This window comes from Ursus arctos, chromosome X (assembly GCF_023065955.2).
Source record: "Ursus arctos isolate Adak ecotype North America chromosome X, UrsArc2.0, whole genome shotgun sequence".
NCBI lineage: Eukaryota > Metazoa > Chordata > Mammalia > Carnivora > Ursidae > Ursus > Ursus arctos.
In genome coordinates this window covers 79,229,917-79,374,095 of record NC_079873.1, presented here as the reverse complement: position 1 = coordinate 79,374,095, position 144,179 = coordinate 79,229,917, and the positions used below count along the sequence as shown (strand labels likewise).

The 144,179-nt window shown below is 42.4% G+C and overlaps 1 protein-coding gene, 1 long non-coding RNA gene and 1 other non-coding gene across 19 annotated transcripts in view; 1 reads left to right on the top strand and 2 right to left on the bottom strand.

The window, feature by feature from the left end:
- The window catches only part of LOC125281258 (nuclear RNA export factor 3-like), a 60,239-nt gene extending 3,987 nt beyond the window's left edge, over positions 1 to 56,252 (bottom strand). Inside the window, exons 1-15 of the mRNA XM_048213801.1 lie at positions 56,205 to 56,252; positions 55,825 to 55,928; positions 53,531 to 53,671; positions 23,650 to 23,829; positions 22,170 to 22,245; positions 10,456 to 10,611; positions 6,267 to 6,420; positions 2,998 to 3,172; positions 2,623 to 2,776; positions 1,864 to 1,947; positions 1,665 to 1,769; positions 1,472 to 1,552; positions 1,282 to 1,351; positions 1,038 to 1,126; positions 533 to 642 (exon numbers count right to left, since the gene is read on the bottom strand). Of these exons, the coding sequence (XP_048069758.1) occupies positions 533 to 642; positions 1,038 to 1,126; positions 1,282 to 1,351; positions 1,472 to 1,552; positions 1,665 to 1,769; positions 1,864 to 1,947; positions 2,623 to 2,776; positions 2,998 to 3,172; positions 6,267 to 6,420; positions 10,456 to 10,611; positions 22,170 to 22,245; positions 23,650 to 23,829; positions 53,531 to 53,671; positions 55,825 to 55,928; positions 56,205 to 56,252 (1,727 nt within the window). The remainder of the gene's footprint in view (positions 1 to 532; positions 643 to 1,037; positions 1,127 to 1,281; positions 1,352 to 1,471; positions 1,553 to 1,664; positions 1,770 to 1,863; positions 1,948 to 2,622; positions 2,777 to 2,997; positions 3,173 to 6,266; positions 6,421 to 10,455; positions 10,612 to 22,169; positions 22,246 to 23,649; positions 23,830 to 53,530; positions 53,672 to 55,824; positions 55,929 to 56,204) is intronic.
- A 19,871-nt stretch (positions 56,253 to 76,123) lies between these two features.
- LOC113244347 (uncharacterized) lies at positions 76,124 to 127,402 on the bottom strand. Of its 17 annotated transcripts, none has more exons than XR_008959804.1 (11): positions 127,219 to 127,373; positions 126,559 to 126,710; positions 123,685 to 123,905; positions 120,503 to 120,627; positions 82,278 to 82,436; positions 81,583 to 81,663; positions 81,390 to 81,458; positions 78,059 to 81,035; positions 77,332 to 77,443; positions 76,896 to 76,945; positions 76,124 to 76,786 (listed from the first exon to the last, which is right to left on the bottom strand). It is a non-coding gene; the product is annotated as an uncharacterized LOC113244347 (long non-coding RNA). The 17 variants fall into 17 exon arrangements; XR_008959805.1 differs by having other exon boundaries at positions 77,332 to 79,598; positions 80,928 to 81,035; XR_008959799.1 differs by having other exon boundaries at positions 77,332 to 79,598; positions 80,928 to 81,035; positions 120,503 to 120,624.
- On the top strand, positions 86,748 to 86,854 carry LOC113248124 (U6 spliceosomal RNA). The gene has a single exon (XR_003313465.1). It is a non-coding gene; the product is annotated as a U6 spliceosomal RNA (small nuclear RNA).
- Positions 127,403 to 144,179: the final 16,777 nt, after the last annotated feature.

Sequence of the window (144,179 nt, the reverse complement as noted above, 5' to 3'; positions counted from 1 at the left end):
AGGAATGGATGTCATGTTGGCAGTCCCCCAGGACCTCGGCCCTCAACGTGGGGCAGGAAAGCCGCCAAGGCAGCCTGGAATTGGAGTGGGGATACATTTGGTTCAAGGAAAGGAGGGTCCCTCTCAGAACAAGGGAGGGAAGCCCTGTTTCGGCAGGGAGGCAGGAAGGCCTGTCTCAGCATGAGGCCCTGGGCTGGAGGACCCTTGTCAGTCCAGGTCACAGCATGTGGTTCAAGGTGGTCACTCTGGCCCTAGTGAGGAAGGGGAGCCCTGCTTCGTGGATCACACTTTGGGCAGGGCACGCTAGAGAAGGCTGGGTGCAGAGAGCCTGCAAACGGACCTCAGACCAGACAAATGGGTGAGCAGGTCAGAGGAAGGGAAGGAGACGTCTAAGCACAGGCGAGGGACACGGAGAGGAGAGCATAGAGCCTCTGGTCCCCCCCCGCCAAAGGCACAGAGCTGCTGCCTCCTCCAAACAGGCACCGTCAGGCAGAGTTCAGAGTCCCACGGGGTGACACAGTGTACAACTGACCTTATGTTGGTTGATTTATCAGGGAAGGCGGTGCATGGGGGGCTTCCGCCGGCACTCATCTCTTCTGGCTGCAGACTTTTGCCCTGGTCCAACTCCCCTGCAGACTTCACCTACAATTACGGGGAGGAAACACACGGAGCAGAGAAAGATGGCCCGGATGACCCTGCACCCCCAGCCCTTCCCTTTTCCAACAAATCCACTTCCCTGACTCTTGTCACCACCCCGTGAGCTCTCCCCACCTTCCTTTCAAAGAAGGACCTGGGTACCACACCTCACCTCACTGTTGGAGAGGTTCAAGTTCTTGATGCTGGCGGCATTCTGCAGAGTGTTGCACAGGCTGTCCAGCTGGCAGGGGGTCTTGTTGCTCGGGTTCGAGGGCAAAAGCTATGATGAGGGAAGAGTTACAGTGAGGACCCCAACAGGGGATATCTGAGACCAATCTGCCTCTGCTACCTAATCTCTCCCACCTTCACCATCAGTCTCAGCACTGGGCCTGAGTCCTCACCTCGGGCATGTTCTTTTCATGGGTCTGCAGGGTGGCAGCCATGCTGTTTCTAAGACTCGGTACCATTTCAATATCATGGGTGATCAAGTCTCCGAGAAGGCGAGAGGAAGGAATCAGAAGGCTGAGAGAGGCCCGGCTGGCACAGCTCCAGCACCAACCCCTCCCCACGTTAGCATCCGTAAGGCTCCTTCCCAGACAGGCTCCTCTGCCCTCACCTGCCCTAGAATTACTGATGGAGACATACCAGGGCCAAAGTGGACTCTCTGGATGTTAAGAGCTTGCTGGGAGACTACATATCGTTTGTTCATGGGCAGCTGCAGAGTTAGAGATGGGGTCAGTGGCTCTGAGTTTGAGGTGGAGATGGGGGGCAATAGGTGTGGGAAGAAGGTGCGGGCCTGGATGTGGATGCACAACCAGTCTTGAGTCTGCATTACCTTTGTCTGCTCCACCTTTTCTGACTTCAGCTCCTTCTGCACAGAGTGGGGTGTGCCAGAGGGGTAGATAAAGATAGAGATCTGTAGGGAACACAAGAGGGGCTGGGTAAGTACCAGGAAATCTGACACAAGACCTTGCCCCTGTCCTGCCCTCTTGCCCCTAACTAGCCCCAGCCATGCCCTTGACACGCACCCTTTCGTTAGCCTCATCCCAGATCTTGCCGTTGACACCCTTCAATGCAAAGGCAACGCTGGCATCCTCAACAAAGAACTGGGCCTGCATTCTCTCATAGTGAAACTGTAGGGAGAATGGCAAGAGAAAGAGAATATGAGACCCGAGCCACTGCTCATCTGCCCTGTTTCTTCTCATCTGCTTCACTGTTTTCTCTTACCTCGATGGGGGTGAATGGGACACTGCATTGTCCCTGAATCAGATCCAGCAGCCACTTCTCATCATATTTGATGCCGAATGGAATCTAGGAGGCAGGGAGGTGGGAGAGATGGGAGAAGAGATTGACACAATGGAATCCAAGGTTAAGATAAGACCCAACCATGTCTTCCTTTCATACCCTTAGGTGGGTGGGTGGGGGGCTTTAAAATAATTTCTTATGAGAAGACATTATCCATTATTGCAAACTTTTGTACCAGACATGGATTTCCCAAATAACCTTTCCTTCCATTCAAACACTTTTCTTCAAATAATCGACTTAAGATGTTTAACATGTACTTCCTTTTATAAAGGTCCAAGTGATCCTAGCTCAGGGCAGGGTGCCTTAGCCCGCTTCTCCAACAGACCCCAGAGACTCAACCTCCTCCCACAGTCGGCTAGAGCTAAACTGAGCCTTCCGGTGTGGAGTTGCTCCATTTCCTTGGCTGTAGTTTCCTCTGCTCTTAGACGACTTACCTGATTCTCCCTGTAGTCAGTCTGTCCCCTTTGTATTGCTTCTCTGAGTCTGCCCTTACCTGATCTAGGATGTTAACTAGGATGTTAACATATGTAATGTAGCAAATGTGATGATGCTAGTAATAAAAAGACCGATTACTCACTCCTCTGCCCCCCAAAAAGTACCTAGCATCTCTACGCGAGTCCAACACAGTTCCCTCTGTTCACTTTCTTCTACCTATTAGGTCCATTTTGCCAGGACACTCACAATGATCTTGTACCATTTCCCCATGGTCTCATCCTGCCTCTCCTGCTCCACTCTTCTCTCTGGAGGCTTTTGCTTTCCCTCCACGTTAGCTTGGGTTTGGTCTTGTTTCTGAAAATTGCCTCTCCGATGACGCGGTGGAATGGCATAGGGAGCGCTGTGGGGAAGTGGAGAGAAGGAAGTAGTCCACACGTGCTCAGAAAGTCTTCCATTACACGTTTGCCCACTGATACCAGGGTACAATAAAGTTTGCTCAACCATTAACCTGATTCTATCACTCTTCACTCTTCCAGGTTGGAGAAGGGAATGACATATTCAACTACAGGGCTATGTATTCCACTGGCTGGTACACTTCAGCTATGCTGACTGGTCACTTACTATCTCACTCGGGTGCTTGTGTGAGCGCCATTTGTTGCTGGATCTCCATCTTGTTGCTGGTGGGACGAAGAATGACCGCCAGAACTGACTTGTTCAGACCAGTTGTTGTATCTCCTTCGGTAAATACCCCAGCATCTTGTTCTTCTTTGTAAGGAGTTACCTACGTCATTATGCCCTGAAATTGAGAACAACACATCAGTGGTCCCAATACCACAAACGGTTCTGGGGAAAGATCATGGCTAATGAAGAACTATCACTGGCTTTATCATCTACAATGAAATAGAGCACGGTGCCAAAAAGGTTGAAAAACTTCGCTGTGTTTCCATTTCCCGGGAGATGAGAGGTGGGGCTCGCTTGCAGCCAAGAAGAAAACGAGCGCAAAGGAAAGGGTTTGGGCCTAGGGTTTAATCTGTGATGTTAGCCCTTGCTCTGCCCTTTTCGGGCTGGGTGACCTGGGGCAAGTTGCCTGTCATCTCTAACTCACAGCTCCCTCCTCTGCCCTGGGGGGGGGGATAACAAAATCCACCCTGAAAGTTTGGTGTTATGGTTCAAGGGTCAAAGGTGAGTTCCCGCCTGAAGAAAGAATTAGAGAAGTGAAAGTTAGATCTGATGACAATATCCAGAAAAGCCCGGAGAGACAAAATATGGAAGATACCAAAAGAGAGAGGGAGAGAATTAAGGGAGATGTTGTGAGCATATCTAACACATGCTTCATTTGAGTCCCAGAATGAAAGAGAGGGAAACGTGGAGAAGTGGCATTTGAAGAGCTCTTGCTTGAGAACTTTCCCAAAGTAACAGGATAATCAAGTCAGTATGACAATACTAATAGGAGACAAAGTATGCTTTAAGGAAAAACATTCCTAAAGAAAAGATGTACATTTCACAGCGATGTTAATGTAGCAAAACTGGGGAAATTTGTGACCCGAAGACTCAAACTAAAGGAAATATTAAAGGTTCTTCTTCAGGCAGAAGAAATACAATCCCAGATGGAGGCACAAAGATGCAGGAAAGAAAGACTAATGGCATTTGTGAATATGTAGGCAAGTCTAACTAAGTATTGACTATATAGCACCAGGACACTAATTTCTTCTAGGGGTTTAAATATACATAGAATTAAAATTCATGGCAATACACTGGGAGAGTGTGAGTGGAATCATGGAACATTGCATCTAAAACTGGGGATGTACTATATGGTGACTAATATAACAAAATAAAAATTATTAAAAAAAAAAGGAATCAAAGTGTTCCAAAGTTCTTTCACCGTCTGAAGAGCTTTAAAGAAGGAATTTACATAAGACCATGAAAAGGTAAAAAAAAGTATATCATAGTCTTAAGGGTCAATGCTACAAGAATGGCTAAAGAATGTTTAACTGTCCAGCCAAATGAGGTAACAATTTTTTTTTTAAAGATTTTATTTATTTATTTGACAGAGATAGAGACAGCCAGCGAGAGAGGGAACACAAGCAGGGGGAGTGGGAGAGGATGAAACAGGCTCACAGCGGAGGAGCCTGATGTGGGGCTCGATCCCGTAACGCCGGGATCACGCCCTGAGCCGAAGGCAGACGCCTAACGACTGCGCCACCCAGGCGCCCCATGAGGTAACAATTTAATACTAAAGAAAAAAAAAAAAAAATATATATATATATATATATATATATATATATATATATTTGGGCGCCTGGGTGGCTTAGTCGATTAGGTGTCCAACTTTCTTTTAAAGATTTTATTTATCTATTTATTTGAGAGAGAGAGAGACAGAGAGGCAGAGAGATGGAGGAGGGGGAGGGGAGGGCAGAGTAGGAGGGGGAGGGGAGGGCAGAGTAGGAGGGGGAGGGGAGGGCAGAGTAGGAGGGAGAGGGAGAGGGAGAGGGAGATAATCTCAAGCTGACTCCACGCTGAGCAAGGAGCCCAACTCTGGGCTCTGTCTCACAATCCCGAGGCCATGACCCCGAGATCATGACCTGAGCCAAAACCAAGAGCTGCCGCTTAACTGACTGAGCCACCCAGGCACCCCAAGGGTCCGACTCTTGGTTTCGGCTCAGGTCATGATCTCAGGGTTGTGAGATCAAGCCATTCTCTCTCTCCCTCTCCCCCTGCCCCTCCCCACCCCTCTCTCCCTCTAAAAGAAAATATTAAATCATTTCAGGGAAAGGAGAGGAAAGGGGCCTAACAACAGGCAGAAATAAATGTGCAGTTAATATGGTATACAGAAACCAAGTTGTATCTGTATTTACATTGAAAGTTTCAGACTGGATATTCCAAAGAGAAAGACGGATATTACGAGACTGGAATGAAACCATTCCATCAAATGCTCCTTAAAGGAGACACATGCAAGATTTAAATGATTTAGAAAATTTGAAAATAAAAATAAAATTTGGCAAAATATATACCATTTACACGTTAACCTACTGAAACCTGGTATACCCATATTACTAAAGGGAAAGGTAGTCCTTCAAGAAAAAACAAAACAAAACAAAAAACCGTTACTAGAGAAAAGAGGGAGATTTCTTTATGATAAAAGGTTCAATGGAAAAAGAAGCCATTAATACAAAATGCTAAATTTGTGTGCATATCTTAACACAGAGCCAAAACATGCAAAGCAAACAATGACAGCAAAAGGAGAAATGGATAAACTCACGATTACAGTGGGAACACACCTCCTTGAGTGACACACAAAATGGCAGACATAAGTTCCACTAGGTGGAGATTTTAAAATGAGAATTAAGTAAATTAACAAATTTACTTAATTGGCATGGAACAGTGCACATAGCCACTACACATGGAACATTCCAGAATCGGTCATATGCTGGGCTGTAAGGCCAACCTCAAGAAACGTCTATGGGGGTAATGCAATATACCCTGAGTAGTTGATGTAAGCGTCAAGGGTAATGGTGGGGTCTCTGCCCCTCCCCCACCTCTAGTAGGCATCCAAAGAATGTTAATTTACACCAACCCCCTTCCCTTTGCCTCCCACCCAGCCAACCTTGGGGACCCTCCCCACTCTCCAAAGTCTGGACCTGTGAGGACCACATAAGTCAGGTCTATCCCCTCAACCAGTGAAAAAAAATTCTCCTCAGCCTTGACCACTTCCATAGGAGAGGAGGTTTTCCCTGTGGAACCAGGATGGGAATGTCAGGGCCCACTTGGCCCATTTCCTCCAGAGAGTGCAGAAGTAGTCAGCCTGGGTCCTCTCCCCCGCTCCTCTAAACGGGGGTTGGCTGGGTGGCCGGTGGGGTGGGGTGGGGGAAGGGACCCAGAACCCCTCATACCTTCTGGGGATCTGAGGCCAAGGCCTCGTGCTGACCAACTCACCCATGGTGTGGACTGAAGGCAGTGACCTGTCACCAGTGTCCTCCCAGGTTGCTTGTGAAGAGAATCCGTGGGGTCTGGAGCTGGAGGTTTGGAGACAACCAGGGACAGCTGCTGAGGAAGGTGAGAGCAGGCCACAAACCACTTTGTCAGCGTCACACAAACAAGATGGAATCCTTACAGGAAGTCCCTTCCTCAAAGGCATAGAGAAGAGAGCCTCAGCTGCCAGAGGAGACTTCACTTCGTACAAATACTGCCCCCTGAGTTTGTTACCAGCCTGCCAGGGAGCTGTTTCCAACTGGTTCAGCCCTGCAGAAAAGGCCAGCTAGAATCAAGAGGGGTGGGACCCAGGTATTTGCAGCTACAAACACAGGGAGCTCTGCATGCCTCTGTATCCACTGCAATACATCTTGTTCCCTCATTCTGCAAACCCAGAGAACTCTGAGTGCCAGCTATAGGCCAGGCTCTGGACTTGCTACATTGCATCTGCTCTGTCATGGATTCCTCACAAGGGGAGTCTGATATCACAGTCACCAGCTTTGCAAGGTTGCTGCAGCTTAATGAGGTGCTGGAGCTTGTTTGGAGTCATTCAGATGCTACCTGGAGAAACAGAGACTACAACTGAGCTCCATGGAACGGCGGTGACATGTCCATGCACATGTAGCCGAACTAAATTCTTGCTGCAATATGTGGGATTTTTTTAAGTTAGAGCAAAATAACAGAATGTTCTGAAAATAATCACACGGCTGGCATTATCTCCAGCTCCTTCCAGAGAGATAATAGCAAACAAACAAATTTACCCTCCCCCACCGAAACAAGCAAACAAAAACAGAAACAACACTCTCTCTCTTTCTCTCTCTCTCCACCCCATCCCGCTCTCTCTCTCTCGCTCTCTCTCTCTCTCTCTCTCTCACACACACACACACACACACACACACACACACAGAGCAGACCTGGAAACTAAAAAGGAAATAGCAAACAGAGTTTGGTGGGTCACTGTAATGAGATAGAATAAAACAAATCATGCCTTTTTCTTCACCAAAAAATACAGTCAGCATAGGTAGATGCCCCTTAGTGGTCAGAGACAGAACTGTAGCTCTGAAAGTCTCAGACCAGAGGGCTTTACATGGGGAAAAGAAGGAGGGAGGCGCCTGGGCTCCAGTGCATTAGCCAGAACTTGCTGGAATTTTCCACTACTTTCTGGAATTTTCTACTCTTTGCCCACAATCCCTTCCTGGATCTCCATGCCCTGAGAGAGAAAATTCAGTCCCTGAGAGAGGTGAAGAAAACTCTGCACATGAGGGTGTGAACATTTGGGGGGAAGGGAAGTGTAAGACACACACACACACACACACACACACACACACGTAAACTGTCAGGTCAAGAGCTGAAGTTTGTATTTGCTAATTAAACAGTATCATGTGAACATTTTCATAACATGGTAAGTATATGTGAACTTTGCTTGTGAATTGGCTATTAGATATTTTCAAGTGTTTCTCTCAGCAAATTAGCCTAATGGCAAAATGCTAAACATTAAAAACGTATACTTAGAAAATGAAATCATTCTGCACCTTTCATCTGTATGATCCCCTCACCCCAACTCACAGATATCCAAGATACCTGATGTGAATAGATTGGTGCACATTTTCCAGGGGGTGTTTCTCTTTAGGTAATGTGTACACTTACCTTAAAATATTTGTGTAGTTATGTGGTTATAGATACACACTTTCAAAAAAATTTGCAATCACATAAATAATTTTCCACAAATTGGTGTTTTCACTTACTTATTACAACATCTCCAGATTGCCATTTCTTCAGTTAATGCAGTGTGGCACCTTTCCAGATGTGTACTGGAGAAGCATTCTGCTTTTTATGTAAATTATTTGTTATCGTTTGCCCCTTTCTCCACTGATAAACAAAAGTCCTTCATCTTCTAGCCCAGTAGCACGAATTCTGTAATATTGTTTGCAAATATTTACTCCCTTCTTTTCAAACTTTTATTTTTTTTTTCTTTTGATAGTACAGAAATTGCTTTAATTTTCATGGGTTTTCTTCATTTAAAAATAATACAGCTACGACAGAAAACAAAACAAGAAACACCTAGGGTTGCATCAAATACTAGCCCAGTGAGAATTCGTCATTCAAAGCATTGAGGGCTTCAGGGCACAATGGAAAAGAGCTTTACACCTCATTCTACATGTGTAAATAATGGGCAAAATAACTGAATACTTGTAAGGTCATTGGAGATACCATGTAAAGTGCCTCTGGCTTAAAATAATTCTGTAAATGATCATTTCCTCCCCTCCTTGGAGGTTACTTTTCCTCTGCTCCTGGTTGGGCCACACACACCACCCCCAGGACAGTGCTATCCATGTGGCCCCCTATTCAGGCCTCCAGGCCTGAGGAATGGGATTTCATCTCCACCATCATCTCCAAGACAAAGACATTGAGGAAAAGGTTGTTTGAGTACCCTGCCAGCATGACATGAACACCTGGGGCATTCAAAACCAGATATGTGACCCAAGAAAAACTTTTAACTCTGTTGCAAACTTAATTGGACAAATTAAAGGGAAGTTAAAGAAAAAAAATAACTTTCTCTATCCCAAACAGAAATGTCACATATAAAGAAATGCAAATTATTGGGAAAAACGCATGGAATGTGTTTTAAAAGCAAATGTTTAGTATTCTATTATATAAATGAATCTGATTAATAAAAGATTGTCGCTCGAAGTCCACTGAAACAATTCAAATAAGAACTATACATTACAAACTTATAAGATTAAACATGTACAAAACAATTACACATGCATGTATGTATGTTTGTGTGTGCATGTATTTCCATATATGTATATACATACACACACACACATATATATATAACATATGGAGAATAGTATACACATATTGTGAGCAAAATTTGGAAGAATATATATGTCCATGTAAATGTACTTATATATTACTGTGCACAGGGAAGTATATCTGGGGGATATAAATGAAATTACCACGGAAATACATCTTGCTGTGTAACAAGATAAAAAATACAGACAAAAATATTTTTCTAATAAATACACATTCCTACACTGCATTTGATTTTGAAATAAATACATCAACTTGAAATCCAAAAAATAACCGATATAAGATTTTATAGCATTGTAGTATATACCTGGTTGGAAATTTCATTACGAAAATCATACGTATGTGTGTGGCTTAACTGTATATATCTAAATCTATATATTTTTTTCACATTATTTTTGTCTCTCAATCACACGCTTATTGGTTTCCTGTTATAGTTGGGAGGGGCTGAAGAAAAGTTCTTGCTACTGGATTTAATGTACACGGGCTCTGACTCACCCTTAATGCTTCATTTCCCACAAAATCTCCCAGAAGTTTCCCTCTGGGGAGGGACCTCCCTCCCTTCCTCCTTCCAAGGATCCCTGCTAAGTGATGTCTAAGCTGCCATTCTAGACATGTTCATCAGATGGCATGGACCTCCAATTCCTGAATTTTCTCCAGTGAAAAATATTATCTGGGATAAGGAGAGAAGCAGCAATTAAAAGTTATATTTTGCACTGCGAGTGATAAAACGGCATGCAAATTAAAATCATGCTCAAACGGCTTTACCAAACGATTTTCTTTCTTCTTTATAAGGATTTCACAGAGAGAAATCATAGTAATAAGATCACACACCCCTTAGAGGGCTGGTGGATATTATAGGCCTGAGGTGGGAGCAGAGAGGGCAGAAAGGGTTCAGGAACTTTCTATAGTCTTGTTAAGTATCACAAAGTTTTTCTCAGCATGCCAAACTGCTGGGTAAGGGATTTCCACACTGGGTCTCCCAAGAGATGAGCCAGGTTACCAGGTATTTCCTTCCTGCTATATCTGGTTAGTCTCCACCCTCTCTTTATTCTGCTGGTTAATTCCTCCTTGCCTCCAATCTCAGTTGAAGCATTCACTTCCTGTGAGAAGTCTCAGACACTCAAACCCTAACTGGTTTGATTACCTTTAGGCATCTACTCACCCCATCACCTTTACCATCTCCAGATACACTTTTCATGTGAAAGGGGACGAAAGACTGTGAGCTCAAACGTTCTGATGGGCTGTGGCTCCACAGGGTAGACTAAAGATTCTGAAGTTTTTCAAATATCTTACCTGAAGATTTGCCACAGATTTGCCTCTTCTACTTTTGAGGGGGATGTGCAGGACACAGGTCAGTTTAGAAATTGGACTGTAGAGCTGTTCCACAGACAACAATGAGGGCGTGTACTTCAGAGAAGCTGTTGCAGCTCCAGATTGATGCTTCCTTCTCTAAAGGATCCAATGAAAGTACTGTAATGACAGTCTGTGATTTTTAGGAGATACGGTTTTGCATTGCAGAGAACAAACGAAACTTCCAGAGGTAGAACTGTAAGTTAGAAAGTCATTCGTGGTGGTGGTGGTATTTTCTTCAAAGTGAAGCACAATTAGCATACAGCATTATATTAGATTCATGTGTACAATATAATGATTCGACAATTCTGTACATTACTTAGTGCTCCTCACAATAAGTGAACTCTTAATGCCCTTTATCTATTTCACCCATCCCTCCACCCATCTCCCCTCTGGTAACCACCAATTTGTTTTCTTTATTTAAGAGTCTGGGTTTTTTTCTTTCTTTTTCTTTCTTTCCTTCCTTCCTTCCTTCCTTCCTTCCTTCCTTCCTTTCCCTTCCTTTTCCTTCCTTCCTTCCTTCCTTCCTTCCTTCCTTCCTTTCCCTTTCTTTCTTTTCTTTCTTTTCTTTCTTTTCTTTCTTTCTTTCTTTCTTTCTTTCTTTCTTTCTCTTTCCTCTAGTCATTTGTTTTGTTTCTTAAGTTCCACCTATGAGTGAAATAATGTTATTTGTCTTTCTTTGACTGATTTATTTCACTTTGCATTGTAACCTCTAGGTCCGTCCATGTTGTTGCAAATGGCAAGATCTCACTCTTTTTTATGGCTGAGTGATATTCCATTACACACACACCCCACACACACACACACCATGTTATATATACCATATATACACTGTGTGTGTGTGTGTGTGTGTGTGTGCGTGTGTAACTTAGCTTTTGGAAATAATGCTGCAATAAATGTAGGGGTGCATATATCTATTCGAATTAGTGTCTTCATTTTCTTTGGCTTTTATTTTCTTTCTTCTCAAATTAGTGTTTTCGTTTTCTACTGGCTACCAGTAGTAGAATGACTGGATCATACGTGGTAATTCTATTTTTAATTTTCTGAGGAAGCTCCATACTGTTTTCCACAGTGGCTGCACCAGTTTGCATTCCTACCAACAGTGCCCTTTTTTCTCTACATCCTCGCCAACAAGTTTTGGGCGTTTTTAAATAATTCGCTTTATGGAATGCTCTTAAATATATTTCAGAATTTCAAAAGTCATTAAAAAAAACCTAAAAAAGGAAGCAAAAATTTCCATTAACCCCTGAGGAGATCTCAGCTTTCTTTATATTCTCACTAATTATATATGTAATATGACACCGACTTATATTTTAATCTACATAATAACATTTAATCCCTTTGATGTAACCACAAAGTCCACATGGTGATTCCTTCTTTACGGATGAGGAAACTGAGCCTCAGATTCCAGGCATGGCTGAGGCTAAAGCACCTGTGTGACCTTCACTGCCTTGTGATTCCAATAAATTCTGGCAAAGACCCTATGAGGAAGAGAATCCTCACTCCCTGAACAGGGAAGCTGGTGCCTGGGGCCTTAATGTCCCACACGGTCACATGTCATGCTCCTAGTCATTGGCTGAGCCCAGAATGGAATCCACATCTTCTGAAGCCAAAGCCTTTTCATGATTCCTACTGCTTCACCTGGTCTTGCATTAATTATCGGAGATACTTTTATAGGCTTTGTTTATGAACATAATGGGAATTCCCACTCAGTTTAGACAGTGTGGAAAATACATTCAAGGATGGAGGGAGAAATGCAAATAACTAGCAACGCCACAAAACACTCACATAGTAAACCTTTGGGGTTCCCTTCCTGACACCTGAAAACTATTTAAAATTCTAGCTTCAATTTACTGTGACTATTTGAGACAATTCTTTGTTTCTGTTTCTACCGTTTATCACCCAGACATCTGTTACCCAGATATTGCTTTTAACAGAGAAGGAAAGCTATATATCCTTTCCCAGTGAAAACGAATTAACAATTGTAAGAATGCCATTGGCAAGGCTTGAAGGAATATGTGTTTCTCAAAAAGAACTTGTTTTCTCGAAATTAAAGAGTTTCATTTTTAAGCATTACAATTAAAATCTGCATTACGACATGTTTGCTAATAGGTAACACAAACTACAGAATTTGAGGTTAAGATGAAGATGCCTTCATACATATTCATGGGCACTTTGAATGAAACCCTCGAATCTGACTAATTTGGCAGTGCACCAAAACCTAGTTTAAGTACCATCCATTACTTTCTCAAAACAAATATGGCTGAATACAAAGCAGTCCTTGACCGCCCATTGAGACAATCCATTTTCAGGAGCTGGGAAAAGAAATTATTAGGCAGAAGGCATGAGCATAGGGTGTTTGTTTAAAGTGTAGAGGTGAATGTCCACAATGGAAAGGAAATTGACTTTCTACTGGTGAAAGTGCAATGTACACATTAAACAGTATATTGAGCATCAAACTGAATATGAGAAGAAAATGGTTGAAAACCTCAAACATGACAAGCTTTCCCCTGTAGAAACGTCAAGGGTATATGATAGTGCATTGTATGAGAATAAACAGCCACACCTCACTTCTTTCAACCTGGTCTTCACCCTTAACTGGCTGCCACAGCGTAGGATCTGCCTGTTGCCTCACTTCCTTATGTGAAAATGGTCCCCAGGACAAGTTCGTCTCTTCCCCCGTGCTGGCCTCCTCTCTAAGAGAGGGTAGTACCAAATCTCACTGGTTATAGACCTGTGAACAGGAGTGAGGCAGATCTGGATTTGAGCCCCGTTTCCATTACCTTCTAGCATAGTGGTGCCCAAGTTTGCTCATCATGCACTCAGATGAAAAAAAAAAATGTAGAGCCTTTACCTCTGTATAACAGGTCTGGTTGTCTTCAGTGGTTCCGTCTATACCTGGCTTTGTCCACACCAGCAATCTCTATCTCTCTCATTGAGAATATGCAGTCTCTCAAATTTTTCTTGCTGTCTACCCAACCATTCTCCATCATGAAATCACCTGACACTCACAGCTAGGTTATATTGTCCTCCTGTTGATTGTCACCCATCACACAGAACACCAACATCAGACTAAGTCACTCTGTGATCATGATAAAATGAGATAAAAAAAAAAAACCAACAAGATCACAGTGAATACAGTAAAGTTGCAGGATGCACATTCAGCATACAGAAATTAGTCACACATCTACACACTGACAGTGAACCACTGAAAAAAAAGATACCAAGAAAATAATCCCATTTACACTAGCATCAAAAACAATAAAATACTTACAAATCAATTTAACCAAGAAGGTGAAATATCTATATGCTGAACTGACGAGAGAACCTGGAGAAGACACAAATAAATGGAATGATACTCCATGTTCACGGATGGAAGGAATTAATATTGTTAAAGTATCCATACTACCGCCAAGTAATCTGTAGATTCAGTGCGATCCCTATCAAAACACCACTGCCATTTTCCACACAAGCAGAACCGAAAAAAGGCTTTACATTTATATGGAACCACAAAAGACCCAGAATTGCCAAAGCAATGTGAGAAAGAAGAACAAAGCTGGAGGCATCACGCCTCCTGCTTTTAAACTACATTACAAAGCCATCAATGATCAAACGGTATGGTACTGGCATAAAAACATACACGTGGACCAGTGGAACAGAGCAGAGAGCCCAGAAATAGACCCATGCATAACCCGTCAGCTAATACTTCCTAAGAGAGCCAAGAATATTCAACGGGGAAAGGATAGTCAGTTCAAGAAACGGTGCTAGGGGGGCACCTGGGTGGCACAGCGGTTGGGCGTCTGCCTTCGGCTCAGGGCGTGATCCCGGCGTTCTGGGATCGAGCCCCACATCAGGCTCCTCTGCTGGGAGCCTGCTTCTTCCTCTCCCACTCCCCCCGCTTGTGTTCCCTCTCTCGCTGGCTGTCTCTGTCTCTGTCGAATAAATAAATAAAATGTTTAAAAAAAAAAAAAGAAATGGTGCTAGGAAAACTGGACATTCACATGCAAAAGAATGAAACTGGACCCCTATCTTAACACCACTTACAAAAATTTACTCAAAATGAATCAAAGATTTAAATGTAAGTCCTGGAACCATAAAACTCCCAGAAGAAAATATAAGGGGAAAGCTCCTTGGCGATGTTCTTGGCAATGATTTTTTTGCATATGACACAAAGACACAGAAGCAATGAAAGCGAAAATCAGTAAGTGGGGCCACATGAACCTAAAAAGCTTTTGCACAGCAAGAGAAATAATCAACAAAATTAAAAGGCAACCTACGGAGTGGGAGAAAATATTTGCAAACCATCTATCTGCTAAAGGGTTAATGTCCAAACTATATAAGGAACTCATACACCTCAATAACATAAAAATAATAATCTGATCAAAAAATGGTCAAAGGACCTGAATAGACATTATTCCAAAGGTGATATACAAATGACCAACAGGTATATGAAAAGGTGCTCGGGGTGCCTGGGTGGCTCAGTCGTTAAGCGCCTGCCTTCGGCTCAGGTCATGATCCCAGGGTCCTGGGACTGAGCCCCAGTCAGTCTCACTGCTCAGGGGGGAGCCTGCTTCTCCCTCTCCCTCTGCCGTTTCCCCTGCTTGTGCTCTCTCCCTCGTGTGCTCTCTCTCTCTCTCTCTGTCAAAAAAATAAAATTAAAAAAAAAAAAAAGAAAGAAAAGAAAAGGTGTTCAACATCATTAGCCATCAGGGAAATGCAAATCAAAACCACAATGAGATTGGGGCGCCTGGGTGGCTCAGCCATTAAGGGCCTGCCTTCAGCTCAGGTCCTGATCCCAGGGTCCTGGGATCGAGCCCCGTGTCTGGCTCCCTGCTCAGCGGGAAGCCTGCTTCTCCCTCTCCCACTCCCCCTGCTTGTGTTCCCTCTCCCGCTTGTGTCTCTCTCTGTCAAATAAATACAGTCTCTAAAAAAAAAAAAAAACACAACGAGATATCATTTCACACGAGTCAGAATGGCTAAAATCAGAAACATAAGAAACAACAACTGTTGGCGGGGATGTGCAGTAAAGGGAACCCCGTTTATGGGAATGTAAACTTGTGCAGCCGCTCTGGAAAACAGTATAGAGGTTCCTCAAAAAGTCAAAAATACAACTACCCTACGATCCAGTAATCGCACCACAGGCTATGTACACACCGAAAAAATACAAAAACACAAATTCAAAGGGATATGCGAACCCCTATGTTTATGGCAGTATTATTTACAACAGCCAGAATACGGAAGCAGCCCAAGTGTCCATCAGTAGATGAATGGATAAAGAAGATGTGTTATATATACATATGTACGTGTGTGTGTGTGTGTGTGTGTGTGTGTGTTATGGAATATCACTCAGCCACAAAAAAGAATGAAATCTTATTTGCAATGACATGGATGGAGCTAGAGAGTATAGTTCTAAGTGAAATAAATCAATCAGAGAATGACAAATACCGTGTCATCCCGCTCATATGTGAAATTAGGAAACAAAACAAACAAGCAAGGGGAGAGAGAGAGAGAGAGAGAGAGAGAGAGAGAGAGAGAGAGAGATTGAGAGAAAGAGAGAAATGAAGAATCAGACTCTTAACTGTGGAGGACAAACAGATGGTTATGGGGGGGGGTTGAAAGAGGTGATGGGGATTAAGTAGTGCACTTGTCGTGATGAGCACCGGGTGATGTATGGAATTTTTGAATCGCTGTATCATATACCTGAAACTAACAGAACACTGTATGTTAACTATACTGGAATTAAACTAAAACTTAATTTTAAAAAGGAAACTACATAGCATATAAACCATCCCTCAAGCAACATCTTCTTTTATTAAGATAGAACTGTTTTTAAACTTATGTTTAGGATGCAGATTTTCCTATGTCTTTTATCGCTCCTTATTTCCACAGTCTCCATGCTGATCAAACATCTGTGACGGGCAGAGTCCACTGTAGATGCCTGTACCAAGGAACGGGTGGATTGTCTGTGATACGGTTATGGAGTATGAGGTGGAAAGACTGTTTAGGACGGAGGGTAGCAATGGGAGCCTGGACAGGAAGGTTCCAGCAGCAGCTGCTCTGTTCACTTCCCCATGCGCTGGCTCACTCTGCTTCAGGGGAGGGTGGCAGAGAGGCTGGGGCTGTGGAATTCCATGTGGGCTTAGCTCATGAAATAATAAAAGAGGCATTATTTCCCATAGGCTGCTTCTCTTCCTGCCCATCAAGCACAAAGGCATCAAGTACCCGGACCACCTCCAACGAGGTGTGTTTCTCACAAAGGCTGCTGCTGGTGGGGGTGGGGGGTGGACCCCTCCCTATCCCCCATCAGGGCCCAGGAGCCTCTGTGCGGAAGGAGGCCCAGAAGCAGCTGCAGGAACTCCAGGAGGGAGTGGCCTGGCGATGCCCTTTTCCATCCCTCATCTCCAACTAACTTGGGTGCCTTCACTCAGAATACCTCCAGATCCTGTGTGTTACTCTCTGCTCCCAATACTTTGTCTCAGAACCTATCCCTGACTGATCAGATACCCTTAGCCCTGGGATCCCTGCCTGTGGTCCCTAGCCCCAGTGCCAGCTCATAACTGCTACTTATCTTCTTCCTAAACGTGGATTCCATTGATCCCACGTGGCTTCTCATTTAGTGACATCGTGCCTTTAGTGATCCCAGAATCCCCCTCCATTCACAGCCCTTTGTCATACCGTCATCCTATAAGTCTTGTGCTGAAGAAAGCCGGTGGTTGGATGTGAATAGTTTATACCCCTTCAATGGCCATATCCAAAGGCAGGAACGTCAGACCTAGAGCAGACAAGGTTAGACACTGTCCGCACCCCTCCAGAATAGAATAAAGTGGGAAGAAGTGATGCCTGGCTGCTCTTAGTGCCCTAGCTTGCATCAGAAAAGGTGGTGGTGAGGTAGTGGTAGGAGGACACACCTCTAACCAAGTATCTTTTAGGTCAGGCAAGGCTGTGATCTCGCCCAGACTTCCTAGAAGATTGTGTAAGATCACAAAGAAGCAAATACGTAATAATCCTGCAATTGCTCCTGAGCCAGGATGGTCTCAGCCCCCTGGAGTGTGCAATCAGTTACCTCTGAGCCATGTCTGCTTCCCTGGGAGCCCCCACTCTTCACCAGTCAGGCTGGACTCCCCATCCCTTCCCTCTCATCCAGCCTCCATTAGCCCTGCCCACTGTGTCAGGCCCAGCTCATCTTCGGGGAGTCTCTGAGCGACTCCAGTGAGCCCTTCCTCCTCTTTACACATTAAGGAGGTTCTACAGAGGTTACCACAAGTTCCACAAGGACCTGGACCCTGTGAAACCACTACCATGACCTCTGCAGCCCCTGGGCCACCAAAGGTGTGAAGAGTGACAGATGCTCAGTGAACACCCATGGGACAGTGTAGGACATGCAGGGCAAGGAACTTACCCTGGGATGGCTCAGGCATTGAGTCCCAGGAAGAGCTCCTGACCCGCATTCCAGCGTCCCTCCCAGTAGATCCCCAGTCACCTCTTCCTGGGCGTCAAGGTCTTCCCAGAAGCCCAGGTCATGCGCAGTCCTGATGCGCACATAGAGGGTACCGACTGAGGACAGGAAAAGCAGAATTGTTCCACGGAAAGGATAAGGACTTTGCCCCAGCGCAGCTCCACAAAATGCTGCACGTCACAGAGATGGCACTGAAATACCTACGTTAAACAGATGAGTACGTGTGTTTCCCTTCCTCTTACATTGGCAAATACTCGCTAAAACGTGGTGCTGCTATTGAGGGAAGAAACTTCATCCCGGTCAAAGATTGGAGCAGTTGGGATGGGAAGGCAGCAAACATTGGCATTGTGGATGATGCACCAAATATCATGCTAGGATCCTTAGGGCGGTTTCCCCTTGAACTCCTCACAATGTCCCCTTCAGGTAGGAGTCAGGATTTCCATTTACACACCACAAAGGTGAGGCTCTAGGAGCTTAAGTGTTTCTAGGTTCACACAGCTACTGGGAGATAGAGCCAGTATCATCTGGCCTGTTTGTCTGACACCGACGAGGCCCGTGTTTAGAACCAGACATGCAACCTTCCCTTTAGATGCGTGATTTGGGCAAGGGGAACTGACAGGTGCCGCTGGTGAGTGTACAGCCACTCTGGAGAGCGGTACGGCAGCACTGAGTAAGTATGTAGTAGAGTTGAAAGCGACTAGCTTGCAATATGAAGCACATGTATTAACCAACAAAGAGATAGATATAGGACTGCTACAGAGAACTCACTGAAAAATGTACACACACAAAAACATTTTTAAATGCCAAAACCGCAGCAACCAGTGAAATGCATGTGATAACCGAGATGAATAACACTAATTGGGGAAGCAAGCTACAGATGTGTACATATAATGTAATTATGATTTTGAAAAACATGTGAATGGGAATATATATTTGTTTATCTGTAAATACAAGTTAATTCTCTACCTATAGATAACCGCATCTGGAGAAGAAGCACCAGTCTATTGACAGAGGCCCCTTTTGTTCAGAGGATGAGGATCAGAAAATGATGTTACTTGATACCAAGTAACATTATTTTATAAATACACACTCACTCACTGTTTGAAATGTTACATCAGGAAAATCATCAAGGTCATAATTTGGAGAGAAGGAATTTGTAACTGGATTGACCAAAACGGACACATATACTTACTATTTTTGAAATATGTATGAAATAGACTGCTCGTGGGAGGAAAAGCAAGTTCAAAATTAATTGCTTACACGTGGTAGGGGTGTGTGTGTGTGTGTGTGTGTGTGTGTGTGTATGGCTGAAACACAACATTCTGCATGTCTGTGTTTTTATGTCTCAAGCTCTATCATTCCATATGCACGCTCCAAGTGCAGCTTTCTCTCCATCTCAGGCAGGCGTGGGCTTTCTGTCTTGGGACTTAGAGATGCCAAAAAGTGATGGATGCAGAGGGACTTCTGCCAGTGGGTAGAAACTTCCAGAAGGCTCTTTCTGGTCCCATCAAGCCCAGGTCCTTTCCTTCCTCCTTCCCACCACTCTCGCTGTGTCCCCATCCAAGATTTTTAGAACTGCAATTCTCCATGTGACCAGCAAAGGGACATCTATCCCCATTGTGCTTTCTGCTTTCTTTAATACTAAAATTCCTGATTTTTGAAATGAAAAAAAACATGTGTTATTCATTAGAATAATTCATGAAACAGTACGGAGAGTGTGTCCCCAATTCTGTTTGGAATAGTCCTGTGTATGTGGAAAGACTGAACATAAGCTTTCTTTGGCGTTCACCCCACATCCGTATTTGGCTCATTGATGCATCCCTTTTACTCACACTGTCTTCCCTCAGTGGTGTTACCTGATGTGTCCACACTGTGGAGTGGGCCCCTCTGAGAGAGCAGGCTGCTCCAGAACCCAGGACCCCACCCCTGCAAAGGCTTCCCAGACTTGCGCCCACCCCCTCCCCGTCTTCCCCTCTCCAGGACGCTATGGACACAGCTAACCAGAGCAGTGTCCCTGAGTCCTGCTGTGATCTCAGAAGCAGACTGTTGCATAGCAGCAGAGGCTGAGAGCCAAATATATCCCCTGGAAGGAATAGCAGTGCCTGTTAATGCTGGAGCTCCTAGGAAAGTGGATAAAGACAATCATTCCTTCAAAACACCCTCAAAGGCAGCCCACCTTCTCTTCCTGCCAAGGCTCCACATCCTATGGATCCAGCCTGTATTTCTAGCCCTGTGTGCCAAGCCCTCCGTGCCCTAGGCAAACTGCACCATTGGCTGATCCCTCTATGTTCCAGTCACCCCAGTGTCTCATTAACAGGAAGGGGTTATATTTGCACAGGCCTTGTTTAATGCACACACAGGATGGCGTTACGTCTTCAGATCTACCCAGCAAGGGAGTGGCGTCCATCCCCCCTTTTTGGTGAGGAAACTGTGTCTTCAAACCAGTAAGAACCAGGACTGGCCTTTGTATCTTTTTTTTTTCAATTTCTTTATATTTGACACATTAAAAACTATATGTATTTAGGGTGTGAAACCTGACGTTTTGGTACACGCGTGCACTGCGAAATGATTGCCACAATAAAACTAGTTAACCTATCCATCTATCCCATACTTACCACTTTTCCTGTGTGTTTGGTGATTACACTTGAGATCTACTCTCTCAGCAAATTTCAAGTATACGATATACTACTGTTAATTATAGTCGCTACGCTGTACATTAGATCTCCAGAATGTATTCATCTTATAACTGAAAGTTTGTACCCTCTGATCAGTGTCTCCCCTCTCCTCCCATTCCCAGACCCTGGTAATCACCATTCTACTCTCTGTTACTAATCGTTTGACCTTTTCAAAAAGTTTTCCACATATAAGTGAGTGTATGTGTATTTGTACGCATATATGGATATGTATATGTGTGTGTACACAACACACACACACACACACACACACACAACGGAATACTATTCAGCCTGAAGAAAAGAAGGAAACCTTGGAAATCTTGCATGTCCTTTGAAGGGCAGCTCTGCAGTACTTCATGAAGGGAGCACAGAGCTGGGAATCAGCAAACCTGAGCTCTAGTTCAAGTTTATGAAACATGTAAGAGTGCTCAAAAATCCTCAGGCCAGCACCTCACTCAGCCAGAGTTGATGATCCTGGTTCTCATTTTAACAGTGGTTGCTTTTTTCTTTAAGAGACACCTACCAAACAATACAAATATTCCTACAGCCATACTAAAGCAGTATTTTATTAAGCTATATTTTGTTTTACAAACTAGGAATAGGAGCGGGATATTATTCTGTCATCATCGTATCTCTGAAATTAATTGTGTGACTTTGGTCTCTTACTAGAATTATATATTAGATTTTTCTTTTCTTTTTATTTGTGTATAGGAGGTGCCCAGATTAATGTGTTGAGCAGTATTACTACATGAATATGCAAGTCTAATAAGAAAGAGATGAGCAACGAACCTTAGTTATCCTTAGGGAAAAGGGAGAGAGAGAGAGAGGGAGAGAGAGAGAGAGAGAGAAGGAGAGAGAGAGAGAGAGACCTATGTCCACCTAGCTTTCTCTCCTGTCCTCCTCTCGGCAGCTGGAAGAAGCTGTCCTGTCCACAGGCAGTGGGGTCTCAAAAATAGCTCTGACCGTCTGTGTCTTTCAGAGGAGTCCACCTCCCAACAGTGCCCCTACCGTGCCATTTGAGGACATACCAGGGACTGCCTTCAGAATTAGGTTCCAAGTCACACAAAGACAGAAGTATCATCCCCACACAGGGATTTCCCATGCCTCTGAGAAGGGAGCATGTGCCATTCTTATTATTAGGCACCACATTCATAGCCGGCCAACCTGATTTAGGGCCCTGATTTTCACTCATTTCTTACATCAGCATCCCCTATGCTCAGGGCTTCCCTAACAGCTGACACCTTTCTAGCACTCCTCCCTCTCCCTACTGCCCAGAAGCACATGCCCTCAGAGCCTCACAGAACACAGCCTCATCCACACAAAATAGCTCAGGGAGTGAGAGAAGTAGAGGCAGCCCCTGGAGCCCACGCTGAAGTCACCGTCCCCAGTTGATGGCGTCTCTTTACAAGTAGGGCATCATCAGTCGTTTGCCATCTCTTCTCCTGACCCGTGAAATTTGGGATCACGGATTAAAATCAACACCCCATTTCCACTTAAGTAAGGTCTTTTGTGTCCTCTCATTTTACCTGCAGGTTAACATCAAAGAAGCACGTTTTCTCTTTGAGCTCTTGGAGATTCTGCAGAGGAACAAGAGCTGCGAATCTGTAAGTTTAACGACCATCTCAGAGGACTCTCCCATGAGGCACATCTAGGGAATATGAGCAGATCGGATGGGCAATAAGAACAAAAGCTGGTAATACCTGGCATTGCTGGAATGAAGGGGAGGGGCACTCCCATACGCCGTTGGTGCCAAATGGTGCTTTATTTGGTCTCCGGAGCCCATCCGGTTACGGCTTGTAACCTGAACGGCCTTCCATAGATATGTCCACCTTTTCGGGAGTTTCAGGCAAGGGTTGAGAAAAGAATCAGCAAAGTGATTCTGAAGCGTGCAGGTTAAGGGGCCCTGGCTGAGGGAGCAGGACAAGTTGCCCCAGGAATTCCCAGCTCCGGGGGGGAAAGACAGCTACTCTCTATGAAGGAAAATGCTTGCAAGGGATCCAACTCCTGTTTTTCATTCGGTGGCTGGATTGAATCACAGGATAACCCTGGTAGTGAGGTATGGCTATCCTCCCTTTGCAGGTGTGTGTGACTCCAAAGTACATGTTCCTGAGCACAGACACACATGGCAAAGAGATTACGCTTCTTTCTCCAGATCTCTGCAAAGAATGGATTTGACAACATTATTAATATTAATCCCTAATGTAATACCACCTCGTTAGAATGTTAAGATGATTTTCGTTTTTCCCTATCTCACTTCTCTCCTAATGACGTATTTTTCACACGCGTTTCCAAATGGCTAGCTAATGGTCCCATCGTATGCCTCACAATATGTCCTACAATAATTCTAGAGTTTGAAAAGCAAACCTGCTCAGTGAGTTTCTGTTCATGCAGCATCCTGTTTAAATGGAAATTGGTTGGATTGGGGCAACGAGAACTCCATATACTGCTGGAGAAGAACTAATTTGGTACAACCTCTTTGCAGAGACCTTAGGCAACACCTATCAGAGTGAAAAGTGGAGTCCTGTCAGCAGCCCCACCCTTATTTCTGGCCTGCAGAGAACTTCAGAACCAGTGCCCCAGGAAGCACATGTCAGAATGGCCATGGCAACATGGCTGGTCATATCAAAATGGCCCCAAAGTTACCTTATTAGAGAAATCTCAGAAACACTATTTTCAGAAAAAAAACAGGTTGTCAAGGGGCCCTTACACTACGATATCACTTATATGTTTATAGCTGAAACATGCACACAATTAGATATGTGCAGTGTTCTCTCTCACAGCATCTCTGTGAGGATGGCATCATTATACCCCTTTGACAGATGACAAACTCAGACTCATCACGATGGAAAATCCATCTTCCAGAGTCATCTAGGCAGGGACAGGAATGGGATTTACCTCTCACACTCCCCCAAAGGGCAACCAACGGTCTCCTTGATAGATGATAACCTTCTAGGACTTGAAAACGTGTAGGTTTACACATTTCTAGTATTGTGCCCATGTGGGTACAGAGCTCCCCAGCCCTTCTCTTTGAAGAAGCTGATGGTACAGATGAAATTCCCGTGCGTGGTCCTGTAGGGGGTAACGGGGTCTGGTGTCAGGGTCAAGGGCCTGTGATTCTTGCCTCCTTTTATCTGCACTCTCTCTTCATTTGGGAGCTCAATGGTAAACCGCTTTTCCAATACCGATCTAGAAGATAAACAAAGAAACAGGATAGGACAAGGAATTAAAGGACACGGTTTGATGATCCTCTTTTCTCACCCCAAATCCCTCACCAAAGCCATCCTGCGACACAGAAATGGCCCCAAAGCTTCATTCATTATGTGAGTAGGGGCTACTTCTAACTGCCACGTTTCTGGATGATCTCTGTGGCAGATATGCTGCTTGGTTTTAGGTACCAGTCATCACTCTCTGGGAAGGAGGAGAAAGGTGGGCCAGGACTCACATTTCTTGAAGTCTCCCTATGTGCTGTGTACTCTGCACTGGGTTTCCCATTTACCCCCTCCCTACGGTTTCATAAGGAAGGCGTCGTGGGTCCCCTTTTACAGACGACCAAGGGTACGCCAACAGAGCCTAAGGAAGAGTTCTACATATCATACACCATATTATTGGGTTCCAGCTTTTGTGCTCATCACGATATTCAATGCATTCTTAACAGACATTACCCCCAAATGGGCTAAAAATGAGTTCTTGAAGGTAGGGAGTTGGTAACCTTTATATTCCAATGGTTCGTGGCAGTACAAAGGGCCACAAAACAGAAACACTTACCATTTCAGCTGTGGTACTGAAATTTCATGTTCTAAGCAAAAAGAGATTGATAAGGGAAAAAGTCTAAAAACCCTCTCTGGGGGAGAAGGGGCGAAGTGAAAGAAGGGTCAGGGATATTTCATATACCCAGCAATCTCTTATGTAGATGATGGGTCACCGGGGATTTATGACTGGTCATTTTACATTCCCCCGTGGGTGCTCACTCAACAACCACTCTTGGAGGTGATGATAATGATGATGATGACAATAATGGTCGTCCACGTGAAATTCTGCCCCAGGGGCCAAGAGACCTGGGAATGGGAACCACGCGAACTGATTGTTTTTTAAGGCAGTAGGCAGACAGGGAGGAGTCAGAGGAACAAGAATTTCCTCCAGGAAAGATGATCTGGAAGGAGGGAAAATCAAATTGGCAAAACTACTGTAAACAAGTAGTACTCAAAATTGTATCTCCTTTCATCCAAACCTTTATTCAACTAAACTATTATTCAATCCATAGTTTAGGTCAAGGTATAGGAAGTTAAGAAAGGCTAAGGAAATTGGAGAATTATGCTATGTGAATGTCTGCTCAGTCATGAAACCTGGAATTACTCTAATTTCCTCACTGTGTCCTGAAGCCTCCAGGGCTCCAGTTGCCCTAACTTTATTTTGGCACTGACATTTAACGCTTCCCAAGCCAATGGTTAATTTTCTTATAGTGACCTGTAGTACTTCCTGTTTTTTAAGTTGACACCACAATGTTACGTTAGTTTCAGGTGTAAGACATAGTGATTCAACAACTCTTATGCTATGCTCACGACAAGTGTAGCTACCATCTGTCACCAAACGACACTTTTACAATACCATTGACTATATTCCCTATGCTGTGCCTTTTATTCCTGTGACTTAGTGACCTATAGTACTTTTAAAGTACGATGTTATTGACATTTTTATAAGCACCGTGAATGGCGATTTCTTTTTTTTAATAATAATTTTTTTATTATATTATGTTAGTCACCATACAGTACATCCCTAGTTTTTGATGTCAAGTTCCATGATTCATTACTTGCGTATAACACCCAGTGCACCATGCAATACATGCCCTCCTTAATACCCATCACCAGCCTATCCCATTCCCCCCCGCTGCCCGAAGCCCTCAGTTTGTTTCCCAGAGTCCATAGTCTCTCGTGGTTCATTCCCCCTTCTGTTTACCCCCCCCCCTTTCTTCTTCCCTTTCTTCTCCTAGTGAATGGCGATTTCTTATTATTACTGCCTGGTGTCCCCATTTGGAACTCGGGGGCCGTAGGTAGTAGGTGGCTGTCAGGATAGGGCTGAATGCATCTTTGAATGTGTCGGGAATGTTGGAGACCCACAGCTCTAGAAGACCACACCTTCTGCAGTTCTGAAACAGCCCCAAACTTCTTCCCTAATGTAAACCGTTAGTATTGGGCTATTGCAAGGGCCTTGAGGGGTTGAATCAAGGAAATAGAACCACTGTCTCTGCTTAAGAGAAAGAAGGATGTGGGGTACTCAGGGACTGAAACTGTTTGTGAGAAGGTAGTATCTTAAGGACTGGGAAACATTCCGTAGAACTGGGGGATTTCCCTCTTCATCCATGACCAAGACATATTGTAATTAAATTTGCAAAACGTAGTGATAAAGAAAAAAATATTAAAAGCAGCCAGACAAAAGAAGACCTTGACTTACAAGGGAAAAACCCATAAGCCTAGCTGGAGATGTCTCAACAGAAACCTGTCTAGATGATAACTATCCTACTACAGTCAAATACCACAGAGGAAAATGCAGCTCCGCTCCCACCGGGCCAGTAAAGTCTGAGTGGAGTGCACGGATTCCACACTCACCTGACTAACCAGGCACCCCTCCCCAACCTCTGGGGTGGTATCAGAGACCACATGGGGAACCTAAACTTGCATCCCCACCTGGCTGTTATGAGCTGACAACCTCCCTTTTCCGTTGGAATGGTATCACAGAAGGTTTGCTAAAACATACAACTTAAATAAGACGCAAAATTGCACAACATAAAGTCCTAAAGTCTTGAATACAATAAAAATCCTTCTTCTATGTACCAAATGTCAACTTGAAAAATAAATGAAAATCAACAGACAAGAATATCAAGATGGCACAGACGTTGGAGTTCTCTGACAAAGATTTTAAAATATCATCATAAAAAGGTTTCAATTAGTGAACATAAACATGTTTGAAACGAATGAAAAAAGAACAGAAAGTCTCAGCAGAAATATAGAAAATAGAAAGAGGAATAAACAAATGTAAATTTTAGAACCAAAGTGTATTAGGGTTCTTAGGGGGAAAGATGCACACACACACACACACACACACACACACACACACACACACACACGGAGAGGGAGAGAGAGAGAGAGAGAGAGAGAGAGAGAGAGAGGTTCTCTTTAGGAATTGCTCAAGTGACAATTGGAAAGTCCAAACTCTACAATGGGCTGCCAGGTTTGGGACCCGGGGAAGAGTTGCAGTTCAAGCCCAAAAACAGTTTGCTGGCAGAATTCCTTCTTGCTCAGTGGAGGCCAGTCTTTGTTCTATTAAGGCCTTCAACTGATTAGATGATGCTCACTCACATTAGGCAAGGTAATCCGGTTTACTCAAAGTCCACTAATTTAAGTGATAATTTCACCCCCCCCAAACCAAACAAATTCACTGAAACATCTAGAATAATTTCTGACCAAATATCTGGGTAGTAAGGCTCAGACAAGTTGACCCATAAAATTAACCATCACACAAATCTTACAATAACTAAAATAAAAATGGAATGGATAAACTCAACAGAAGAATGGAGAAGAAAGAGAAAAGATTCAGTGAGCCTGTTGATAGAACAGTAGAAATTACCCAACCTGAAACAACAGAGGAAATAAACTAAGCTAAACAAACAAACAAGTAAATAAAACGAAGCCTCAAAGACCTGTGGGACTCTAACAAAATATCTAATATTCGTGTCATTGTTGTCCTGAATGGAGAGGAGAAAGAGTGCATGGGAGAAAAAGTATTGGAACAGATAATGGCTGATAGCCTTCAAATCTGGCCAAAGACTTACAGAGGCTAAGCAAATCCCAAAGAGAATCCATGAAAGGACACATCATCAAACTTCAGAAATCTAAAGACAAAGAAAAAGCTCTTCAAAGCAGGAAGAGGGGGGAAAACGCATTATCTATAGGAGGAGAACTATAGAATGAATAGCAAATTTCTCATCAGCAGCCATGTCGACCAGAAGGAAGTGGCACATCGTTCAAGTGCTAAAAGAACTGTCAATCTCGAATCTATATGCAGATAGATTATCCTTCAGGAATTAACAGGGATATAAATACATTTTCAGGTGAGGGAAAATGGTAAGAATTTGTCGCCAATAGATGTATCCTAAAGGAATGGCTAAAGAAATGTCTTTAAACACATGGATATTGGTAAAAGAAGGAATCTAGGAATATCTGGAAGGAAGAAAGAACACAGAAAGAACACAAACATGATTAAACAGAGTAGATTTTCCTTCTCCTCTTGAAACTTCTTTTTAAAAAGATTTTGTTTATTTCTTTCAGAGAGAAAAAGAGAGAGAGAGAGAGAGTGTGAGAGAGAGAGAGAGCACTAGATGGGGGAGGATCAGAGGGAGAAGCAGACTCCCTGCTGAGCAGGGAGCCTGATGTGGGACTCAATCCCAGGACCCTGGGATCATGAACTGAGCCGAAGGCAGACGCTTAACCTACTGAGCCGCCCAGGGGCCCATCCTCTTAAAACCTCTAAGTGCTTCTTAACGGTTGAAGCAGAAAGTATAACACTATCTGATATGTTTCTCAGTGTATGTAGAAGAAATATCGAAGACCATTCTAGTATAAGTGGTCAATAGTAAAGGGAGTTTATTGACCATGTCAGTGGAAGGAGTTGGACATGCAGGCACTCACCACTGTTCAGGGTCATTACCATGCATATAGAATGAATGAATGAGTGAATGAATGGTGGATATCCTGGAATACGAACACACACAGTTTCCCTATTTTATGAATACCCAAGATCAGAAATCACCCTCTTGGAACCTCAGTTACTTTAGTCTCAATGCTCTCTCCTCTTCCCTTACAAAATATCTCTATTGTAATATACTGCTTTGTATAAGCTTCGCTCTGCCCTAACACCTCCAGTTGCATTTTGTTGGATCCTCTCCCTGGGTATTAAATGCCTCTGCTCCAAAACGGAAGATGCAAAGCAGCCTAGGAATCATGCTCTGCACAGAAAATATAAAGAACACAGTAGAATAAGTCAGATAGTGTGGATGATAGTAAATTTTAAATTTAAACGAAGTATGCCAAGCCCATGTGTCTACACCAGCACAGAGTTGCGCAACCATAAAGGGTTGTTTGGTCAACAAATGCAGATCTGTTCTGAGGTGGTGGTCAGATTTTAACACTGCATAAATGATAATTGCACAGAAGCAACGTATAAAAGATAGTGAAGGTAAGTCTATTTGTCACGGTTCTCCAGAGAGACAGAACCAATAGTGCGTATGAATATAAATTCTAGTGGGTGTTTATGTTGCCATCTCGAGTCCAAAGGCAGTCTGGAGGCAGAAATCTTTCCTCCTCAGGGTACTTCAGTCTTTCCTCTTAAGGCCTTCAACTTATTCAGTGAGGCCCAGCCACATCATGGAGGTAATCTGCTGTACTCAAAGTCTACTGGTTTAAATATTAATCATATCCTTAAAATAGCTTCACAGCAGCCTCTAGACTAGTATTCGACCAAAACAACTGGGTACCAAATCTTAGCCAAGTTGACACATAAAATTAACCATCATAGGACGCCCCCCCTTGTTAACTTGGTACCCATACACAGCTCCTTGAATCATACTTAGTTCCCCCCAAAACCCACAATAACAAGGTCATATTTCTGCCTAACATATACACCTGTCCTGTATGCAAGTGAAAATGCACTGACCCATTCCCCTGAAGATGATGCAAAGTCCTTGGGTGATGTTTACTGTTCTCCCTGTCATCATGTGTAACTTACGTAACTTGTTATTATGTAACTACCAGGTAAACTTAACACTTAAACACTATGATGCCAAGCTAATACATCTAATGTTACATGATAAGAGGATAAGAGAGGAAAGAAAACAAATATGATGCATATATTATCATATATAGTAAACATACATTTACACACACATTCAACACAATTAGGAAGAACTCTTCAAAACAATTACAGTTGCATCTGGTCACGTGGTCGTAGCTAGTAGTTTTAAGTGCCATCTTCCACTAACCATTTTGTATTCCCTTTGCCTTCAACTCTTCTGGTGCTTTACTGGGTCGGGTACCCAATCCTTCACTCCTGAAGGATCTGAGCCACTAGTAGTCATTCCTGAATTTTGTTTTCCATTGACTTGAATCAACAGGGCATGATAGTACTGAGAGACACCCTAAGGGAGCTCCTGTATTCCAAACACCCCCTTCCTTACCACCACTGTGGAGGTGGTAAAATTAAAAGGGGGTAAAATCCCCCCCTTTTAATTGGAATCAATCACCCTATCCTGTATAGTAACTCCCTTCTTTGCCTGTTGATTAAGAGACATGAGGAGCCCATAGTGACTGGGTGGCGGTCTTAACTTTCAGTTCAATGGAATCATTGTGTGTCTCTTGGTGGAAGAAATCCTCCCTTTGGAACAAAGACCTCTAGACCAGCAGAACATAAGGTGGCAGGAACAGAAAGCAAAAAATTTGCTGGCAGATTGCTAGAGGTAATAGCGAGTGGTGTCACACCCAGTTCCAGCCCATGATCCCTAGACCCATGAATCCTAGCAACGGGAGGATGTATATGGGGTGCTGATGTAGAACACAAACAGATTCCCAAAGCACCTTGCCTCACACCTGCAATGTATTGCCACCTAGCTGGCACTGGAACTAAGTCGTCAAAAAGCCGTTCCACCATTCCATCAAACCAGCTACTGCATGACGGTGGGGAACATGGTAAGACCAGTGAATTTCATGAGCATAGGCCCGTTGCCCCACTTCATGTGCTGTGAAGAGAGTTCCTTGGTCAGAAGCCATGCTACGTGGAATGCCATGGCAGGCAGGTAAGGTATTCTGCAAGTCCAAGGATGGTAGCATTGGCAGAAGCGTTGCATGCGGGGAAGGGAAATCCATATCCAGAGAATTCTAGTAACGACGTACTCCAGTAAGAACTTAATACTGCCCCTTCCATGATGGAAGTGACCCACCGTAATCAACCTGCCCCTGGTTAGCTGGCTGTTTGACCTCCTCCATTTACCTGAGCCAAGCATAATCTCCTTCCCTGCCACCCTGGCACCCACGTTGTTCATGAACACATCAGGCAATGACAGCAGGGAACTGGAAAAGAAGCTGACTGATACCCAGATAAAGAGCCATCCTATCCCTTTGTTAAGTAAAATTTCCTCCTCTGATGAGGCCACCCCTTGCTGACCCTTTGCATTCACATGGAACAAAAATAACTGCATGTTTTTTCACTCATTTAGAGTCTATCCACCCTATCTCTTCCCCAGACTTCCTTGACACCAACTTTCTAATTATGTTCCTTGCATGTCCTTGAACTTCCAGCCAAACCACTGCCTGCAGCCCATGACTTCCACTCACCAAGGCCGACCTGGCTATAGTTACTGTTGAGTGCCCAATCTGCCAGCATCTGAGACCAACAATGAGTCGCTGGATATGGCACCATTCCCTCGGGGAGAACAGCTAGTTACCTGAGGGCAGGATGACTACAGCGGATCCCTTCTGTCATGCAAGGGGCAGCATTTTGTTCTCACTAGAATGTGTTTTTACTGGAATCCTCTGGCTGTGGGTTTGACTTCCCCACACACATAGCTACTGCCCAAATTACCATCCCTGGGTGCAGAGAATGCCCTATCCACTATCATGGTATTCCACACAGCATTTGCTTCTGAAAAAAAAGTGAACTCACTTCACAGCAGATGAAGTGCAGCAATGAGTCTATGCTCCTGGAATGTACTGGTCTCCCCGTGTCCCCCACCACCGTACAGGGGCTGGTTTGATAGAACAACACCTGAACAGGGGATTCGATGTTGTCTGGTAAAATTACTGAGGTATTCACTCTTGCAACCAGCAATCTCTCTCCCAAGAATCTATCCAAAAGAACCGATGGAAAATGACAAAAGGGCATAAGCATAAAGCCACCTCACGTAAAACAATTCCTAGCAGCAGAAGACCAGAAACAAGGCTAAGGTCCAACAATAGTTGAATAATCTAATGTACATCCATGCTAGAGAGTACTATGTCACTATAAATGCAATAGGGACTCCCTCTCTTTACTGCTATGGAGTGCTCTCTAGGATATATTGTTAAGTGAAAAGAGAAAGGTGCAGAAATGTGTGTAGAGCTGCTGCATTCGAATAGGGTATCTGCTAGCCATGCATGGCTATTTATATTTAAATCAATTAAATTTAAAACAAATTCAAAATTCAGTTACACCAGGGTTGGAGGAACAGCAAGGATGGAAGCTGATGATGTATATTTTCTGAAAAATAGAATACATATAGAATACAATCTGCTTCAGATTCTCTCTCCCTCTCGCTCTGCTTGCTTCTTCCCCTGCTGGCGCTCTCTCTCTCTCTCTCTCTCTGTCATAAATAAATAAATAAATAAATAAATAAATAAATAAATAAATATCTTTTTTTAAAAGAGCAACATTCAGAGGCCAACCTAAAGAGGCTCCCACTGGCCAGACATAGAACAATTTGAACATCAAATAAAATAATGACTACAATGGATCAAAACGCATCACACACACAAATACCTACGAACCCCAGATGACAGTCTAAAAGCAAAGCAAAGCAAAACAAAATAACAAAGCAAAATGAGCTCACTGCTCATCTTTGGAGGCTCCTAGAGAAACCACTCATTATTTTGAAAAGTAGAAATGTTGCCAGAGAATTAAGCAGTCATCCTACCCTGTGCATACCATACTCAGTGTAATCTAATAGCTGATGGAAGGAAGTTTCTTGTATATACGGATTCCAGCTAAAAAAAATGAAGAAGTATTTATAGAATTAGAATAGCACCCTTTTGGAACCTTTAATGAAATGCAATTCTGGCAACTGTCTTCAGACTGCACAAAACATGAGATGAAAAGCAGACAGAAATTTCATACTGGATGGATCAGGCTGAGAACACCTACAATCAACTTTAACCTCAGAGAAGAGACAAGATACAGTGAATCTCCTGGTGTAACTCTTTAGGAAGTACAAGTTCACTGTCAGAGGGCAAGAGCTGTAGATTACCTTGCTGGGTCTCTGTGTACTGATAATACTCTCATAGTGTCTCTTTTGTTTCTTTTTCCCCAGTTTTATTGAGATATGATTGACATACCACACTGTATAGGTTTGAGGCGTGCAGCATAGTGACTTGACATACATATACACTACAAAATGATCATCACAATAAGGTAACATTCATCAACTCATATAGTCACACAAAAATGTGTTTCTTTGTGATGAAAACTTTTAGGATTTATTCTCTTAGCAACTTTCAAATATACCATACAGCATTGCAAACTATAGTCACTATGCTATACATCACAGCACAAGACTTCTTTATTTTATAGCTGGAAATTTGTAGTTTTTGACCATCTTTATCCAATTCCTTCCCCCCCCATTCCTCCTCCCCCCCCCACCCCCGCCAACGCCGCCACTGTTTCTGTTAACCACTAATCTGTTCTTTGTATCTACAAGTTCAGGGTTGTTATTTTTTTTTTAGATGCCACATGTAAGTAAAATCATATGGTATTCGTCTTTGACTTATTTCATTTAGCATATCATAGTGTCTCTTTTTAAAGCGCACAAAATCCTTGACGACAGGGACACGTTTTGTTTCAAAACACTGAGCAGAGTTCTGCCAATTGTCTGGGTCCAAATCTAGTGCCTCTAGTATGCTTTCTCAGCCAGTGGTCTGAAGAGCCAAGATGTTTTGTTTTTGGCAAAAGGGCAATGCCAAGGTACTTCTGATACAGAGGACAAGCCAGTGCATTATGGTTGCCATAGAAAGCTAATGTTCTGATGGTGAACATGATGACTTTTTATCATAGACTTTACAGATAGACATAGCCGGGGAGAAGAGCAGTTCCCGCCTTCAGTTATCTGGATCTCATCAGAAAGTGTGTGGCGTACTGTGGAGGCTAAATCAACCTGGGCCGTGGGGAGACAAAGGGATCCCAGGTCCATTCACCTCTTGGCTGCTTTGAGACACAGTGTCCCAGCCATCTCTTAGATGGATGGGATTTTGGGGTCCCACCTGACCCTAGTGAGTGCGGTGTCCTGTTCCAGGGGTGTCCTGGGGCTACTTTCTTTTAAAAGGCAGGGGTGGCTGACCTCTCTCTGAACCTCAGCTTCTCCTTCCACAGAACAGGGATGAGAATGCTTCACCCACAGGATCGCTGAGAACGGTCAGTGATACACAGGAGCAAGCCCATGGCCCTGTGCTTGTTGCGGGGTTATGAATGCCTGTAGGAATTCAGGCCACTTCTTACTCCTTTTCACCTTTGTTGTCAGGAGCTAGACAGGGGAAGGAGAAGAAAAAGGCCCTGTGAGAAGTCCATTATAACGTGGCTGCTATGTTGTAATCAGTGTCATTGTCACTAGACCAGTGTTTCACACGGCTCCCGGCACAAAGTTACATCAGTAAAGCGTGGTGATTGCTGGATATGTCACTCCCAGCGCAGCTCTTGGTGTGGGCGGCCAAGCTCATATCAAGAGCCCAGAGGAGGCAGGTGCTGAGGTTCTGTGTCCTGATGGCTGCTGAACTTTCTACTCCAGATTCCAGGGCGGCAGTCCTCAGGAGATCCCAACATTTCACATGTTTATTGGCATATGAATCCTGGCTCAAGTGAGTTCATAGATCTGAAAAAAGCATGTTGTGGAATAGCTCCTGTGAGGTTCACACACCAGCCTCAAAGTAGAGAAACTACTTCGATCTCATCATGGGAAAAGAGGTTTAGCGGGTGGAATCTCATGCCACCAGCAGCTACAGGCTGCGTAGTCACCCTTGAGCCCCATTTTAGAGACGCCATCTTTTGATGAAAGCAATGAATTGTCCTGCTTGAGGAAGGAACTTGACCTTCAATATACATTTGGAATAAATATACCTAAATTGTTCTCACTTTATAAATATTATTCAGAGATTCCCATGTTTCTCTCAGATGGATGTAGATTTCTGCAGTTGGTTAGAATTTCTTCCTGGCAATTTGAGATTTTAGCATGGCAGCCACATTTTATCCATTTTACAATCAGTTGTTTAAATCCAGAAATTTTGCAAGTGTTATTTTGTATCGTCGCGCACTGAAATAAAGCTCTCAGACACCAATCTGAGCTGCCATGCAGGGCTGCCTCTGCAAGGGAGAGCAGCAGCAGCTGAATCCTGCACATAGCTTTTATTTTGGTTTTGTTTTTTGTTTTTTGTTGTTTTTTTTTTTTTTATCAGAAAAGCAAGGACAGATGGCTCCAAGCGTGGGACAGGAGTACAAAGGGACGGCAAATATCTTGAAGCAGGCTTGCATTCTCCCCTACGCATAGGCACGCAGGGAGTCAGTCATGGGATAAGGAAGGAGCGAGATGTTTGGGCTAGCAATCGCCAGGTGCAGAAAGGGGAGAAAGGGTTACATTCTTTCATAGCTCCTAACTTTATGCCCTGCCCCTGGGGATCGTGGGATCCTGCTCCTACCGGGCCATTGCATTCAACAGCCCGAGAACAGGAACGCTGCTGACGTTACAGCTGCTGCCACAGTTCACTCCTTAGGGTTTACAATATGTTTTCTCTTAACCTATGCCTGGTCCCACGAGATCATGGGAACCTCCTCCTACCGGGCCATTGCATTCAATAGCCCCAGAGCAGGAACGCTGCTGACGTTTCAGCTGCTGGCACAATCACTCCTTTAGGGTTTACGATATGTTTTCTAAGAATAACTCCACAACTTAGAAATTGTCAGTTACAAGAATTTAATAATTTCTAAAATAATAAGTACCATAGAACTTACCCTGCTGTAGTATAACTCAGCCACATTCCGTAAAACAACCGGGCAGTCTTAAGGAACATTACGATTATTTTCCCAGGATATAACATTTTCAGTCCTGTGCTGTTAGGCTTCCTCGCCTTACTCCTCCACCCCACCTCACCCCTTGCTCTGTCCCCAGGCAACCACTGATATTCTACCACTATAGATTATTTTTCATTTCCTAGAATTCTGTTTAATTGGAATCAGTGGAACCGTAAAGGCTGTGTTACTTTGTTAGAGGAGGTGTTCCTTCTTTCCTTCAGCCTATTTGTTTTTAGATTTGTCTGTATTATTGTATGTATCAGTAGTTCCTTCATTTTTTATAGCTGAGTAGTATTCGAGTATATGACTATACCACAAATTGTTATATCCATTCACTTGTTGATAGATATTTGGTGGTGTCCCATTTGGGGCTCTGGTAAAAAAAAAAAAAAAAAAGCTACTAAGAAAAACGCTACTAGGATTTGTGTGTGGGTCTTTACACGGACACATGCTTTCTTTCTCCAGGATAAGTGCTAGAAGTGCAATGGCCTGATAATATGGTAGATGCAAAGCTAACATTGTAAGAAACTGCCAAACAGCTTTCCAAAGTGGCTCTACCATTTTTCATTCTACAAGCAGCCTATGAGAGGTCTGTCCTCCACAACTGTGCTGATGTTTCCTGTGGTCGGTCTTTTTAATTGTAGCCATTTACAAGAGGTTGTAATGGTATCTCATTGCAGTTTTAATTTGCATTTCCCTAATGACTAACAATGTTGCATATATTTTCATGCGCTTATTTGTTATTCCTATGTCTTCTTTGATGGAGTGTATGTTCAAATCTTTTGCCCATTTATTTATTGAACTGTCTCTTCCTTACAGACATTTGTTTAATTGTGGTATAAAAACATAGCTTAAAATTTACCGTCTTATCATTTTAATTGTACAGTGCAATACCGTTGACCATATGAATCTTGTTGCACAACAGGCCTCTTGAAGTTGTCATCTTGCAAGACTACAGCTCTATGGCCATTGAACAATAGCTTCTCTTTTCTCCGTCCCCAAGCCCCTGGCAACTGCCATTCTACTTTCTGTTTCTAAGAGTTTGACTAGATACATCATATCAATGGAACCATGCATTTGTCCTTTTGTGACTGACATATTTAACTTAACATAATGTCCTCAAGGTCCATCTGTGCTGTAGCATATGACACGACAGAACTTCCTTTTTTTAAGGCTGAATAATAATCCAATGTAGGTATATCTCACTTTTTTAATCCATTTGTCCTGTGATGGACATTTGGGTCACTCCCACCTCCTTGTTATTAGGAATAATGCCGTGAGGAACATGAGCGTGCAAATATCTGAGACCCCACTTTCAATTCTTTTGGGTATACACCGGAAGTGGGATTGCTGGATCACATGATCATTCTATTTGTAGTTTGTTGAGGCACCTCCATATGGTTTTGCATAGTGACTGCACCAGTTCCCATTCCCACCAACAGTGCACAAAGGTTCCATTTTCTTTGCATCCTCGCCTACACTTGCTATTTTCTGTTTTATTTGAGATTGGCCATCCTAACGGTTGTGAAGCGGTATCACATTCAGCTTTGATTTGCACTTCCCTGGTGGTCAGAGATGTTACACGTATTTTCATAGGCTTCTTATACGTTTGTACATTTGCATAAGAGAAATGTCTGTACAAATCCTTTGCCCATACTTTAATGGGACCATTGAGGTTGTTGTTGTTGTTCACTTGTAGGACATCATATATATATATATATATATATATATATATATATATATATATATATATGATAATATGGTAGATGCATATTCACCTCTTATATACGGTTTGCCAATATTTTCTCTGGATATTCACCTCTTATATACGGTTTGCCAATATTTTCTCCCATTCCGTAGCTTGCCTCTTCAATCCCTTGATTGTTTCCTTCTGTGCACAAGTTTTTAATTTTGATGTAGCCTTATTTGATGACTTTTGCTTTTGTTGCCAATGACTTTGGTGTCATAGACAAGAAATCATCGCCAAATCAAATGTCATGAAGATTCTCCCCTATGTTTTCTTCTAAGACTTTTATAATTTCAAATCTTAGATTTCAGTCTTTGATCCATTTTAAGTTAATTTTTGTATATGGTGGAAGGAAGGTACAGGTCTAGCTTCAGTCTTTTGCCTGTCGATACTCAGTTTGCCCAACACTGTGCACTGAAGAGACGATCCTTTCTGCATTGTGTAGCCTTGGTAACCTTGTCAGAGATCATTTCATCATACACACGAGGGTTTCTTTCTGGGTTATGTATTTATAAGTTTGTCTTCATGCCGTTACCATACTATTTTGATTACTGTGCCTTTGTCATATGCTATGGATTCAGGAAGTGTGAGGCCTGCGGCTTTGTACATCTGTTTCAAGACTGTTTTAGCTATTGGGGGTCCTTTGAAACTCCATATAAATTTTAGGATGATTTTTTTTCTATTTCTGCAAAAACATGCTATTTGAAAACTTGACATATAATTATGATACAGTAGTCTAAGTTGTACAGTGCAATGATTTAACAATTCTATACATTTCTCAGTGCTCATTAAGGTAAGTGAACTCTTAATCCCCATGACCTAGTTCACCCATCCCCCCTCCCACCTCACCTCTGGCAACCATCTGTTTGTTCTCTGTACTTAAGGGTCTGGATTTTTGTCTTTTTTTTTTCTTTGTGTGTTCCTTTGTTCTGCTTCTTAAATTCCACCTATGAGTGAAATCATATGTTATTTGTCTTTCTCCAAATGACTTATTTCACTGAGCATTATGCCCTCTAGGTCCACCCATGTTGTTGGAAATGGCAATATCTCATTCTTTTTTATGGCTGAATAATATTCCAGTGTGTGTGTGTGTGTGTGTGTGTGTGTGTGTGTGTGTGTGTGTGACTTTTTCTTTATCCATTCGTCTATCAATGGACACTCGGGTTGCTTCTAAATCTTGGCTATTGTAAATAATGCTGCAATAAACATAGGGGTACATATATCTTTTCCAGTTCCTGTTTTTGTATTCCTTAGGTAAACACCCAGCAGTGGAATTGCTGGATCATATAGTAATTCTATTTTTAATTTTTTGAGGCATGTCCATACTGCTTTCCACAGTGGCTGCACCAGTTTGCATTCCCACCAACAGTGCACGAGGGTTCCTCTTTCTCCACATCCTCGCCAACACCTATTGTTTCTTGTGTTTTTGATTGTAGCCATTCTGACGCGTATAAAGGGGATATCTCATTCTGGTTTTAATTTGCATTTCCATGATAATTACTGATGTTGAGCATCTTTTCACACACATGGGTTGGAAGAATCAATGTTGTTCAAATGTCCATACTACCCAAAACAATCTACAGACTTAATGCAATTCCTACCAAAATATCAACAACATTTTTTTTGTTTTACAGAACTAGAACAAACAATCCTAAAATCTGTATGGAATCACAAAAGACCCCAATTAGCCAAAACAATCTTGAAAAAGAAGAACCAAGTTGGAGATATCACGATCCCAGTTTTGAAGGTATTCTTCAGAGCTGCAGTAATCAAAGGAGTACAGCCATAGGGCTTTTGATAAGGGTTGCACTGAATCTGTAGGTCACTTTGGGTAGTGAGGACATTTCAACAGTTCATGTCTTCCAATCCACGCACATGGGATGCCTTTTCCTTCGTTAATGTCTTCTTTAATTTCTTTCAGCATGCTTTGGTAGTTTTCACTGTACAAGTCTTTTGCCCACTTGGTTAAGTTTAGTTCTAAATATCTTATTCTTTTTGATGAGATATAAAACGAGGCTTTTTTTTCTTAGTTTACTTTTTGGATTGTTCACTGATAGTACATAGAAGCACAACTGAGTGTTGGTTTTCTACCAGGCAACTTAGCGGAATGTGTTTGGTAGTTGTGGAATGTTTACAGTTTTCTACATACAAGATAATGTCACCTGTGAACAGAGATAATTTCACTTCTTCCTTTCCAAACTGGATGTCTTTCATTTCATTTTCTTTCCTAATTGCTTGGGCTAGGACTCCCAGTCCTCAGTTGAATAGAAGTAGCAAAAGAGGGTATCCTTTCTTTGTTCTTTCTCTTACAAGGAACACTTTTAGTTTTTCACTATTGAGAATAATGTTAGCTGCAGTCATTTCATATATGGTCTTATGTTGAAATAACTTCCTCCTACTCATAATTTTAGCATGGAGTGTTTTTTGACATGAAAGAGTGCTGAAATTTGAAAATGCATTTTCTGTATCAAGAAGGTCACGACTTTGGTCCCTCATTCTGTTCATATGGTGTATCATATTGATTGGTTTTCCTACTTTATTGTTTCCTACTGTATTGTTCAGGAATAAATCCCACTTTGTCAAAAAGTATAATCTTTTTAATGTGTTGTTGAATTGAGTTTGCTAATATTTTGTTGAGGATTATTCCATCGATATTCCTCAGGTATATTGGTCTCTAGTTTTCTTTTCTTGTAGAATTTTTGTCTAATTTTGGTATCAGGATAATGCCAACCTCAAAAAATGAGTTTTGAAGTGTCCTTTCCTCTTCAGTTTCTGGGGAGAGTTTTAGAAGGACTGATGTAAATTCTCCTTTAAATGATTGGTACAATTCTCCAGCAAAGCCATCTGATTCTGGGCTTTTCTTTTTTGAGAGCTTTTGATTACTGCTACAATCTCTTCACTAGTTCTAGATCTGCTCAGATTTCTTGTTTCTTCATGACTCGGTCAAGGTGGGTTGTATGCTTCTAGGTATTTATTCATCTCTTCTAGATTATCCCATGTGCTTATAATTGTTCATAGTCATTTCCTTCAGCACTTTTTTTTTTATTTCTGTTACATCACTTGTAATGTCTCCACAGCTGCATACTTTCTTCTGATTGTGGTGAGCTGTACTGGCCTCCATCTGTGGCGCTGCCAGTTTTCTGGTGCAGCTGAGTTCACTTTTTCTTCTCGGGGGCCCCTAGGCATCCAAAGTGTGCCAGTGCCTCCATCGAAGCTCCAAGTCAGGTGAGATAGCAACCAGTCCCCTGGGCAGTCCCTCAAAATGTCTGAACGTTGGAAGCATGTTCTACTCTTCTCTTTACCTCTTAATGGAGAAGCCAGGAGGTGGGCTTTTCCTCTCACTTATGCCAACCTGTGCTGGTTTGAGGGAAAAGACTGTCATCTTTGATTTAACACATCCCCCACCCTCTCCCCACCCCCATCTCAATGTGACTGTTCTTAACTTTGAGACTTCCTGGGGTTAATGTGACTTACTAATGGGTTTCTGGGGTTTCCACTAAGCCTCCGTTGACCATGTATGTTTATTAAATCATTGCCTCTGTGGAGGATGGAGTTCTATGGCTTCCTACTCTGCCATCTTGCTGGCATCAATCTCTTCTTACTGATGTTAGACAGATTTTCTATATTCTAGGTACAAGGTCTTTATCCCTATGTGATTAGCCAATATTTTCTCTCAGCCCATGGCTTTTCACTTCATTATCTCAACATTATCTTAGAAAGTGCAGAGGTTTTTAATTTTGAAGAGGTCCATTTTACCAATTTGTTCACTCACAGATGGTGCTTTTGGTGTGTCATACCCAGGAAATCTTCACCTAACTCAAGGTCAAAAGGGTTTTCTTCTAAAAGTTTTACAGTTTTAGGTACTATACTTAGACCTACGAGCCCATTTTAACTAACTTTTGTATAAGGTGCAAGACATGGGTCAAAATCCATTCCGATACAAGTAAATATCCACTTGTTCCAGCACCAGTTTTTGAAGACTATTTGTTGCACACCATCGACTTACCTGTGAACCTTTATCAAAAATCAGCTTTTCGTGTATGTGCAGGCTTATTTCTGGGTTCTTTCACCTGAGCCACTGACCTACTTCTTTCTCTTGATGTCAATAGCACACTCTCTTTATTACTTTGTTACAATGACTCTCTAAACCAGGTAGTGTGCTTCCTCTAACTTTGGGTTCTTCGTTTTCAAAGTTGTTTTCCTTAGTCTAGTTCCTTTGCACTGCCTCAAGAATTCTAGAGACAGATTGTTCACTTCTTTACGAATGTCTAGTAAGATTTTGACTGAGACTGCATCAAATGTGTAGATCAGTTTGGTGAGAATTTTCATCCTAACAATACTGAGTGAATCTTCAGACCCCCCCCCCAAATGGTATGTCTCACCACTTATGTAGGTCTTTTTAAATTTTTCTCAGAAATATTATTTAATATTTATTAATAATTAAACATTTAAATTTAATATTTAATTTTCAGTGTACAGATCTTGCATATCTTTGGACAGATTTTCCCTAAGTATTTCATACCCTCCCACCCTTTATTGTCCAAACGTGAGTACTGTTGAGGCTCAGTGACTGCTTTGGGATTTGGTACAGACCAAGCATGCATTTATGATTCTTTCACGAATCCCTTATTCCTGTGGTAATTGTTGAATGCTGCTTTTCTAATTGTTCATTCCTTTCATGTTTATTATTGAGCATATGACCGTAAGGTAGAGCTTTACCTTCTCCTTTATTTAGTTACGTATGTATGTATGTATGTATGTATGTGCTTATCAATATCACATGACCCATTGATTCCTAGTTTGCTTTAGAGGTTACTATCTTTACTCTCATTTATTTTGATGCTCTGAATGCCTCAAAATTGGCCAGCAGAAACCCATTCAAGTTGGCCTCTGTGTCCGTTTTGAAACCTTCTTAGACCTCAATGAGCATTTGCTTTCTTCTGTGAGCCCCATCTGCCGAAAGGAAGTAATGAAGCCCACCTCATAGTAACATTTGGTGATTTTAAGGAAGAAGGCTGAAAATAACAACCTGCAGCATGTGATGCCTGGTAGGCCCTCAGCCAGTATTAGCTCCCCATTCCAACTCTCCCACCTTTATCCTGTCATTGCAATGCCTTTGACTTTAATACAATAGCATAACTACCAAAAAGACTACTTGGAAAAATAACAACAAGCAGGAGTAAGTTCACATTTACATGATGTGTGACCTTCCATGTCGCAAGAGTATGCAGGAAGGGATTTTGGAATAGTGCTTTCTTATCCTCGTATACATACTTTTGGTGTAACATCAGAGAAGGATGTGGATTCTGTACCCCAGAAACAGGGAATGATAAAGAAAAAGCAAGTGTGGTGTTGAGTTTGCCAGACATGTTATTGAAGCAAGAATGAAGAGATCAGGGTGTCATCCTCGAAACATGTTAGGGAAGTCACTACCCTCCTACCAGTTGGCTTTAAAATGTTGGTTTTATTATTCTTCAGATATGATGAGGCCAACAGATCAAGAGATGATTGCCAATGGAAATATAGTTTGTAATTCACCTTTGTTAAGAGGAAGGGTCATGCCACGCCATGCAGAGACCAACCACATGGGGAAGCACCAGGTTCCCTCAGGGGCAGAGAGAGAAGAAGAAATGAAGGGCAAGAATTTTCACCATGGTTTCTCTAAGAAGGAATAGGCAAGGCAGGATAAGCATGGGATTAGCTGGTTTGAATAATTTCAGTGGGATCTGGGGCATAAGATTTTGTCCCCCGTTGTCCAGTACCTGGGCCATGTGGTGATTAGGGCAGGGGGGGATATCGTTGATGAGTTTGAGAGCCCAGCAGAGGAGGTGGGGGCGGGGGGTGGGCTCCAGATGGTTGGTTTGCATATGGCCCAGTTGTTTACTATTTAGAGGGATCAGCTAGCCCTAGGAGGGACAGCCCTTCCAGTGGCAACAAGGCCTCAGATGTCAGAGCATATAAATAAAAATTCATGTTTAATATACTGCTCCATCTATACAGTAGGATAACAATACCCAATCCTCCTGACCACCCAGGAATGTTGCGGAGCGTAAGTGCGATCCCATCTGGGAAAGCAATCTGTGTTCTTAGGTGGGAAAGAAGTACCAGAGCACTTTTGAGTCATTACATGAATTGTGACAACCCAGATATCACAGAATTCTGCGTGCTAGACATTGAACGAATGGTACACAAATGTGAACTATTTAGGTCAGGATTTTTCCAACTGTGGTCCATGGACCTGTTCATCAAAATCATCAGGGAGTGCCTACTAAACTTCTGGATTCCAGGCCCACCCTAGCTCTGCTGAGCGGACACCAGGGAGGTGGGATGGGAAGTGTTTGCCCTCTGAGTAATTTCTTCAATTGCTTCTGGTATTCAACCAAGTTCGAAAAGTGTTGCTGTTAGATTTGCAACAAAGACTTAAAGTTTTTTGAATCCTCTGGTATCTAATTTTGTCGTCAGCTATTCCTGCCACTCAACTTTAAATGCCTATCTGCTCCAGTGTGTCAAATAGACAAGAAGTCCTTCATTTCAGTAATATTTTACTAATGATTTATGTGTTGCTGGGGACGCATCACAGAGAAAGTGACAGGCCGGGTCTCTGGAGTTTTCATTCTAGTTTGGGGAAGCTGGCAGTTAGTAGGCAAAGAAATTAATGAGCAGATTAATTTCATATGAGGAATTGTGCTTTGAAGACAATAAATACATAAGTAGAGTAGAAAGTGACTGGAACAGAGATTACTATAGATGGGGTTTTCAGTGAAGCTCTTTCTCAGGAAGTGATATGTGAGCTGAGTCCTGAACAGCAAGAAGAAGCCAGGCACAGGCAGGCCCCCTTAACTGGGGGAGGAGTCCTTACATGTCGCAGGAATCTCATGTCCTCTCAGATGGACCCTTTCATGGACTACATGGGAGAAACCACCCTCCTAGGAATAACGCAGACAGATATACGGTACAGAAATCTACCACTGTGAATAACAAAAGGGTAACGGGGAAAGCAAAACCTCTAGTTCAGGCCCACGAGAAGAACCAAGAGTGAAACCACACAATGGCTGCCTTGTCCTTCACTCTCGATTAAGAGAGATCCCATCAGGAAAAGGCAATAGTCTGTTAGCTCTACGCAAGAGAACAAATGTTTGGGTTACAAGTTGCCTCAGTTTCCCAACTTTGCAACTTCTCCCAACTCAGCTGTGTCATTTTCCATTTTGATGCTGGGATTTCAGGAGTCAGGGTCAAGCTTGGACTAAACTCGTTTGGAATGGGGTCCATTTGAGGTCATGCTTCTTTATGCCATGAGGTGGGTGGGCGCTAACATCCATCTTGCTCCCTGTGAACATTTCCAGTTAGGCAGGTCTAGAGATCAAGAGAGGGAAGGCTGGAATGCAGATAAGGAATGGACAACAGTGCCTGGCAGACAGTAAAATAACCCAATACATGTTAACAAAATAATGAAATGTAGATGCAGGAGAAAGCAGGAAACAAAACTAAGTATCTGTCCTCTCCGACTTTTCATAAACATGTGACTTCTTCAAAGAGAGTTGGACCAGAGTGTACTTACCGTTTCACCATGTACCTTGAAAGGAAATTTTTTGTTTCTGTGTCTAAAATCCATGCCTTCTCCGTGGGAAAAAGAGAACCCTGAGAAAATGGAGATAGATGGCACCAAATGATCATAGGGGATGTGGGGGGAGTGTGGGAAACGCACTGATTTCATCGTATAGGCCAAAGCTCTCTGGACTCTTCCACACAGAGGCACTTATCCTGCCTTCTCTCTCTCTCTCTCTCTCTCTCTCTGTATATATATATATATATATATATATATATATATATATATATATATCCTGCCCCCCCCTCTCTCTATATATATAATATATCCATCATGGGATCTTCAAGCCCTGGGGCTGGAAGTCCAGCCTCTAAGTGAACTGAAGAGAAAGCTGCATGAGTTAATGTGCACAATTACTGTAAAGAAGCTGGAGACATAGAAACATGCATACAGTCACATGCACACTGACGTGCGCGCACACACATGCACGCACGCAAGCGCTGTCAAATAAATTGTTCTAATCTGTGCCTTTACCCATGAAACCTATACTGGGAAGATATTTCCAAGGCGATGAATATAAAAGCATCATATCTATTATCAGTGCACAATCCTCTTATATTTCCAATCTTTTATTCAGTAAAGTTTTCATATTTTAAACACTACAGAAATTGAAAATAAAAATATCCTCTAACCCTCACCAGCATGCATACATTGAATTGTTTGAATTATTTTCAAAGAATTCTTTTAATGTGCTATTTTTTGCAACAGTATATGAACATATGTCTGAGTCAATAAATGTATTCCTGCACTACCATTTTGTGACTCAATTTACAGATTTTCCCATTTTACTAAGCTTTATCTCATTAACATTGTCAGATTACCAATTAATAGCTTTCATTGTTTATCGAGTATGAAACAACATATAGATGTTGATTTAGAAACTGAAATTATTCTGCCCTTCCCTTCTCTCCCACCTTCTGCTCACCGCAATACACAGTCTCTGTTAATTTATCTGTGCCTGTTTCCCAGAATTTTCCTCTGTGTGTAATGCACCTACTTACAATCACACACATACTTGTACACTCATGTTGATACATATTATTTTGCAGAGCGCAATCATATTCTACATAACACTTAACAACCTCTATTTGGCTTAATAGGATTCATTTTCATTTCATTTCATTTGTTTCTTGGGGCATATTTCCAAGTGTTTATTGGCGATCTATATGGCTTTATACGTACATTCCCCCTTGATATTATTGTCCCATCTCTACCGTTGAAGAGTATTTCATACGTTGAGGATATAAACACTGTATCTGAATAGAAGTTGTAAATAGTTTCTCAGTGCTTTCCACATGCCTTTTGATTTTTAATTTTTGCTGCACAGACGGCATTCTATACTTTGTAATGATTTCTAGCGTTTAAGAAAGTACTTTAGCACATTGTTTTAAAAAGAGCAACTGAATAATAATGCTTCGAGGAATATCAAATGTCAGCTTACAGTACAGAGTAGCGAAAAGCTTAGTCCGTGCAGTTCCAGGTATGAGTTCTGGAGCAGTAATTTATAAGGTTGTTTCTTAGGTCATGTTGCTTACTCTTTTAACTTTAGTTCCATTGTCTGAGTAACAGGCATAATTGTTGCTCTTGAATGAAGCTATTAGGATTACACGAGATTGAACAGGGAACAAAAACAAACCAACCAACCAACCAGCATATGATAGTTATGTCCATGTTAAAATCCTACCACTCAGGTTCCCGTTCCAAAGGGCAACAGTTCGTGCTGCTTCCTTGGGTCCAGTTCAGCATCTCAGGAATCAGCCAGTCTATGTGTCCCCATGCCAAGGCCTGTTGGCCCATGGGGCAGGATTTTGTGCCCATCATCATCTTCATGCCCAATGTCATGGCATGACACCATGTCATGGCATGACATCACCCAGTTTCCATTTCAAGGAAGTTCCCACTATGGGGACTTAAGGCCTGGAAATCCATCGTCTAAATGGGAGGCTGCCAGTTGGCCCGTTTGAGGAACATTTACATAGCTCTGTGAGTCTGAGGTTGGTCTTCTCTAAAATGGGACTTTAAGGGTGCCTTCTTCACGGATTTGTTGTAAGAAAAAAATGGAGAAACTCTCAAAGAATGTCCGGTACACAGTAGGGCTTTGATAAATGTTACTCCCAGCTCACCCTGCCCCTTCTGTCCCATAAGATAGCAGAGTTGAAACAAGACCACATCTGGAAATGTAGCGGCAAGAAGTAGCCTCAGTCCCATCTCATCATTTCCTTTTTCCCACGTGCTTTCCTGTCTCCCTATTTTCCTTCTAGCTTGACTAGAAGCAATTTCCTACTGTGCTCCAGGAAGAAGAAATAGTACGGAAGAGCACAGAATAGGAACAGGTCAGCTAGACAGAAGATGGGAGTCGTCAAACATGCTTCTCAGTTGCCTGACTCATTAACTGACCACAGGACATTGGGTGCGTCCCTTCCCCTGTGCTGGCCTCTAGCCTAACACAGAAGAACTCTCAGTTATGAACAGGGGTCAGGGGCATCGAGTGTGGGATCAGAAATGACCAGGATTTGACCCTGGGAATCATTACTCGCTGGTTGTCTGATGCTAACCAAGAGTTTTATCTGTTAATCTACTACGTGCTCTATAATTATTGGTGTCTTTTTGTGATTGTCTATTCTTATTATTCCTAACACCCATCCAAACGGTGAATAAATAGGGGTGGGGATCCCTTTGCCGGGTGTTCTTTCCCAAGAATTTCCCAAGAATCTATGATTTTAAAACTGTTGGATAAAGTGGTTGATGTACAATATGATAGAACTCTGGTATTTAATTTAATTTAACATTATTTCATATGTAATGAATTTGGCATTTCCGATCAAATTCAGTACTCAAGAGTTGGACCTCAGTCACCTAAGAGTTCATTAACAAGTACAGTTAGATCACCTCTTATACACTGTCATTTAATCACAACTTTTTTTTTTTGAAACAGCATCAGAAGAATGGGTATTAAATCTTCTTTAAATGTTTGGTAGAATTCCCCTGGGGAGTCATCCAGCCCTGGACTCTTGCCTGTTGGGAGATTTTTGGTTACTGCTCCAATTTCCTTGCTGGTTATGGGTCTGTTAGGTTTTCTACATCTCCACTTCTGGCTTCAGCTGAGATGGCTGATTAAATCCACAAGTAATCTCTTCCTGGAGTGATTTCCCAGCCATACCCTTGGTGTTCTCTCCTGAACACGCTATCTTGCCTTTTATAATATAGATAAGCTCAGAACGTTCCAAATCTTCAAGGCCCAATTCTTTTTCTTTTTTTCTTTTCTTTCTTTCTTTTTTTTTTTTTTTTTTTTGCTTAACAGCTCATTGGATTTATCTCTTCTCTCACATTTTATTATAAGCAGTAAGGAGAAACCAGTCCACACACTTCAACGCTTTGCCTAGAACCCTCCTCTGCTAAATACCCAAGGTGGTTACTCACTAGGAAAAACACTACTGGTGGATTCTGGTATGATGATAATCGTAAGAATAGTTAATAATACTGCTGGCTCCCTGTGCACCCCACCGTGTTGTATGTGCTAAACCTATACTTACTCATTTCATCCTCAGCAGAGCCTATGAGGAAGAGCTATTGTTGCCTGATTTTAAACTTTGGGAAACTGAGGCACAGCGAGGGAAGGCTAGCAAATCACAAGACAGAGATCTGAACGGATTCTGTGTGGCTGCTGTGCCCCACATCTCTCCAGTGTACACTACTGCTTCTCATCTGATAAGACCCTCAACCTCACCGTTTATTAAGGCACAGCAAAAAAAAAAATAAATGAATAAATAAAATCAAACTGAAGTACAACTTTTTACCCCTAGTTTAATAGGCAGGAATTTAAAATATTGATAACAAGCATTGTGGTTTGAAATTTGGAGGGAAATTATCTTGTTATATTGAGAAAGCAGCTTCCCAGGCATCTTGCCTTCCTTACTGTCCCTCAACTACGTTCCTATTCTAAAGGTTTGATTTTTTTTTTTCTCAGTAAATCGATAGACGTTTGTTAAGCAAAGATACAGAAAAAGCTCTAAGGAGTGAGAGGGGTCCTAATAGGGTTGCCAAGGGGGGCCTTCAGGGTCGGTCTCTTGCAGAAAGCTAACCAGGGAACTTAAGTCCTTTTAACATCTCTATTGATAACACCTTCAATGGCTTACTTCCCTCTTAGGGTCTGTTTATTCTTTGTTGGTCACAGGTGATTATCATAAAGACACCCACCCCACACGACCCTCCCCACACGCCTAGGGCAGGGGGGGTCATTCTGGAGGTTTCCCTGTGGGTGGGCTAAGAATGCACTTGCTTCCCTGTCGTTTTATTTATTTATTTTTCTAAATATGTAGTTGCAAGAGCAATTGGTATTTATTTTAGGTAAAGTAGATAATATAGAAGTGAGGGGGAGAAAACATCACCCCAAAACATACAACCCAAAGACAGCCTCTGAATGTTTCATTCTACATTATATTCTTCCCTAGCGCATTATCGTCTTTCTTACACAGGTATTTATGTGTTTATGCACATATGCATGTATTTGCATATTTCTTTTTTTTTTAATTCTTTTTTTTTAAGATTTTATTTACTTATTCGACAGAGATAGAGACAGCCAGCGAGAGAGGGAACACAAGCAGGGGGAGTGGGAGAGGAAGAAGCAGGCTCATAGCGGAGGAGCCTGACGTGGGGCTCGATCCCATAACGCCGGGATCACGCCCTGAGCCGAAGGCAGACGCTTAACCGCTGTGCCACCCAGGCGCCCCTTGCATATTTCTATACACAAGGTAATAGCTCATGTTAGTTGTTTTAACCTGCGTATCGCTGTAGTTGATTGATTTATGTCCAGAACAAGATATGTCCAAACCCCAAGCCCTGAACATATGGTGAGACCTTATTTGGAAACAAGGTCTGTGCGCATGTAGTTAAGAATCTTGAGATGAAATCATCTTGGGTTTAGAGTGGTCCCTAAATCCAATGACTGTCGTCCTTAGAAACAAGAGACAGGTTTCACACACAGGGAAGAAGGCCATGTGAAGACGGGGCAGAGGTTGGAGTTATGCTGCCACAGACCACAGAAAGCCAGGAGCCACCAGACACTGGAAGAGTTGAGAATGAATTTTGCCCTAGAGCCTTCAGAGGGAGGGAGTATGGCCCTGCCTGACACCTTGATTTTGGACTTCTGTTCTTCAGAACTATGAGAGGATACATTTTTGACATCTCAAACCACAGAATTTGTGGAGATTTGTTATGGGGTCCTAGGCAACTACCACACTCAGTACACCACACCCCATATGTCATTGTGAATAATCCTCAGACAATATCCTATCTTTTCTTCATGCCTGTGGATACAGTAATGTCAATAAAGATACGCGAAATGGAACAAATACAGCTAAAATTTCTTATCACCAAGATTTTTTTAATGTATTGTCAAATTCAGTGCTCACAGCACCATTATGAGGAGGTCAGTAAAATTAATAGTCAGTATGTTGATATATTTATACAATAATCTGGACCTAGTGAGAATAAGGTGGCTTGTGGCCTTAGTGAGAGTGAGTCATTGCAATCATGAGGACAGAAGTAGTCAGATAAGGATTCAGTGGGAAGTGAAGAATGTTACCAGGGAATGTAAAAATCTCTTTCTGGAACTTTGATTTTGAAGGGGAAGAGAGAGAGTGTGAGAGAGAGAGATGAAGAGAGAGAGAGATGGAGAGACAGAGAGATGGAGAGACAGAGTGAGCGGCTTATGCCTGCATGGGAATTAGGGGTCAGAGGAGGGATTATTTTTTAATCTTCAACGCCCTGAAGTCTGAGCAAGTTTAAAAGTTAATGTGAAGGAGTTATTTTGTCTCAGATTTAACCCTTGAATTTTCCAGATTTACGCTCTTTCCTTCTTACCCTCTTATTTACACTACAAAATTAGTGAAACGCTTTTCGATGGACGGTGTGGGTTCTAAGCCCAAATATATACGTACTTATTAGTGAATGAAAGAACGGGCAATTGTATGTTGAAGAAATGCTAGTAAATCTTGGTTTTCTCCCTCTCAGGGAGACAGCAGTTGGCTGAAATTCTGGTGTGACACGGTTGGATAATGCATGATCTGAAGACTCTTGCAGTGGTGACTCCAGGACTAGTCCAGAATACTCCTGTAAAATGTATTAACCTATGGAGCAGTCCAGGAGCAGCAGTTAGGCAAACACCACAACTTGCTGCCCTGATGTGCCCTATCGTTGAGGTCACCAGGTGAGTTAAAAACAGGCCTGTCTTACTGCATCATTAATTGTTAACAGGCAAGATATGGAAGCAACCCAAGTGTCCAGCGATAGATAAATGGATAAAGAAGATGTGACATACATGTGTGGGGGTGTATTACATGTATTGTGTATACACACACACACACACACACACACACACGCACAATGGAATATTACTCAGCCACAAAAAGAGGATGAAATCTTGCCATTCACAATAACATGGGTGGACTTAGAGGGCATTATGCTAAGTACAACAAGTCAGACAAACAGACAGATGCCATACGATTTCACTTATATTTGGAATCTGAAAAATGAAAACAAATGAACAAACAAAGCAAGAGAGAAACAGACTCATAAATACAGAGAATAAACTGGTGGTTGCCAGAGGGGAGGGGTGGGAGGATGGGCAAAATACAGGAAGAGGATTAAGAGATACAAATTGGCAGTTATAAAACAAACAAGCCCTGGGGATGAAAAGTGTGGCACAGGGAACAGAGTCAATAATATTGTAATAACTGTGTATGGTGACAGAGGGTGACTACACTTACAGCGCTGAGCATTTTGTAATGTGCATAGTTGTTGAATCACTATGTTGTACACCTAAAACTACTGTAATATTGGGTGTCACTTGCACTTCAATAAAAAACAAAGGAACAAACACACAATAAACGAATAAGCAGGCCCGTCTTCCCAGCACAGGGAGCTGGTTTGGGGTCTGCCGAGAAGCTTGATGTTGAGCATTGCTTATAAGCTTCTGATTCACCCAAGAAACCAGGGATCCTTCTGTCTTTAAGACTTTAAACGCAAGGCATATCAGAGAAATATTTGCGTCCTTCCTAAAGATATCTATATTTTCATTAGGAGAAACGATGAGAAATACCTTTTCACCATGCCTGCCTTAGCCCTGAAGCTCAGCCAGCCCCTACTGCTACGTTTCAACTTCTAAAGGGCCCTTGAAGTCCCACTACATGCCACAGACCCTGAGCAGGTTCTCTCATTTTCCCCTTGGGACAGCTGTGTGACAAAGGTCTCCTGAGTCCCACGGCACAGGTGGCAAAGCTCAGGTTCACAGAACCTACATCACCTCTCCAGATAAATGGCAGGATGGGAATGAGGTTGCATCCTTCGCCCTCTCTAGAGGACACAGAGCAGGACTGCTTTTAGAAGACGAGTGTCTAGGGTCCCTGGGTAGCGCAGTCGTTAAAGCGTCTGCCTTTGGCTCAGGGTGTGATCCTGGCGTTCCGGGATCAAGTCCCACATCGGGCTCCTCTGCTGGGAGCCTGCTTCTTCCTCTCCCACTCTCCCTGCTGTGTTCCCTCTCTCGCTGGCTGTCTCTCTGTCACATAAATAAATAAAATCTTAAAAAAAAAAAAAAGAAAGAAGATGAGTTTCTAAGGCTTGAGAATTGAGCATTTTACACTCCCCTGATCCTGTAGCACCATGGGTATTCACCCAAAAGTCCCTTTTGACAATGAAGACAAGAGTGCACATGGATGTGCACATACATTCTTCACTTCATAGGCACTCATTATATTCAATGTTATAGGAGAACAAAGTAGATTTCAAAATTGAATTACTCTGTGTCTGTGTGTGTGTGTGTGTGTGTGTGTGTGTGTGTGTGTGTGTGTCTATGCCTCCTCTGGCTCAATCACCCCACCTCAAAAGTGTAGCTCTATCCTCAGTTCACACAGGGGATGGATTCTGATCTCAGATTTAGAGATCCCAGAAAATGATGCACACCGAGGAATTACTGCCACGAAGCGAAACATTCCCGAAAACTCTGGCTGAAACCACTCAACCAAGATCACAAACTTCGTCTTTCCCTCCTCCTTGCGGAGACCCCTGGTCCATGCCTCGGAGCTGCAATCCCAGCTCTGGCCACCAAGTGGCATCCATCTCCATTTTTCTTTCTCAGAGGAACCCAGCGCAGTTTGCAAAGAATAAGAAAATTTTTGGAATCGTTGGTTTACTGAGATACAGATTCTGTTGGGAAAATTCATATGTGCATTAAAGCAGTTCCAATTGCTGTTGGCCCCAAATCTATATCGCGTTTTTTATCGATGTATTTCTTCCTTCCTCATTGCAGGTTGACGTGTCCACACTGTGGGGAGTCCCTCCCAGAGATCAGGGCTTTCACCCTCCACCACCCCACGCCTGTACAGGCTGCCCAGACACTGCTCCTGCTCCCCATTCTCTCTCAGACACCTCCCACCTGTCCTGCCCTGCCCTTAGCCCACCTGCCGCCTACTGCCATAGTGCACCACTGTCACCCGTGTTTCATCTTATGCATGTCCTGGGGTATAGGTGTTGTTGTTGTTGTTGTTGTTGTAGTTGTTGTTGTTTTTACAGTCTTCTTTCACACCCATCAGTTCTATCAGACAGAATTTAAAATATTCTATTCGTTGGTTCACAGGCTGGGTCTTAAGGGTAGGTGTTGTGTTTTCTTGCTCCTTGAATAAACAAACCTCTTTGCAGAGAAATTGACGGTGGAAGTACGTCGATGCCACCTGGTGACAAAAGCCTGAACTGCAGCTTGAACATCGTTGAGCAGGAAGGCGGGAGGGAGGGGCTGTGGTGAAAACCCACCCAGGCAGCTTTCAGGACATCTGGGTAGAAAGCGGGAAGAAATCAGAAAGGGAGACAAACCATGAGAGACTCTGGATTCCGGGAAACAAACTGAGGGTTACAGGGGAGGGGGGGGTAACCAGGTGATGTGTATTAAGGAGGGCAGGTGTTGTGATGAGCGCTGGGTGGGATACGCAACTAATGAATCCTTGAACACTACTACATCAAAAACTAATGGTGTACTATGTGCTGGCTAACTGAACATAACAAAAAATTAAAAACGAATACATTTCGCTATATAAAAGAAATAGGCGACACCCTGGACAGCATGAAATATGAGGACTTAGGAGAGATTAGAACATTCAGAGCCCTGGTGGCTTCAGGACACAATGGGAGAAAGCTCTAGTGAAATGCAGGTTACCTTACTGAGCAGGCATTAACAAAGCAGTTTCCCCAATTTGCCCAGCTTCTCCTAACTTCCTACACCCTGCTGTGAACTATGATTTTAATTATAGGCAACTCAAATAAATGTGAAGATTAAAGGTGATACAATTTAGAGTACCACTTGCATACATCACTTTTCTGAACATTAACATCCTACCCTCCAGATTATCTGTCCCAGAAGAATCACCTGCTCAGACTGAGCCCCTACCTGCCGGCTTGAAAAATAATCAATTCAGAAGGTCCCCATACCCAGGTACCTTCACTGCAGGGGCAGGATTTCATTTCTGCCATCACTGACCTCCTCATCATCATTACCTCATCATGATCATGATCACTATCATCACCATCATTATTATCACCAAGAGGGGTTGTTGAGTGAGTGTCCCACTTGTGGGATCTAGATACAGCCGGGGGAGGCCCCTGCCATCATCACTCATCTGTCCACACTGTTTAGGGTTGAGCTGACCATCAACACAGCTGACTCAGGGGCGCCTGGGTGGCTCAGTCGGTTAAGCATCTGCCTTCGGCTCAGGTCATGATCCGGGGGTCCAGGGACCGAGCCCTCCGTCGGGCTCTCTGCTCAGTGGGGAGCCTGCTACTCCTCCTCTCTCTGCCTGCCTCTCTGCCTACTTGTGCGTGCTCTCTCTCTCTCTCTCTCTCCCTCCCTCACTCTCTCTGTCCAATAAATAAATAAAATCTTTAAAAAAGACACGCACATAGCTGACTCAGGGTCTTCAGGCCCCCTGACGCCTTGATACAAAGAGGAAACTCTGCCTCACCACTGGTTGCCCAGCCTCAGTGGACCATCCATGGAAGCACCACAAGCGTTCATACGGAGCAGTGCTAGGTCCTTGCTCTTGGAGGGACATGTAGATCTCTGACCTCATTTCTGTGTGGGAGAAATCTCCCTTCCTCTCCTTCCCTGTGCCCTCGGAAGCCTTCCCCGCCATAACAGGTACAAATAGTCCAATGCTTACCGTAAGTTTAAGTTTTCTTGTGGAGGGGGCAGGATTTCCTTCTTTTCTTTTTATTGAAGTATGGTCGACACATGATGTTACATTAGTTTCACGTGTACCACATAGTGATTCACAAGTCTGTACCTTACGCTATGCTGACCACAAGGATAGCTACCATCTGTCACCGTACAATGCTATTACAATATCACTGGTTATATTCCCCATGCTGTACCTTCCACCCCTGTGGCTTATTCATTCCATAACTGGAAGCATGCACCTCTCACTCCCCTTCACCCACTTGCCCATCCCCCCACCGTCTCTGCCCTGGCAACCATCAGTTTGTTCTCTGTATTTATGAGTCTGTTTCTGCATTGTGTTTGTTTCCTCGTTTGCTTTGTTTTTTAGATTCTGCATGTAAGTGAAATCACATGGTAGTTGACTTTCTCTGACTTACTTCACTTAGCATACTATCCTCTGGTCCATCCACGTTGTTGCAAATGGCAAGACCTCATCCTTTTTTATGGGTGAGTAATAATTCTATATAGACAGATAGATATAGATATGATACAGATACAGATGATACAGATATAGCTGATGATATAGATGATATAGATAGATAGATACCACAACTTCTTTACAAAGGATGGAAGAAACACAGGCTTCAGGCAGCTTCTGCTCTCAGCCCTGACCCAATCCTCCCTGGAGGCAAGGGAAAGGGGCACCAAGCCTGGCTTCCTGCTGCAGGGAGGGTAAGCACAGAGAGACCAGAGATTAACCACCTCAGCAGTAGGTACCCTGATACGTTTTCTAAAGATCTGTCACCAGCAACTAATGGTGCCAAGGCTTCCGGGTCCCATCCATGGAAGTGGGGGTGCTGAGCAACTTCTTCGCCATCCATCTGTGTACTCAGGAGCATGTGACTTAGAGTCACAGACATCCATGAAGAGGGGGCAGTAATACCTCACTACCAAGGCTGTCTTGAGGATTAAATCTGGCCACTAACATGAAGAACGTTCCACTGGGTGTGGTGATGCAATCTGCTCCATAAGCATTAGCTATATTTCCTCGCTAGAGCAAGAAATGTATGGGGCACCTCACCTGCCCCTTTAGCCAGGGCCCCCTTAGGCAGATGGCAGGTCAGAATCACCCTGGTATCATTTTCCTAAAGCCTCACCTGAACTTCCCTTTTTGGTGGAAATAGGACGTCTGTATCAAACGCCATTCGCGTTATTAAGCCATGATAATACGGGCCTCGGAAAATGGATGTGCCCGTTTGGCACCGATGTGTACGCTCGCGTCTGTTTCCCCTTTATTCCACCAACACCAGGTATGACCAGCTTTGTCTTTATTGCCAGGCTGATCTCATTTTCCCCAGCCCTGCCCTGTTGGGAGCGTCATCTCCAATGGTCATTAACTCACAGGTTCTTCCCCCCGGGCGTTTCCCGATTTAGCAAATAAAAACAAAGGACACCAAATTGAATTTCAATTCCAGATAAACAGTCACATTGCATGTGACACACTTAGACTAAAAATTGTCCGTTAGTTCTCTGGAATTCAAATATAACTGGCTATCCTGATTCTATCTGGCAACCCTGTACAGGGAGAGTTCTGTAAGGAGAACCAAGGTGCTCTGGTGAACGGCCCCAACTGAGCCCCCAGGCGACAACCAGCACCAACCATCCATGTGAGTGAGCTCTCCCGGACGGCACGCACTACCCCTGAGTGGAGCCTCCAGATGACTGTAGCCCCAGGTGACAGAAACCGCTTGGAACACAAAAACACCCATCTGAGCGCAGTCAACACACCGACTCCTGAGAGATGATAAATGACCATTGTTTGGGGGACTTTGTTAAGCAGGAATATATATCCAAGACATGTGTTTTGGGTGTACGTTTCCTCTTTCTCTGTGGTCAGTAATCACCGGATAAAATAGGGATTTGCTGATCATTGAAGGCTTTGTAGAACTTCGTTTCAGTTTTGGCTACGGTCTGCAGGTGGGTTTATGTGTGGGTATCGTTTTCTGAACATCTCTTCAGTTCCTTCCTGAGGGGATTCCCAGAGGAGATTTCCATGGTATATGAATTTTCACCCCACTCTTGGAATTTTGAACCTAACCCCAATCCCCCTTCGTAAGATGAGTTTCCACTGCGATCTCCTGTGTTGAGGAGCTGAGAGTCTGTTGCTACAGTTGGCTCCACGAACCACATGGAATGCCATATCTTCAGAACATCCCTTGGTGAGTATGCGATCAGAACAAGGGCTATTTATTCACTTTGAAATGCGATTCTCAAGGATTGTTTCCTGGTACACTCTCCTGCCGCAGGGATAGCCTTTGGCAAGGAAGGTACTTTCTTCAAGCACATACAGACAGGGCTCCTTCACCAGAGAGCAGGGAGATCTGCATTGCAGTCTTTGGCCTTTGTGACTACCTCATGCAGCGCTGCTGGGTGGCCAAGTCAGTATAATTCTGGGGTTCATGAAAAGGAAGCCCAGTTGCCTGCATATCTAAGCCACTTTCTGCAATATCACCTTTATAAGCAATGGAGTCGATGCATTGTTCTTTTCACTCTTTTGTCCTACTTCTTAGTTGGTTCAGAGCTCAGATGGGGAGAAGAAGTGTGCTTTGGGAGACCCTTCAAGACAAAAGAATCTTTTAAACCTTTAAGTTTTTATTTTAATTCCGGTACAGTTAACGTACGGTGCCGTATTAGTTTCACGTGTACAATACAGTGATTCGACAACTCCATACGTCACCCGGTGAGCATCACTGACAAGTGCACTCCTTAATCCCCATCACCTATCTCACCCATCACCCCCACCCACCTCCCCTCTGGTAGTCATCAGTTTGTTCTCTATAGTCAAGAGTCTGTTTCTTGGTTAAGACAAAAGCATTTTGAAACAGACCATAGGTATAGTTGAGGGGCCAGCAAGACACAGAAAACAGGAGAAGAGCTGTGATTCTATTACCCACCCCTGAGAGCAGAGCAAACCGGTGCTCTATAAAGACAGCTTGCTACAAGAATTTTGAAGGGAGAGGGCCTGGGATGTGGGTTTCCCACTGCAAAGTCACAAATGAGGTAAGTGATTCCCACACTAGAGAAGAAGTGGATTATAAAGACTGTAGAGCTGCTTTCATCATGGGTGTCCCTCCACATGGAAGACAATACCAGGAATGGAGGATAAGAATTTCCACCACAATGGAATATTACTCAGCCATCAAAAAGAATGATTTCACAACATTTGCAGCAACATGGACGGGACTGGAGGAGATAATGCTAAGCGAAATAAGTCAAGCAGAGAAAGACAATTATCATATGGTTTCACTCACTTATGGAACATAAGAAGTAGGAAGATCGGTAGAAGAAGAAAGGGAAGAAGGAAGGGGGGGTAAACAGAAGGGGGAATGAGCCATGAGAGACTATGGACTCTGGGAAACAAACTGAGGGCTTTAGAGGGGAGGGGGGTGGGGGATCGGGATAGGCTGGTGATGGGTAGTAAGGAGGGCACATATTGCATGGTGCACTGGGTGTTATACGCAAGTAATGAATCATCGAACTTTACATCAAAAACTTGGGATGTACTGTATGGTGACTAACATAACATAATAAAAAATTAAAAAAAAAAAAAAGAATTTCCACCACAGAGACTGTTGTATGGTTCAGAAAGTAGGTTTCTGCCTATTGAATAATTGTATCATTCTAGGGCTGCTGCCCTGAAGCACCTCTGAATGTTTCTTTAAATGACATTTTTCTGTGTTCCTAGGTCATTCCATCATGTGATTATAAACAATCTCTTGGTTTTCTGCCACAGAGACTGCTTCACATGGCCTTGATTTCACATGCTCACCCTCCTAGGGCTAGCTCATCTCCAAGAACCCTGGGGCACCTCCCTGGGTTTCTGTGTACTGATAATTCTCCCCTCCTGTCTCACTGTAAACCAGTTGCCCAGGTCCCAGGCTAGAGCCTCTAATTGCCATGCTTTCTCATGTGGTGTCCTGAAGAGTTATGGTGTTTTCCTTTCAAGGGAAAGCGGGGCGGGGAAGGGGGGGGTACGTGGGGGGGGGTAAGGAGGGCTGCAAATACGTTTCCGCTGTAAAGGACCAGCCTGCATCACGGTTGCCATAGAAACCCAACATCAATGTGGTGACCCCTGACGACTTTTCTGTAGAAGCAGACAGAGCCTTTCCAGAAGAGCAGGTCCCACCTTCAGGTGTTTGGGACTCCGCTGAGGGCGTGGGTCCCGCAGTGGGGGCTGAACTGCCCTGGGGTGTGGGGAGACAAAGGCATCCAGATCCAAGTCGCCTCTTTCCCGCTTTGGGGACTGGTGACCTGGCTGTCTTGTAGGTAAAGCCACTGGGGTCTCCCGTTGACCCCAGTGAGTGTGGGTCCTGCCCCAGAGGTGCCTGGAGCTGCTTTCCTTCTAAAGCCAGCAGGCACTAGAGGTATTACAGCTAACGACCTTCTCTGAGCCCCAGCTTCCTCCTCTGTACAATGGGGATGAGAATGCTTCACCACAAGATCCCCGAGAACAGTCAGTGATACAAATGAGCAAGCCCATTGCCCTGTGCTTACTGCCGGATCGTGAATGCCTGTATGAATTCAGGACGCCTGTTACTGTTTTCAACTTTGTTGTCGGAGGAGGGAGGAAGAAGAAAGGAGAAGTAAAAGGCGCTGTGAGAAGTCCATTATAACATGAAGTTGTATTGATCAGGACCCAACTGAATCAGTGTCATTGTCACTAACCTAGAGCCTAGCATGGTGCTGGGCACATAGTTACTTACACCAGTAAAGCACGGTGATTGCTGGATCCATCTCTCTCTGCGCAGCTCTTCCTGCTGGTGGCTGAGCTCATATCAGGTGCCCCAAGGAGGCAGGTTCTGAGAATCTGTGGCCTGATGGCTGCAGAACCATCTGCTCCAGATTCAAGGGCAGCAGTCTTCAGGAGACCCCAACACTTCACTCTCCTGGTGGAATATGACGTCTGGCACGAGTGAGTGCATAGACCTGAACAAATGCAGGCTGTGCAATAGCTCCTGTGAGGTTCACGAGCTAGCCCAAACGTAGAGATGCTACTTTGGTCTTCATCATGGGAGAAGAGGTTTAGCAGGTGGAATTTCTTTCCATCAGCAGCTATGGGCTATGTAGTAGGCCTGACGCCCATCATGGAAATGCCCTACTTGTGCAAAAGCAATGAATTCTATAGCCTGAGGAAAGAAATTGCCTAATGTGCATTTACGATAAATTTACATATATTTTGCTGGATGTGCAAATAATAACCAGTGATTCCCATGTGTCTCTCAGATAGGTCTTGAAATAAGCATTTGGATAGATTGTTTTTCTAGCCATTTGTGATTGTAGCATGGATTCTTCCCTGCTCACCACGTTTTTATCCATTGTATAATGAAACATTTTAAATGCCAGAGTTTCCCAGTGTTAGTTTAAAATGTCAGTTACAAGAATCTAGTATTTTCAAAAATAATAATTACTCTAGAGCTCGCCCTATTATAATGATACTCAGCCATGTTCCCTAAAATAACCAGGTATTCTAAAATGTCACGATTATTTCCCAAGAAACAATAATTTTCAGTTCTGTACTGCAGAAGAACATGTGCATCAACTCTCATTAAATATTTCTGTGTACCCCATTGCAAATGATAACTTCTATTTTGGTCGTATGTGGTGCAGACCAATTTGGTAAGACGTAGTGTGGAGGTGTTAATACGACAAGAACGTATTAATGGGAATCACGCTCCTGGTTAATTTAACCGCATTAAAGACTTGGAAATATTCAAATATATTCCAAATGCTTTACTGGCATATGATTGACATGCAATGCCCTACACGCGTTTGAAGTACCTTCTTTAATAAAGTTTCCCATACGTATGCATCGTGAAACCAATACTGCAGTCGAGATAGTAAACATACCCATCACCCCAAAAAGCTTCCCCATGACCATCTGTAATCTCCTCACCCACCCTCCTCTGGCCTCCAGCTCCCTCCCCTGGACCTCTCCCTGGTCCCAGGCAACCACTGAACTTCTGTCACCATCAATTTCTTTTTCTTTTTTAATAACTTAATGTCAATAAAATTGTACAGAATGTGCTCTTGTTTTCTGGCTTCTTTCATTCAGCCTATTTGTAGATCTATCCTTTTGTTGCATGTGCGGATAGTTCCTTTTTGTTGCTGAATGATAGTCCATTATATGTATATATCACAACTCGTTTCAACCGTTCGCCTGGTGATGGACATGTGGGTTGTTTTCAGCTTGAAGCTCTTTTCAGTAAAACTGGTATGAACATTTGTGTGCAAATCTTTACATGGACACATGCTTTCTTTCTGTAGGGTAAATACTTGGGGGCTCAATGGCTGGGTCATATGGTAGATGTAAGATGAACAAGGTAAGAAGCTACCAAACTAACTCCAAAGCGGTTGTATCCTTTTTCATTCCCACCGGCAGTGTATGAAGGTTCCATCCTCCACGATGCTTAGTATGGTCAGTATTTTTAATGTTGGTCATTCTCACAGGGCTGTGGTGATAGTTAACTGTAGTTTTAATTTACATTTCCTTACTAACTAATGATGTTGACCATCTTCTCATGGGCCTATTTGCCATTTGTATAATTTTTTGGGTGAAGTATTTGTTCAAATTGTTTGCCCATTTATTTATTGGAGGGTCTCTTATTGACTCTTGAGGGATTTTCCATATTTTGGATACAGGTCCTTTATCAGATAAATGATTTACAAATACTCTTCTCCCAGTCAGTGGCTTGTCTCTTCATTCTCTCAACAGTGTCTTTGGAAGAACAGACGTTTGTTGTTGTTGTTGTTGTTGTTGTTGTTGTTGTTGTTGTTGTTGTTGTTTTGTGGGGTTTTTTTCCATTTTGAGGCAGTCCAACTTATCAATTTGTTCATTTATGTATTGCGGTTTCAGTGTGGCATCTAATAAATCTTCACCTAAGCCAAGGTCACAAGGATTTTCTCCCATGGTTTCCTCTTCTGTGTTTTCTACTATGTTTTATAGCTTTAGGTCTTATACTGAGATCTATGATCCATTTTCAGTAGGCTTTTGTATATGGCGTGATCATATGGATCACGGTTTCTATTTGTTTTTATAGACTACATCTTTTTGCCATTTCTACATGAATTTTAGATTCAGCTGTAAATTTTCAAAAAAAATACTGATAAAGTACACTAGGATTTTGATTTGGATTGTGTTGAATCTATAGGTGAGTGTGGGGATTTTTCATCCTAACAATTTTCATCTTAGCAATACTGAGCTTTCCAACCCAAGGATATGGAAAAATGTCCCAGAGGCGATCTTTAGGTCATCTACAGAAAAATCAGCCACTAAAAGAAAGTACTTATAGAACTTTCCACTTGATAGGTGTGATTAGAATTGAGTTTGTTGAATTCTGGGTGTTTTCTTCATTACCCTTCTGTGAATCCACTTCAATGAATTCCTGGGAACTTGGACAGTGAAAAAGAGGGTGGGACAGAGCATGCATGTATTTGGGTCTGTATGCACATTCGTAAGTATGTTTTTTGCATGTATGTATGTGTATGTCGGTAAAGCGGCTAGGAGGATCTATTTTGAGAAATAGGTGGGGTTAATCACTGCACATCATGCCTGTGCTATACAGATCGTAATACATACGAGCAATGAAAACAAAGTGATGGTGGCTTATTGTTTTTCCAGCGCTCCTGGGCAGGCATGGCTGTCGTGGTGACTGTGCCTGCCGTGGGATTTAGTGCTGACTGAGCTTCCATTCAGGCCTCTTGCCTGAATCACTTGTTACTGTGATAGTGGTCAAATGTTGCTTTTCTAATTCTGTCATTCCTTCTAGATTTATTTGTTGGCATTTGACTGTATGGTAGACTTTCCCTTCTCCTCTAAGGCTTACTGAGCTATGCGTTTATTCAAGTAGTTATGTCAGTATGACCCATAGACTCCTATTTGTCCCAAAGTGTTAGCATCTGTGACTCTAACTATGTATTTTGATGCTCAAATTGGGCAGCTCTTCAAGTTGGCCTCTGTGTCCGTTCGACGCCTGCCTGGACTTCTTTGAATATGTACTTTGCTCTCTGAGCCTGCCTATTTCTCCCTGTGTAGAGAGGAAGTAATGATGCCACCTCAGAGGATTACTTTGAGGATGTGAAGTGAGAAAGTCTGAGAAATAACAACTCTGCAATGTGTGGCTTCTAGAAAGCCCTCGGCAAATATTATTAGGTGCCCCTCCCCAGCTTTGGCACCTTCATTCTGTCAATGTGATGCCTCTGATATTAACACCCTACCAGGACTGCTAGAGAGACTACTTGGACATGGAACAGCAAGCAGGGATGAGCCCACATTTCCATGATGTGAGAGCTTCGGTGTCACTGCTGTGTGCAGGAGGGGGCTGTGGGATGGAGCTGGGGAGGAGCACAGTGTCACTGCACAGCTTCCAGTGACCTGAGTGGGGACAGGCAAGCACATCCTCGCCCCTTTCCCCTGCCTTTCGTGTGCTCTCCCTTCCTCTCCCTTCCTTCTCTATTCCATGTGCTCTCTGATCCCCTGCCTCTCCCTTCTAGTGGAACAGCAGAGAAGTGTGTGGACTCTGAGCCCCAGAAACAGGAAGCAATAGAGAAGAACCAGGTGCGATGCCCAGTGTGCTAGAAAAGTTGCTGGAGCAAGAGTGACGAGATCAGGATCCCATCATTGGGGCGCTTTAGTTAAGTCATGACCCTTCCACCAGCCTCATCTGTACAACAAGATAACAATACCCAATGTTCCAACCACTCAGGCATATTGTGGACTTTAAGTGTGATCCCCTGTGGGAAAGGAATCTGTGGTCATAGGTGGGAGGGAAAGACCGGTGCCCTTTTGAGTAATTATACTAACAGACACTCCCCAGATACCACAGAACTCTGCATGGTAGCCATCACATTACCGCCACACAAATGTCAGCTGTTTAGGTCAGGATTTCTCCAAGTGTGGTTCTCAGACCACTTCATTAATCACCAGAGAGCGTTAAATCGCAAGATTCCTGGGCCCACCCTAAGTCTGCTGAATCAAAAACAGGGAGGTGGAATGGGAAGTGTCTACATTTTGAGTGATCTCTATAGTTGTTTCTGGTGCCCCTCCAAGTCTGAAATGTACTACTGTGGATCTGCAACAAACACTCATTAAAAATTTGAATTCTTTGATGTTAATTTCCTTGTCAACTTCTCCCGCCCTTCCTTCCGTTCTAAATACCTGTGTCTTCTCCAGTGTGTCTCATAGGTATCAATTCCTTCTTGTAAGTAATATATAGTCAGTGATTTATATGTGAGGCACTGAACAAGAAACAGGGGACACAGCACAGAGAACAAGATAGGAAAGGTTCCAGGAACTTTCGTTCCAGTTTGGGAACACTGACAATAAGCAGAAAAATCAAGAAGTGGGGAAATTCCATATGGGGATTTGTGCCTTAAGAAAAACGAACACATGAATAACATAGAAAATGACTGGTCAGGGATGACTATAAATGGAGTTGTCAATGAGGCTCTTTCTCAGGAAGTGCCTTTGAGCTGAGTCCTGAACAATGAGAAAAAGCCGGGCCCAGGCAGGCCTTTTTGTGTACACACAGCATTGTGTGTGAGTACCAGTTGTTCCAGGAGCAGACAAAAACCACAGGGGGCTGGAGCTTGGCAGACACAGTGCAGACGGTAGGAGATGAAGTGGAATGGGAAGGCAGGAGCCAATCCAGTGACTGTAAGGAGAAGTAAGGTATTCACACTTACGCGGTTTATAAGTGGCAGAACTAGGGTTTAGACCTAGTCTACCTTCAGAGCCCACATTCCTAACCAGTACACTTAGCAAGAAGAAAAAGACATGTGTTGAACTATGTCAACCCATGGTGGTTCATATTAGGCCGGGATCTCTTGGCACTCTAAAAAAAACCCCAACAAACAAAATTAACTCCCTGCGGTGACTCACAGAATCTGTTGAAAACTCAACATAGTTTTTTGGGTGAAAACTATGCTTCAGAAGCATTTTGCCATGTGCTAGGTGGTGATTATTTAATAAAAACAGCAAGGGTAATAATTATAAAAATAGAAGAGTTAATAACCATCTCAGTTAATACGCATTAGACAACTTGGCTGTTAAGATAATTCCTTGGACTTCCATGGTGAATTTTTTTTTTCCCTTTTATTAACTCAGAGTGCCTTTCCAGATGGGATTCACACTTCCCTATGCCTGCAGCCTCCCTAGTTGGCAGACAGGGCTGGCCTGATCCCCTTTGGCAAGTGTGGTCCGATGGAGTGTCGTCTAGAATTAGTGGGTTAGGTCTGCCACTGTGGCCAGGCATGTCTCCTGTCATGCACTCAGCTGCCGGTCCATCAGACATAGCATCAGCTTTGTTTCTACGTTTAGTAAGTCACTTTTCAAGGGCTCAGAGGATGCATATTTGTCTGAGGTTACCCTGCAGGTCCTATAAGAAGACACTGTATTAGTCAGCATTCCCCAGAGAAATAGAGCCCATAGGATGTGTTGTGTGTGTATGTGTAGATAGATACATAGATAATATATAGAGACCACAGATAGATGATAGATAGAGATAGAGATAGACAGATAGATAGATACAGGTATAGACAGATTCGAAGAAATTGGCTCACACAATTATGGAGGTGGAAGGCCGTCTGCTGCCTACCCAGTTCATCCTTGCTCGAGGGAGGTCAATCTTTTGTTCTCTTCAGGCTTTCAACCATCAGTGGATGAGGCCCACCCACATTATGATCTATGCAAAGTCATCAATTTAAACGTTATTCTCATTCAAAAATACTGACAGAAACATCCACAATAATGTCTGAGCAAATACCTGGGTACTGTGGAAAGTCAGGCTGACACTTATAATAACCATCATAGATGCTAAGTACCTTAAAATAAAAGGAAAGGAAGTGCTGATTTTCCTCTCTCTCTCCATCCATCTAGAATAAACACTTTCCAGCTGTATGACACAGCTAATAGCACAACAACCAGGTAAGGAACTAGGCCACCTCCACCCATGAAGATCCCTCTTTCAGAAAGCCCTGGGTAACCTAGATAACTGAGCCCTTGAGTGACCCCACTTCTCCCTTCCCATGTCCTAATTCCTGCTGTTATGCTTTAAATTAGCCAATAAAGACTCAGCCCACAAGACCCTAAACACCCCGGTCTCAAACCCTAATAAAGGCACATCCCAGGTCCATACTTGCTCTCTCTCTCTCTCTCTTTCTCTCTGCTCCCCCAACAATCACATTCTGTGTACCCTCGGGTGTTGCATGTACCATCCCAGATCTGTGAGTAATAAATCTTGTTCCTCAAAGTTCCCTGGTGGTCTTTTGCTAAAGCACATCCTGCAATAATAATGCAATCATAATAAACCACAAGGAAGAACCACAAGGGCCAGTCCAGCCACAAGATTGGCCCCTGTGGGGGAAATGTCTCTGGGGTCCATGAGTAATATGGGTGCAGACGAGTGCCTCAGGCATTCCTAGCCACTATCAATAGGCTGGCCCTTGCGGTATCGACAGCGATAGCATCACTATCAATAGGCTGGGACTGACACAGCAGTAGAGTACTGCATTGTGTGGCTATTTCACAACCTATGTATGTGGCATGGGATTTGGGTATTTTCCCTATTAGGACTTATTATGATAATGGGGCTCTGAACATTCTCGTACATATCCTTTGGGTGGACATTTCTTTCCTTTCTCTCGGGCAGGTACCAAAGAGTGGCATTTCCAAGTCATAAGGTGTGTGCATGTTGAGTTCAGAAGATACTGAGAAGCAGTTTTTCAAAGTGTTTGTTCTAACCTGCATTCTCACCAGCAGCGTGTGAGAGCTGCCCTGCTCCACATCCTCGCCAACACTTGGTATTTTCCATCTTTTTTCGTTTTTGTTGTTTTGGTGGTATCCCATTGTGGTGTTAATTTCAATTTCTCTGTTTTCATTTCTCTTAAACTTAACTCCTTCTGAAGTGTTTAGTCTCTTTCAGTCCTTTTTAGAACCTTCCAATTCATTTACTTAAGAAACTGGATCTTTGTCCTGTGGAGTTTGCGTTCTGGATTTTGCCAATCGTAACCTTATTGTGTTTATTACATTCCTATGGCTTCCCTCTTTCCTTTAAAGCACTAATTAGGGGCGCCTGGGTGGCTCAGTCAGTTGAGCGGCTGCCTTCGGTTCAGGTCATGATCCCAGAGTCCTGGGATCGAGTCCCGTGTCAGGCTCCTTGCCCACTGAGCAAGGAGCCTGCTTCTCCCTCTGCCTGCAGCTTCCCCTGCTTGTGCTCTCTCTCTCTCTCTCTCTCTCTGACAAATAAATAAATAAATAAAATCTTTAAAAAATAAATAAAGCACTAATTAGATTTAGAGGCTTGCTCAGATTTGGGTCTTTGGGAAAGAGTACCTCAGATGTGGTGGTGGACTTCTCATAGCCTTACACCAGGAGCCTAGTAGTGTCTGGTTATTTCTCTTCCTCTGATGATGACATTGATCACTGGGCTCAGTTGTTGTCAGCCTGATCCAGCCAGTACAAAATCTTCCATCTGCTTTTCACTTCACATTTTTCACAGCCTCTGATGGTTGTTGCCTAGAACTGCATTTCAGTAAGGTTACAAAAGTGTGATGTACTACTTCTTTGATTTCTTCTGCATGTTCCGCTATAAAAGAAACTTCTCCTCATCGACTATTAGGTTATGCTTAAGTAGAGTAAGCACGGGAGGGTAAGGTGAATGCTTAGTTCTTTTGCAATATTTCCACTGTCTAAAATAATGAGTTGTTTCCCTAGGATCCTCAGAGGTGACAATGAGTTGGCTTTGTTGTTGTTGTTGTTGTTCTTCTTCTTCTTCCTGTTTTTTTAGATTCTCATCATGAATTCGGGGATGTTCCTGTATTTGATGTGTTTTAGTGTATTGTAGTCATTAATGTTTTCAATAATTGCTCTATCGTTGGCCAGTGGGAGCCCCTTCAGGTTGGCTTCTGACTCTTTTTGCTTTCTGGTATGAGAGTTCAGTCCACACTCACCTGGAACAACCCCAACCTAGACCTGGAATCAGCATTTAGTGGGAAATGTGCTTGGAGGATTCAGTCTGGGGACTAGAGTTGCTCATTGCTACTGGGTTGGGTCATTGTTTCTTGCCTTTTCCAGTGCATGGAGTCTGTGAATCTGTGTTTTGTTTTTTAGAGAATATACATCATCGGCTTGGATGCTGGGCTGCTCCTCTGTCCCTTTATAGGCAAGCATCTTTATCATCTTGAGTTTTAACCATATAGTTTTTTTTTAATACAAGGAAATGTATCTCGTGTGTTTTCGTTTTCCACACCCTTCCTGGATAAAAGTTGTCATATTCTACACCAGTGCCCTGTGTTAGAAATTTCTGCAAAGAGAGAAATGTTCTATATCTGCACTGTCTGATACAGTGGCAACTAGCTACCTGAACGTTTTATTCAGGAATTAAACATTTAGCACCCAAAATGTGGCAACTGAGACTCAGCAACTGATTTTTTTAATTCCATGTACTTTAATGTAAATAGCTACTCGTGACTGGTGGCTACCATATTGGGCAGCAACCGCTCTATACACTTTTCTTTCTTTTTTTTAAAGATTTTATTTATTTATTTATTTATTTATTTATTTATTTATTTATTTGACAGAGAGAGAGACAGCCAGCGAGAGAGGGAACACAAGCAGGGGAGTGGGAGAGGAAGAAGCAGGCTCCCAGTGGAGCAGGGAGCCCGATGTGGGGCTCCATCCCAAGACCCCGGGATCACGTCCTGAGTCGAAGGCAGGCACTTAACGACTGAGCCACCCAGGCGCCCCGCTCTATACACTTTTCTGCACCTAGCCTTTTTCAGTTAACAATGTATCTTGGAGATTACTTCATAGCTGTATAGATAGAGTCATTGCTGGTGTTTATGGTTGCATAGTACTCCAGGGTGTAGATGTACCATGGCTTATTCAACCAGCCTCCTATTGGTGGACATGCCTTTTTTCTTGTTTTCTCCTGCCTCCAAAAGTAAGTACCCTAGTAATTTGATAAGATAATATCCAATCCCCTGAGTAGGGCTTGTACCATGTTACATTACTACCAGCAATGCGTGTGACTGCCTATTTCTTCATAGACTAGGTAAATAGTGAAAGAGGCATCTCAGTTTCATTTCCTATGCATCTCTTATCAAGAGTTAAGTTTACAAGGAGTGGAAAGACCTGTATTCTGAAAACTATAAAACACCGACGAAAGAAATTGAAGATGACACAAAGAAATCGAAAGACATTCCATGCCCATGGATTGGAAGAACAAATATTGTTAAAATGCCTATACTACCTAAAGCAAGCTACACATTTAATGCAATCCTACCAAAATACCAACAGCATTTTTCACACACCTCAAACAAACAATCCTAAAATTTGTATGGAACCACAAAAGACCCCGAATAGCCAAAGCAATCTTGAAAAGGAAAGGCAAAGCTGGAGTCATCACAATTCCGCACTTCAAGCTGTATTACAAAGCTGTAGTGATCAAAACAGTATGGTACTGGCACAAAAGTCAACACACATCAATGGAACAGAATAGAAAACACAGAAATAAACCCACAAGTACAGGGTCAATTAACCTTTGAGAGAGCAGAAAAGAATATGCAATGGGAAAAAGACCATCTCTTCAACAAATGGTGTTGGGAAAACTGGTCACCTACATGCAAAAGAATGAAACTGGAGCCACTTTCTTTCACCAAACCAAAAATAAGTTCAAAATGGGTTAAAGACTGAAATGCAGGAACTGAAACCATAAAAATCCTAGAAGACAGCACAGGTACTAATTTCTCTAACATCAGCTGTAGCAATTTTTTCTAGATAGGTCACCTGAGGCAAGGGAAACAAAAGCAAAAATAAAATTATTAGGACTACCTCAAAATAAAAAGCTTCTGCACAGTGAAGGAAACAATTAACAAAACTAAAAGGCAACCTAATGAATGGGAGATGATATTTCCAAACGACATGGGTGATAAAGGGTTAGTATCCAAAATCTGTAAAGAACTCATACAACTCAAAGCCCAAAAGTCAAATAACCCAATTAAAAAATGGGCAGAAGACATGAGCAGACATTTCTCCAAAGAAGACATCCAGATGGCCAATAGACACATGAAAAGATGCTCAACATCACTCATCATCAGGGACATGCAAATCAAAATTACATTGAGATATCACCTCACACCTGTCAGAATGGCTAAAATCAAAAACACAAGAGGGGCACCTGGGTGGCTCAGTTTGTTGAGTGTCTGACTCTTGATTTCGGCTCTGGTCATGATCTCAGGGTCCCGAGATTGAGCCCTGCCATGAACTCCACGCGTGGAGAGGGGGTGTGCTTGAATATTCTCTCTCTCCCTCTCTCACTGACCCTCCCACTGCTCACGCTCTCTAAATAAATAAATAAATAAAATCTAAAAAAAAAAAAAAACCCACAAGAGATGACAAGTGTTGGGGAGAATGTGGAGAAAAATGAACCTTCCTGCACTGTTGGTAGGAATGCAAATGGTGCAGCCATTGTGGAAGACAGTATGGAGGGTCCTCCAAAGTTAAAAATAGAACAATACTACAATCCAGTAATCACACTGCTGGGTATCTACCCAACGTATACAAGAACACTAATTCAAAGGGATACATGCATCCCTATGCTTATTGCAGCATTATTTACAATAGCGAAATTATGGAAGCACCCCAAGTGTTCACTGATTGATGAACGGATAAAGAAGAATTGGGACATATATACAGTGGAATATTATTCAACCATAAAAGAATGAAATCTTGCCATATGACATAGATGAAGCTAGAGAGTATTCTGCTAAGCAAAACAGGACAGAGAAAGACAAATACCATATGATTTCATTCATATGCGGAATTTAAGAAACAAAACAAATGAGCAAAGGGAGAGGAAGACAGGGATACACCAAGAAACAGGCTCTTTAGAGAATAAACTGATGGTGAAGTTGGGTGGGGGGAATGGGTGAAATAGGTGATAGGGATTAAGGAGTGTCCCTGTTGTGATGAGCACTGGATGATTAAAACAAAAACTCAACAACAACAAAAGGTTAGGTTTTGTATTCTTTTATATGTTTAAGGAAATTTTTTTTCAGTAAAATAGCTGTTTGTATTTACTGCCCTTGCTCCCTTACCTGTTGTATTTTGCCTTTGTTTCATAATCTCCGTTAGAAGGTATATAATAAACCTTTTGACCTCAGTTGTAAGTACTTTTCCCCGTTTGTAATTTTTCACTTTAGTTTGCTTATGGGCTTTTTTTTTTTTTTTTTTTGCCAAGCAATTTTCAATGAAATCAAGTGTATTGCTGTTTTCCCTTAGGGCTTCTGGATTTGAAATCACGTTTAGAAAAGCTTTCTCCACTGCTCGCTTATAGAGGAATTTCACTGTGGGTGTACTTTTGTGGAGAGGAGAGAGAGGAGATAGAAAAGGGTCATGTGAGTGTCAGGTGTAATAGGAATCCTGATGAATCCTCCTGTGAGAAATCTGTAAAAACCGTTTCACTAAATCAAGAGAATTAGATGTTCAGACCAGAGTCATAGGTCTGTGCTTGTCTTTGAGAACTCGGTCTCTATTATTTTCTGCGTTGTGCGGATAAGGATCCAGGCGCCCCCTAACTGAAAGAGAAGGTCTTACATGAAGCAGAAACCCCATGTCGCCTCAGATTGCCTTGTCAGATGACTAAATGGGTAGAATCACCCTCCTAGGGATATGACAGACATAAAACCAATTCTGAAATGTACCACTCTAACAGAGCAAAGGACTAAAGCGCGAGTAAAACCTCTAGCTCAAGCCCATGAGGAAAAGCAAGACTGAAATCGACACTCTTTGTCTCATCCTTTACCCTCCATGAGTGAGGTTAATCAGGAGCAGGTGATAGTCTGCTAGTCCTATGCAAGAGGACAGAGGTTACAAGGTGGCACCTTTGTCAAGTTACGACCTCTTCCACTCAACCCTATCATTTCTTGCTTCGATGCTGGGATTCTAGGACTTGGGGGTCAAGCTTGGACTAATCTTCCTCGGATTGAAGGTCATACCTCATGGGGGTGGGGGGGGGCGCTAACATCCGTGTTGCTTCCCGTGGGCTTTTCCAGTTATGCAGGTCTGGAGATGAAGAGAGGGAAGGTTGCAATGCAGAGGTAGAATTAGACTGATAGTGTCTGGCACACGGTAGACAACCAATATGTATTTAATTAATTAATCAGATGTTGATGTAGGCATAAACAGGAAACGAAGCTATGCCTGTGTCCCTTCGGTCTTTTTATACAAATGAATTTTTCATAAAGTAATTCTAGAAATCCAGAAAACAGACCTTAAATTTTGTTGTTGTTTTCTGTGTTTGTTTTTGCATTAAATTTAAGATCTTTAAAAAAAAGAATTTGGATCACACTGTACTTCCTGTTTTGTAATGTGCTTTGAAGAAACATTTTGTTTCTGTTTATAAAAAGTATGCCTTTTCATCAGGGCGCGGGGTGGTGGGGGAGGGGAGCAGTAGATTATGGAGAACAATGCTACCTGGTGACCAGAGTCAGAACTGCAGGCGTGAAAGACTCAACTATGGGGCTTGGCAAAGGGTAGGGGATGGAAAGGCCTGTGGTGTTGGTGGTGAGGGAGGGAGGTGAATAGATTCCATATTTTGGGCCAGGATTTCTAGACTTTTCTACACGCTGGCAGCAATCCTTCTACATTCATGCCCATCCTGGGATCTTCAAGCCCTGGACTAGAAATCCTCAGTGACCTACGTAGAAAGTTGCATGAGTTAGTGTATGAATAATTGGTGTGCAGAAGTTTGAGACAGAGAAACATACACAAACACATATGCATACAGAAAACTGTCAAATAAATAGTTTTGATCTGCTTCCAAGGCTGTGAATATGTAGGTATCATATTTGTAATCAGCTTGCACTTATTTTTTCAATATTTTATTCAATGCTTCCATATTTAAAACACTGTAGAAATGCAGATTTATAAACTAAAAATATCTCTATCTCGGACAATGCATACACAGTGAATTATTATCAGAGACATCTATATAGCGTGCTATTTTCACACTGCAGGATATGAACACGTTTCTAAGTTGCTAAATAGACATATTTCCAGGAGCGCCTGGGTGGCTCAGTCAGTTAAGCGGCTGCCTTTAGTTCAGGTCATGATCTCAGGGTCCTGGGATCGAGTTCTGCATTGGGTTCCCTGCTCAGTGGGGAGTCTGCTCCTCTCTCTCTCTCTGCCCCTCCCCTCTGTGTGCTCCCTCACGTGCCCGCGCGCTCTCTCTCTAATAAATAAAATCTTTTAAAAAAAATAAACACATTTCTACTCTATTATTTTGTGACTCAGTTCCTGATTTACCTGTTTTAGAAAACTTCATCTCAGTACATTGTCAGATTGCCAATTAATACTTCTCTTTGTCTAATGCATATATAAAAACTGCAGAAATGCATATTTAAAAGCTGAAATTATGCCACTTCCGTCTGTCCCTACCTTTTGCCAACACCATAATACAAAGACAGTCTCTGTGAACTTAAGGTGCCTAGTTCTCAAATTTTTCTCTGTATGTAATACACTAACAATATTTAATCACATACACACCCATGTTGATATATATATATATATAAATCTTTTTGCAGAAATGGGGTCATATTTTGCTTTATACATTATGGTATCCCTGTTTCACTTGATACAGTTTATTTTCTGTTTATTTATTTAGACAGGTATGTTTTCACATGTTTATTAGGGATTTATATTCCTTGTTACGTGCATCCACTCTCGATATCTTTGACCTATATCTATTGTTTAAAATATTTTGTACATTAAATACATAAACAGGTGTCTGAATATACGTTGGAAATGATTTCTCCCAGCTTTTCACACACCCTTTAATATGCAGTTGGTATTTGATTCTTTTTAATGAGCGGTTTGAAAAAGAACAAGTGAATAATAATAATGTCTTCAGAGATATGGAATGACAGCTCATAGGACAAACAGGGAACAGCTTAATCTTTGGTGTAACTCCTGGGGCAGTAATTTACAAGGTTGTTTCCTGGATTTTGTTACTTCACTTTTAACTTCTGTTCCCTGATCTGGGTCTTGCATAGAGTACTTGGAATTTAATGAGCTGAACTGTAAAACACCCTTCATATAGTAGTTGCCCATGTTGATATCCTACCACTCAGGTTCCCTTTTCCAAGGGCAAGAGTTTGTGCTGCTTTCTGGGTCCACTTCGACACCCCAGGAATCAGCCAGTCTATGTGGCAACCCCATACCCAGGCCTCTTGGCTCATGACTCATGGGGCAGGATTTCATCCCCACCGTCATCTTCATGCCAGATGAGGACATGACACCACCCAGTTTCCATATCAGGGGAGTTTCCCACTATCAGTCCTTAAGCCCTGGAAATCCATCATCCAAAGGGGAGGCTGCCGCTTGGCCTGTGCAGATGGCAAGGGGTAGATGTTTGACTCTGGAAAACTTACACAACTCTGTGAGTCTGAGGTTGGTCATCTGTAAAATGGGACTAAGGGTGCCTGCTTCCAGACTTGTAAGAAGAAAAGGAGAAAACCTCAAAGAATGTCTGGCCTGTAGTAGGACTTGACGTATATCACTCCTGGCCCACCCTGCCTCTTCTGTCTCCTTATTTTCCTTCTACTTTGACATGGATGAAGCATTTTTTTTTTTTTACCAAGCCCCAGGAAGAAGAAACAGTATAGAAGAACAAATAGTAGTAACAGGTCAGCTAAACGGAAGATGGGAGTCATCAAACCTGGGTCCCAGTTGCCAGACCCATCGCTCACCACAGGACCTCAGGTGAGTCTCCTCCCCTGTGCTGGCCTCCACCTGAACACAGAAGAACACTCAATGGGTACACAGGGGTTGGGGCAGGGGCTTTGGGGTCAGAAGGACCTGGGTTTGATGCTGGGAACCGGTACTTGCATGATTCTGACCAAGTAATTTATCTACTATGTGTGCTATAAGTGTTGGTATCTTTTACTATTGTTGTTGTCAATGTTGCTGCTTTCAGTTTTATTACTATTATTAATTATTCCTGCCACCCAGCCAAAGTGTGAATGATGGAAGTGAGGACTAACTGCCAGATGGTACAAAGTAACAGATGAACCCAGCTGAAGGTGGGGAATACAGAAAGAGAAAACAGAGAATAAAGGTGAAGTAAGCAGAGAAGTACTGGGCTCTAGCTGGGTACCAGTCTCTGTGCCCATCTTCTCATGACTCTGGGAAGGTTCTGAGCCAAGAGCACTCCTGGTTTTCAACTGCAAGACAGCAGCAACCTGGGGACTGCCCTGGAGCTATGGGGCTGAAGGGCCATGTCCTCATCAGCTCCCTCCTCTTCAAGGGCCACCAGCTCTGACCCTCCATCTAAACCCATCTCCTTCCCCTTCGCTCCTGGGTATCAGGAAGGTCTACCTGTGGAACCTCCCAGAACTGTCCTTGAAGGGCTTTCCTCATACAAATGATTTTCTATCCCCTGCAGTCTCTGAGACCTGCCCTGTACACCAGCAAACGGGGAGGGGGCTCTGAAGTAAAGACAGAAATGCCTACCTCTCAGAGGTATGTCATCTCCACATGTTTTTACCTGACATATTATACTTTTACAAGTAATGACTTTATACATTTCCTATACACAATATATCAATATAGACACACACACACACACACACACACACACACTTCTCTCTCCTCTCCCTCCCTCGCCCTTTCCTTCTCTCCCTCTCTCTCTATTTTCCTGAAAATAACAATCTTCAGCTTTCTTCTCTCATTTTGTATCTCATCTCAGTGTTTGCAGTTACATTTTTGTAGTTATTGCGGTTGGATAGCTTTTCATAGATTAGTTGGGCATTCCTATTGCTTTTAATAACAATTCTAGGTTAATATCGGTTTCGCATCTCGCTACTGATTTCTTTATATATCAAGGACATTTATCCTATGTCATCCATATATGTGGGTAATTTTTACTTCCCAGGTTTTCATGTGCTCTTTAATGCTATTCCCCCCCCAAAGTTGTTTTTAAATTTAAGTAGATTTGTATGACTAAGCAATTATACTGTTCTCTGTATAAAAACATTTTAATAAAAGGCTAGGGGCACAGAACACCATCTCCGTGTTTACCAGGGGAACAGAGCATTCCCCACCTCGACAGCCACATGGTTCTGGGGAGCACACACACAGCCTGGTCTTTAAGGGGTCCAGGATTTGAGACTCTACCCCGCTGTTCCCAAAGGGTCTCTGACCCTCTCTGAGTTTACCTGTCTCCATCTGTAGTACAAAACTACCTGCCTCAAATGGGTTTTGCAGGGATTTGACACGACATGCAATGCCATTCTTTATTATCAAAAGAATCAGGGGGTGCCTGGCTAGCTCCGTCTGTAGAGCACGGGACTCTTGATCTCGGGGTTGTGAGTTCGAGCCCCATATTGGGTGTAGAGGTTGCTTAAAAATAAAATCTTAAAAAAAAAAAAAAGAATCAGGGATTCTGAGTGAGACAAATACACAGAACAACTAGACCTCTGGGCGGATTAGTGTCAGTTAAACTTTGGCCTCCCAGCCTCAAGCAAACTCCTGCTCAGTCACAAGGATATACTCAGACTGGAGGAAAAACACAACAAAGATGATGAGGATGAAGAGGACCACACCCGAGGTGTTTTTGTCAGGGCTGTGTTGTCAGGATCCTGGATCAGAGTGGGTGAGGGCCTCCTCTGGGATCCTGTGATTGGCCTGGAGGAAATGAAGTGGGTAGTTGGGAGATCAGCAAAGCCAGGAGCCCTGAGTCTCATCCACAGGTCACCCAGTCTCCACTCACTTGTCCTGAATTCCTGAACCTCACCTTGGGCCAAGTGGGAACCAGTGTAGCCCCAGTGGCTGTCATGAAGTCACCTGGGATAGAGAAAGGACAGGTGACATCCATTACGACCAAAGTGGAGACAGTCTGACTGCAGTGCCATTTCCCAATCTGCGCAAAGAAAACATGGCTCCACATTTATTGCAACATATGCCGTGGAGTGAGCCCTGTGGCACGGTGTGTACTGGGAAAACTCCTGAAACCAAAATGTCTGTCAATAAAGGAACGAGGTCCGAAGAATTCATAAAAGTAATATACACCTGTTCAAAACAACTAGGTAACTTAATGTGTACAGAGACAGAAATGTTCAGGGTGATAATGAGTGAGATAAACAAGCAAAACAAATTATCTTCAAGTTCTCATTATTCCCTCCTCGGCTCCTCCCAGCTCCCTCCTATCTCCACGCACCCCCGGCACTCACTTCAGAGACCACTGGAGGTTCATCCCAGACTCGGTGTAGAAAACCTCCATCATTTCTGCTGCTCCTGGGAGACGGTGGGCGGTGGGCAAGAGGCTGCAGGAGGGTGTGGGCACTGGGATAGAGAATACACTCTGGGTCTCCTTGGGGCTGGCGTCCCTCACAACAATGTGTCATTCATGATGTCTACACTGGAGAAACTTGAGCCCCAGGACAGCTAGACAGATGGACAACCCCACTCCCCCAACAACAATCCTGCTGCCACTGCCACTCAGCAACCAGATTCCTTCCATACCCTTACTGTGCCTGCCCCCCAGATTGCTTGGTTGCTACCTCTACCCCTCCCGCAGAGACCACCTCTGGAGAGATTATCTACCAGGTTCCCTAGGTCAGGAAGTTTACCTGCACCCCAGGGATGGTTTAAGAGTCTCATTTGCTCCATAAAATGGCCCAAGGAGTAGACTGTCTAACCCCCATTTTCAGAGGCAGACACTGAGTCACAGCAGGTCATGTGATTTGACCAAGGTCACACAGCTGGTGCATGTTGGGGTCTGGAAGAGAACCCATATTCTGGTTCCATACCCCATGCTCTTAACCACTAGGCTAGACTCCTTGGATCCACCTGTTGGCTTTCCACAATATTGAGAAAACCTTGAGGACCACATAACCACATTCCCATACCCTTAAACCCAGGCTGGGCTGGGAGTTCCACCCACAACAGAGCACTCACCTGGAATTGCTGGCAGGGGAAGCAGTGAAGGTCTGGGTGAAGGTACAGATAAACTTACAAAAAATTGAATGTCACTTATATATCAATGAAACTGGGTGGGAGGTACGGGAAGAAGGTATGAACGGAACCCTGAGGCTTTCTTTCCACTTCCACAACAAACAACAACAGTCCCTTAGAATTACTCATGCTTGACACAATCACACAGCGTTCCCCAGTCAGGGTCTTATGTGATATTCATGCTGAAGGGGACAATTGTTCTCTGGGAATCAGGGTGTCAAGAATGGGGACGGCGACCATCAGAACGATCTGCTCCCAGTGACAGGCATCGTGACTATATACAGACCCTGTGACAGCCACTTCACAAGTTCGTTTGACTCCATTTTTACAGCTGCCCGAGAGATGGATATTATTAGGCTCCTTTTGCAAATGAGGGAAATGAGAGGTTAAGCAATGCAAGTTCGGAAAGTAAGGATATGGGGTGAGAGCCATCAAACCCCACAACCTCTGTCCCTAACACCCAGGATGTCCAGGTCAGACAGGGTTGGGCACCCAGCCCAGTGTGTCCCACCTACACTACTTGTCCCAGCCACCAGGGCCCTCTCTGCACACCTCCCCTGTGGACTGACCCAAAGGGAAAGTGCATTTTCTCTTTCTCTCCCTCCCTCCCTTGTCCTCTACACCGCTCATATTCTTCCCCTCTCTCCTCCATTTCCTTCCCAATGGGCAAATCCCACCTAGACTGTCCTGATTCCCGTCTCCAGTGCCACCAGAAGCAACAGTTGGAGCCCAGGCTCCAGGGCTGCCTTCCCCTTCCTGCCTCCCTTCCTTCCTTCAGGTCCCCACCAAAGGCTCCAGACGGAAGAGGGAATGGGGTGGGAGCCCAGGGCTCTGCTACCTCACTAGGGGTCCAGCACTCTGCAGGACCATGACACCCCCCAGGGGTGGCCCAGGATGCTGGGGCAGGGAGGCGAGTGAGGCAAGACCCAGGAGGCAGGGAGGGAGAGGGAGGCGGATGAAGACAGAAGAGGGGTTGACGGTAGGAAGGGAGAGGTGAGGGAGACATAGGGGAGTAGAGACAAAGGAGGGAGAGAACGCAAAGCAAAGGGAAGGGAAAGAAACTCTGCCATGGTGGTGGGGGTCAGGGAGGAAGAGAGGAGAAGGGACAAATGGCTCCCTGCCTGCAGTCCTTTCCTTCATCTGCCCTGGCTGGCCCTGGCACCTGAGGTAGAAATGGAAAACATGCAGGTATTGGGCCGGGGACATGCTGGTTGAACCTTTGTCACCTGTGTGAGCTCGGTCTGAGCCAGACATGGGGAACGAGGCAGCCACGGGGGCAGGAGACCTACCCCAGAAGGAGTAGTGGGTCAAGCCCCAGGTCAGCGTGGAGCTGAGGGTCTGTGGTCCCCTCCTATGATCACCGCCGTCCCTCCTGATGGCCCCAGTGCACCTGTGCTTGTCTCAGTCGGTTCCTTGCCTGAGGGGTTATACCCGTGCCCGGCTACCCAGGGCTCCTCTGAAGGACCAGTCAGGATGATGTGACCTGCGGAGGGAGGGGAGGGGGCGGTGCCTCTGAGAGGCCTGTCCTTCTGTGCTCTCAAGCACCTCTGCCCTCTGCCTTCCACTGCTGCCTCAGGAAGCCCTCTGCTCACTGGCAGTCACCCACTACCGGCCCCCTGACTCAGGGAACCCTGGTTTCTCCCAAGGAGGGCCCAGCTCCTGGCATTGGGCCAGGGCAACAGGACCTTGGGGAACAGCCCCCCAGGACCTCGGCCCTCAGCATGGGACAGGAAAGCCATCGTGACAGCCTGAGATTAGAAGGAGGGTACATTTGGTTCAAAGAAAGGAGGGTCCTCTCAGAACCAGGGAGGGGAGCCCTGTTTCAGCAGGGCGTAGGAAGGCCTGTCTCAGCATGAGGCCCTGGGCAGGAAGGCCCTTCCCAGTCCAGGGCACCAGCACCGGGCTCAAGGTGGTCACTCTGCTCCTGAGCAGGAGGGCAATGCCTGCTTCCTAGAACACACTCACGGGAAGGCATGAGTCTCAGTCTGTTTGGGCTGCTATAACAAAATACTACCAACTAGGTATCTGATAAATGACAGAAATTTACTGCTATCCATTCTGTAGGCTTAAGTCTAGATCAAGGCACCAGCATGGCCGCTTTCTGGTGAGGGCCCTCTTCCTGGTTCATGCCTGGCACCTTCTTGCTATGTCCTCACATGGTAGAAAGGGTTAGGGATCTCTCTGCAGCCTCTTATATAAGGGTACTCATCCCATTCAGGAGGGTTACACCCTCATGACCTAAGCACCTCCCCCAAACCCACTTTCTGACACTATCATCTTTGGGTGTCAGGCTTTCAACAAATGAGGAGTGTGGGGTGGGGAACACGAACATCCAGGACATAGCGTCATGTTAGAGAAAGCTGAGTGCAGAAAGGTAAAAAACAGACCCCAGACCAGGCAAACAGGTGAGCAGGTCAGAGGAAGGAAAGGAGACCTCTAAGCACAGGTGAGGGACACAGACAGAAGAGAAGGCAGAGCATGTGGTCTTCCCCATGGCTGCCACCTCCCGCAGAGGGGCACTGCTGGGTAGCTCAGGCTCCTAGGGTCAGAGGTCCCCAGGAAAGTTGACATGGATTCCCTTCTGGCCACAGCTCTACAACCCCTTCACCTTGTGCAACTCTCAGGCTGACTTCCGCTGAGAAATACGAGGAGGAAATTGTAAAAGGAGTCCCAGGGAAAGAGACACACTCGGGCCCCTGTGCCCCAGCCCCTACCTTTCCACCCAGGTACCTTCTCCTGCCTCCTGTCATCTCTCAGATGAGCACTACCACCCACTGTCAACCCCGACTTTGAGCTGGCTCCCTCTTCCCACCTCGTTTTTGGAGAGGTTCAGGATCTTGACTGTGGAGACCACCTGTATAATGTCAGACAGGCCATCCAGCCCATATGGCTTGTTGTTGCTCAAGTTCAAGGACAGCAGCTTTTGGCGAAGAAGAGTTAGAGTGACAGTTACTGTCTAGGGCCTCAGAGACAAATCTCCCCACAGCCCATGGGTTCCACCCTCTACCGTAATATCAGCACCGGGCCTAAGGCCTCACCTCAGGGAAATTCTCTTCAGCGATCTGCAGGGTGGCAGCCATGCAATTCCCTCGATTCAGGATTATATCTATATCATGGCCCAGCAAGTGCTTGGGAAGCCAAGAAGAGGCAACCAGAAGGCTGAGAGGGGTCCAGGGCCAGCACCAACTCCTCCCCACATCACCATCCCTCAGTCTTCCTTCCAGGCAGATCCCTGTGCCCTCACCTGCCCTAGAATTACTGCTGTCAAGTGTACCTGGGTCAAAGTGGAGCCTCTGGAGGCAAGAACTTGTTGGGAAACATCATAATGTTTGTTCATGGTCAGCTGCAGAGAGAGGTGGAGAGAGCCACTGGGAGGCTGTGGTGGGGACAGGGAAACAAACCAGGGGCTGGAGGAAGAAGAGGTGGGTCTCGGTGTGGGCACACAATGGGCCTTGAGCCTGCATTACCTTTAGCGGCTCCATTTCTTCTGGCTCCAACTTATACCGCACAGAGTAGGGTACAGTACAGCGACTGACATAGATAGATATCTGCAGGAAGGAGAGGTGGGGTAAGCACCAGGAACTCTCATTCTAAAGAAGACAACCAACCCCTGGCCTGTCGTCCTTCCCCAGGACTAGGTACAGGTAATGTCCTCGGCATGCACCCTCTGGTTCTCTTTTGTTACACATGTTATCGCTGACACCCTTCGATGCACAGTCAGTGTCAGCATCCTGGTCCAAGTACTAGGCCTGTGTTTTCACGTAGTTCCTGTCTCTATGATCTTCCTTTTATGAATTTCCAGGAGATCCCACCTCGTGAAGACCCTGCTTGCCCCTCAGACAAGGTCTCCAGAGACTTGACCCCCATCTGCCGCACTCACCTTGAGCCAAACTGAGGCATCCAGCGGAAAGTTGTTCCACCTCCTTGGGTGTGGTTTTCAGCTTTGCCTTTAGCCATCCTCTACTCTAATCCCTTTATATCCCTTCTCTGAACCTGCCTTAGATGACCGAGGCTGATAGCTACCAGTACAAGAGGAAAAAAAGGACACATTACAAAGCCCACCCGTCCCAGCAGAGTAACCTAGCCCCTCTGCACAAGACCAACACAACTGCCCCTGACCTGTCTCTCCTGCACGTTCCGTACATTTTGCCAGGACACTCACTGTGATCCTGAACCAGCTCCCAGGGTTCCATCCTTTCATTTCTCCCCCATTTCTCTCCGTGGAGGAATTCTCTCTTTCTGTATGTCCACATCAGCATAGACAAGGCCTTAATAATGCCATCGGCTTCTCCTATGGTAGAGTCGGTTGGCCTAGTGGGTGCTGTGGGCAAGTGGAGAGAAAGGAGTCCATGAACTTCAAAAAAGATGTCTACATTTTTGCCCCACAGATACCAGGACTACCATTATGATTGCTCGACTGGTCATCAATTCCTAGGTTCTGTCATGTTGTAGGAAAAAAAAGATACAGTTAACGATAAGGTTATGTATGCCACTGGTTAGAGCATGTCAACCGTGGGGACTGATCACTTCACATTGCTAAAAAAGAGACAACAGGCCCCAAATGGAGTCACTCGTGCTAAGCCCATGTCACCAAACAGAGACTTAACACCTAACCTAACTGCAGTTTCAGCCTCGCCCACAAATGTAATCTTAACTAGTCGGTCTAGAATCTCCTGGTCAGTATAACGAGGTAATCTGCCTAATAGACCCCTTCCATCCCCCAAAAGGGAGGTGACCTTGTCTTAAACAATCCACTACTTGCTAGTAATTTCCTCATCCTGCCTCCTTCTGCCTATGCAAGTCTTCCATTTTGTACAGCCCTTAGGAGCTTCTTTCTTTTTCTTTTCTTTTCTTTTTTTTTTTTAAAGATTTTATTTATTTATTTGACACAGAGAGAGACAGCCAGTGAGAGACGGAACACAAGCAGGGGGAGTGGGAGAGGAAGAAGCAGGCTCCCAGCGGAGCAGGGAGCCTGATGTGGCGCTCCATCCCAGGACCCTTTCTATTTGCTAGATGGGATGCTGCCCCCAATTCATGGGTAGTTGAATAAACCCAATAAGACCTTTAAAATTTACTTAGTTGATTCTTTTTTCTTAACACTATCTTATTTGGGGGTCCACATAAGCACCATTCATTGCTGCTTCTCCATCTTGTTCACGGATGCATGAAGGATGAATGCCAGAAATGCCACGTTTATACCCGTTTTCATATTTCCTAGGGAAACACCCAGGTATCTAGCTCCTCTTTGAAAGGAAGTATGTCTATCAATGTACTCTGAAATCAGGAAGGACAGTATAAAAGAAACAAAATTAAAACCAAATCAAGGTAGAAAACACATCAATGACCTGAATAACAGAGCAAAGTCCTGTGATAGCGTTTACAGATAATGAAGAAATATCATTGACTTTTTTAATCTAAAAGGAAATATAGCCAGCAGCATGCTTCAAAGTTTGGAAAACTCCACTGTGGATCTGCCTCCTGGGAGATGAGAGGTAGGGAGCATTCTCAGCCCAGGAGAGAACAAGCACAGGAGGAAGGGTTGGGCAGAGGGCCCGTTCTGAAATCTTAGTTCCTTCTCTGCCATTTCCAGGCTGGGTGACCCGGCACAAGTTAATTAATGACTATAACCCCCTCCTCCAACCTGAGCTCGAAGCTCATAATAGAATCTGTCCTGACTGTGTGGTGTTAAGTTTCAAGAGTCAAAGGCAAGTTCCCCCACCTAAATGGAGAAGTACAAAAACAGACAGCAAGTCTGAAGAAATATGCAGCATGAAGCCTGGTGAGACAACATGGTGGAGGATCCTGAAAGAGAAGGGGCGAGAGTTGAAGGTGTTAGAGCGAATAACACTAACGCATGTTCAGTTGGTCCCAGAAAAAAAGGAAGGGCGTGGTGCAGATGATATATTTAAAGAAATGATAGTCGGCAAGTTTAAAAAGCGACAAAAGACATCAAGTTGCAGATTCATGAAGCTCCCTGTTTGTCAAACCTGGAGGGGTATGAGGAAAACCAAATGTAGGTCTATCACGGTAATACTGTTGACACCCAGAGGTAGAGAGCAGATACTCAAAGCTGAGAGAGGAAGAAAAGACAGATATCCCCACAGAAGCAGCAATCAGACTGGAATCTAATCTGTCAACAGAAACAATGGTATCTTGAAGGGAGTGAGTTTCTATCTTCCAAGCCCAGAAGGAAAATAATTGCAAACCTAGAATTCCATACCCAGAAAGAAATGTCTTTCAAAAATGGAGAACAGCCATTTTAATGTAGCAAACTGGGCAAATCTGGCCCTCAAAGCCTCAAGTTAAAAGAAATACTAAAGTTGCTTCTTCAGGCAGAGAAAATATGAGCCCAGGTGGAAAGACAGATGCATAAAAGAAAGAAAATGACATTGGCGAAGATGTAAACGAGTTTAAGTGAGTGTTAACTGTGTAATACGTGACAATAATGTTTTCTGGGATTTAAATATATAGATAATTAAAATGCATAAGAGCAACTTGGGAAGGTTAAAATGAAGTCAAGGTATTCTATGGTTCCTGCGTTTTCTCATAATATAGAAATAAAGTAATTGACAGTTAAGCGTGTATATTGTAATCTCAAGGGTAAACACTACAAGAATGACAATGACAAAAGAATGTGCCACTAACTTGCCAAATGAGGTAAAAATCAAATAGTCAAATACAGATTATTTCAAGAGAAAGGAAAGGAAAAGGAAATTAGAGCAGGTAAAAATAAATGTAAAGCAAATATTAGGATGGCGTGGTTAAGCCAAATTATGCCTGTTAATTTCATTCCGTGTAAACAGATGAAATATTGCAGGTGGAAAGGCAAACACCACACTAGATAAAAATTCCATCAAATGCACCTTAAAAGAGACACATGTGAAATTTAATGACGTACAAAATTGGGGGGAAATGGCAATTTGAACACTAACCAACAGAAAGCTAGTGTACCCACATTAATAAGATAAACGTATAATTTCAAACAAAAGCATTACTAGAGGTAAGAGGGAGATTTCATAACAATAAAAGATTCAATTGAACAAGAAGATATTGATAAAACAATTCTAAATTTATTTGCACCTCTTATATAGAGCCAAAATACACCAAGCTGTGATATCGTGATTCACAGTAAGAAATGTACGCAGTGGGGTGCCTGCGTGGCTCAGTGGGTTGTCTGACTCTTGGTCTCGACTCAGGTCGTGATCTCATGCGTCATGGGATCGGCCCGGTGTGTGGGCTCCATGCTCAGTGGGAAGTCTGCTTGGGATTCCCTCCGTCTGCCCCTCCCCTCCTCCCCGGTGCACTCACACTCCGGGGCGCACTCTCTCTCTCTCAAATAAATAAATATATCTTTAAAAAAAAAAAGAAAGAAAGAAATACATGCAGTTTTTGGTCTTTGTCCCTCCTGATACAAAGCTCCTGAAATTCTTGGAATTTTCTGTGCTGAGAGTGATCATGTCTGTCTTTTGTCATGTTAGTGTGATGACTTTTGGAAAACACCAGAGGTTAGGGGCTGGTTGCCAGGAGAACCAACCATGAGATTAGAGGGTTAGAACTTTTGGTCCCACCTCCTTGACCTCTGGGGAGGGGAGAGGGACTGGAGATTTGAGTCCAATGGCCAATGATTTAATCATGACTATCTAAGGAAGCCTCCATGGTGATTGTTCACCTGCAGTGGTGTGGACTTTTAACATTTTGTCCACTCTTCAGTGAACCAGAGTCAAAATATTCATTGAGCATTACTATTATTTGCTGATTTTTTATGGTAATATTCTATCCTTATGACACTATTGCAACCAAATTGGCTTTACCAGCTTGGCTTTAGTAGGTAAAGAAGACAATGGATTACCATCTTTATTGCTGTAAGGTGTTCAGCATTATATGCTAGGAGACTCTAGTTTAATTGTTTCAGGTGGAAAAGTATTCTCTGAGTTTCCACTTTGAATGTGTTTGGACTAAACAAACAATAAACTACTGATGTCTGGAGGGGGGTTAAAAAAAAAACAACAAAGGACTGAGTTCAGAGCTTCCAGGTTGGTAAACCCGAATACATCCACGTGCCACCGTGTCATGCCCCGGACTCCACGGGGACAGAAGCCTCTGTGTTTGGGGCCTCACCCCAAGTATCTCTTCATCTGGCTGTTGATTCCTATTCTTTAATATCCTTCGTAATCTAGTGAGGAAATGGGTTTCCTGAGTTCTGTGAGCCACCCTAGCAAATTAATCGAACCCAAGGAAGGGGTTTTGGGAACCTCTGACTTATAGCCAGTCAGTCAGAAGCACAGGTAACAACTTGGACTCGAGACTGACATCGAAAGTAGAGGGCGATCATGTGGGACTGAGCCCTCAACCTGAGGAATCCGATGCTATCTCCGGGTAGGTAGTGTGAAACCTGAGTTAAATTACAGGACACCCAGCTTGTGTAGGAGACTTGCTTGAATGTGTGGGGGGAAAGCCCACACATCGGAATTGCGTATAGGATAGTAAAAGCTAAAACTGGCAGAAGTAAATGGAGAAGTGGACAGATCCACTATCACAACTGGAGATTTTAACACATCTCACTGAGTGATAGCTCAAACAGGCACATGAAAATTCAGTTAGATGCATTACATTTAAACAATGTTAGTAACAAGTGCTCACTTCAGTAGCACATATACTAAAATTGGAACAATACGGAGAAGATTAGCATGGCCCCCGTGCAAGGACGACACGCAAGTTTGTGAAGCATTCCGCATTTAAAAAATAAATGTTACTAACAAATGTATTCACTTAATTGACATGGAACAATGCACATAATAACTACACATGGAACATTGCAGAGTAAGTCACATGTTGGGCCATACAGGAAAACTTGAGGAACTCCCATGAACATAATACAATCTAGCCTGAAGAGTTGGGTGACGATTCAAAGGTAATGTTGGGTTCTCTGTCCCTCTCCTACCTTTACATGATTCCCAAGAATGTTAATCTCCAACAACCCCCACCAGCTTCAAATGACCCTCTCCACGTGCCAAACCCCTGACCTGGGAGAACCATGTGACTCAGGCCTTTCCCCTCAACTAGCTGTCTGAAAATACACCTGAGGTTCGCTTGACTTGGGTACGGTAAGATGACAGACATGGAAACAATGTCCTTGAAAGAGGAGTTTACTACCTACAGCTCCCAAGAGGAGGGGACACGCCATAACACTCAGGGCCACATAAGGAAACACCTGCGTTGGTCAGGAGGCAGAGAGAATGAGGGGGAAACATGAGCCAGAGTCATTATTCTGGCTTAATGGGAAGGACTGGGAGAGGCGGGATCAGGATCCCGAGTTAAGCTTTGGATTGAATAGTTTGAATAATTTTGGTGGACACTGGGCTAGGCGGGGGGCCCCTAGTGGTCCAGTATCTGGACTTGGGATGATTTAGGGCAAGGAGAATACTGAACTGGGGTGTGAGAATTTGATAAAGGAGGTGGTGGGAGGTGTGGACTCTGGATTGGTTGGTTTGCGTATCAAAAGTGTTGACTGCTATCTCAAGGAATTAGCTCACCCTAGGAGAGGCAGTCCCTGCACCAGGTCCACAAGGCCCCTATTTTGTCAAAGCATCATACAATATAGTTAATAGAAAACATGCAGAATATGCCGAGGGAAAGATTTCACCTCAGTCGTGACCATAGCCATAGGAGGAGAGGTTTTCCATGTAGAACTAGGATAGGCGTGTCATGGCCCATTGGGGTCATGTCTCAGGAGAATAGAAAACACTCAGCCCTGGCCCTTGCGACCCTCCATCTAAAGGGGGACTGCCGGGTGTCTTGTTGGATGGGGTTGGAGAGGGGGGCCCAGAAACCTCCTGGCCTGGGGGCGTCCTGACACGGAGGACCAGCACTGACCAACCCATCCATGGGGTGACCTGCAGGAAGTGACCCGTCACCAGTGTCCTTGCAGGGTGCTCATGAGGTGAATCTGTGGGGTCTGTAGCTGGAGGTTTGGAGAAGATCCAGGAGGGCTGCCGAGGAAGGCAAGAGCAGACCCCAAACCATGTTGTCAGGGCCACACAAATAAGATGGAGTCCTAATAGGAAAACCCTTTCCCAAAGGCATAGAGAGGAGAGCCCTGGCAGACAGAAAAAAAAAAAAAAAAAAAAAAAAAAAAGCAAAACAAAACAAACGCAAAAAGCAAAAGAAAAAAGAAAAAGGAAAAACAAAACACGTAACTTCCCTGAGTTTTGCCACCAGCCTAATGCCGCAGGAGCCATTTCGAACTGCACCACTCTTGCACAGGAGGCTGGCAAGAGTCAGGAGGCCTGGGACCCAGGTACTGGTAGCCGCAAATCCAGAAGATTCTGCGGCCTACTGCATCACATGGTGTCCCTTCATTTTTCCTCGAAAAGGGACTCTGACCACACAGTCACCAGCTCCTTGCCTTCTCTGAGGTTGCTGAGTCTCAGATAAAGGAGTCTCTCTGGGGTCATTCAGATACTACATAGTATCTCCAGAAATGGAGACCGGAACTGAGCTTCATGAGAGAGGAAGGCGTGGCCATGCACAGCTGCAGTGAACTCTTTCTGCAATACAGCTGACCCTTGAGCAACACGGGTTTGAACCGCACGGGTCCATTTTTAAGGAGGTTTTTTTGTTTTGTTTTGTTTACAATACACTATTGTAAATGTATTTTCTCTTCCTTATGATTTTCTTCATAACATTTTCTTTTCTCTAGCTTACTTTCTTGTAAGAATACAGTACATAATACACATGACATACGAAGTAGGTGTTAATTGACTGGTTATGTTATCGCTACGGCTTCCAGTCAACAGTAAGCTATTAGCAGTTAAGTTTTTCGAGAGTCAAAAATTATAGATGGACTTTTGACCCAGCTGGGGGGAGTCGGTGCCCCTAAACCCCACGTTGTTCAAGGGACAACCGTACATGAGGTCTGAAATAAGGGTAAAGTAACAGAAACATTTGAAAACAGCCACGTGGCAGGAAATAACTCCAGCACATTCCACAGAGGTTACACACAAAACAGCTGGGAAGTGTAAAGGAAACAGCAAAGAGTTGGTGGGTCGCTATGAGGAGAGCAGGGGGGAAAAGCATGGTTTTTCCTTTTAATAACGCAGTCAATGTGGATAGATGCCCTCTGGCGGTCAGATCCAGAATTGTAGCTCTGAAAGTCTTGGCTCGAGGGGCGCAGCCAAAGAAAGGGAGGGAGGAAAAGGCCTGGGCTCTGGTGCATTAGCCAGAACTCTCTGCAATCCCTCCCCCCCCACCCCCCCACCCCCCGCCAGCAATCGTTTCCCAGTCTTTAGGCCCTGAGAGGGCAAGTCCAGCCAGAGTGAGCCAAAAAGAAATCTGCTAACGAGAGTGCGTGAACGTTTGGAGTGTGGGAAGTGTAAGACACACACACAGACACAGATAAACTGTCCAAGTCAAGCATGGAAATTTTTAAAATTTTACAAAACAGTGTCAGGTGAACGTTTTTATAAACTGGTAAAAATATATGTGAACTTTTTTGCCCGTTAGTTATTAGATATTTTAAGTGTTTCTTTCACAAACTTACCTAACGTCAAAATATTAAACCCTACAAATACACATTCAGGAAATGAAATTATCCTGCACCTTCCATCTCAATGATCCCCTCATTGTAACCCACAGGTACCCACTATAGACAGATTGGTGCTCATTTTCCAGATGTGTTCTCTTTAGGTAATGTGACTACGTACCTTAAAACACGAGTATTCCGTATGGACACATATTACTTTTAAATGATCAACCACGTAAGTAGTTTTATGCAAATTGGCCTTTTCACTTCTTTTGACTTCTCCAGATTTTCATTTCTTCAGCTAATGTGCTTTGGCATCTGTCCAGTGTTTATTAGAGTAAGCACTTTGGCTTCTCAGTGAATTATTTATTCATATCTTTTGGCTCTTTTTCTGCATCGACTGGTTAGCAACAGACCTTTATGTTCACGCATATTAGCACAAGGTCTGTAATAACATTTGCACAGATTTACTCCCAGCTTTTCATTTTTTTATTTTGACAGTACATAAGTTGGCGTTAAGTTTTTGTTGACTTTATGTTTTAAAAATAATATAGCAAAAGTGAATAATACACAGGGTTTCATCAATTACCAGACCCCTGGGGATTCAGTCATTCAGAGCCTTAAAGGCGTCAGGACACAGTGGAAAAAGCTTTATATCTAATTCTACATTTGTGAAAAACCGGGATGATACCTGAACACTTGTTTAGCTTAAAGGGGATATGTAATGTGCCTCTGGCTTAAAGTAATTCTGTAAATGATGATTTCGTTCCCGCCATGGAGGTCACGTACCCTGTGCTTCGGCCTGGGCCGCACACCTGGCTTCAGACAGGCCAGCTGATGGGGCGCTGTATCCGTGCCTCTAGGCGGAGGGGCCGGCGTCGCGTCTCCACAATCACCTTCACCAACGGTGGGTTGGTGGGTTGTCTGAGCACAAAGTGGCCGTGACATACACAGCAGAGAAATTTAAATCTAGATATGCGACCCTGGGACCACGTTAACTATGTTACAAATTTAGTTAGAAAAATTAAAGGGAAGTTATAAAAAGACCTTGTCTATCCCAAGCAAAAATGTTAAATATAAAGAAATGTGAATTATTGGGAAAATATTTGGAACCTTTTATAAACAAATGTTTATTGTTACCCTATGTAAATAAATCCGATTACCTAGAAGAGTGTTGTTCAAAGTCCACAGTGAAGTAATCCCAACTATGCATCACAGTCAAATATATAAAGATTAAAGTATAAAACCACGGGATGACTGGCTGGCTCAGTCAGTAGCGCACACGACCCTTGATCTCAGGGTCTTGAGTTCAAGCCCCACGCTGGGCATAGAGCTTACTTTTAAAAAAATAATAAAGTATAAAACAAATTACATATGTATATGTCTGTGTATGTGTGTATAAAGCATACTGAAGAGCAGTAGATGTATTGCTATCCAAATTTTGAAGAAATATATATGTTCGTGCGAGTCTACCTCTATACTACTCTACATACAAAAATATAGCTGGAGAACACAAATTCTCTACACACAAAAATATAGCTGGAAAATAGAAATTTAATTACAAAGTCTGGACACCTTGCTGTGTAGCAGGATGAAGGAAACAGACAAGAAAAAATTCCCTAATAAATATTCATTCTGAACCGCATTTGTTTTCAGGACAAATATATTAATTTTGAAATCAGAAAAATAACGAGGGAAAAATACCTAAGATTGTAGTAGATTCTTTGCTGGGAATTTCATTACAAAAATAATGCAGGCAAACATAGGCACACGTTCTAAATAATTTTGGGTGGTGAAATTGGTGGCAACAGGGGAGGCAGGAACCCAATCTCTAGTGGCAGCTCTCATCCGCTTTCCGAGTCTTTCCTTCAAATGGCTTCACAAAGACATATTTCTATGAACACTGTAGTTTTTTGGCTCTAACATGCAAATACTGGCTTTTCCACTTTTACAAATTGTTGGACAATATTCAATAACTATCCCTTGACATTTCTTTAAAATGGGTTATTGATCTATTTCAGTTGATAAACATGTCCCTAATAAACTGGATATTTCAATATCAGTAAAGAAGCAAAAGAAAATGTCTCACATTCACATGTGACCAGTTACATTTGCTAGTCAGCTTCAAAATACATAATGATGCAATTAAAAGTGCATTTGCACTTCACTGGCTCTTTTAAGCTTTATAGAGTTACCCTGTGAGATGATTTTTGGAAACGAAGTCACTTTTAAATAAAGAAAACATATTTAAAATGTCTGATATATAGAGTCTGGATGCAGTAAATACTTGTAGAATAAACGAAAAAATCATAATAATGTTTGGGGCGCCTGGGTGACTCAGTCAGCTAAGCATCCACTCTTGATTTCGGCTCAGGATCTCAGGGTCATGAGATCGAGCCCCTTGTAGGGCTCCGCACTCCGCACAGGGTCTGCTTGAGATTCTCTCTCCCCGTCTCCCTTTGCCCCTCCCCTGGCCTGAGAGCACACTCCCTCTCACTCTCTCAAAATAAATGAACATTGGAAAAGTGTCCATTCATATCTTCTGCCCATTTTTTTTCTTTATTTGTTTCTCGTGTATTGAGTTTGAGAAGTTCTTTGTAGATCTTGGATACCAGTCTTTTATCTGTAGTGTCATTTGCAAATATCTTCTCCCATTCCGTGGGCTGCCTCCAATGAAGACATATGAATGGCTAACAGACACATGAAAAAATGTTCAAAATCATTAGCCATCAGGGAAATTCAAATCAAAACCACATTGAGATACCACCTTACTCCAGTTAGCATGGCAATAATTGACCAGGCAAGAAACAACAAATGTTGGAGAGGATGTGGAGAAAGGGGATCCCTCTTACGCTGTTGGTGGGAATCCAAGTTGGTACAGCCACTTTGGAAAACAGTGTGGAGGTCCCTTAAAAAGTTAAAAATTGAGCTACCCTATGACCCAGCCATTGCACTACTGGGTGTTTACCCCAAAGATACAGACGTAGTGAAGAGAAGGGCCATATGCACCCCAATGTTCATAGCAGCAATGTCCACAATAGCTAAATCGTGGAAGGAGCCGAGATGCCCTTCAACAGATGACTGGATTAAGAAGATGTGGTCCATATATACAATGGAATATTACTCAGCCATCAGAAAGAACGAGTTCTCAACATTTGCAGCAAAGTGGATGGGACTGGAGATTATGCTAAGTGAAATAAGTCAAGCAGAGAAAGACAATTCTCATATGGTTTCACTCATTTATGGAACATAAGAAATAGCCGGAAGATCGGTAGGAGAAGGAAGGGAAGAGTGAAGGGGGGTAAGCAGAAGGGGGAATGAACCATGAGAGATTATGCACTCTGGGAAACAAACTGAGGGCTTCAGAGGGGAGGGGGTGTGGGGGACTGGGATAGGCCGGCGATGGGTACTAAGGAGGGCATGTATTGCATGGTGCACTGGGTGTTATACGCAAATAATGAATCCTGGAACACTACATACATCAAAAACTAAGGATATACTGTATGGTGACTAACATAACACAATAAAAAAGTATTGTATAAAAAATAAATAAAAAAATAAATGAACAAAATCTTTAAAAAGATGTTTGAATGCATCTCAACTACATATACATGTGTATGTATATGTATGTCTATATGTGTGCGTACGTCTATGTCTACATGTGTGTACGTATGTGTACACGTTTATATATTTCACACTCTCACAGACACACACGTGCAGATTTCTAGGAATCGTTGGTGGGAGGGGCTGAAGAAAACTTCCTGACATGGGGTTTAATGTCCTCGGGCTCTGTCTGAGTCACCCTTTAATGCTTTATTTGTCACATAAACTTCCAGAAAATTCCCTGTAATGGGGCTCTTCTCTCCCTCTTTCCAAGGTTTCCTGCTAAAGGATGGTCCAAGCCGCCCTTCTGGGTCTGGTCACTAGATGGCAGTGACCACCAATTTCTGAATTTTCTCCAAAGAAAACAATTATTTGAGAAAACGAAACAAAAAATCTACGAAACGTTCTTTTGCATTGCAAGTGGTGAAAGTGTATGTAAAACAATCATAGCCAAAGCCCTTTACCCAGCAGTGTTCTCCTCTAGGGTTCCACAGATGTGAAACATCGGGCTAGCATCCCACTCGCTGGTGGATACTACAGACCTGGGGATGAGAGCAAAGAGAGAAGGGGTTCATGCACCTCTACAATTGTGCTGTGAAGGTACGCACAATTTTCCAGAGATGCCCAATTGCCGGGTAGTGGATTTCCACACAGGATTTCCTCAGGAACAAACTGGTTGGGGTCTCAGATTAGCTCTCCGCTCCCCTCTTTCCCTGGTTAGTTTCCCTGGTTAGGCTCCCTCAGGTCTCACTTTAAACCTCATGTGGGAAGTTTCGTCAGACACAGATAATGCTTTGATTATCCTTAACCATCCAGTGACTCCACCAGCTCACCATTTCCAGATACACTTTTTCATTTGCAAGGAGTCCGACGAGAGTGAGTTCCAAAAGTCTCATGGGCTGTGTGGCCTCATACAATGCACTGAAGACTCCAGAGCTTTCAAATGTCCTGTCTGAAGCTGTGCCCCAGGATTCACCTCTTGTACTTTTTAAAAAAGATTTTATTTATTTATCTCCCAGAGAGAGAGGGAGAGAGAGAGAGAGGGAGGCTGAGCACAAGCAAGGAGAGCAGCAGGCAGAGGGAGAAGCAAGCTCCCTTCTGAGCAAGGAACCCGGAGCGAGACTCAAACCCAGGACTTGGGATCCTGATCTGAGCTGAAGGCAGATGCTTAACTGACTGAGCCACCCAGATGTCCCAACCTCTTGCACTTTTGAGAGGGATGCCCAGGACATGGGCCAGGTGAGCAATGGAACCACAGAGTTGTTCCATGGAGAGCAGCGGGGGCGGGTACTGTAGAGAAGCTGTGCAGCCTGTGGATTGATGTTCCCTCCTCTAAAAGATCCCATGAGAACTCCTAAATGAGTCTCTTCTTTTTACCAGACACCGTACTCCATGGCAAGGGCCACATCAACCTTCCAGAGGTAGAATTGCGGGTTTGAAAGTTTTAAACGATCTACTTTGTGGAATACTGTTGAAAATATATTTCCAAAATATATAAATGAACTTGGAAAAGATGGAAAATTCAAGAGGCAAGCGAAACTCTCTATTAAATTCTGGTGATACATAATCATTCTCTATATTCTTATTCACTGTGTGCACAACAGGACACTGACTTAGCTTTTAATCTACATAATAATATTGAATCTCTTGGCATAACTATAGGGTCCACACGGTGTTTCCCTCTACGGATGAGAAAGCTGAGCCTCACATCCCAGGCGTGGCTGAGGCCAAAACACCTGTGTGACCTACACTGCCCTTGTGATCTCATCAAACGCCCACAAGGACCCTATGAGGGAGGGTCCTCTGTTCAATCCCTGGATTGTGGGGGGAGGGCTGAGGCTTGGGGAGCTTAGTGACCCATCCTGTCATATGACATTGGCAGAGCCCAGACTGGAACCCACATCTTTCTGACCCCAAAGCCCTTACTCTTCCCATTGACTGTACCGTTGTGGGCTTTGTTTCTGACCATGATAGGAATCCCCGCTCAGTTTGGACAGTGTGGAAAATACATTCAAGTATGGAGGGGAAAGTATAAATAACCACCAACTCTGCAACCCACTGGCAAACGGTTCACTTTGGGGTCCCTTTCCTGACACCTGAACACTGTTTAAAATCTAATTTTAGTTTACTGTGGCTATTTGGGGCAACTCTTTTGTCTTTATCCCTACTCTTCTAAACCGTATCACACAAATACTGTTCCTCACAAGGAAGGAAAGCTATGTATTATCTTTGAAAATGAATTAACTGCTGCAAGAATACGAAAGGCAAAACCTGACAGAAACATTCAGAGAACATAATTCCTTGTTTCTCAAAGAATTTTGTCTTAAAGCAAATTACACCTGACCTGGGTTTGAGCCCTGGTTCCACTACCTACTAGCACAGTGGTGCTCAAGCTTGGTCACCATGCACCCGGCTCAGACGACCAAGGGCCTTCGTAAGCGGGCTGGTTGTCCTCATTGGTTCCATCTCTACCTGGCTTTGTCTAGCCCCTAGTACTCTGTCCCACTGAGAATACACACAGTCTTACACATTTGCCTCAGCCTTTGACCCTCATCCGATAGGGCCGTGTCTTCCCCCCCCCCGACCCGCCACGTTCCCGCTGAAATTAACCTTAACAAGGTCAACAACCACCTTTCTCACATTTCTAGATCATGAGTGTTGACGGGTCAAATGAAGACAAAGATTTCCCTCTCCAAGACAGAATTCATTTGCTTGTGTCTAGACCAATATTATATTGCAATGCTATCATTTTCCTAAAAGCTAGAGTTTAAAATACCTTCTATAGAGTCAGAGTCAGATAACAGGGAAATGTGTGCTCTAGACAATGGGCTTTCAAATACAGGAAACATCTTCCTCTACCTCCCATACTTTGGCTCCATCATAATGAATTTTGCTAATAGGTTTACTGAATGGTAGCAATAAATGTTCACGGTCCTTTCAATAACCTTTATCCTATTTGGTTTTATTTTTTTCTCAAGGCATTCCAGGTATGCAATGAAATCATCTAAAATTATAATGTTGTTTTATACTATATCGTGGCTAAATGTCTCATCTAAAAACATTCTCTGATACACCATAATTAGACAATGTAATAGTGCTTGGTATGATCTGGATGGTTGTGTCCCCGCACAAATGCATACACCATAACCCCCAACTGATGGTGTTGGGAAATGGGGTCTTTGCAAGGTGATCAGGACACAAGGACAGAGCCCTTATTAAAAAGGCCCCAGAGAGCGTGCTTGTCCCTTCTATCATGTGAGGACACAGCGAGAAGTTGGCAGTCTGCAACCCAGAAGAGGGACCTCACTAGAACCCAACCATGCTGTCAGTGTGAACTTGGACTTCCAGCCCCCAGAATTATGAGAATAATTTCTGTCATTATAAGCCACCCAGGCTGTGGTTTTTGCTATAGCAGCCTGAATGGACTAAGACAGTACTGAAATACACGGTGGTGACAGGGAACTCCTCTGCAGGTTCTGGAATCTTAAGCCAAAATACTTATACTTCACAACAGAAATCATAGTGCTGGACTTTTGGGATGTAGTCCATTCAGTAAAATAACTAAGCCTATATAATAAATACCCATGTATCCACGTTAATTAAGCAAATGTTTGAATTAATGAAGAGATGGGTGAGAGGTGTCGAGTTGTCTTCTTTCAATAATTTCAGATAGTATATGTGGATATGCTCCCTCCACGTGGTGTATGTCTTATTTTACGTGTCAACTTGACTGGGCCATGGGATGCCCTGATATCTGGTTCAACATTATTTCTGGGTGTTCTGTGAGGGTGTTTCTGGATGCAACTAGCATTTGAATTGGAAGACTAAGTAAACCAGATCACCCTCCCCAATGTGAGTGGGCATCACCCAATCCACTGAGGGCCTGAACAGAACACAAAGGTGGAGAAAGGGAGGATTTGCTCTCTCCTCCTGACTCACTGAGCTGGACATTGGTTTTCTCCTGCCCTCAGACTGGGAATCACACCATCTGTGCTTGGTTGCTCAGGCCTTCGGACTTGGACTGGAGCCACATCATCAGCTTTCCTGGGTCTCAAGCTAACAGACGCCAAATCACGGGACCGCTTATTCTCCATAATGGCATGAGCTAATTCCTCATAATCAATCCATCTCAGCCTCTCTCTGTCTCTCTGTCTCCCTTCCGTCCCTCCCTCCCTCTCTCCCTATACATATATATAGGGCAGGGCAAACTTAATGCCTCACTGCTAAAGAATAAGAGTAGGCAAATGGAAAACAGAGAAATTCAGCAAGCACCACCTTAACCCAGCAATGAATATCAACATCTCCAGGGATGTTATGTGGGTATCAAGTCCCCCCAGGTAGGTTGTGACGAGAAGGGCTCTGCAACTGTGTGGTATTCTTCCAGAAAACCCTTAATCCTCATCCAATTATGAGAGGGAAAAAAAAACAGACTAAACCTTTATTCCTTAACGCTGTCAGGGTCGTGAAAATAGTACGGCAGTCCCTCAGAGAGTTAAACACAGCTACCGTATGACCAACAAATTCCACTCCTAGGTACATACCCAGGAGAAATAAAAACACACGTCAACATAAAAATTTGTAAACAAACGTAACATATCACCATCACTCATAGTAGCCAAAAAGTAGAAAAAACCTACATGACTATCAGGAGATGAACAGATAAACAAATGTGGTATATCCATGCAGTAGCATATTATTCATTCAAAAAAAGTAATGAACTACCGGCACATGATACGATAGGCATGAACCGTAAAAACACTACGTGAAGTAGCCAAACATGCAAAAGACCACATTTTGTATGACTCCATTTAAATGAAATGTCCCGAATAGGCAAATCCATGGAGACAGAAAACACATCTCTGGTTCCTTGGGTTGAGGGTGGGTGCGAGATTTAATGGAATTCAAGCATAATGGGACTTTGGGGGGTGATGGAAAAGCCTACAGCTCACTTATGCTAATGACTGCACAACTCCATGCATTTACTAAAATCATTAAATTGTACCCTTAAAATGTGTGAGCTTCATTGTCTAAATTATATCCCAATAAAGTTGTTTACAATGTGATGTTGGCCTGGTCTCCTGTTGTACCTCAGTGAACACCAGCCTTTTAATAAAAAAGTCTTGGGGCGCCTGGGTGGCTCAGTCAGTTAAGCGTCTGCCTTTGGCTGAGGTCATGATCCCAGGGTTCTGGGATCGAGTCCTGCATTGGACTCCCTGCTCAGCGGGGCGCCTGCTTCTCCCTCTGTCCCTCCCTCCGCGCCTGCTTTCCTCACACTCTCTCTCTCAAATAAATAAATAAAAATCGTTCAAAGACCAATGTACTGTACGGTGACTAACATGACACAATAAAAAAATAAAATAATAAAAATAAAATAAAAAAGGTCCTGATGCATGTGTTTTGTATAAAAATGGATCTATATAAAACTGTCATTGTATCTCGGGCCTGCTGATGTCCTGGGTTCCTCCAAGCAATGACCTTCCCCCCACACATGCCACCGCGGGCTGCTCTTGTGTGCCAAGTGTGATTTATTACTTCCACATCTTCCGACTGTGGTGGTGGCTTGAGAGTTGGTCCAGGACAGAGTCCAGGGCCTGGCCTGTGTGACATGACCTTAACATGACTACTTTCCTCTCTGCTCTGCGGCCTTTCTCAGGGGACTCCACTTTGGGGGGACAAAACTGTAACTGGCTTTCCAGGTGTCGGTGTGGCAGGACTTCTCACAGGGCTACATAGGTGCACACTCTTTGCACCAACCATTTCCCTGTTACAGGTTTATCTTCAGGACATAGTTAAGGATGGCAGTGAAGTATTGGCTATATGGATTGCCCTCCCGATATTTTCTCAGTTTCACTCTGGGCCTGGATTCAGGAAGGAAGACCAAATGGGAAGCAACACCATGAAGGGGCAGAAGGAAACAGAGGGAAATGTAATGATAAGGAATATAAGAAACACTCGGAATTCCAAAAAACATGGGTTGTGACAATTGGTTATGTGACATCCATAGGATGGAACTCTAGTCAAACATTCAAAAACAATGATAATGAAAACACTGATGAGAAGTGATTTATTGCCTATCAGATTAGCAATCATACATGTTCTTTCAAAGTGTGGAAAAATGGAAACGCTCATGCCATTTTGTTAGCAATGCGCGTTAGTGGTAGTATTCTGAATATATTGCGTAATATGCAATTTTCTAGATTTCATAGTTTGGAAAGAATCATTTCAGGAACTGAATAAAGAGATGCTCACAAAGATACTTACATATATGTCAGCAAAGTTTCTAAGTATAGTATAGTTTATAACAGAAAAAAATGGTAAAGATAAAAACAAAATTTTTGTCACTAGGATACTGGTGAATTCAATTTTGTGCCTTCCGTAAGATGAAACACGCAGGGGATGTAAATAAATAAACAAATAAATAAAATAAAGATAAAAAATTTTGTTGTAAAGTAATTTAAAATGTCATCTTAGAAATGCATTTACATGGAAAGATGGTCATAATAAGAGCAAAGGTGGGTTATAAAGATAGTAAGTGGAAAGGATCCCTTTTTGCTTATACAGGTCTCAGCTATTTATCTAGAAGTCTCAAAAGATAAAAATGGACATCATCTTTTTCTTCTTCTCACATACAGCTTTCTCTTGAGCAAAGAAGGAGTTAGTCAGTATCCCTGGACCTTGGGTACGCTGCTTTTCCACCAGACTTCCAGAAAGCTCTGTCTTGTGGGTTTGGGCCACAGCCCCTCGCTCCCACCCTCCGGCTCCCTGATGTCCAAGCTGCAGTTCAGGCTTCTGTCAGGAGGTGGCACCAACGTACCACCTCATTCAAATTTCTCTACAAAGACGTAGTCAAAGAACCAAAAAAAAAAAAGAAAAAAAGAAAAAGAAAAAAAAAATACCCTTTCTGAAATTTCAACTTATGTACCTATGTACAGAATGATTCTAATTCTGTCCGAAAAAACTGCTGGGTCTACAAGAAGACTGGAAAAACATTTACGCGGGGGGATCTAAATCTCATGAAACACCAGGTGGTGATAGTATGACTTGGCAGTCAGCAAGGGCTGGCAACTGGCAACACAGGGCAGACAGGTGACAAGAGAGGCTGGGGCGTCAGAGCAGAGCCTGGGCAGCTGTGCCCTGTGTCATAGACAGGGGATGACAGACAGGGGGTGGGAAAAGGACTGGACAGCCCGGAGAGCGGTGGGGTAATGGAGGGTGAACAAACGCCTTGGCCACTAGGAGGGAAACTCCACAGTGATGTCAACCTACACTGATGAGGGAAGAGAGAGATCCCTGAACAGGGATGAAGATGTGGGGACAACAGCAAATGGAACTGCTTTTCAATACATAATGAGTTTTCCAAACAGGACTGGTATCATATTAAACAAACCATCCCTAGACATTTGTTATCCTTTGCCAAACATACTCTTTTCCCTAGGAAGAAAAATGGAGATGGATGCCACCCGGTAGCCAGATTCGGGATGTTAGCTGAGAGTCTCAGACCTGGGGGCTCGGCAAGGGAAGAGACAGATGGAAGTCTGGATATTGGCTCCACGGCCCCAGCGAGAGATAGACAGAAGTTGTTTCATTTAATTTCAAGTTACTTAACATACAGCGTGACTCTGGTTTCAGGAGCGAAATCAGTTTCATCACTCACATACAACACACAGTGCTCACCCCAGCATGTGCCCTCCTTCATGCTCGTCATCCATTTATCTCATCCCCCCACCCACCTTCCCTCCAGCAACCCTCTTTGTTCTTTACAGTTAGGAGTCTCTTATGGTTTGCCTCCCTCCCTGTTTTTATATTTTTCCTTCCCTTCTTCTATGTTCATTTGTTTTGTTTCTTAAATTCCACACTGAGTGAAATAATATTTTGTATTTTTCTGACTATTTCCCTTAGAATAATACACTCTAGCTCCATCCATGTGTTGCACATGGCAAGATTTCATTCTTTTTGATGACTGGGCAATATTACATTGTGTATATGTATACACATACCATCTCTTCTTTATCCATTCATCAGTTGATGGATATTTGGGTTCTTGCCTTAATTTGGGTATTGTTGATAGTGCTGCTATAAACATAGGGGTGCATGTGCCCCTTCAAATCAGCATTTTTGTATCCTTTGGGTAAATACCTACTAGTGCAATTGCTGGGTTGTAGGATGGTTCTATTTTTAATTTTCTGAGGAAACTCCATACTATTTTCCAGAGTGGCTGCACCAGTTTGCATTCCCGCCAACACTTCACGAGGGTTCCCCTTTCTCCACATCCTCACCAGCACCAATTGTTTCCTGAGTTAATTTTAGCCATTCTGAGAAATGTGAGGTGATATCTCATTGTGGTTTTGATTTGTATTTCCCTGATGACGAGAGATGTTGAGCTTCTTTTCATGTGTCTGTTAGCCATCTGGATATCTACTTTGGAAAAGTGTCTAGTCATCCCTTCTGCCCATTTCTTAACTGGATTTTTTGTTTTTTGTGTGTTGAGTTTGATAAGTTCTTTATAAATTTTGGATACTAGCCCTTTATCCAATATGTCATTTGCAAATATCTTCTCCCATTCCCTCAGTTGCTTTTTAGTTTTGTTGATTGTTTCCTTCACTGCATAGAAGCCTTTCATCTTGATGAGATCCCAATAGTTTATTTTTGCTTATGTTTCCCTTGCCTCTGGAGATGTGTCTAGTAAGAAGTTGCTCTGCCCGAGGTCAAAGAGGTTGCTGCCTATGTTCTCCTCTAGGATTTTGATGGTTTCCTGTCCTTACATTTAGGTCTTTCATTCATTTTGAGTTAATTTTTGTGTATGGTGTAAGAAAGTGGTCCAGTTTCATGCTTCTGCATGCGTCTCTCCAATTTTCCCAACACCAGTTGTTGAAGAGACTATTTTTTCCACTGGACAATCATCCCTGCTTCGTTGAAGATTAATTGACTATGCAGCTGTGGGTCCATTTCTGGATTCTCTATTCTGTGTCTGATTTTGTGCCAGTCCCATACTGTCTCGATGATTACAGTGTTGTAATATAGCTTAAAGTCTGGAATTGCAATGCCTCCCACTTTGCTTTCTTTTTCAACATTATGTTAGCTGTTCAGGGTTTTTACTGGTTCCATATGAATTTTAGAATCATTTCTTCTAGCTCTGTGAAAATGCTGGTGTTACTTTGATAGGGATTAAACTGAATGTGTAGATTGCTTTGGGTAGTATAGACATTTTAACAATATTTGTTCTTCTAGTCTATGCGCATTTGTTTGTGTCTTCTTCAATTTCTTTCATAAGCATTCTGTAGTTTCAGGATACAGATCTTTTACCTCTTTGGTTAGGTTTATTCCTAGGTATTTTATGGTTTTTGGTGCAATTGTAAATGCAATCGATTGCTTAATTTCTCTTTCTTCTCCAAGTGCTTGAGTTCCTTCCATATTTCTTCTTGTGACTGAGTTCCAGTTTCAAAGCATTGAAAATATGCAGGGAAGAAACCCAATCTTTCGGTACTAGTTTAGACCTGATTTGTGACCCATTATTTGATCTATTCTGGAGCATGTTCCGAGTTCCTTGAGAAGAATGTGTATTCTCTTGCTTTAGGATGGAATGCTCTGTATATATCTGTGAAGTCCATTGGATCCAGTGTGCCATTCAAAGCCCTTGTTCCCTTGTTGATCTTCTGCTCAGATGGTTTGCCCATTGCTGTGAATGGGGTGTTGAAGTCTCCTACTACTCCCGTATTATTATCAATGTGTTCCTTTAATTTTGTTATCAATTAGTTGATATAACTGGCTGCTCCCAAGTTAGGAGCATAAATATTTATAATTGTTAGATCTTTTTGTTGGGTAGGCCCTTTAAGTAGGATATAATGTCCCTCTTCATCCTTTACTACAGTCTTTGATTTAAAATCTAATTTGTCTGACATGAGAATTGCTACCCCAGCTTTCCTTTGAAATCCATTAGCATGATAAATGGTTCTCCACCCCCTCATTTTCAATCTGGAGGTGTCTTGAGGTCTAAAATGGGTCTCTTGTAGACAGCCTATGGATGGGTCTTGCTTTTTTATCCAATCTGATACCCTATATCTTTTGATTGGAGTTTTTACCTATTTACATTCAGAGTTACTATTGAAAGATATGAATTTAGTGCCATTGTAATTCCTGTACAGTTTCTGTTTCTGTAGACTGTGTTTCTTTCTGGTCTATGTTTCTTTTGGGCTCTCTCTTCGCTTACAGGATCCCCTTTAATATTTCTTGCAGGGCCGGTTTAGTGATCACAGATTCTTTTAGTTTCTCTTTGTCTGGAAGCTCTTTATTTCTCCTTCCATTCTGAATGACAGCCTTGCTGGATAAAGTATTCTTGTCTGCATGTTTTTCTCATTTACTACCCTGAATATATCATGCCAGCCCTTTCTGGCCTGCCAGGTCTCTGTGGATAGGTCTGCTGCCAGTCTAATCTTCCTACCTTTGTAGGTTAAGGAGTTCTTGTCTTGAGCTGCTTTCAGGATTTTCTCTTTATCTCTGAAATTTGCAAGCTTCACTAATATATGTCAGGGTGTTGATCTATTTTTATTGATTTCGAGGGGGGGTTCTCTCTACCTCCTGGATTTGAATGTCTGTTTCCTTCCCCAGATTAGGGAAGTTCTCAGCTATGATTTGTTCAAATATACCTTCTGTCCCTCTCTCTCTTTCTTCTTCCTCTGGGACCCCAATAATTCTAATATTGTTTCACTTTGTGGTATTGGTGATTTCTTGAAACCTCCCCTTATGGTCCATTGGTTATTTTCCTCTCTCTTCCTCAGCTTCCTTCCTTTCCAAAATCTTGTCTTCCATGTCACTGACTCTCTCTCTTCTGCCTCATTTACCCTGGCTGTTACAGCATCCAATTTGGAATGCATCTCAGTTAAAGGATTTTTAATTTCGGCCTCATTACATTTTACTTCTACACTAGGAGATTCTCTAGCATCTTTTACACTTTTTTCAAGCCCACCTAGTAACTTTATAATTGTTATCCTGAATTCAAGCTCTGACATTTTAGTTACATCCATATCGACTAGATCTGTAGCAGAGAGTATTACCTCTGGTTCTTTCTTTTGTTGTGAATTCCTCCTTCTAGTCATTTTGCCCAGAAAATAATGGATGAATGAGTGAAAAAATAAAAATATCAACCACGACTCAAGCAAAATACACACTAGAGAAATCCAAAGAGATTGGAAACCAAAAAAGAAAAAAAAAGAAAAATAAAGAGGGGGAGGAGAGGAGAGAATATAATCTCCCCAAATGGACAAAACAGGGTGATCCACTTGATCCTGGGGATATTTTTATCTGTTTGTTAGATGACATTAAATCTCAGAGTGCGTGGGTGGCTCAGTTGTTTAAGCATCTGACTTTGGCTCAGGTCATGATCTCAGGGTCCTGGGATGGAGCCCCACATTGGGCTCCCTGCTCAGCGGAGAGCCTGCTTCTCCCTCTCCTGCTTCCCCTGCTTGTGCTCTCTCTCTCTCTCTATCAAATAAATAAGTAAGTAAATAAATAAATCTTAAAAAAAGAAGAACTAAATCTCAAAATTGTAAAGAAAGCAAAACATATATATACAAAAATAAAATTGAATACAGTGAAAGGAAGCCAAAATGAAGAATATATCTATAAAATGTAAATGTAAAAATGAAAGTTAAAAGAAGACTTAAAAACAAAGAGTTGGTAAAGAGATAATGCTAAGTGAAATAAGTCAAGCAGAGAAAGACAATTCTCATAGGATTTCTCTCATCTATGGAACATAAGAACTAGGAAGATCGGTAGGAGAAGAAAGGGATAAAGAAAGGGGGGGAATCAGAAGGGGGAATGAAGCATGAGAGACTATGGACTCTGAGAAACAAACTGAGGGCTTCGGAGGGGAGGGGGTGGGGGAATGGGATAGGCTGGTGATGGGTAGTAAGGAGGACATATTGCATGGTGCAATGGGTGTTATACGCAACTGATAAATCATCGAACTTTACATCAAAAACCAGGGATATGCTGTATGGTGACTAACATAATATAATAAAAAATATTATTATAAAAAAATAAGAAACTAGTTGAAAAGAAAAAAGAAAAGGAAAATTTTAAACTGAAAGATAAAAGGATCATGAGAAAAAAACCCTCAAATTCTATATACTATTTTCCCCTAGTGCTGGAGTTTTGCAGTTCTGTGTGCTTGGTAAATTTAGTATTCACCTGATGTTCCAGCTGGTCTTCTGGGGGAGGGGCCTGATGCGCTAATTCTCAGATGTCTTTGCCTGGGCAGAGTTGCGTGCCCCTTGCCAGTGTAGGCTGCTTCAGGTTGCTCTATGTGGCTTTTGTTCCCTGAAGGCTTTCAGCACTACTTTAAAGGACTGAAATAAAAATGGCACCCCCCCCCATCTCCAGCCCCGGAGCTGACAGAAGGAGGCTCCTCTCTTCAGTAGCCCCTCAGGGAAAAGCAGTTTTCACTTTTGTGTGTGCCCAACTCTGTAGACTCCTGTAGTGTGCACCCACGCTGATTCTCCCAGGGGATGGACAGGGGTTGTGGGAGCCTGCTCCTTGCAGGGCCCCTGCATGGAGAGTGGTCACCCAATCAGGCCAAGGCTCATGGTTTATGGCAAACTGAGCTGAAAGCCCATTCCTGGGCTCACTGACCGTAGCTGGTTTCTCCACTCCAATGCTTGGAAACTCTACTGGCTCAGGCACCCCCGTTCTTTCTGTGATCCCAGGGATCCTGAGGCCACACTGTCCCACTTAGGATTCTGCCCCACTTCATCACCTGTGCACCTTTCAGGCAGGGATGTGTCCCACTGGAGCTGACCTCTAAAACTTCCGATTTTGTGCTCATGGGCTATATTACTTTCCAGTAGCCAGCTTACAGAGGCTCCCTCCCCCTGCCGTTTATCTTCCAATATATATCCCTTGAGATTCACTTCTCTGTACCTCCTACCTTGCAAAAAGTGGTTGCTTTTCTATTTGTAGAATTTCAGCGATTCTTTTTTACGTCTCAGGTTGAATTCATAGGTGTTCAGAATGATTTGATGGATATCTAGCTGAATTTAAGGGAGCAGATGAAACGAGGACCCCATTCTTTTACCATCTTGCCTCCCTTTATACCACATCTTCTTTATCCATTCATCAGTCTATGGACATTTGGGCTGTTTCCATAATCTGTCTATTCCTAATTGACTTTCAATTCTGACTTTGATCACCAGGTGGCATCTTTCTCCATTCTCTTTGGGTTCTATTTATAAACAAATTTTTTTTTCTCAAAGCAAATTATGAAAATAACATGCTGAGTGATCACAACTCTGTTGGAAAATTCACGTTTATAAAAGGACTGAGAGGACCAGACTGAAAACCGGAGCTCCGGAGCACTCACTGGAACCGGACTGAGACTGGGAGCTCAGGAGTGCGCGGGAACCGGGGGTGGCTGGTGGTGTTAGAAGCACAAAGGACAGAGATGTGCCAGCCCTGGAAGCGAGGGCTGGGAGAGTGGCTGTGGGTTGCACAACCCCAGACGCTACGGGGTTTCTAGCAGCACCAATGGAAACAGAGTTTAAGTGGCCAGGAGAGCTCAGTGGAGAGCCGACTGCAATCTCTCTGTTCTGAGACAGAGGCTAGGATATGGCCACTGCTGCTCTGACTCTCAGAAGAGTCACAGAAAACCGACAGGGAAAGCCGCCAGAGAACAAAAGCCCAGAAATACTGGTTCACATTGTGCCCATCCCCATCCCCCCTCGCAGGGGACAGGGAGACTCTACCCAAACAAAGTTGCCTGAGTATCAGCGCGGCAGGCCCCTCCCCCAGAAGGCATGCTGAAAAATCAAGAAGCCCACATCCCTAAGGTCCCTATAAAACAAGTGCACACTGCCTGGGTCCTGGTCAATAATTTGGGCTATGTACATCCCCGCAACCTCTCCTCATCAGATGACGAGAAGGAGGAACCCTCAGCAAAGAAAGGACACAGAGCCTGTGGCCTCTGGCACAGAACTGTTGGATATGGATATAACAAATTGTCAGAAATGGATTTCAGAGTAACAATGGTCAAGATGATGAGTGGGCTTGAAAAAAAATTAATGAAAATATTAATGAGAATATAGAATCTCTAAGGGTGGAAATGAGAGCAAATCTGGCAGAAATTAAAAATGCTATGAATCAAACGCAGTCTAAACTAGACACTTTGATGGCCAGGGTAAATGAGGCAGAAGAACAAATTAGTGAACTGGAAGATGGGATGGTAGAAGAGAAAGTTAAAACAGAAACTTGGCTCAAAAAAATCCAATCTCAAGAATGTAGATTATGGGAGATTACTGAATCAATGACACATTCCAATGTGAGAATCATCGGCATCCCCAAGGGGGTGGAGACAGAGAGAGGTCTAGAATAGATATTTGAACAAATTGTAGCTGAGAACTTCCCTAATCTGGCAAAGGAAACAAGTATTCGTGTTCAAGAGGCAGAGAGGACCCCTCCCAAGATCAATGAGAACAGACCTACACCACATCACAACACAGTGCAATTCGCAAATAATAGATCCAAGGACACAGTCTTAAAAGCGGTCAGAGGGAAGAAAATCCTTATGTACAGAGGGAAGAATATCAGAATAACGTCAGACCTGTCTACAGAGATTGGTAGGCCAGGAAGGGTTGGCAAGGTATTTTCAAAGCTCTAATTGAAAAGAACATGTAGCCAAGGATCCTTTATCCAGCAAGGCTGTCATTCAGAATTGATGGAGAGATAAGGACCTTCCAAGACTGGCAGAAACTGAAAGAATATGTGACCACCAAGCCAGCCCTACAAGAGGTATTGAAGGGGGTTCTATAAAAGTAAAAAGGCCCCAAGAGTGATACAGAACAGAAATTTACAATCTATAGAAACAGAGACTTCACAGGCATCATGACATCATTAAAATCATATCTCTCAATAATCACTCTCAATGTGAATGGCCTAAATGCACTCATAAACGCCACAGGGTTGCAGATTGGATAAAAAGACATGACCCATCCATTTGCTGTCTACAAGAGACTCATCTTGAACCTAAAGATACATCCAGACTGAAAGTGAAGGGATGGAAAACCATTTTTCATGCCAATAGACCTCAAAAGAGAGCTGGGGTAGCAATTCTCATATCAGACAGATTAGATTTTAAACTAAAGACTTTAGAGATACAGAAGGACACTATATTATTCTCAAAGGATGTATCGAACAAGTGGATATGACAATTATAAATATCTATGCCCCCAACAGGGGAGCAGCAAGATACACAAGCCAACTCTTAACCAGAATGAAGAGACATATAGATAATAATACGTTAATAGTAGGGGACCTCAACACTCCACTCTCAGCAATAGACAGATCACCTAAGCAGAAAATCGACAAAGAAACAAGAGCTTTGAATGACATAGTAGACCAGATGGACCTCATAGATATATACAGAACACTAAACCCCAGAACAACAGAATACTCATTCTTTTCGAATGCACATGGAACTTTCTCCAGAATAGACCGTATACTGGGTCACAAAACAGGTCTCAACTGATACCAAAAGACTGAGATTATTCCCTGCATATTCTCAGACCACAATGCTTTGAAATTGGAACTGAATCACCAGGAAAAATTTGGAAGAAACTCAAACACTTGGAAACTAAGAACCATCCTGCTCAAGAATGATTGGGTAAACCAGGAAATTAAAAATCAGTTTAAACAATTTATGGAGACCAATGAGAATGAAAACACATCGGTCCAAAACCTATGGAACACTGCAAAGGCAGTCCTAAGGGGAAAATACATAGCCATCCAAGCCTCACTCAAAAGAAGAGAAAAATCTAAAATGCAGTTTTTATATTCTCACCTCAAGAAGCTGGAGTTGGAACAGAAGAACAGGCCTAACCCATGCACGAGAAGGCAGGTGATCAAGATTAGAGCAGAGATCAACGAATTAGAAATCAGGAGCACAGTAGAGCAGATCAACAGAACTAGAAGCTGGTTCTTTGAAAGAATAAGTAAGATCAATAAGCCACTGGCAAGACTTATTCAAAAGAATAACGAAAGGACCCAAATTAATAAAAGTATGAATGAAAAGGGAGAGGTCACAACCAACACCAATAAAATAGGAAGGACCATTAGAAACTTTTATCAACAGCTTTATGCCAATAAATTAAACAATCTGGAAGAAATGGATGCCTTCCTGGAAACCTATAAACTACCAAGACTGAAACAGGAAGAAATTGATTATTTATACAGACCGATTAATTATGAAGAGATTGAAGCAGTGGTCAAAAACCTCCTGAAAAAACAAGAGTCCAGGGCCTGACAGATTCCCTGGGGAATTCTACCAAACATTCAAAGAAGAAAAAATACCTATTCTCCTGAAGCTGTTTCAAAAAATAGAAACAGAAGGAAAACTGCCAAACTCATTCTATGAGGCCAGTATTACCTTGATTCCCAAACCAGGCAAAGACCCCATCCAAAAGGAGAATTACAGACCAATATCCCTGATGAATATGTACGCCAAAATTCTCAAGAAGATCCTTGCTATTAGGATCCAGCAGTACATTAAAAGGATTATCCAACAAGACCAAGTGGGATTTATCTCTGGAATGCATTCGCAATCAATCGTTCAACATTCGCAAATCAATCAGTGTGATAGATCATATGAACAAGAAAAGAGTCAAGAACCATATCCTCTCAATTGATGCAGAAAAAGCATTTGACAAAATACAGCATCCTTTCCCGATTGAAACCCTTCAGAGTGTAGGGATAGAGGGCACATTCCTCAATCTCATAAAAACCATCTATGAAAAGCCTACAGCAAATATCATTCTCAACAGGGAAAAGCTGGAAGCCTTTCCCTTAAGATCAGGAACACGACAAGGATGCCCACTCTCGCCATTATTATTCAACATAGTACTAAAAGTCCTTGCAACAGCAATCAGACAACTAAAAGGGATAAAAGGTATCCAAATCTGCAAAGAAGAAGTCAAACTGTCTCTCTTTGTAGATGACATGATGATACTCTATATGGAAATCCAAAGCGACTCCACCCCCCAATTACTAGAACTTATAGAGCAATTCAGTAGTGTGTTGGGATACAAAATCAATGCTCAGAAATCAGTTGTGTTTCTCTACACAAAAAATGAGACTGAAGAAAGAGAAATTAGGGAATCGATTCCATTTACAATAGCACCAAAAATCATACGTTATCTTGGAATTAACTTAACCAGAGACATAAAGGATCTATATTCTAGAAACTATAAATCACTCTTGAAAGACATTGAAGAAGACACAAAAAAATGGAAAAATATTCCATGCTCATGGATCGGAAGAAGAAACATAGTTAAAATGTCTATGCTACCCAGAGCAATCTACACTTTCAAAGCTATCCCGATCAAAATACCAATGACGTTTTTCAAAGAACTGGAACAAACAGCGCTTAAATTTGTGTGGGACCAGAAAAGGCCCCAAATCAACAAAGAATTGTTGGAAAGGAAAAACAAAGCTGGGGGCATCACGGTGTTGGATTTCAAGCTATACTACAAGGCTGTGATCACAAAGACAGCATGGTACTGGCACAAAAACAGATACGTAGACCAATGGAACAGAATAGAGAACCCAGAAATGGACCCTCGGCTCTTTGGGCAACTAATCTTTGACAAAGCAGGAAAAAACATGCAGTCAAAAAAAGACTGTCTCTTCAATAAATGGTGCTGGGAAAATTGGACAGCTATATGCAAAAGAATGAAACTTGTCCACTCTCTCACATCATACACAAAGATGAACTCCAAATGGATGAACGACCTCGATGTGAGACAGGAATCCATCAAAATCCTAGAGGAGAACATACGCTGCAACCTCTTTGACATCGGCCACAGCATCGTTTTTCATGACACATCTCCAAAGGCAAGAGAAACAAAGAAAAAATGAACTTGTGGGACCTCATCAAGATAAAAAACTTCTGCACAGCCAAGGAAACAGTCAAAAAAACTAAGAGGCAGCCCACAGAATGGGAGAAGATATTTGCAAATGACACTACAGATAAAAGACTGGTATCCAAGATCTACAAAGAACTTCTCAAACTCAATACGTGAGAAACAAATAAACAAATCATAAAATGGGCAGAAGATATGAACAGACACTTTTCCAAGGAAGACACAGAAATGGCTAACAGACACGAAAAAATGTTCAACATCGTTAGCCATCAGGGAAATTCAAATCAAAACTACATTGAGATACCACCTTACGCCAGTTAGAATGGCAAACATTGACAAGGCAAGAAACAACAAATGTTGGAGAGGATGTGGAGAAAGGGGATCCCTCTTTTTTTTTTTTAAAGATTTTATTTATTTATTTGACAGAGATAGAGACAGCCAGCAAGAGAGGGAACACAAGCAGGGGGAGTGGGAGAGGAAGAAGCAGGCTCATAGCAGAAGAGCCTGATGTGGGGCTCGATCCCAGATCGCCGGGATCACGCCCTGAGCCGAAGGCAGACGCTTAACCGCTGTGCCACCCAGGCGCCCCAGAAAGGGGATCCCTCTTACACAGTTGGTGGGAATGCAAGTTGGTACAGCCACTTTGGAAAACACTGTGGAGGTCCCTTAAAAAGTTAAAAATAGAGCTACTGGGTATTTACCCCAAACATACAGACATAGTGAAGAGAAGGGCCATATGCACCCCAATGTTCATAGCAGCATTGTCCACAATAGCTAAATTGTGGAAGGAGTCGAGATGCCCTTCAACAGATGACTGGATTAAGGACATGTGGTCCATATATACAATGGAATATTACTCAGCCATCAGAAAGAACGACTATCCAACATTTGCAGGAACATGGATGGGACTGGAGGAGATTATGCTAAGTGAAATAAGTGAAGCAGAGAAAGACAATTATCATATGGTTTCAGTCATTTATGGAACATAAGAAATAGCAGGAAGATCGGTAGGAGAAGGAAGGGAAGAATGAAGGGGGGGGTATACAGAAGGGGGAATGAACCATGAGAGACTATGGGCTCTGGGAAACAAACTGAGGGCTTCAGAGGGGAGGGGAGGGATTGGAATGGGCCGGTGATGGGTATTAAAGAGGGCACGTAGTTTCCCTGAGTAGGGGAAAACTAAGGGATTATAAGGAGCCCTGTAACTCATACCTCCATCCTCTTGCATAGCACTAATGGGCTCCTACCTGCTGCTGACCAAACCTCACAGAGAGGGAAGGGCAAGGCAATCCTTGTGTGGTTTTAGTATTGGTTTTTCTCATGGGCAGAAATTTAGAGGTTTTGCTTTCTTCATTTTCCCTTCACTACATCAGAGTGGTAAATTGCTTTATTTTTAAATATTTTATTTTTAAGTAATCTCTACACCCAATGTGGGGCTCAAACCCACAACCCCAAGATGAAGAGTCACATGCTTCACTGACTGAGCCAGCCAGGCATCCCCAGAGTAGTAAATTTCTGAACTGATTTTGAGTCAGCATTATTTCTAGCAGGGTGGTTCCTTCCATTTAATCATCTGAGAGGTCCATCTGAAGTATCACAGAGTTTCTGCTTCATGTAAGACCTCCTCTGCTCTCTTGGTCTCCTCTGGGGGACCTGGACCCAGATCCACAAGAGACAAAGTAGAGTGCTAGAGACCAAGTTCTCAAAAATAAACACAGTACGAGGGCCACCAAACCAAACATCTAACTCTCCTGATTTAGTGAAATGGTTTTCATAGATTTACCACATGATGTTCACCTCCCCTCAGTGTTCCTCTTAAATAATCTTTGAGGAAATAGCATTCTTACACATTGCTTGAGGTAACAATAAATGGTACAAAACCTGTGGAGGGGTTTGATACTACTTAATAAAATTACATATGTATTTACTCTTGAAATCTTCTAAGAATCTATTCCAAAAGTACCATGCAAAAAGATATGAGCACAAGGCCATCCTGGAAGAAAAATTTCATTACAGCAAAAGACTAGAAACAAGACAGATGTCTACCATAGGGGACTGGTTAAATAATATAAAGTATATCTATACCCTAGAGTACTATGCAGGCATAAAACATGAGGACTTCCTCTCTGTACTGCTATGGAATGACCTCCGTGATGTTTTAAGTGAAAAATAAAAGGTGCATAAAAATGTGTAGCATTGTTGCTGTCCAATATAGTAGCCACTAGCTACATGTGGCTATTTAAATTTAATAAATGATATACGTTTATTTATTTTAAATAAATGTAATTATTTAATAAACTAAACATAAATAAAATTATAAACTCAGTTCCTCAGCAGCACTCACAGCTTAATACCCACAGGTAGCTAGTTGGTCAGTGCAGATACAGAACATTTCCATCAATGCAGAAATTTCTATTGGACAGTAATGGTGTGGAACGTGCCACCCTTGGTGTATCCACTCTGGAAAACAGTATGGAGGTTCCTCCAAAAAGTTAAAAATAGGGGTGCCTGGGTGGCTCAGTTGTTAAGCGTCTGCCTTCGGCCCAGGGCGTGATCCCAGGATCCTAGGATCGAGCCCCGCATTGGGCTCCCTGCTCCAGTGGGAGCCTACTTCTTCCTCTCCCACTCCCCCTACTTATGTTCCCTCTCTCGTTGGCTGTCTCTCTCTGTGCCAAATAAATAAATAAAATCTTTAAAATAAAGTTAAAAATAGAGCTACCCTATGACCCAGCAATTGCACTATTAGGTATTTACCCAAAGGATACAAACATAGTGATCTAAAGGGGCACCTGCACCCCAATCTTTATAGCAACAATGTCCAAAATAGCCAAGCTATGGAAAGACCCCAGATGTCCATCGACAGATGAATGGAAAAAGAAGATGTGAAATGTGATCATATATATATATATATATATATATATATATATATATATATGCACGATGGAATACTACTCAGCCATCAGAAAAATAAAATCTTGCCATCTGCAACAATGTGGATGGAACTAAAGGGTATTATGCTAAGTGATATAAGTCAATCAGAGAAAAACAATTATCATATGATGTCACTCATATGTGGAATTTAAGAAACAAAACAGGATTGTAGGGGAAGAGAGAAAAAAATAAAACAAGACGAAATTGCGGAGGGAGACAAACCATAAGAGACTCTTAATCACAGGATACAAACTGAAGGTTGCTAGTGGGGAGGGGGGTGGAGGATGGGGTAACTGGCTGATGAACATTAAGGAGGGCATGTGATACAATAAGCACTGGGTGTTATATAAGATGGATGAATCACTGACCTCTACCTCTGAAACCGAGAATACATTATATGTTAATTAATTGCTTTTAAATTAAATATAAAAGAATATACCACCTTTTAATTGTGAGTGGGGGAGGAAATTAATATACATATTATATTTGCTTATATTTTTAAAAACTGGAAGGTTAAAACAAAAACTGATCATAGTGGTCATAAGGGGCTGGAGAAGCAGCTCGGGGTGGAAGGAGATGATGTATACTATCATAAAAATCACAATACATACTTATTGGCTCTGTGCACTGAAAAGAACTAGTGGCTGATTCTTGGCGGGTAGGGACTGTACCAGATGAATCTGGACTGAACTCTCATACCAGATAGCATGTGAAAGACACAAAAATCAGGGCGCCTGGGTGGCTCAGTCGTTAAGCGTCTGCCTTTGGCTCAGGGCATGATCCCGGCGTTCTGGGATCGAGCCCCACATCAGGCTCCTCCGCTGGGAGCCTGCTTCTTCCTCTCCCACTCCCCCTGCTTGTGTTCCCTCTCTCACTGGCTGTCTCTATCTCTGTCGAATAAATAAATAAAATCTTAAAAAAAAATCAACCCACAGAGGCTTCCACAGGCCTAAGATAAAACAATTTGACACCCAATAAGATAATGAACACGAGGAACCAGAACACATCAAATATACAAACATCTCTGAATCATGATGACATTCTAAAAGAAAAGCAAAACCCAAACAAAACAAACTCACTGCTCACCTTTGGAGGATCCTAGGGAAACAACTGATTGGTTTGAAAAGTGGACATACTACAAAAGAATTTAACATTCATCCTTCCCATCCTGTGTGTGCCATACTTCAGGAAGCCCAAAATTTGATAGGACAGGGGAGTTCCCTTTACAGAAAACTTTCAGCCTATAAATGTGGAAGAAATGATAGAATTAGAACATCATCATTTTTTCAACTTTTAATGGAATGCAGATCTAAGTAATGGTCTTCAGAGGCTGCAAAAACTTCAGGTGAAAAGCATATGAGAAATTTTATAATGGATTTTATAACAACACCTGAACCTAGTGATCAATTTCCACATAGGAGAGACGATCGGACGCGTTGACCTCCTGGTATAACACTATAGGAAGTGTGTGGACCGCCGTATATGAGGTACTCCTGCCAAAAAGCTGAATTAAATCAAGCCTTTAAGTCTAATAGCCAATTTAAAGGAAATAGGAAGGATCAGAGGAACATAAAGCACAACACAACAGGGATACAATCAGCAAAATCTAGAATGAAAACTCCAGCAGTCAAAGGTCCATACCTTAAGCAAATAAAATCAAAATTTAAATAAAAAGAAAGGATTAACGTATGATTTTTGGTGCTATTGTAAATGGGATAGATTCCCTAATTTCTCTTTCTTCAGTCTCATTGTTTGTGTAGAGAAATGCAACTGATTTCTGAGCATTGATTTTGTATCCTGCCACATTACTGAATTGCTCTATAACTTCTAGTAGTTTGGGGGTGGATTCTTTTGGGTTTTCCATATAGAGTATAGAAGTATAGAAGTCAAACTGACTTTTTTGTTGCTGATTTGGATACCTTTTATCCCTTTTAGTTGTCTGATTGCTGTAGCAAGGACTTCTAGTACTATGTTGAATAATATTGGTGGGAGTGGGCATCCTTGTCGTGTTCCTGATCTTAAGGGAAAGGCTTCCAGCTTTTTCCCATTGAGAATGATATTTGCTGTAGGCTTTTCATAGATGGCTTTTATGAGATTGAGGAATGTGCCCTCTATCCCTACACTCTGAAGGGTTTTAATCAGGAAAGGATGCTGTATTTTGTCAAATGCTTTTTCTGCATCTATTTAGAGAATCATATGATTTTTGGCTTTTTTCTTGTTGATATAATCTATCACACTGATAGATTTGTGAATGTCAAACCACTCTTGCATCCCAGGGATGAATCCCACTTGGTCATGATGGATAATCCTTTTAATGTACTGTTGGATCCTAATAGCAAGGATCTTGTTGAGAATTTTGGCATCCATATTCATGAGGGAAATCAGTCTGTAATTCTCCTTTTTGATGGGGTCTTTGCCTGGTTTGGGGATCAAGGATTGTCCACAATAGCTAAATCATGGAAGGAGCCGAGATGCCCTTCAACAGATGACTGGATTAAGAAGATGTGGTCCATATATGCAATGGAATATTACTCAGCTATCAAAAAGAACGATTTCTCAACATTTGCTGCAACATGGATGGCACTGGAGGAGATAATGCTAAGTGAAATAAGTCAAGCAGAGAAAGACAATTATCATATGGTTTCTCTCATCTATGGAACATAAGAACTAGGAAGATCAGTAGGAGAAGAAAGGGATAAAGAAAGGGGGGTAATCAGAAGGGGGAATGAAGCATGAGAGACTATGGACTCTGGGAAACAAACTGAGGGCTTCAGAGGGGAGGGGGGTGGGGAAATGGGATAGACTGGTGATGGGTAGTAAGGAGGGCACGTATTCCATGGAGCACTGGGTGTTATACGCAACTAATGAATCATCGAACTTTACATCAAAAACCAGGGATGTACTATATGGTGACTAACATAATATAATAAAAAATATTATTATATTAAAAAATAAATAAATAGATAAAAAGAAACTACCTTATTTAGATTAAAAGAGACAATGCTACAGAGAGAGTTTAATTAAAGAAAAATTGAAACAGAAAGTAAAATTAAAACCATAATAAGATACTACCACACGCCCATCAGAATAAGAAACAAAAAGATGGAAAAAAAAGCAAGTGTTGGAGAGGACGCAGAGCAGTGGGACTCTCACACTGCTGGCAGAAATAGAAACTGGAAGAACCACTCGGGAGAAATGGATTCGCAGTGTCTCCTGAGCTGAACAAACACGTATCTTATGACTCAGAAATGTCACCCCTTGGTCTACGGTAGTTACAGGCCCAAGAGAAATGTAAAGATTTCTCGGGCTGAAAGATTATGTACATGATGTTCACAGCACCATAATTTATAATAAGACAAAGACTAGAAAATACCCAAATCCCGATAATGGATACATTTTTTGTGAAATATCCAAACAGTATAATACTATACATCAGTGAAAACGAATAATCTACAAGTAGAGACAGCAATAATGTAAACCTCACACACAACATGTTGACTGAAAGGAGTCAAATACAAAAGAGGACGTGTTGGATAACTCCAGGAAATTTTCCTTCTAATCTCCCAATACAGTTGGGGACTGGATAAGAAAATCAATATCCCATTTCCTTTGCCTTCTTCTATTACCTGAAGGGTAGGTAACCTCAGAGAATTATACAACCTCTGAGCCTTTGAAAAGTGATTTACTAAACATAAGAACAGGTTAATGCTATGTCTGATGAACAGGCAACTAGGTGCAAAGCAGGAGACTTACCTGGCCCCAGGGCCAGACCTAGTCCACTAACTCTAGATGACCACGGGTAAGTCACCATACCTCATCTGGCCTCACCTGCCAAAGATGGTCTGAAAGCCCTGCCTCTGAAAAAATGAAGCTTAGGGCACAGAACAATGTGGTTCCCATCCACAAAAGTACTTTGATTTCCTTATAGCGAAAAGAATTCACCCTGGAAGTCCAAGGGTCTTAACAGCCAAGTTGTGGTATAGTAACTGCGATGATTGCTACCTTTTTTTCCCCGTTTTTATAATTACTACCTTTTTGTTTTTCTTAAATAAATACCTCTGTATGTGGCAAAATGCCTACCGAAGCCTAGTTTCCACCCAAAGTGATATGGCGCTGGCCTGACATTAACCACCACGTACTCAGATAGTTCAACAAATCTATTTTTCTTCTTCTTAAGTACACTGGTTAGGAGTACGGGCTCTGGAGAGAGACTGAGTCCAAACCCTAGTTCTACCAGCTCCAAAGTATGTAACTTTGAATGCCAAAAGTATTCCTCACCAAAGAAGAGTTCACCTTACAGTAACTTAGTTGTTTCATCTGTACAACCAGGATCATGACCATAGAAGTAATAAGCTTTAAAAAAATATCCCCACTTTAAAAAATTATTCCCTCGTGTTTTGGCTTTTAAAAAGATGGTTAAGAATCACATTATTTAAAAAAAAAATCAACTGTAGAAATGCTGGGATTGCTGGCTCTCTAACCTTGAAAGAAGGAAAAATTGTCTTGATAACTCAGTTTCCTCTATTGTAAAATTGAAAAAGCAATCAGCCCTACTTCATGGATTACTGTTTTGTGAATTAATTGAGTTAATATATGAAAACCCTTAAAACAGTGCTCAGCATATTGTAATAGCTCAAAAAAGTGCCCTGCTTTTAATAAAAACCATTTTTACCATTTTGATAGTTTTACAAAAGGCTCTCATGCGTCTTTAATAGGGCTTAATAATCTTCTGACTGAATCCTCTTCATCAACTGATGGCGTGTTTTAAATTACTTTCACTATAATCACTGTTGGATATCTAATTATCATGAAAACGTCTCAAAAGCACTTGGAACATACAACCTCAGGAAACAGCACCGCCATTTCTGCATATGGCTGAACAAAAAACCAAGGGCTCATCCACGATGCTGCTTTATCCTCACATAATCCCCACCCACAGCCACTGCAGGTCCTGCCTGTTCTACCTAGAACACGCCCTGGCTAGGGCCACCCCAGACCCCTGACCACTGCTGCAGCACTGGGACAATCCACCCTTGTCCCTCCTCCAGACTTCTGCAAGATTTTCCTTAGGCTTATCTCCACAGCCATCTTGCTCCCATCCAGTCGATTCTCTTCACAGAGGGACAGTCACCTTGTGAGCACATGAATCAGATCATGTCACTACCACACTTCAACCATCCACCCTTGGTACAACTCCAATCTCCTTTACAGCCCAAATGATGCGGCCATTATCTGCCCTTTAACATAATCTCCTACCATCTGCACTTTGTCTGCCAGGCTCCAGCCACTCAAACTCATCATCTGCTTCTGGAATAACTAGTGCCACTGACTGAGATGTCTGCCCAGGCCTGGCTTCGTCTTGTCATTCAGGACTCAGCTCAAATGCACTTCACGAGAAAGCTTCACTGACAACCCCATCCATAATAACCCCTGTCCTCAGTTTTTACTCTGTTTATGTGCTCACTTTCTTGAAAGCACTCATATCCATAGGGAATTGGCCCACTTAGTGATGTGTTTACTTGCTTATTGCCAATTTTTTTTCAAACTACAATGAAACTCCAGCAATACCACTTGTCATTCCCTGTACTATGTCCCCAGTGCCAAGTTCAGTGCCTCACATATAAATCATTGATTTAATATTATGTAAGTAAAGGGAATTGCTACCTATATGACACTCCAAAGAAGACACAGATATTTCAAGCTGAGTAGCAAGAGAAACTAACAAAAAAATTAGATGTTAAAGGATTCAAAATTTTAAAGAGATCTTTTTGATTTAATCTACAGCAGTGCTGGGGCGCCTGGGTGGCACAGCGGTTATGCGTCTGCCTTTGGCTCAGGGCGTGATCCCGGCGTTATGGGATCAAGCCCCACATCAGGCTCCTCTGCTATGAACCTGCTTCTTCCTCTCCCACTCCCCCTGCTTGTGTTCCCTCTCTCGCTGGCTGTCTCTATCTCTGTCGAATAAATAAATAAAATCTTTAAAAAAAATCTACAGCAGTGCTTTCAAACTTGGATGAATACCACAACCAACTGGAGAAACCGTTAAAAATGTAGGCACCTTCCACCACACTACTCTGGTTTTGATTCAGAAGACCTGGGGTAGGTCTATGAGTCTACAATTTTACAAGAATCCCCTGACAATGTGGATGAAGTGGTCCATGGACCACACTTGGAAAAATCCTGACCTAAACAGTTGACGTTGGTGTAGCATTAATTTAATGGCTACCGTGCAGAGGTCTCTGGTATTCAGAGTGTCTCTACTAGTATAATTACTTAAACGTGCACCGGTCCTTCCCTCCCACCTATGAACACAGACTGCTTTCCCACATGGGATCACACTTAAACTCCAGAGTGTTCCTGGGTGGTGGGGAAGATTTGGAACTGTTATCCTGTTATATTGACAAGGCTGGTGGAAGAGTAGTGACTTACCTAAAGTATCCCAGTGATGGGACCCTGATCTCTTCATCTTGCTCCAGCAAATTATCTAGCACACTGGACATCACACCTGGTTCTTCTCTATCATCTCCTGTTCTGGGGCTCAGAGTCCACATCTTCTTTGATGTTCCAGAAGGGAGAGGCAGGGGATCCCAGAGCACATGGAATAGAGAGGAAAGTAAGAGGGAGGAAGGACACATGAAATTCAGTGGAAAAGAGTGAGCATGTGCTTGCCTGTCACCACCCAGGTCACTGGAAGCTGTGCAGTGATGCTGTGCTCCTCCCCAGCTCCATCCCACAGCCCCCTCCCATGCACAGCAGTGACACTGAAGCTCTCACATCATGGAAATGGGGGCTCATCCTTGTTTGCTGTTAAATGTCCAAATATTCCCTCTAGTAGTTATGCTATGATGTTAATGTTAGAGGAATCAAAAGAATAAAGGCTGCAACACTGGAATGGGGAGCTAACATTGCTGAGGGCACACTAGATGCCATACACTGCTGGTTGCTGTTTTTTAATCTTCAAATTCACAAAGCAATACTCTGAGGTAGGCATCATTACTTCCTTTCTATGTATAGGGGATAGTCAGGCTCAGAAAAGAACACACATGTTCAAAAAAATCTTAGGGAGATATTTAATGGACACAGAGGCCAACTTGACAGGTAAACCCTGGCCAATTCTGGGACAATTTGCATAGCAAAATACATAATCGTAATAAACTCTTAACAAAAATAGGAATCTATTGTACTTATATAATTGAAAACAATTTATTATTTAGTTATATAATTAATTCATCAATGAAAGGGGAAAAGGGAAAGCTTGACCTTACACTCAAACGTTAACTAATAATTCTAGGAGGAATGACAAAATTGTAAAAGCAATACTTGACTGAAACCATAGCAACAAGTGACTCAGGTGAGAATCAAAATGGATACACATCGGGGCACCTGGGTGGCACAGTGGTTGAGCGTCTGCCTTCGGCTCAGGGCGTGATCCCGGCGTTATGGGATCGAGCCCCACATCAGGCTCCTCCGCTATAAGCCTGCTTCTTCCTCTCCCACTCCCCCTGCTTGTGTTCCCTCTTTCGCTGGCTGTCTCTATCTCTGTCGAATAAATAAATAAAATCTTTAAAAAAAATGGATACGCATCTAATATCACCAGTCACTGAGTCACCATGGTAACCATGCTGGCCAAGTAAATAAAGGTGGTGGAGAACAGACAATATCCACCCTGATTAGGTTCCAGTATGTGCTAGGAATTAAATAGGGACTGACATAACACACAGTAATTAACTTCAGGTATCCTTCACAATAAAGATTTCTGGCAGCTTTAGCAATATACACATACATGAATACAGATCCACAAACATACATGCTCTCTTTCTTTCTCTCCCTCCCTTCCCCCAGCCTCTAATCTCTCTCACCAACCAAGATCCCAGGAATTCACTGAAGTGGATTCACTGGCACGTAAAGAAGAAAACCCCCACAATTCAACAGATTCATTTCTGACTACACACATAAATTTCAAAGCTTAGTAACTATTTTAGTGATGGATTTATCTCGATATGGTAACCTACTGAATTGTCTCTGGGACATTTTTCTCCCTAGTTTCAATAGATTGCCAATACTGGATAAAAACTAATCTGGAAATACAGGCAAATGCATGTTATAGATCAAGTGCATTTTCCAGTCTAGAGTAGCCTGTAGTTTCAACCAAAAATATTCCGCAACAGCTTCTGTTGAACATTTGACTGCTGACATTTCAGTGAATATAATATACATGATACCATATGATTTCACTCATATGCAGAATTTAAAAAAGAAAACAAATGAGCAAAGGGGAAAAAATAAGAGAGAGACAAACCAAAAAACAGACTCTTAACTATATGTACCACATACAAACTGATGCTTACCAGAGGGGAGGTGGGTGGAGGGATGGGTGAAATAGGTGATGGGGATTAAGGATTGCACTTGTGATAAGAACCAGGTGATGTATGGAAGTGTTGAATCACTATATTGTACATGAAACTAATATTACACTGTATGCTAACTAACCGGAATTTAAATAAAAACTTAAAAAAAGAAAATGCATGAAGATTTTAATTTAAAATACTGCTGTTTACAAGAGTAACAGAAGTATGAGACACTTAGGAATAATCTGTCCATGGATGTGCAATGCCTGTACATTTAACACTATAAAACATTGCTCAGAGAAATTAAATAAGACCTAAATAATAGAGGGATATGCCATCTTCACAGTTTATAAGACTCAGTGTTGTTAAGATATCTATTCTCTCAAACTGATCTATAGATTCAGTGCAATCCCAGTATAAATTCTAAAAGTGTATGGTGACTAACATAATATAATAAAAAAATTATTTAAAAAAAGACACACATAACACACAGTAATTAACCACAGAAATTAACCAATTTCATGAGGAAATGAAAGGCCCTAGACTATGAAAAACAACTTGAAAACAAGAGGGTTGAAAAATAAACATCACCTGATTTCAAAACTCATTATAAATCTATAACCATCAAGACAGCGTTGTATTGAGATGCAGGTAGAAATGTATATCGAAGGAATGAAATGAATCCAGAAATAGACCCACTCATATATGGACAACTGATTTTCAACAAAGCTATAAAAGCAATTCAGTGAAGAAAGGATACTCTTTTCAACAAATGGTGCTCGGAGAAGTGGATATCCAGATCTGCAAACATAAACTGTAATCCACATATACAGTACCACATAAAAAGTTAACTCAAAATGTACCATATACAAAAATATAAAAGCAAAAACTGAAAAATTCTACCAGAAAATGCAGGAGAGAGTCCTTGCAACCTTGGGTTAGGTGATGATTTCATAGATGAGACCACCAAAACCACAACCCATAAGTGAACAAATTGATAAACTGGAATTCCTCAAAGTTAAAAATTTCAGCTCTTCCAAAGACACTGTTGAGAGAATGAAAAGACAAACCACTGACTGGGAGAAAGTTTGAAAATCATATATCTGATAAAGGATGCGTATGCAGAATATAGAAAATCTCACAAAAGTCAATAAGAAAGAAAGACACTTCAATAAATGGGCAAAAGTTTTGAATAGACATGAAAGCTGCTTAACATCATTAATCATTGGGGAAATGCAAATAAAAACCACAGCAAGATACTACCTGTGATTGTGCCAGTACCACGCTGTCTTGATGATCACAGCTTTGTAATACAGCTTGAAGTCAGGCATTGTGATGCCCCCAGTTTTGGTTTTCTTTTTCAACATTCCCCTGGCTATTCAGCATCTTTTCTGGTTCCATACAAATTTTAGGATTGCTTGTTCCAGCTCTGTGAAAAATGTCGTGGTATTTTGATAGGGATAGCACTGAATGTGTAGATTGCTCTGGGAATAAAAACAGACACATAGATGAATGGAACAAAAAAGAGAATCCAGAAATGGACCCTCAACTCTATGGCCAACTAATCTTCGACAAAACAGGAAAGAAAATCCAATGGAAAAAAGACAGCCTCTTCAATAAATGATGCTAGGAAAATTGGACAGCTACATACAGAAGAATGAAACTGAACCATTCCCTAACACCACACGCAAAGATAAACGCAAAACAGATGAAAGACCTGAGTGTGAGACAGGAATACATCAAAATCCTAGAGGAGAACACAGGCAGTAACCTCTTCAACCTTGGCGGCAGCAACCTCTTGCAAGATATGTCTCTAAAGGCAAGGGAAACAAAAGCAAAAATGAACTACTGGGACTCCATCAATGTAAAAAGCTTCTGCAGGGCAAAGGAAACAGCCAACAAAACTAAAAGGCAACCTTTGGAATGGAAGAAAATATTTGCAAATGACATATCAGATAAAGGGTATGCAAGATCTACAAAGAACTTACCAAACTCAACACCCAAAAAACAAATAATCCAGTTAAGAAATGGGCAGAAGACATCAACAAATGCTTCTCCAAAGAAGACATACAAACAGCCAACGAACACATGAAAAAAATGCTCCACATAACTTGCCATCAGGGAAATACAAATCAAAACCATAATGAGATACCACCTCACACCAGTTAGAACAGCTAAAATTAACAAGACAGGAAACAACAAATGTGGGCGAGGATGTGGAGAAAGGGGAACCCTCTTACCCTGTTGGTGGGAATGCAAGCTGGTACAGCCAGTCTGGAAAACATATGGAGGTTACTGAAGAAGTTAAAAACAGAGCTACCCCAAGACCCAGTAATTGCACTACTGGGTATTTACCCCAAAGATACAGATGTAATGAAAAGAAGGGCCACAATGCACCCCAATGTTCATAGCAGCAATGTCCACAATAGCCAAACTGTAGAAGGAGCCGAGATGTCCTTCAACAGATGAATGGATAAAGAAGATGTGGTTTATATATACAACCGAATATTACTCAGCCATCAGAAGGGATGAATACCTATCATTTACATCGACATGGTTGGAACTGGAGAGGATTATGTTAAGTGAAACAAGTCAATCAGAGAAAAACAATTACCATATGGTTTCACCCATATGTGGAATATAAGTAATAGCACAGAGGATCATAGGGGAAGGGAGGGAAAACTGAATGGGAAGAAATCGGAGAGGGAGACAAGCCATGAGAGACTCTTGACTCTGGCAAACAAACTGAGGGTTGTGGAAGGGGAGGTGGATGGGAGGATGGGGTAAATGGGTGACGGGCATTAAGGAGGGCATGTGATGTGATGAGTACTGGGTGTTATATGCAACTAATGAATCATTGAACACTACATCAAAAACTAATGATGTACCATATGTTGGCTAATTGAATTTAAATTTTAAAAAAAGATACTACCTATGAGATTGGCTAAAATTGAAAGGACTGAACACACCAAGTCTTGGCAAGGTTGTGGGGGATGAAATGCTCATACAAATGCTGGTGGAAAGGAAAACTGGTGGGACCACTTTGGAAAAGTTTGGCAGTTTCTTACAATGTTAATCTCGTAATTATCACGTGATCCAGCCACTGCACTCCTAAGTATTTATCCTAGAGGAGTATAACCTACGTCTGTGCAAAGACTAATGCATAAATGTTCATAACAGCTTTATTTAAAAGAGTCTTTCCCCCAAGAAAGAGCCCCAAATTGAAAAACATCTATCAATACGTGAAATAACCATCAATAGGTAAATGGATAAAACAAATTGTACATTATACTACAAATTGTAGTATATTCATATACCAGAATACTACTAAGCAATAAAAGAATGAACTACTGACATATGCAACAAAATGGAAAATCTAAAAATAAATATCATGAATGAACAAAGCCAGATCACCCCCCAAAAAGAATAAAATTTCTATGATTCTATTTAAATAAATTTCTAGGACATAAAAACTAATCTTTGGTAACAGGAGTTATTTGTGCTTGGGGACAGGGCAGTGAAAGAGGTAGGGAGGCTGTGTAATACAGAGCTGAAAATGTTATGTCCTGGAAAAATAATAACAACAACATTTAAATTTACCTGGTTATCTTAGGTGACGTGACTAGGCATCATTATAACAGGGCAAACTATAGGGTAATTAATATTTTTGAAAACACAAAAATTCTCGTAACTGATGTTTTAACTAACACTTGAAAAATTCCTGGCTCCTTAAAATATTTCGTTACACAATGATTAAAAGCATGGTGAGCATGGAAGAATCCATATTACAATTTCAATTGCTAGGAAGACCTCTGAACCAATGGCACATTTCAAGGACCATCTGAGAGGTACAGGGAAATCACTGATTATAAATTATACAGTCAGAAAAGTATATGTAAATTTATGTACATGCATGTTAAATGTAAAGATCCTTCCTCAAGCTAAACAATTCATTGCTTGCAGACAAAGCATTTCTAAAATGGGCCTCAGAGCTACTGCAAAGCATGTAGTTGCTGATGCAGTGACATTCAACTTTCTCTCATGATGAGATCAAAGTAGATTCTCTACTTTTAGGTTAGTTTGTGAACCTAACAGAAGCTACCGCACAACATGCTTTTATCGCATCCATGAACTCACCTGAGCCAGGAATCAGATCCCACCGAAGATCCGAAGTGTTGGGGTCTTCTGAGGACTGCTGCCCTTGAACCTGAAGTAGAAGCTTCAGCAGCCATCAGGACCCAGCTCCTCAGAACCCGCCTCCTTCAGACAACTGATCTGAGCTCTGCCAGCTGCATTGCACAGGGAAAGGAAGATCCAGCAATCATTTCGCTTTACTTAAGTAACTATGTGCCCAGCACCATGCTAGGCACTAGATGAGGGACAACGACAGTGATACAAGCAGGAACTGATCCTAACAACCAGAGGTTAGAATGGGCTTCTCACCCAGGGCTTTCTCGCTCTCGTTCTCTCTCTCTCTCCCCCCCCCCGCCTTTCCTCGTCTATCCCCTAATTAAAAAGTTGAAAAGGAACAAGAAGTGTCCAGAATTCACACAGGCATTCACGATCCCGTAATAACCACAGGGCCATGAGCTTGCTTATGTGTATCGCTAAATGTTCTCAGCGATCCGGTAGGTTAAGCATTCTTAACGCCATTTTACAGAAGCGGAAGCTGGGGCTCAGATTCGTTCGTTACCTATCTTCCTTCCGCGCCCCAGCATTGAGTGCAAAGCAGCTCCAGGGCACCCTTGGAGGAGGACCCACATTCACTGCAGCCGGGAGGGACCCCAATGATTTTACCTAAAAGATGGCTGGGGAACCAAGCCCCAAAGTGGGAAAGAGACGACTTGGATCTGGATCCCTTTGTCTCCCCACACCCCAGGGCGGCTCTGCCCCCACCGCGGCGACCCATGACTTCAGCTGAGCCCCAAACACTTGAAGGCGGGACTTGCTCTGCTCTCCAGGGCACGTCTGTCTCTATCAAAAAGTCATCACGGTCGCCCCACTGACGTCAGGTTTCTATGGCAACCGCGATGCGAGCCTGTCTTCGCCACTGGAAATGTCTCCACATGCTGCTCCACCCCTTGGCCCATGGCTGAAAGCAACACACCTTCTCTCTTCAGGGCACCACTTGAGAAAGAATAGTAATTAGTGGTTCCAGACCGGGACCCAGGCAGTTGGTGGAAATCTGCCCCGGGTTGATGAAACAAAGAATGCTCCTGTCTTCAGGAATTCATTTGCATTAAAGAGACAGTACGGGAATATTATCAGTACACACAATCCCAGGGAGGTATCCTAGAGTTCTTGGAGATGAGTTACCACTTGGCAGGAGAACATGGAAAACCAAGGCCAGGCTAAGCTTGTTAGCCTTCTATACCAGAAAACTAAGAGATTGTCTATAATCGTATGACTGAATGATCTAGATACGTACACAAAAATGTCATTCAAGAAATCTCAGTTATTTCTTCTAGGAGGCAGACCTAGAATAATATAGTCATTTAGTAGGCAGAAACCTAGTCAATTATGCTATCCTGGGGGATTCTTATCCACCATTTCTGATATTTTCTTCCAAGTGGAGGGACATACATGACCAAAACACTTCCAGCCCCTCTACATAGTCACTCTCTTTTTTACTGGGATGACTTACCTAATTGGTGAGGTTAGGAGAAAAAAAGGGGTTGCACAGCCAGAACTTTTCCCTTCAAAACTCTTATAACAAGCTGCTCTTTTGGAGCATGTGTCTTGCTCTGCCCTCAGGGATGGGTCTTACAATTGGCCCACAGCTCTTGTCCACTTTATGTGTCTCACTGGCTCACCAATTAGTACTATGTTCTTGCTTCAAAATGCTTGTGTCTTTATTGTTCCCCGTAAATACACCCCTGCTTCATGTCTGAACTATAGACCAACTGAGAAATATGAAGGGAAAAAAAGGATAAGGAGAACAATACATCAACTTGATTCCTTATAAAAGTGATCTCAGAGTGGCTTAGATTTTCTGGCAAGTGAGCTTCCTATTAATGAGCTCCAGAAATGGACACTCTTGTCCACCCAGCGGTGCTGCTTTGGGACACTCATAAATGTCAAAGACTGCAATGCTGATCTATCTCTGGTCTGTTGAAGGAGTCCTGGCTTTGTGTACCCAAACAGAGTAGCTTCCTGCCAAAGGCAATACCAGTAGCAGGAGAAAGTGTTTCAGGACACCTTCTCTGAGAAACACTTCTCAAAGTGAATAAATACTCCTTGTTCTAGATGAATACCCCAAACCCAACTTCTGAGGCTTTCCCTTGTGTAACTTCTTATAGCAACACTTTTTTGGTATCTTAATTCTTGTGATTTCATAATTATTATGAAATTATTTTCCAATTTCCAAGACTAGTATGAATGTTGTATACAGTGAAAATTTCCCTTGGAAATCCCATCTCAAAGGAACTGATGAAATGCTCGGAAATGTACTTCCACACGTAAACCACCACACAAACTATAGGCAAAACTATAACAAGGTCCCACCAACCCTTCAAGGATAAGAGAATCCATATCTTATCCAATGGTAACAGAACACAGAAAAAGAGGGAACATTCGCCAAAATAATAATGCTTTGAATATCCATATCTGCTTAGCAAACACTCCAAAACAATAGGCATGTATTATTTTTCAGGATGCTATGGGTTGACTGGGCTCAGCTGCCTCTTGTCTGTTCCATGTGGTGTCTGTTAATTGGGGTTGCAGTCATCTGGAGGCACCTCTCAGCTGGGAAATCCAGGAGAACTCATTCACATGAGTGAAGATTGGTGCTGGCATCCATTGGGAGCTCACAGGGGCTGTTGAATGGAACACTTTGGGTGTTCTCCACAGAGCTCTCTATGTGTGGGGTTATCAGATAAAAGATAAGACACTTAGTTAAATTTCAATTCCAGATAATCAACAGATAATTTTTTAAGTTAAGTGTGATGGTTAATTTCATGTGTCAACATGATTGGGCCACGGTTTTCAGATACCTGGTTAAACATTATTCCATTATTTCCGTAAGGGTGTTTTTAAATGGTATTAACATTTAAATAGGTGGACTTTGAGTAAAGGAGATGGAGGTCTAAATAGAACCAAATATTGACCTCTCACAAGCAAGAAGAAATTCTGCAGCACGTGGTGTTCAGACATTTTATTATGGTTTAATAACTTGAGTGGCCTTTGACGCAGAAGTACAGTTTCCACCAACAAGGGAGTTTCGAGTGAAACTTAAGAAAAATTTCCTCATGGTGATTCTAATATGCCTCTTGGTTAAGTCTCCCTGGCTGAGGAGGCAGATCAAAATGCTACAGAAGTACCCTGATCTGGGAAGGAAAGGCAGCTACCATTTATGATGAAAGAGGACTTTGACTACCTCCATTTTGACCTCAGTCTGTACTTTCTAATTGATTAAGTTCTTTTCAGCTTATCTCTTAACTCAGGTAAAAGACCCTGTGGGCAAAGCATCCCTTTTTTTTTAAGTTCTTTTTTTTTAATGTTTTTTTATTATATTATGTTAGTCACCATACAGTACATCCCTGGTTTTTGATGTAAAGTTCATAATTCATTAGTTGCGTATAACACCCAGTGCTTATGGAAGATGGTGGAGGAGTAGGGGACCCCTTTTTCAGCCGGTCCCCTGAGTCGAGTTGGATAGGTACCAGACCATCCTGAACATCCACGGAATCAGCCTGAGATGCAGGAAGATACATCTGGATCTCTACAAATGAACATCTCCAGCGCTGAGTATTGAGGTACGAAGCAGGGAGCCCTGAAACCGCGCACAGATATCGGAAGATAAACGGAAGGGGGAGGGAGCCTCCACGTTGGGGAGCCGGGAAGCGGTAGCCACCTGCACGGGGGAGCGGGCGCATTCGTGGACGGCACCCTCCAGAGAGCAGACTGGGACCGTGAGCCGGGAACGCGTGCCACCAGACTTCTCACGGAACTCCGGTGTGCTCACTGGAACCAGACTGAGACCGGGAGCTCCGGGAGCGCGGGGGCGGCTGGCAGCTGGCGGCTGGTGGTGTTAGAAACACAAAGCATCCCTTGATCAGAACAGAAACTACACACTCAATCAATAAGGGCTACCATGAGCCAGCAAGACCTCACCTGTGATTGACCCCAAGACAATGATCAACCTGACCTTTGCTGCCCACCTGCATGTACCCAACAACCTTTGCCCCACATTTTCCTCATAAAGTTGTTGAAAACTGACCTCTGTGCTCTGAGGCCAAAACATGTAATGCAAACACAGAATTTGGGTATGAAGAGGAACAAAAGCTTTATTGCCTTGCCAGACAGAAGAGGCTGCAGCAGGCTAAGGCCTTCAAAACTGCAAGACCCTATCCTTGCCCCACACCCTAGGAAGGGGCTCGGAGGGGTTATAAGGGAAATACAGGATCTAGCCAGTTTTGACAGGAATTGTGTTTGTGCTGCCAAACTAATTTGCCGTTTCTTCAGGGTGGTACCAGGTTCCCAAAACAAAAGGTCAAGATGGGAGGAGGAGAGCTTTATGGAAGAGAGGAAAAAGGTTACTTTAATAATTGAACATCACTAAAGCCTTAGCACAGCCATTTTGATTTCTGTTCAGCTTTATACTTTTAAATGGTTTCGCTTAAATAAACCTGGAAGTATTTTCAGCAGTTTGGAGACAATCTTTCAGACATTAGTCCACAATCTTCCCAGTGTTGGCCTCACTAAAATAATTTCCTTCCTTGTTTTACCACCATTCATCTTTCTGTCTTTGGATTTTGTCAGTGGCAAATGGCAGAACCTAGTCCATTTGGGGCCCCCAGGTGCTCTAGCACTTTTGCACACTAACTACAATGAAGTAGATGGTTTAGAGGGGCCTAGCACTACATTCTTACAGTTAGTGACTGGATTTAATAAAACGTTTAAAATCCTGTGACTACACCGATGGTGAAGTGCCACTATCCTCTCTTCATGGATGTATGTGATCCTGAAACACATGCTCCTGAGCACGGACACGGAGAACAAAGAGGTTGCTCCCCAGGCCTACTATCAGAGCCAGCAATGGAATCTGGCAGCCTGACCACTTTTAGTTGCTGGTGGCACACCTTTAGCAAAGATATCAGGTCACATACTGATGAGGCGGTTAATCTCTGTCTCCCCTGTTTACCCTCCCTGCAGCAGGGAATCAGGCTTGGTGTACCTTTCCCTTGCCTCAGGGGAGGTTTTGAGGAGGTTGGAAGCAAAAGCTGTCTGAAGCCCGTGTTTCTTCTATCCTTCATAAAAACTTAACCTTACAGCAAAGATTATGTTTCTTGTAACTACTAGGGCAGGGAGGATCTCTGAAGACACAGAAAGGGCTAGAAAGGGATAATTCTCCCAAACAGGGGAGGTAAGAGGCCTCCTGGAGAAGGGACATGAGCACTGTTCCATATCAACACTTGGAGTTGCTCCTTGGTTAGTCCATCGAGGCTGTGCAACCAGCCATGTGACAGATTGCCCTGTTTGGATCAAGGATGGATGGTGAGGGGTCAGTGGGTCTAAAGGCACAGAGCCAGCTAGGGCAGTGGTCAGCTCAGCTCTAAGCAGTGTGGACATATGTGAATTTATAGCAGGGGCCTCCCCAAGGTGTATCTGGAGGATAATTCTCACAATGGAACTGCTTTGTCGAAGAGCATGGACATTTAACATTTTAAATAATCACTGCCTAGTTGAAATTTAAAATCTTTTTTACTGGTATGTATCCCAACCAATTACAAGATGAGAGCACTTGTTTATCCAGATTTGTCAATGATATTATTATTCACAACATTACTAATAGTTGCTAATATGAAATCCTATTGTTGGAAAGTTAGATTACTTTTCATTTTTCTCTTTTTTCTTTTTTTAAGATTTTATTTATTTGAGAGACACAGAAAGAGCATGAGCTGGGGGGAGGGGCAGAGGGAGAGGGATAAGTAGACTCCCTGCTGATCAGGGAGCCCAACATGGGGCTTGATCCCAGGACCCTGAGATCATGACCTGAGCTGAAGACAGATGCTTAACCACCTGAGCCACCCAGGTGCCCCCCCTTTTTAATATAAATGACATACTTCACATGTGCTTTTTATGTGTAAACATAATGGTCCCACTTTATAGCTCAGAATAATTCTGAGGCCTGGAATAATTCTATAGTTTGACAAGAAACACTAACCAGTGACTTTGTATTTATGCTGCACCCAGTTTAACCTGAAAATGTGGAGTTGTGAGATCTCCATACACTGCTGGGAGAGTACAGATTGGTACAATCCCTTTGCAGAGACATTTGGTAGCATCTGTGAGAGAAGAAAGTGAGTCCCTCTCAGCTGTTGCACTCTAGGTCTGGACTGAAGAGTCCTGAGCAGGTGTACAAGCACAATCATGGTAGTACTTGGCAATAAAAAGGAATAAACTATAGAAAACTTGGAGTCACATCAGCAGGATGACAGATTAGGAAGCTCAGGTCCCCTGATAACTTATGGAAATGTTTAAAATAACAACTAGAGAATGGCTATAATTACTTTATAGGAGTTCTATAAAACAAAGGTCTACAACAATCAAGTGAATGTCTACTCAAGAAAAAACTACATTCAAATCATAGGAAATTTCATGGCATTTTTGCTCATCCTTGCTCCTCTCTTTCCTGAAACAACAGGGCATAGTCAGAGTAGAGGCCAAAATCTCAATTCCCTCTCTTGAATCAGAAAGAACAGAATAAATCTTATTTGCAACATCTTAACCTGTCTGGGGGCTGCCTAAGGGACTGGTCTCTAGTCATCAATACTGTGTTGTACACCTAAAACTTGTTAAGAAGGTAGAATTTTTTAAGAAGGTAAATGCCATGTTAAGTGTTTACAATAACATAAATGAAATAAATGAGAAAAGGAAAAATAAAACACTGTCAACTGAGAATTCTACATTTAACTGTTCTTTACAAATGAGGGCATTTCCAGACAAACAAAACCTGAGGGAATTTATTGCCACTAAATCTTCTTGCAAGAAATGCTAAAGAGATTCCTTCAAGTTGGAAAGAAAAGATGTTAGAAGTTCTTTGAAGCCGTATGAAAATATAAAGATCTCCAGTAAAGGTAAATATATAAGCAAATATAAAAACACGAATGATTGTAATTTTGGAGTGTAACTCCATTCTTTATTTTTGATGGGAATGAAAAGATGAATGCACAAAAATTCATTATGAATATATTTTAATTGGTACACAATATATAAAAATGTAATTTGTGACATTAATAACATAAAGTTGGGGGGACAGACCTGTAAAAAGTAGAGTTTTTATATGTGATTGAAATTAAGTTACTTTCAATTTATATTACATCGTTGTAATTTCAGAATGCTATATGTATTCCCCATCAGAGCCACAAAGAAAGTATCTATAGAACATACAAAAAAGGAAAAGAGAATTTAACGAAAATATGTAACAAAAAAATCAACTAAACACAAATGAAGACAGTAACGCACCATGCAAAAATCAGTTTCATTTCTTTACATTAAAAATTGACAATTCAAGAAGGAAATTATGAAAAGAATTCCATTTATAATGGCATGAAAAAGAATAAAATACTTAGGAATAAACTTAACCAAGGAGCTGAAAGATATACACTGAAAACTACAAAACAATGCTCGTTTTTTTAAAGAAGACACAAATAAATTGGAAAGACATCCCAGGTTCATGGGTTGGAAAACTTAAAATTGTTAAGATGTCAGTACTACCCAAAGTGATCTACAGTGTCAATGGAATCCTTATTAAAATCTCAACATTTTGCAGAAATAGAAAAATTCATCCTAAAATTCATATGGAATCTCAAAGGACCCTGAATGCCAAAATAATCCTAAAAGAGAGGAAGGAAGTTGGATGACTCAGACTTCCTGATTTCAGAAGTTACTACAAAGTAGTCTAAACAGTGTGGCACCAGCATAAAGACAGACATACAGACCAATAGAATTGAGTACAGAGTCCAGAAATAAACCCTTCCATATATGGTCAATTGAGTTTCAACAGTGGTGCCAATATCATTCAATGAAGAACAAATAGTCTTTTCTGCAAATGGTTTTGGAAAAATTGGATATTTTTATGCAAAAGCATAAAGTTCTGTCTTTACCTTACACCATAAACAAAAATTAACTCAAAATGCATTAGACGTAAATGTAAGAGCTAAAACTATAAAACTAAAAACAGAAGAAAGCATAAGGGAAAATCTTCATGGCATTGGATTTGGCAATGATTTCTTGGGTATGACAACAAGAGCAGAGGAAACAAGAAAAAAATAGATAAACTGTACTTTGTCAAAATTAAAACTTCTGTGTATGAAAGAACACTATGAACAGAGAAAAAGCAAACCACAGAATGGGAGAAAATATTTGCAAATCGTATGTCTGATAAAAGATTAATATCCAGAATATATAAAAACTCCTACAATTCAACAAAAAATAAACAACCTAATTTAAAAATGGGCAAAGGACTTGAATACACATTTCTCCAAAGGAGATATACCAATATCTAATAAGCACCTAAAAAAGATACTCAATATCACTAATCCTTAGGAAAATGCAAACTGAAACCATAATGAGACATCACTTCACACCCATGAAATTGGAATACTTGTGCTTTGCTGGTGGGAATTTAAAAGTGTGCAATGGCTGTGGGAAACAGTATGGCAGTTCCTCAGAAAGTTAAACAAAGAATTACTGTATGATCCAGTGATTTTACTCTGGGTATATACCCTCAATAATTGAAAGCAGTGATTCATTCAGAAATTTGTACATCCGTATTTATAGGACCATTTTTTCACAGTAGCTAAGAGGTGGAGGCAATCGAAGTGTCAACTGACAGATAAATAGTTAAAATGTGGTATATACATGCAATGAAATAGTATTCGGCTTTAAAAGGGAATGAAATTCTAATACAACCTAGAATATAGATGAACCTTGAAGACATTATCCTAAATGAAAGAAGTCATACACAAAAGGACAAATATCGTATGATTTTACTTATATGAAGTACCTAGAGTGGTCAAATTTGCATACACATAAAATAGAATGGTGGTTGTTGGAGCTGGGTGGAAGGGGGAATAGAAAATTATTATTTAACAGGTATGAAATTTCAGTTTGGGACAATGGAAATGATCTGGAGATGAGTGGTGACGATGGTTGTACCACGATATGCATGGACTTAATGCCATTGAAATATACACTTAAAAATAGCTAAAATGGTAATTTTTATGTTATGTGTACTTGACCAAAATAAAAAAGAATGAACTATTGATACATGCAAAAAATAGAAGAGTCTCAAAATATTATGCTTAATGAAAGAAGCCAGACAAAAGAGTATATAAAGTATGATTCCATTTATATAAAACTACAGAAAATGACAGCTAATTTATATTGACAGCTGATCAGTGGTTGCTTGGGTGAGGAAGTTGACATATGGAGGTAAAGTTACTAAGGGCCAGAAAGAAACTTGGAGGTGATAGATATGTTCATTATCTTGACTGTGGTAATCATTTAATGTGTGCATACATAGATCAAAACTTATGAAGTTGTATACCTTAATATGCACAGTTTACTGTAAGTAAACTATAACTCAATAAAGCTGTTTTTTTTAAATTGTGGTAAGGACACTTAACATGAGATCTACCTTCTTAACAAATTTTTAAGTGTGCAACACAGTACTGTTCACTAAAGGCACAATTCTGCGTGCAGATCTCTAGAACTTACTCATCTTGCAAAACAGTAACTTTTTACCTGTTAAATAACTAAAGCTGGTTTTAAATTGCACTCCATAAATCGTAACTATTCAGGAGCTTGTTTAATCAGGATCTGCATTTTAATAAAATCCACAGATGATCTGTATGTGAAATAAATTTTCCAGAAACACTGCTTTAAAGAACATGTATCATTTTTGCAGGGAAGAATACAATAAATTGTTATTTCATAAAAAACACAAGAACCCAAGAAATAATTATTGTTTTTGGAAAGTGGATTATGAAACTACAGTATTAATGTGATTCTTTTCCCCCCAGTCCTACTGAGATATAATTGACATATAACATTGTAGAAGTTTAAGGTGGGTAGCATAATGATTTGATATATGTATACATTGAAAAATGTTTGCCATCCATCTCCTAACATAGTTACATACTTTCTTCTTTGTGGTGAGAACTTTTAATATCTATTCTCTTAGCAAATTCCAAATATGCAATATTGCTTTAACTAAAGTCATCATGTTGTAGATTGTATTCCCCAGAACTAATTTATCTTATAACTGGAAGTTTGTATCTTTTGATCACCTTCACCCAATTCCCCCATCCTTCACCCTCTACCACTGGCAACCACAAATATGATCTCTGTTTCTATGAGTTTGGTGTTTTCAGATTCTACATATAAGTAAGATCATATAGTATTTGTCTTTGTCTGGATTAATTCACTTAGCATAATGCCCTCAAGGTCCATCCATGTTGTCACAAAAGCAGGATTTCCTTCTTTTTTATGGAAGGAATACTATTCCATCACACACACACACACACACACACACACACACACACACACACACATCACATTTTCTTTATCCATTCGTCAATGAACACTTAGGTTGTTTCCACGTCTTTTTCAGATAATTTGTCGTTAGTATATAGAAATACAGTAGCAGCACTCCAACCAGTCTTAAAGGTTCACTTGCTTCAAGCTTATGCACACTTTGCTTGCTGACCTAAGTCCCTTGATTTGTAGCAGAACTGACTTGTTTTCTTTGAGATTTGCAAACCACTGGCCTTGAGGAGTGAAGGACCAAGCTTTCCCAAAAGATAAGGCCTGAGTACATTCAAAAACAATTGCTGCAGATGCCAGCAAGTCTGTTCAGGGTCATGCTGACATACCGGGCACCTGCTTCTCCTGTGGGTAGCCCCCTTCCCTTTTCCCATGCTTTTCCCTTTAAAAATCTCTGGCTTTACCTGTGCGGGGAAGATGGTCTTTTAGACATTAATCCACCATCTTCCCAGGTTGCTGACTTCCTGAATAAAGCAACTTTCCTTTCCCACCATGACTTGTGTCTTGAGTAATTGATTTTTGAGCTGCAAGCAGGCAAACCTGAGTTTGGAACCATTTCTCTGTCCTGTAACAATACTACTGATTTTTTATGTTGATTTTGTATCCTGCAACTTTACCGAATTCATTTATTAGATCTAACAGTTGGTGTTTTTTTTTTTTTTGGTGGAGTCTTTAAGATTTTTTGTATTTAAAAATCATGTCATCTGCAACTAATTGTTTTCTGATTGTTCTATAGGTCCATTGTTCCTTGCTTGGTATCTTGCTGTCTTCTTTTGTGATTTGAGGACTTTTTGTAGCTTTGTGCTTTGACTTCTTTGTCATAATCATTTGTGTAAGTACTATAGGTTTTTCCTTTGTGGTTATGATGATGCTTACATAAAATCTTATATTTATTACACCCTATTTTAAGCTGATAACTACCTATGTTTGGCAGCATTCCTGAACTTTACACTTTTACAGCAGCAATTTCACATTTTAAGTTATTGATGTTACAATTTAACTATTTTTCTATTGTGTATACAATAATAAATTATTCTAGTAATAGTTATTTTTAACATATTTGTTTTTTTAAGATTTTATTTATTTATTTGAGAGAGAAAGAGAGAGCATGTGCAGGGGGGAGGGTCAGGAGGGCAAGGAGAAATAGACTCCCTGCTGAGCAGGGAGCCCTACTAGATCCCAGGACCCTGAGATCATGACCTGAACTGAAGGCAGACGCTTAACCGACTGAGGCACCCAGGCGCCCCATTAATATATATATATTTTTTAAAATTTTATTTATTTATTCGACAGAGATAGGGACAGCCAGCGAGAGAGGGAACACAAGCAGGGAGAGTGGGAGAGGAAGAAGCAGGCTCATAGCGGAGGAGCCTGATGTGGGGCTCGGTCCCACAACGCCGGGATCACACCCTGAGCCGAAGGCAGACACTCAAACGCTGTGCCACCCAGGCGCCCCAATATATTTGTTTTTTAACTTTTGTACTATAGTTGTAAGTATATTACACATCACTATTAAAATATTAGAAAATTGATTTTGACTTTATATTAAAATTACCAATGAGTTTTATTTCTAATTCATATGTTTTTATGATGTTAATTAACATTCTTTTATTTTCACTTAAAGAGATCCCTTTAGCAATTCTTGCAAAGCAGGTTAATCCAATTATTTCTGAAAAATAGAATACATATGCATAGAACAAGACTGTTAGGATAAATGGTGAGTTTTATTTGCAGATGATTCTCCAAGTTATTTTAAACATTTAAATTTTGTCTCAGTTTCACCTAATAATACAGTAAATATCAATCAATATAATACACATATAAACTCTTTGGGGTCCTCAATATTTTTTTAAGATTTATTTATTCATTTTTACAGAGAAAGAGCACATGAGTGGGAGGAGCAGAGGGAGAGGTAGAGAGAATCTCAAGCAGACTCCGTGCTAAGCACAGCCCGACAGGGGGCTGAATCTCATGACCCTGAGATCACTACCTGAGCAAAAACCAAGAGTCAGACACTTAACCAACTGCACCACTCAGGTGTCCCAAGGATCCTTAAAAATTTTTTAAAGTGCAAAAGTCTCCTAAGACCAAAAGTTTGAGAACTGCTGCTCTTGGTGAACCTCAAACATTCCATATGAGTTGGGTATCTGTGATGTCTTCTATGCCTTAGAAAAACAAGATCCCACATAAGATCTATGATACGGGTTTGCAGGGATGGCAACTGGAGTAAGGATCAGAAGATCTATCTGAGTCTCAATGTCTGTGCCACTGTGATTATAAGTGTGCACATAAGCTCGGTGTCTGGTATTCTGAGCCTCAGAAAGACAAATATATTACAAGAAAAACAATGATAAATCTGCTGGGAAAGATGCTCAGGAGAGTTTCCTGGGTCTTATAGCCAGAGGTATTGCCAATGACAGGACATTAGGTGAGTCAATTCCCTTCTACAGGCGCAAACTACGATGAAATTGCAGAGCCTGCCCAGTTCTCCTGGAGTGTTGTGGAGACCCACAAAATCCCAGCTAGGCAAACTTTCTTGGTTCTCAGCAGGGTAGGAAGGAAGGAAGGAACTCTGTTAAGGCCAAAGAATTATTTTAAGTATGGGTGAAAAAGTTTAACAAAACAAAAGGAAAATTGCATCCAACTTTTACTCTGGTATATTGATAGAAAGAAAGGAATGAGCTTTGTTCAGTGCAAGGTCACCATTAGCTCTTTTTTTTTAAGATTTTATTTATTTATTTGACAGAGAGAGAGAGAGAGACAGCCAGCAAGAGAGGGAACACAAGCAGGGGGAGTGGGAGAGGAAGAAGCAGGCTCCCAGCGGAAGAGCCCGACACGGGGCTCGATCTCAGAACTCCAGGACCATGCCCTGAGCCGAAGGCAGATGCTTAACGACTGAGCCACCCAGGTGCCCCAAGGTCACCATTAGCTCTTATTATTAACGTTATTTATTGAGCTCCATTAATGCAAGTAGAATACAAAGGTCACCTCAAATAACTGGCAGTACCAGTTTGCATTCCCACCAACAGTGCATGAGAGTTCCTTTTTCTATACATCCTCACCAACACTTGTTTCTTGTGTTTTTGATTTGTTGAATGATATCTCATTGCAGTTTTGATTTGCATTTCCTTGATGATGGGTGATATTGAGCATCTTTTCATGTGTCTGTTAGCCATCTGGATGTCTTCTTTGGAAAAATGTCTCTTCATGTCTTCTGCCCATTTTTAAACTGCATTATTTGGGTTTTGGGTGTTGAGTTGTGTAGGTTCTTTATATATTTTGGATAGTAACCCCTTGTTGGGCATGTCATTTGCTAATATCTTCTCCCATTTAGTATGTTGCTTTTTTGTTTTGTTGAATGTTTCCTTTGCTGTGTAGAAGCCTTTTATTTTGATCTGGTCCCAATAGTCAATTTTGCTTTTGCTTCCCTTGTCTCAGGAGACATATCTAGAAAGATGTTAGTTATGGCCCCTGTCAGAGAAATTATTGATTTTGCTCTCTTGTAGAATGTTCATGATTTTAGGTCTCATATTTAGGTCTTTAATACATTTTGAGTTTATTTTTGTGTATTGTGTAAGAAAGTGGACCAGCTTCATTCTTTTGCATGTACCTGACCAGTTTCCCAGCACCATTTGTTGTACAGACAGTCTTTTCCCCCTTGGATATTCTTTCTTGCTTCAACAAAGATTAATTGAACATATAATTGTGGGTTTATTTCTGGGTTTTCTTTTCTGTTCTATTAATCTATGTGTCTATTTTTGTGCCAGTATTGTACTATTTTGATTACTACAGCTTAGTAGTATAAGTTGAAGTCAAATTGTGATATTTCCAGCTTTGCTTTTTATTTTCAAAATTGCTTTGGCAATGCAGGATCTTTTGTGGTCCCATAAAATTTTAGGATTGTTTGTTGCAGTTCTGTGAAAATTACTGTTGATATTTTGATAAGGATTGCACTAAATGTGTATTTTGATTTGGGTAGTATAGACATTTTAAAATTATTTGTTCTACCAGTCCATGAGCATGGAATGTTGTTCCATTTCTTTGCATCACCTTCAATTTCTTTCATCAGTGTTTTATCATCATCATATGATGTTCTTATCCTTTTTCTTATTGATATGATGTATCATGTTGATTGATTTGATTGCAAATATTGAACCACTCTTGTATCCCAGGCATAAATCCCACTTGACAGTGGTGAATGATTTTTTTAAAAGTATTGTTGGATTCTGTTTGCTAGTATATTGTTGAAGATTTTTGCATCCATGTTCATCAGAAACATTGGACTGTTGTTCTCTTTTATTGTTGTATATTTATCTGGTTTGGCATCAGGGTGATACTGGCCTCATAGAATGAATTTGTAAGTTTTCCTTCTATTTTTTGGAATAGTTTGAGAGAATTAACTCTTCTTTAAATGTTTGGTAGAATATACCTGTGAATCTCTCTAGTCCAAGACTTTCGTTTGTTGGGAGTTTTTTTAATTACTGACTCAATCTCTTTGCTAGTAATTAATTTGTTCAAATTTTCTATTTCTTCCTGCTTTAGGTCTGGTAGATTATGTGTTTCTAGGAATTTTTCCATTTCTTTTATGTTGTCTAATTTGTTGGCATATAGTTTTTCATCATATTCTCTTACAATTGTTTACATTTCTGTGGCATTGGTTTTTATTTCTCCTCTTTCATTTGTCATTTTACTTACTTGAGTCCTCTCTCTCTTTTGATGAGTCTGGCTAGAGGTTTATCAACTTTGTTGATCTTTTCAAAGAACCAGCTCCTGGTTTCATTGATCTCTTCTATTCTTTTTGTAGTTTCTATATGATTTATTTCTGTTCATGTCTCGTTGGCTTTCTTTACTGATATAACTGGATTCCTTTCTCTTTATTTTTTGCATAACTGTTAGTGTTTTTGATTTGTAGTTACCATTTGATTTATATATAACCTCTGCATATAACAGTCTGTATTAAGCTGATGGTCGCTTAATTTTCAACTCATTCTTTATTCCTCTCCAATCCATGTTTCATATATTTGGTGTATGTTACATCCTTTTATTTTATGAATCCCTCGAGGGTTTTTACATAAATAGTTATTTTTACTGTTTTTGTGTTCTTTTTACTTTTCATATTCTCACTTGTGGTCTTTCCTTTCCATTCAAAGAGTCCCCTTTAATATTTCTTGTAGAGCTGGTTTAGTCATCATGAATTACTTTGGTTTTTGTTTCTCTGAGAAACTCTTTATCTTTCCTTCTATCCTGAATGATAGCCTGCCTTGCTGGAGAGAGTATTCTTGTCTGCAGATTTTTCCCTTTCAGTACTTTGAATATATCAAGCCACTATCTTCTGGCCTGCAAAGTTTCTACTGAAAAATCAGGTAATAGCCTTGTGGGGTTTTTCTTTGTATATAACTGTCATCATTTCTCTTGCAACTTTCAAAATTCTTTATCACTACTTTTTGTCATTTTAATTAGTATGTGTCTTGGTATGGAGTTCCTTGGGTTAAATTTGTTGGGAAATCTCTGTACCTGAATCTGGATATCTGTTTCTCTCCCCAGATTTGGGAAGTTTTCAGCTATTATTTCTTCAAATATACATTCTGCCCCTTTCTCTCTCTTCTCCTTCTGGGATCCCTATGATGAGAATGTCATCATGCTTGATGGAGTCACTGAGTTCTCTAAGTCTATTCTCATTATGCAGCATTTGTTTGTCTCTTACCTGTTCAGCTTGATTGCTTTCCATTACTCTATCCTCCAGGTCACTGATATGTTGCTCTGCTACCTGTAGCCTACTATGCATTCCATCTATTGTATTTTTAATTTTGTTTATTGAGTTCTTCATCTCTGATATGTTATTTTTTATATCTGATGTCTTTCACCTTTTTCTGAAGTCCAGTAAGTATCTTTATGATCATTACTTTAAATTCTCTATCAGGCCTACTACTCATTTCTGTATCACTTAGATCTCTTGCTGTGATTTTGTTGTGTTCTTTTATATTTCTGTGTCTCCTCATTTTGTCTACCTCTCTGTGTCTATTTTTCTGTGTTAGGAAACTCAGCTATTTCTGCTTTTGAAAGTAGTGGGTTTATGAAAAAGATCCTGTAGGGCCCTGCAGTGCAGTGTTCCCTGTTCATCAGAAGCTAGCACTTTAGGGGAGACTCCTATTCATGTTGTTTGTACCCTGCTATTGTGTCTGAGTCACTTTTCCTTTCAGTCCAGACTTCTGCACTGCCTGTTGAGGGCTGTGCTTGCTCTCTGTGTTAGTGAGACCAACGCAGGCTGGCTCTGAGGGGGCATGACCACAGGAGGGCTGGAGAACAGGGTGGTGGTTTTAGCAAAATTTGCAGTGAGCTGCTAGTCCTAGGCTTAATCCTTAAAGTTCTGTGGCAGGCAGGGGCATGACATGCATTAGCCATAGTGGTGGTGGCCAGGGGTGCCACAGCTGGACAGGGCATGGCTCACACTGCATTAGCAAAATTTATGCTGAGCCACTAGTCCTAGGCAGGATCCCCCCATCTTGATGGCCACTCAGGGCTTGGTGTGTGGGGGCAGCAGCTATGCAGTGCACTCAGTGCTCAAAAATTTTGCACTGAGCCCAGGATCAAGTCCAGCAGGCTTGAAGTGGGTGAGTCTTCGGGAGGACTCATGGGCAGGGCACGCTTCTAGTCCATTGGGTAGCAAGTGTCTGTGCAGTGCTGCTTCCTGCAGGTGGCTCTGTGTTTAAACTTGGAGGGGGTAGGAAAATGGTGTGTGCAAGCTCCTTTGTTCCTAGAGAAGTACCCCAACATGCTCTGAAACCCTTTTAAACAGATCTCCCTCCTACTTGCCCCAGGCATTGTGCTAACTATGGATTCTATGTTGCCTCTTTGTGGACTGTTGTCTCTATATGGGTGGGGATCCAGCTATCACTGGCTTTCCTAGCTAGCTCAGTGCTAAGTCAGCGACTTTTAAAGCTCCAGACTCCAAATCAGGCTGGTTATACAAACTCACAGAATTCAGCCTCTCTGGTTTTCCAAAGCCAGACATTACCGGAATTCATTTTCCCCATGGCTTCCTGGTGCTTTCCCCTCTCTGTGCCCACAGCTCCCTCCCTTCTGAAGGTGGCCACTGGCCAGTTTCTGCCCTTCCTAAACCCTCTGATGTGGCTTCTTCTCTACATTTCGTTGTGGAGTTTGTTCTGCATTTCTTCAGATTATTCTGCAGTTTATTTACTGAGATGTGA